We start from the raw sequence: 114298 nt of genomic DNA, 5'->3' as shown, positions 1-114298 counted from the left end.
TGAGCAGTCTGCATACTGTCCTATACTTCCCCCAAAGTCACACCAAATTTCTGCAGAATTTAGTTGATGTTACCTGTGTTAACCACAGAACATCTTTCTCCTGTGAAAGCCCAAATAAGGATAATCATTCATTCCTTGATCTAACATGTACCACCACCACCCATGCAGTTTATTTGGAAGATTAGAAGTAGAAATATTTTGAGGGTTAGAAGTAGAAATATTCTTCCCATATTTGGAACAATTTGTAGCTTGTTCCATACTATCAGCCCTTCAAGCCGGATGGCAGGGGAATGTAAGTAAGAGAGCTTTTGCTGTGCCTAAAAGGCATAGAGGTTGTTTGGGCTTGCTTCCTTCCTGAGACATTTTGGATACAAAAGGGAGAGGCCAGCTCAAAGTTTACCAAACAAAATTCTTAGATCTCGGTGCACATCGTACATACCTTGGTAACAGCAGCATAAGACAGAATACTTTGTGCATTGTACATTCGTAGGTCTGATCCACATGCTTTAGTAAGGGCATAGGAAACTAGAGCCATTGGTTGTCCTAACAGCCACAGTATACCTTTCTTTTTAATTTACACAATGAAGATAATGAGATGATAGACGCTATGATTATTTTCATAACTATACATCATATTTTATTCAGTAAGGCATGACTTTAACGTGGGGTCTGAAAGACTAATCAGTGAGCAAACCCTCTAATTAAAATGTACTCTTATTTGTAATGTACTTTTAATATTCCCTGAATCTTTAGCTGATGATTGAAATGTTTTTTTGATAATAATATATGCTATTTTATCTAGTTTTCATTTTCTCTAGAAACATCTGTGAAACAGAAGGGATGAGACTTTCTCTTAAAAATTGTGGGAACACATAAAATATACAGTACACTTCCTGTTATAGAAGGATATTTATTAGTCTAAATACTTGTGCAATATTTGGCAAATGATCAAAACTAGTTTCTCCTGATGTGTTTACAATGTTCTAAATTAAAAGCAAAGCCTATTTTCAAGTGACATTTGTCATAAACTGAAATGTTTCTCTCATGCTGCATGTGGTTGTACTTTCTGCTTAACAGGATAAGCTCCAAATGTTGAGTACAAAGTTTGCAGCAAAGTTCTTGTGAGAATTGAACTTGCCATCTAGCAATTCTTCGTGTAAGAAGAACCAAAGGAGACTTTCCCCCAGTGTAGGATTTTTTTTCTATGACTGTATGTTTACTTAACTTTCTGCCTGATGCTGTACTTAATCAGCTATACTGAGAGAAATTCTTTTGATTTCATTGCATATTCTGTTGCTCTTTACCCTATTTTAATGTTCTTTCCCATAACCTTTGAATGGTAAAATGGTCACAGACAAGAACAGAAGAGCTCCCATTTCTCTAGTGAATGCTTCAGAAATGTACTAAAGCATAAATTTAGCAGAAGTTTTGAACAGACGTGGTCTTCTACATCAAGCTGTGAAAAAATAGCTCGGCATGCTACAGAAATGCACTTTCAGTGTTACAAAAATTACTCAGTACCGTATGCAAAACATTATCTTTTCAACTCAGGTTCAAAACTTGTTATACAAACCTGTTTATTAATTATCATTATTGTTTCCTAAGGGCTTTTGACAAGTTTTGAGAGAAAACTGGGTCAGTTCATAATAGCAGCTTTTGAATGTATCTCACCATTACACATGTATTCAAAACCCATGCAACATGTAACATGTTGCAGAGGAAAAATGTGCTTGGGTCATGTTTCATGTTATAAATAGGCAGATAGGCAAAGGCATACACTGTAACATTTCCAAGAAAAACACTTCATATTCCAGTAACCTGCCCTCTTTTTATATCTCAGGTTTAGTAATCTTTTTACTGAGTTGCAGACCACCCTTGGACTTTTAGTCATCCTTGAATTTAAATAAAAATTATTGGCATCTGGAGTTTTATTTCTTTTTGCCTTTACCTAAGTGTTTTAATAACCATGACTGGTCCTGATTGAAATTCCAGTGAGAGAATCTGCTGCAATTCAGGAAAACCACCATTTTTCACAAGCAGGCAACGGCCCCGTGGATATTTTAGGACTGTAGCTTCAGCTGAATCAGGGATACTTGAAAGAGAGTGAGTAAAACAAGTGTGCATGCAGTCTTAAAAAAAAAATTAAATTGCCTTGTGTCCCAACCCTTGAGTACCTCTCTATCGACAGAGCACACTTTACTTCCTGTTCTAAAGGATTCGAGTGGCAACAAAAAATTTCGTTTCCTATGAAGTAACTACAACGTAATTAACTACAATTTTTGAAGCCAAGCATTTTCAGATATGGTGCAGAAAGTATTTTACAAAGCTGAAGCAGACAACGCAAGAAAATAATACTGAAAGTTGGTTATTACACCACGTTCTGTAAAGGAAGACTTGTATAATAAATAACAAGCATGGCCCAAGCTATCAAACCATGGTTACATGACAAAGAATACTGTTGTTTCTTTGTCTTTTTACATTCTTCCCATTGCCAGCACGTCTATTACATCACACAAAAAGATTCTACCATAGCAAAATGAGATGCTGGTTGAAGGCTGCATCCTGTTTTCTTCTTCTGATGTAAATATCAAGTAAAACAATGTTGCGAGAACATTTATACCGAATGAAAGCCACAGGAGGGTAGAGGAATTGAGATTATCCCACTACACAGGGGTCAGGAAGAAATTTAGATGGGAAGCACTGCTTATACAAGAACACACCATGATATTAGAACTGATATTGAGAGATACATTCTGGAGAGCAGGAGTAAACAAGGAGGTCAAGTTTCTTTAGGCTCAGCTCTAAATATTTGCATTTTTCGTATTTAATTAGGATTACTCATTTATGCTTAGATATCCATACATTTTTTAGGAGATACAGATAAACACAATAAAGATGCAGGTAACTGAAGAAAGAAACATTTCAAACTGAGCAAAGATGCTGAATTCAAGCAAACTGGCCCTGGCTAATTTGAGGTTCTAGTCAAGGGATGTGCATGGGACTGAACTAATGACCCTGTGATTTCTTTATTTTAAGAGACAGCTTCAGGAACTTACGGAAAAATTGAGCATCTGGAATCTGAACTGCAATGGATGGGAAAATGAAACAGCTTCATCTAGATTGCTACTAGTGCTGCGGGAAGCTTTCTGTGATCTGCCCATGGGAATCAATAGGAGGGATAAACAACCTTTGTCAACGATTGGGGGACATGCGGTAATCACTCTTGAGCAACAGCAGTGTATTTTAGGCCATTGTTACCCTGATACACTCCAATGCTCTGTCAGGAAAAAAGTCTGCTTCCAGCCACATTATAAAGACATGGTATAGAGAGCACAGACTCTGGCACGGTCTCTGGAGTCTCTCTGTAATCTCTTGAGGGCACACATGAACGGCAAGGGAGTATCTTCCTTAAAAAGCATTGTCACATGAGTTTTATCTGAGCAGGATTATCAGAAGAAAATAGACATTAACAAACGCTGCAGACTTGCATGAAAATAAGCTAGTGATTAGCAAGTGTCACATGGACAGATTATTACAAATAGTGATCGAATGGCTCCAGGAGGCTCTCAGGCTTTTCTTACTGCTCAAATTCATTATATCACTTCCTACTTATAAAGTAATTTTCTGAGAGCCAGATGACATTTTGTACAATCTGACATGCTACTTAACTGTTTATCACATGAAGCGTGATCATAATACATAAAAGTGAAGAGTTCTAACATTTTTTTTAATGTAGAGAAGTCAGTTTCCTTCTCAAAAATGATTCTGCATTTGTTAAGAAGATGAGAGACTTCTGACAAAACAGTGATTTATAAAGAATTCAGACTGCAGATGAGTTATTGTTCCCTCTGCCTGTCATTTACAAGCCACACTTCCATTTTTTCCATACCTGAAGAGGCTAGTGCATAGATATTACATAAATCACACCAGGGACCAGTATAGACATAGGAAGTTCCATAGTAGAATCTCAGATACAAGGCATTCTTTTTAATTTCCATAGATCTCCACTGTGTGACTAGGATTCACAGTGAAATTTGCTGTTGATCTAGGAAATTATGTAGATTAGTGCATAAACCAAAAGACTGTACCTCCCTTCCATACCTATTAACACTAGCACTGATGAGTTGTTCTATAGACAATTAGGAGAAAACTCTGTACTGATAGCCCTGGTCTTCATGGGAGATTTCAGCTTCCCAGATATTAACTGGCAACACAACACTACTGTGACGAGCAACTCTCAGAAATTCCTGGAGTTGGTTGAAGATAATTTTTTGTCACAAGTACTCAGTGAACCAAGTAGGAAAGGTCCCCTTCTAGACCTGTCATTTGTGGATAGAGAAGGACTCATGTGAGATATGATGATAGGTGGTTGTCTTGGCCACAGTGATCACGAAATAGTTGGGTTTAAAGTTCTTGGTGTAATGAGAAAAAAGTTCACCAAAGTTCCTACCCTGTATTTCAAGAGCACAGACTTCAAGATACTACAGGGAGTCAGCAGGGGTTCACAAAGGGAAAGCCTGTCTCACTAATCTGAGCTCCTTCTATGAGAAGGTCACCTGCCTAGCGGGTGAAGGGAAGGCGCTGGATGTGGCTCTTCCAGATTTTACTAAGGCTTTTGATACAGACCCTCACAGCATCCTTCTGGACAAGCTGTCCAGCTGTGAGGAGAGCAGATGAACACTGCACTGGGTGAAGAACAGGCCTTTTGGCATTAGGAAGCAATTCTTTACTGAGAGGGTGGTCAAACACTTGAACAGGTATCCTAGAGAGGTGGTCGATGCCCCATGCCAGCCAGTACCTTAAAACGAACCATTTAAACAATGTCCTTATAGTAGGCTTTAACTGTTGGTCAGCCATGGAGTAGTCAGGCAGTTGGACTAGATAATGGTTCTAGGTCCCTTTACTCTGGAACTCTCCTATTCCGTCCTAAATAAATATGAAACCTGCTGAACCAAATGCAACCAGAAAGTCGAACCCTTCTGGAAGCTGTTGTGCCTTTGGAAATCTGTGCTCTGTTTCCCACTGGCAGTGCTTGCTGTTCCAGGATGTCAGCGAGCATCACGGGCTTGTGACAGTTGTGCTCTGGGTTGCAACCCCTCAGGTCTTGAAGGCTGACCTCCAGATTCAGGGATCTCACAACCTCTCTGGGCAATTTGCTCCAGCGCTGCGTGATCCTCACAAGGATGTTCGTATTGATTCCTTATCTACAGCCTGATGCTCTCGAGTTTCAGAAGAAGCCACCGTCTGTCACCCTCCCTCCAGGCAGTGCTGGCAAGAGCCTGTCCCCATCCCCTTGACACCTTCTCCACAGGCACCGGGTTGTGGTGTGAGGTGCCTCGACCCCTTCTCTGCTCTGTGCTGAACCAGCCCCATCCCCACAGAGCCTCCTTGCCTCCCCTGAGCCCCTCTGGTTTGTCAAGCTGTCTGCGGGACCCCAAATGGGACGTAGTGCCCACAGGAGGCCTGGTGGGTGCTGAGCAGAGGGGATCACCCTTGTGCCCTCTGGCTAGAGGAGAAAGACAGGAGAAGACCTGCCAGAGTGAGACAAGTGCTGCTTGTGACTCCCCATGGGACAAATGAGGGAAGCCCTGAGGGCTGGCCAGCAGTGCTGGGTTGTGGGGAGAGCCCGCGGGACTTTGTCCTGCAGCCCCCCAGGTAGGCACAAGGTGTGACCCAATGAACTCCCTTGCCATATGTGCCTGGAGACGTCTGCCCTGGCCACAGCGACCTGACGGGGCCTTGGGAAGACATGGCTGAAGCCTCTGTGCCTGGCGGGAAACACCTTCTTGAGGGACCTGGGCACTTTTTCCACCCCTCCCCAGGCCAGCCAGTGACCGTGGCCTCTCTGCCTTTTCCAGCGCGACACCGGCTGCTGCAGCGCCCGTGAGAGGGAGCAGTTTGTCATGCCCAGCTCCCCCCAGCCCACCACAGCCAGTGCAGAGCATGGCCACACAGCTGGAGGAGCGCTGCCCTATCTGCCTGGGCACCTGCGAGGAAGCCAGTTACGCAATGCCATGCCTCCACCGCTTCTGCTATGAACGCATCCTGTGGTGGGCTGAGAGCAAGCCCGAGGGGGCATCCACTCCATCTTGCACTCGGTGCGAGCAGATGACGACTATAGGGAGCACGTCATCCCACCATCTGTGCCACCATCAGATGTTGTTGACCAGGCAGAAACAGCTCCCAGCGACCCAGAGGACGATGACCTCCAGGACCATGGGTCACCCAAATGGTGGGCTGCCGAAGAGGTGCCCAGGAATCCTGTCAACCTCCTCCAGCACCTAAACTGGTTGAACGGTTTGCAGGACCAGCCATGGCGCCTCCAGACCCTGCAGTCCTGGTTCCATCAGGCGATGGTGGAGACCTTCGGCTGCAGGGTGTTGGAGACAGCCATGGGCATCCACAGGCTGGATACAGTGCAGCCAGCCTGGATGCTGGGGGCCTCCTTCCAGAACCCCGCTGCCCCCAGCCCCGCTGCCTCCCGAGCAGGGTCTCCCGGCCCCAGACCAGCCCCTTCCAGCAGCCCTGACACATCCAGCGTGGACGAGCTCCCCATCACTTCATCTGCTGCCCTTGCTGGGAGCCCCGGCAGAGAGAATCACAGAATCACAGAATCACAGAATAGTAGGGGTTGGAAGGGACCTCTGTGGGTCATCTAGTCCAACCCTCCTGCCGAAGCAGGGTCACCTACAGCAAGCTGCACAGGACCTTGTCCAGGCGGGTCTTGAATATCTCCAGAGAAGGAGACTCCACCACCTCCCTGGGCAGCCTGTTCCAGTGCTCCGTCACCCTCAGAGGAAAGAAGTTCCTCCTCATGTTCAGACGGAAATTCCTGTGCCTCAGTTTGTGCCCATTGCCCCTTGTCCTGTCACTGGGCACCACTGAAAAGAGCTTGGCCCCATCCTCCTGACACCGACCCTTCAGATATTTGTAGGCATTTATAAGGTCCCCTCGCAGCCTTCTCTTCTTCAGGCTGAACAAGCCCAGTTCCCTCAACCTCTCCTTGTAGGGGAGATGTTCCAGTCCCCTCGTCATCCTCGTAGCCCTCCGCTGGACTCTCTCCAGTAGCTCTTCATCTTTCTTGAACTGGGGAGCCCAGAACTGGACACAGTACTCTAGATGAGGCCTCACTAGGGCAGTGTAGAGGGGAAGGAGAACCTCCCTCGTCCTGCTGGCCACACTCTTCTTGATGCACCCCAGGATCCCATTGGCTTTCTTGGCAGCCAGGGCACACTGCTGGCTCATGGTTAACCTGTCGTCCACCAGGACGCCCAGGTCCCTCTCCACAGAGCTGCTCTCCAGCAGGTCCACCCCAAGCCTGTACTGGTGCATGGGGTTGTTCCTCCCCAGGTGCAGAACCCTGCATTTGGCTTTGTTGAACCTCATCAGGTTCCTGTCTGCCCAGCTTTCCAGCCTATCCAGGTCACGCTGAATGGCAGCACAGCCTTCCGGTGTGTCTACCACACCTCCCAGTTTGGTGTCATCAGCAAACTTGCTGAGGGTACATTCTAACTCTTCATCCAGGTCGTTGATGAAGAAGTTAACCAAGACTGGGCCCAGTACTGACCCCTGGGGGACACCACTTGTTACCAGCCTCCAACTAGACTCAGCGCCGCTGATGACAACCCTCTGAGTTCTGCCATTCAGCCAGTTCTCTATCCACTTCACCGACCACTCATCCAGCCCACACTTCCTCAGCTTCCCTAGGAGGGTATCATGGGAGACTGTGTCGAAAGCCTTGCTGAAGTCAAGGTAGACAACATCCACGGCTCTCCCTTCGTCTACCCAGCCAGTCATGCCATCGTAGAAAGCTATTAGATTGGTCAGGCATGATTTCCCCTTGGTGAATCCATGCTGACTACTCCTGATAACCTTCTTTTCTTCCACTTGCTTGATGATGGCCTCCAGGATAAGCTGCTCCATCACCTTTCCCGGGATGGAGGTGAGGCTGACTGGCCTGTTGTTCCCTGGGTCCTCCTTCTTGCCCTTTTTGAAGATTGGAGTGACATTGGCCTTTCTCCAGTCCTCGGGCACCCCTCCTGTCCTCCAGGACCTCTCAGAGATGATGGACAGTGGCTCAGCAATGACATCTGCCAGCTCCCTCAGCACTTGTGGGTGCATTCCATCGGGGCCCATGGATTTGTGGACATCCAGATCACTTAAGCGATCCCTCACACAGTCCTCCTTGACCAAGGGAAAGCTGTCCTCTTTGCAGGCTTCTTCTCTTACCTCCAGGGCCTGGGATTCCTGAGGGCCAGTCTGAGCACTGAAGACTGAAGCAAAGAAGGCATTCAGTAGCTCTGCCTTCTCCGCATCCTCCTTCACCAGGACACCCGCCTCATTCAGCAGCGGCCCCACATTGTCCCTAGCCTTCCTTTTGCTGCTGATGTAGTTGAAGAAGCCCTTCTTGTTGTTTTTGACATCCCTCGCCAGCTTGAATTCCAGGTGGGCCTTTGCCTTCCTCGTCGCATCCCTGCATGCTCTGACCACGTTTCTGTACTCTTCCCAAGTGGCCTGTCCCTCTTTCCACATTCCATGGACCTTTCTCTTCTGCCTGATCTCCGCTAGAAGCTCCTTGTTCACCACGCAGGTCTCCTGCCTCCTTTGCTAGATTTCTTTCTCAGGGGGATGCATTGCTCCTGTGCATGGAAGAAGTGTTGTTTAAAGAGCAACCAGCACTCATGGACCCCCCTGCCTTCGAGAGCCCTGGCCCACAAGATTCCTCCCAGTAGCTCCTTGAAGAGGGAAAAGTCAGCCCTCCTGAGGTCCAGGGTTTTGATCCTGCTTATCGCCCTGCTTCCTCCACGCAGGATCCTGAACTCGACCATTTCATGGTCACTGCAGCCGAGTCTACCTCCAACCTTCACATCCTCCACCAGTCCCTCCTTGTTTGTTAACACAAGGTCCAGCAGCGTGCCTTTCCTTGTTGGTTCCTCCACCACTTGCACCAGAAAGTTATCATCGATGCTGTGTTGGAACCTCCTGGATTGCACCTGCCTATCTGTATGGTCTTCCCAGCTGATGTCAGGGTGGTTGAAGTCCCCCAGGAGAACCAGGGCCTGTGACTGTGAGGCTGCTTGCAGCTGCCTGTAGAAGGCCTCATCAACATCCTCCTCCTGGTCAGGTGGCCTGTAGTACACACCCACCGTAATGTCACCCTTATGAGCCTGTCCCTTAATTCTAACCCACAAGCTTTCAACTCGTTCCTCATCTGCCCCCAGGCCAAGCTCAATGCATTCCAGTTGCTCCCTCACATATAGAGCAACTCCCCCACCTCTCCTTGTTGGCCTGTCTTTCCTAAAGAGTCTGTAGCCATCTATGACAGCATGCCAGTCATGGGAGTTGTCCCACCACGTTTCTGCGATGGCGACCAAGTCGTAGCCGTCCTGCTGTATAATGGCTTCCAGCTCCTCCTGTTTATTGCCCATGCTACGTGCGTTGGTGTAAACACACTTGAGCTGGGCTGTCAATCTCACCCCTGGCCTTGGCACGCCAAGCCTAGGCTCATCCCTAGTGAGGTGGGCAATATCCCCTTCCCCCTTCAAACCTAGTTTAAAGCCCTCTCAATGAGCCCCACGAGCTCGTGGCCAAGAATTCTTTTCCCCCTTTGAGATAGCTGAGTTCCACCTGTCGCCAGCAGGCCTGGTGCTGTGTACACCTCCCCATGATCAAAGAAGCCAAAATTGGACCGATGGCACCAGTCCCTGAGCCACCTGTTAACCAGGTGAGTTTTCCTGCCCCTTTCAGTGCTGTTCCCTGCCACTGATGGGATGGAGGAAAACACCACCTGCACCCCTGATCCCTCAACCAGTCGCCCCAGTGCCCTGAAGTCCCTTTTGATGGCCTTGGGACTTCTTTCTGCTATCTCGTCCCCGCCAACCTGCATTACCAAGAGGGGGTAGTAATCAGAAGGCCGCACCAGACCAGGGAGTTTCTTCGCAACATCCCTAACCCGGGCCCCAGGGAGGCAGCAGACTTCCCTGTGGGATGGGTCCGGTTGGCAGATCGGGCCCTCTGTTCCCCTCAGAAGGGAATCACCTATGACAATGACCCTCCTTTTTTTTTTTTAGTTGAGGCAGTCGTAATTCTTGGGGCTCTGCTCCCGCTGCCATCCCTGCGGAGCAAGAGGAGCCCCAGCAGGAGCCAGGGGAGGCTGTGCCCAGGCCATCCACTTCCCGCCGGAGCAGGCATCGCTCCCCTGGGCGGACATGGTGACTCTGGAAGAGGAGGACCGGCACGTCCCAGGGCTCTCCAGCCAGCAAGAGGCCGGCACCACCTCGCTGACCCTGGAGGGTGCCTCGGGGGATGGCCACACCAGGACTGGGTCATCCACTGGCTTCTTCACCAGCCCTCAAGGGCTCCCAGCTCCCCCCAAATCTAATTATCCTAATAAAATAAGTGCATGAAAACTACAGAAAAAGTCTCTGTGTTACTGACAGTGCAGGTGGAGTGGCTATCCTCGTTTTTTTTTGCTTTTTTGGCGCGAGGAGTGGGACGTTAACGCTGAGGGGTTGATCTACACGTGCCAGCTACCATTTCAGTGATCCCCCTGAAGGCAAGTGCAGCATCCAGGCCTGCAGCTCTGCAGCTCCCGCACGGAGTCACGGCTTGGGGCTGCTCTCGGCATCACCCCGGGCTCGTGCCCTGCCAAGGCAGGAGCCCCAACAATTTCAACCAAAGTCCTGCACCTGGGGAGGGGACAACGCCAGGCTCCAGCACATGCGGCGGGCTGCCCGGCTGGAAAGAAGCCAGGGAGAGGTGACCATGCTGCTGCCCTCCAGCACAGGCTTCCTTCCCGCTCTTCCAGATCCAGCCTTGGTGCTGGCATTTCCTCACCGCTTCTTGGAAAGGACCCATCTTTGGCAGATGCTCAGCAGATGGATGCCAAGGGGCTGACGATGCTGGGCTTGTCTAGTTGGGAGAAAAGGAGGCTGAGGGGCGACGTCGTCTCTCCCTACAGCTTCCTGAGGAGGGGAAGTGCAGAGGGAGCTGCTGATCTCTTCTCCAGCAGATCCAGCAGCAAGATATGTGGGAATGGTTTAAAGCTGCATCAGGATAGGTTCAGGCTTGATATTATGAAACTTTTCTTTACCGGGAGGGTGGTCAGACACTGGAACACTTTTTCTAGAGAAGTAGTCAATACCTCACGCCTGTCAGTGCCTAAGAAAGTGGTGTTTGGACAACAGCCTTCATAAGGTTCTTTGACTTTTGGTCGGCCCTGGAAAGGTCAGGCAGTTGGACTACATGGTCATTGCAGGTCCCTTCCCGCTGGAACTATTCTATTCTGCTACCTTTCAATACCATCATGTCAGCATTGTTTTACTTTCCATAATTTTTGCATTTTTTTCTGCAATAAACATTATCTGATGAAAGAAGCTAAAAATATTATTTTTTAAAGTAATCTGATTATTCTTACAGAAAATGAGAAAATACAAACAATTCCTTCCACCCTCATAGTATATTGATTTGCCATATATGTTGTTTAACTGTTATTGCCTCTTGTCCAATATAGTTTTTCTTAGATAAATATTTTTGACATTTGGTTGTTCACATTTTAATCTAGCAGGCTTTTAAAAAGCATGTGTTGCCAAATTTTTTTTTGAGAATGGGAACTAAACACTTTGTGCAAATGTATTCACTATTGATGTGTATGGTGTGGACTTATAGCTTAACATGTGCTTTTAAGTCATGGATAAGCCCCTGAGAGTTTATTGTTTTATTTTCGTTCTCCTCTAAATTCCCTCTAGTAGTTCTAAATCCTTAATGGGAACAAGGCCCAGAGAAAGGAACAGTGTTCTGCTACAATGGCCCTCATTGCATTTTATCTTCTTTTCAGCTATTTTGTATGATACAATATAATGTTTTGGTATTTTCTGATTGTTATACAGACCATTAATGTTCTGGCTTTCCGGGCTGCATAGCAAAAATCCTACGGAAATCAATGCAATATGTTCTCAGCATATTTACATACAAAACGTAGGAAAATTTTTAGAGGTCCAAATTGTTAGAAAGAAACATGTTTAGTATCATGCCTCAGAAATGTAGTCATAATGGATGCCAACTCTGGTACATAAAGATCGCGAAGTAGACTGATCTTTTTACTTATGTAAGTTACCAATGTAGATGCCCATTCAGGTGTTTGCACATACAAGAATCTGAATAGCATGGAAAAGAGTAACCATTGCCTGACATTTTACGTTGTGTGTCCATTTGCAGTGGGAACAAAGGATGGCAGAGGAAAAATTGACCACGTTATCTAAATGCTGGTAGCATCAGATGGCCATTTGGCTTCCCCAGAACCTTTGGACTGATGCAGGCTTTCACATGCAGCACAACAGGAAGGATGCTTGCGTGCAGGAGATTAAAACCCACATAAAATCATGGCAGGGTTGCAGGCCTTGCCTTTGGTCCTCCTGAGCACTTCTGTTTGTAACCCCGAGCAGCTCCGTAGCATTGAAAGAAGAGGAGTTACCATAACTCTAGTCATGGCCACTGGAATTGCCACACAGGTAGTAGCTGGTCAAATCATAAAAAATATAGCTGCATTTCTGCTATTTTTTGGAGTCCTAAATCCAAATGTCTTCTGACGCTTTCTCTTTCGAGCAAACAAACACTACACCTCTACTCTAACCTTTGCTCATAACTCACCGAGTCCTTTTAGAGCTGTCATTGAATAAATAATAGTTGAACATCTGGCTGCCTTCTCTTTCGTACATGAGCAAGATCCCTGTCACTCCAGTGATCTGGTTAAAGTGACTCATATGTCACTGCCGTGTCACAAGGGAGTCAGCCTTAGAGATAGGAAAATCAGTAGGAGTCCGCGCCGTGAGTGAACTGTAAAGATTATGTCTTGGTAATTTTACTCATCTTGAGTCAGGCCCTACTGCACACATAAAAACTCCGTTTCATTAAGGAAAACAGAATCTAACACTGAGTTAAAAGCCTTAGGATTTGGCCTAGTACTTTTAACTTTTAATTTGGCACTGTAACGGAACAATATGCGCTACTTGTTCTTACGCAATAAACAACAAAAATTGTTCTGTTGTATTCTTGTAGTTACCAAGCTCATATTGTGCAATTAACTGTAGAAGTATTTTTAAAACAATACGGTGTTAATAAAGGCCATACTAACTGGATTCTCTGTGAGTTTTCTGCTGAATTCATTGTACACTGCCTACTTTCAACAGCATTATTTATGCACTAGCTATTAGGAAAGATTTTTAGAAGGCAGTATTTTAATAAAACTTCAGAAATGTGTTTATGGTGCAGTTCTACATTTCTGTTAAGTCCTACAGAAAATAAATGGTTTTAGTCTCATAAACTGCTCACGTGGTCGTAAGGGCCATAATGAAGACATTCAAAATAGTAAGAGATTAACCAGAATTGCCAGTTACCTGTCTCCTATTCATGAACAAGGGGATATTTGGCTGTGCAGAATACTAACAAAATTTAAATATATCCCATTCAATATGTAAGTTTTACTGAAGCTAGAAAGATGAGGGGATTCGGAAAATTGTATGGACTCAGTATACACATGGGCATATCCATATTCAATCTTTGTACCAACGAAAACGTAGGTGTTGGTAGAACATGAGGACATATTACTGTGCTTGTACATAATTAAATTAGGCAGACATAACAGAGGACCTGAAGCTCACACTCCACAGTGTTGATTTGCCACCAGTTGATGTCACTGGGAAAAACCACCTTGCTAATCCACGGTTACTTGCCACGGACTTTTCTTCAAACTTTCCACGAAGCCCTTTGTACTAACAATTATCACAGGTGAGGTCTGGGACTGGCCAAACTAATCTAGCATGGCAATTCCTGTGTTCCCATGAAAAATGACCGTTTATATTGACAAGTCTCTGGAGTTCCCCATTTCTGTATGTCGTCCTTCTTAGCATTCTTGTTTGAAGGCACACTCTACAGTCATTTTTCAGGTACCTTCTAGTCATCCATGTTCCTTCACGAGGAAGATTCCACTTTCAGCAAGTTTTATGTTGTTTTGTCAGTTAATCGCCGAGCTTACAAGAGTTTTTGTAACTTAGAGGATGTGGTACCAGTTTATATCCACTTAGGTAAAGCCCATATCTCTCCGTGGAGGCCGGTTCTGTTTCCCACAGTACAGGGATGGCCGGCTGGAAGGGCGCAGCTATACATAAACACCCGGCTCCCCAGCCCCTCCGTGTATAGCCACACGGAACTACACACCCACTGAGCGCTGGAGCAGGGGAGCAGAGTCCCGTGGGGTTCCTTCCCTCCCCCCCGTCGGCGTGACTCCCCATCTTCCTCACTGCCATGCCAACGGAAAGCATTGGCTGCAGCGCAGCGGCTCAGAGCTTCACCTGACCAGCCTGCACCCGTGGCCAGGAACGGCACCTGACACCGACCACCCACAATCCATATTTTGCAACCGTACAACGCCTGTGGAAGATGCTCCAAGTATCAGCTGCAGAAGTAGTAACTTCTGCACCAGAGGATTTGTCATCAACTGCAGCTATCGCCTCTGTGTTCGACTAGGATGATGAACGGAATAGAAAATCATGTGGTAATTAGATATGGTTTTGAACAAAAGACAAATTATTTATTTCTTTCTTCAAATGAAGCATAACACTAAGGTATAAAGGGAGTATAAATAACATCTGATTGTGCTCCTAAGCTCCATGCTATAACTTTCTTGCAATGACATCCTTCAACAAATTAACTACATCATTACTGTTAAGTATTAATTGCACAAAACAGATACACAAAATATATAATGAGCTAGAAAGAGGACAACATTCTTCCATTATGACAAACAACTGTAACAAGAAATGGAAAAAAACCCCAATAGATCTAGGCTTACACAGATGGCGACACTGAGAGCTTTAAGTCCTCTCCTGGAACACATTACATGTGATAAATAATACGCAAAATATTTAAAGAATTTTATTGTTGCTTACAGAAGATATTTAGCAAGCAAAGAGACAGCAGCAGTCACTGCCTCATGTCTCATATCCCCATCATTCAATGCAAATTTTTACATTTCATGCAATAATCCTGAGCTTATTTTCAGTAACATTGAAATGTCATCTATATTAATTACCAAATACATACAGAGCCCGGCTATGGGATCTATTGTATTATTAAGGCATGAAAAAAGAATAACAGTTTATTAGCTCTGAATGCCACAAATACAGCACAGCAGTTAGAAGGCTCAAGAAAGCTCAGAAAGTACCAGTGATTTCTGTGCCAAGGTCCTCCCAGAACACAACTGCAAATCATCAGCTCCTGAAAAGGTACAGAATCAAATCCTGGCCTTGCTGACATCAGGGAGTTTTGCCTTTGTCTTGACTGCTGGACTAAGCTTCAGAGCTATCAGGAGTGACTCAGACTCCTCTTCATATCCCCAAAAAATTGACAAACTTCCTCTCACTCAAGTCAAGTATGAATTTAAAAAACAATACCTACATATTGTTTTCTTAATTAGTATTTTAAGCCTATGGAAAGGTTCCATTCATCATACAGTATGGCAATTAATAAAAGGCCTTTTCAGAAAAAGCTGATTTATTAGTCTGATTTATTAGTACGTTAAAAGAAGGGGGAAGTATCACAAAAAGAACCTCTGCCAAGTCTATGCTCTATTTATAAATTATTTTTAGTTTTAAAATTAAAGACTTTGGTAAGCCAAACCAAAAATATGTGATGCAATTCTAGTCTCCATGGTTCAATGGCTCTTCTCAACGACAAAGAGCACCGAAGCTCTGTCCAGTCATCACGTGAAGAACTTACCAAGTAAGGGGCTAGTAATATCTGGCTTGTGCAGTTCTTCACATAGCCTCTGTTTTACATATAAGAAGTTCTTGCAAAATGCCCTGTAGTGAGCCAGGGATCCCCGTTCAGTTAACTAAGCCATTGAAACCAAGGCCAAATTGGTGGTGAGACTTACTTCATGTCCCACACCGGGAACTAAAACAGCAGATGATCTCCTCTAACTCTGCTACTGCTATTGCCTGCCCCTTTTGTAGATATTTGCCTAGCTGAGCTCAGAGTTCACAGATCCAGTGGCCTTATCCTTCACCTACAGGTGGCCCACGGAGGAAAGAACCATGGTACGCAAGAGGGACAGACTCTTTCATGCAGCCTTTGCGCATACTTCTTCCCATGCCTGCACTCCTTGCACACACAAGTCACCCCTTGACAAAGACAGCATTGTCCAATTCTGTCACTGCAAGGCTCTGAAAACCTTGCAGGTGCACAAATCCAACTTAACTTATTTAATCTAAAACACCAAGTTGTAATATTGAAAAAAATTGTTCGTCACAAATAACCATTCAGGAAACTCATTACTGTCTCATTTGAGATACAAGGAGAAAAAGGTTGTTGATATTAGTTACTGGGTTAGAATTTGCGTGGCTTTTGGTTAACTTCTACTAATAAATAAGTTAAGGAAGGCTAAGGCTATAAATTGGTACTGTTTAATTTATAAATATTCACTTTGTTTCTATTATTTTCTAAAAAACATGTTAAGGAAAAAGGTGGCCAGAAGGATTACAGATGTTGGACACTGTAATTTGGTTGTTAGGCTGTAAAAACCAAATATGTAAGTGATGTTGAGCACAGTGTAAGAAAAAGCCAGTTTTTAATTAACAACTTATTTACAAGTTCATAAAATCAACTGAACTGGAGTAGATGTTCTGTGTTTGTCACCAATATTTTATTGTAACTGGTAACTTGCACACTTTATAGTAGAACAAAAAGAAAATAAAGTTCACTATATACACGCCTTTGTACAGGCTACTTGACTATACACAAGGCATAGTGATCGTAACACAACCTAGTCTTCATAATAATTTGTGCACAAAGACACCAATCAGACATTATGTGAACATTACAGTGAAATGACATCACAAGTCCAGTGAAAATTCAGCATAATACAAAACATATTGATCTACTGCAAATGACATCCTTTAAAACAGTAAGCCTTTTTATTCAGTAGTAACTTAACCAGAGTCTGATGCGGAGATTTGTTGTGTAGTTATAAGTCTTTTAAGGGAAGCAACCTCTGCAGATAAGTTTGCTATGCCCTGCTTCAAATACAGGTTCTCTGACTCAGAGACATTGTAGATATTGTCTTTTATTTCAACAACTCCAGTTTTGCAACCACTCTGAATTTTTACATTGAGTTCCTTCTGATGCCAGAGCTCTGGTTTAAGTGACCAGTCTTGGATGTTAGTCACTTGAACCGAGAAAGGAGTGTGAGAAGAATGCACCAAGTTTTGTGCACCATGTTTTTCAAGCTCAAAATGTCTTTTTGAGGACATGTCAATGGGCGATGACAATTTCTGTGTTGCATCATAGTCATTATCCATCGCTTCCACTTTAACTTGCATGGCTTTGGCTTTGATTCGAAGCTTGTGGGGCAAAGCTGAAGAATTCACTTCTGGAACTTTAACTGTTGCATGAACATTTTTATGTTCAACTGGGGAATGGATTGGACCTTTAGGAACCTGCTGTTCGTCTTCTCCATCAGATGACTTTCCAACTACACCATCATCAGTTTCTGATGTTCTGGGGGAATTACTGGAGGACCTATTAACTTGCAAGAGAGGAGGAGAATGTGAGTACACGTTAAAGGTAGCTCCCATGTAGTTTGGATATATGGATGCTTTATATGAACCTCTGTCATCTCTTGGCTCTCTCTCTAATTCCATGGGCTCCTGTTTTATGATCTGGAACTTATTTTCAGGACTCCTGCAGTTGCTTTGTATACGGCTTGGTTGAGTATGCTCTACAGATGATATTTCAGACACATCAGACATGGAGCTTTGAGGAGAATGTTTAATGACAGAAATACAACTGCTACCAACTATAGATGGTTCATGTTCTTCTACAAATGAGTTAATATTTGATTTGGAACTCTGGTAGTCTTGGAAATACACAGTTGTTGAGCTACTAAGTTTCTGTATCTCTTGGGCATAGGCTGCAGAACTAATTAAACCAAACTTCAGCTTCAATGAAAGCAGCTCTGCCTTCAGAGTGGCATTCTCCTCTCCCAGTGCAATTAGTTTGTTCTCTAAGACAAGGTCATTCAGTCGTCGTTTTTCACGAGATCTTTTGGCAGCTTCGTTATTTTTCCGCCTTTTCTCCCAATACATAGCATCTTTCTTTTCATCTGGAATGAATTCTCGCTTTCTCCGGCAAGCTGAAGATTTGCTTTTTCCGCTACTTGCTTCAGTAAGTAGTATATCTTCACTTGTAGACAATTCTTCAGACACTTCTGCTAAAGTAGACTTCAGTACCATGATTTTGTCCACATTGCTACTTGTGTCAACAGGTCCGTGTTCCTTTTTAAGGGTCTGCATTTTTCTCAGCTGCATCAGAAACAATTTATAGTAGATCTACAATGAGCAACAAAGCAAGCTATTTCCCCAGTACTTCTCACTCCACAACTTGATAGACACAGTAATTTTAAATCCACACACATTCTTCCTTTTCTTTCATATTTTCAGACAGAAGTGTCTAGAACCAATTTTCTCAGCAGAGGCAATAAGACTCTTCTTAAAAACCTGGAATAAACAGAGAATTTTATTACTATTTAGGAACTGCTGGTTCAGGACATGCAAAAGTAGCTTTTGATAAAAAGCTTAGACAAGCTTTTGGCTCATTTAACCTGCTGTAATAGGAAGACAGCTCAACACTGAAACAACTGATATTTTTAAGTTTTATGATACCTACGTAGCAGATTTGCTTCCAGAACAAATACAGTATGATCCAAGGAAAAATCAATTAAAAAATGAGTTTTGATCCTACAGTAAAGTTGTCACAGAACTTTCCGTGATACCACTGACCAACCTAAACCTCCAACACTTAACACTGCAGGACACCAGGCATGTTGATGAGCAGCACTGGAAAATATCTTGTTCTTCCACACTAAAACATCTCTTCCAAAAACAGCTGTGGTGTGTGACTTGGAAATGCTATATATTTGTGTCCTCCATGGATTAAAAATAACATAAGCTGATATAGAGAAGCTGGAGTGCTTCCTATTGTCTTTAAATAATACCACTACCCATTAAGGCTACTAAAGATTTAATTATTGTTTTTGCATCCTATTAAAAACATATACAGACATGTATATATTTCTATATATAAATGTTTATACACACACATCTGGAACTTTAAAATGCTTTTTTGATCAATCGTATCAAATCTAAACTAGTAAATGCACACACATAATTTGGGCAAATACTTAACTATTAAAAAAATATTGACAAGAAAAAAAAATGTATCATGCAATTCTTTTTGTCTCTTACAAAGAAAACTTTAAAACCAGCATTGAAAAATACGTTAAAGAAATAACACCTAATTAGTAATTTTCATTTGAAAAATAGTCTTATTACATCAAAGCAAAATTTAATACCATTGAGGAATCTGCACCTTTAGAAAACAGTGTTTGTATCAAGATGGAAGTTTAGATCTAAAGGTCTTACCATCAGCAAAGGAAAACTAGCTTAACCTTTAGCTTCACATATTTTAATCATTAAATTTGAACTTAGCATTTACTTTGGTCTTTGTTTTTAGTCCCTCGTAATGCAAAAATACTTTATTCCCATAAGATTATTTGGTCTTCATCTGAGATATAGCTTCTAAATATCTCATTTTCCACAGTCAGTCATGTTCCTAGTAAAGTAAATCTAGTATGCCAACTGTTGTTACAGAACTGACTATCGAGTCAGCAATGATTCTTGCCTGTATAACAAAAAAAAAAAAAACAGAACAAAAAAAACAACAACAACAAAAAAAAAACCCGCCAGTCACTTCAGATTAATGTCACTGTTTATTGGGACTGTTTTTACAATGACTAATGAAACTAATTTTAACATTATCAATTGGGAAAGTTATAAAAGAATTAATGAAATGTATTCTGCCAGTTTTTCTTGTCTTTTCCAGAAGGCAAAGAGGAGTGAGTGATGTAATAACAATTAAGCAGGGTCATAAAGACTCAGGTTTCAAGCTGGGTTCTGTTCCATCAAACCACGCCAACTCTTCTGTCATGAAAAATTAACACATTTAATAGAACAGCTAAGTAGAATTTCCTAAAATCCATGGTTAATTACTGACATGTAACTATTTGTCTTCGATAATACAGACTTAATGGAAAATAGAGCTAGAAGCCAGCCACACCAAAGACAGCATCTAACATTCTAGTGCAAAAGCAGCACCACAAATTGCCATGTTTGTAAAGGAGAAATGTAGCTCTAATATGCAAGCAATTACATAGTTAGATCCTGATCCAAAATTCAAATTAGAATCAAAGAGTTTTCTGTCAAGTTAAATAGAAGCTGGATCAGGTTTAAAACCAAAAATAAGCACCACAACAAAGCAACATTAGTTTGTCCAAACATTCAGTACAATTTGATTTGCTGAAGAAGCTGTATAGCCATTCTGCCCGTTTCACTACTATAATCAATGGTTTAATTAATACGCACACCATTTTAAATCTAGTGCAACCCCCTGCTTAAAAAAAAAATTGTTGCTGGACACACAGAATTTAAAAATAAAACAAAAGACAAGACAAGGCTACCTGCATTTTTATGGCATTTGTAGAACATTCAGTCCCTGTAACATGACTTTACATTGAAAGAAGAAAAATACTGGGGTTTTATTTCACTATCCTGTAGCACTGGGAATGCACAGCTATTGATCCATAATTGTCTTGATATACTACAATCACTATATTCACTTGTATTATTAACAACTTCTGTCTTTCTGAGAAAATGCATACACCTTGTACGTCGTACAGTGGGAAGCAGCATAACATGTACTGAATACCTAAGAAATCATCACTTGTCTCTTAGTATGCATCTTGGCCAACCCTTACTGAAGTCAAAAGGGTTCAAAACAACTTTTGTGAAGTTTGAGAGCCTTACCAATAAAGAGGTCTCACTGAATTTAACTACTAGAGAGCTACACTCAAACCCAAATAAAAATATTTATTGTCTTAGAAAAGGGATACTAATATGCACACATCATTATTTTCTATGTATTTATCTGTCATATACCTAGAAACATCTTCACTTACTTGAAACAGGAGCAACAGCAAGGAAGTACTTACAGGCATAGGATTTGTCCATATTTTAGAAGACTGAAACTATACCTACACGGATTTAACAGAATTTCCTCTTCTATTCCAATCTTCCATTTCCACACAATATAGAACAACATGTTTAGTCTTGAACAAGACTGTTTCAGGATAAGAACTGTGACTTTGTGTCTATCTGTATGGTCTCTAGTGCAAAGTGATCTCACTTTGGTGTTTGTCCAACACTGCTATCTAGGAAAAATACTAACAGTGATAATAATAATGGTAATAGTAATAATAATTAACAAGAAGTTCTTACTTTGTTGTTTGGCTGTTTTTTTTTTTAATTGACTGTCGACTAATGGCATAGTTCATCAGTATAACCATCTATGTATGAGTAAAAACTCAACTGCACATCCAAACATCATCTCCTGCAGCCTAACACTGGCACTGAGCTGCACTTCACAACCCCACAACCTGCAGAGTTCACGTCCCTTTGTCCATGGGACTTCTGCAGTTTGGGCCATTCCAGCGTACAACATGCTCACTGTAGCACTGGTAACTCCTGTTTTGGCCAGTCTCCCTCCTGTACACATTGTTCCTGGCAGAAACAGATGGAACGTAAGTAGCATGCAAGTCTACAGCAAATATTGTGTATCAAAACGACCATGTTTTTGCATGCAGTACTCAACTTTGCCAGAGTCCATCAGCAAAGCTGTCAAGATAGACATGTAACTCACTGACATAGTCTTACTGGTTTGCTGTTTACACAGTTAGTTCTAATGCCATTACTTTAGTGAACTAACAAAACAACAATAAATCTTTAGCTCTTTCCACATCTTCCTTGAGAACTTTTATTATGGTAACTAGAACTGCTGCTTTACAAACGGGAGTCAAAGCCCTCACTTATTAATACTTCTCCATGTGGATCAGCCGAATGCTAAGTCTGTAAACAAATTAAATTCCATCTGATGATAATGGCAAAATGCCTTCAGTGAAACCAGCCATTTCACTTCACTTGCATTTTGTAATTCCACTGGAAAACATCAGTATTTACACATAAATTAATGAACTGTAATGATTCCTCTGACTATATTTCAAATTCCAGTATTTTCCCTTATGATTAATTTTTCAATTGCTTTATCACTCCCTCATAAAGAGTTACAAACCCAGCATTTAATACTGCCTTACATTAGTCACTGTTAAAGACCTTTTTTTTTTTTTGGTTGGTTGATGATAATGGCATTGAGTGCCAATACAACAATGTAATAACACTTGACCCTATTAACTTAATTACAGACCCAGTCTTGCTCCCACAGCAGTTCTGCCATTGGCTTCAACAGAAGCAGGATACAATCCCAGATCCAAGTATTAATGAAACTGTCATATATAACTCATGCTATTGAAGCAAGAAATTACATATGCAGAAATCATGAAAAGTTAATTTATCCATGGACTTTAAAAAACACTACAGTGATCTGACTCTGTCAAAATATTAGATTAAGGATCTGATCCTGGGGATTTGTGTATTCAGACTGTAATAATTTAAATGTTTCAAAAGGTTGAAGGACAGGGCCACAATCTTTCCTCTCTCTCTCCTCTGTGTAATTTAATTACATAAGTCATTTCTGCTTCATAGAATGCATGTGGACCTCCCCATGTACATGCTTCAACACAGAATAATCATGTATTATTATTTTTATTTAGCAAAATAATTCATGCTACCTCCAAGCACAATTTTTCAAACATATCCTAGAATGCGATAACTAATTGTTTAATTCTATTGTGCTAACATTCTTATACTGATTCTATGAAACTAAATGAAATCCAATTTCTAGAAGCTGGATGCTCAAACACAATTCACTTTTGTACCACTATGCATCCAAAAAATTTCTCTCGCAGTCCTTCAAAAATGGAAGAAAATACCAGTGAAGTATAACTTCTTTTAAAAAAAGAACCATGCCTCTATCACCACCACCACTATACAAACTGCACAAAGACAGTAAAATCTCATATTGATACGTGTCTGTGCATATTTTCAGTTGTTGTCATCCATGTTTTGCATAGGTATCATTAATTATATTACTGCTACCGTTCCGTCACAAGTTATCTATTTTGAAAATCTGTCTACGTACCAGAAGAGATGGTGTAGAATCGGCTCCTATTTACCAAAATGACCGGTTTGCATTCCAAACTTCGAAAACCTGAAGAATATAGTTTGCACTTTATGTTCAAAGCGTTTCAAGAACAGTTGCTATCTGTCTCAAGACTTCGGTGAGGTACAGAAAAAATATTGTCCTCATTGCACACACAGGACAGTGGGCTGGGTTTAAGCTTAGGTGGTGAATGCACAGCCTGCCCAAACACTGATGAAATACTTTGGAGCCAATCTACCTCTACTACTTTTCACAGACAAAAATTATGCCATGAAATTCTGCACCTCTCAGGACTGTCACAATTCGGAAATCCTCGCCAACAGAGGATGCGGCCCCATTCCAGCCTCCACTGAAATCCTTCAACACATTTTTTCTTGCCTTTTATCTAGCAGCGTTAATAGAATTACGTTCCTCTTGAAGAAAAGCTTTAATGCTGGCTCCACTGGCAGAGTGGTATTGTCCCCAGGATAGATTTGTGGGCAAGAGGGTCTAGGCAATGTAGAGCAAATGAAGTTAAAACTTTCTGGGAAAAAAAACTAGGTGACTGCATTTAATGCTATGACAGATGGGCTATCCATGGTCACAAGAGGAAAAGCATTTACCATACAAATTTTACCACCAATTACTGCCATTATATAGTTGCACTCACATGAATCTACTGCAACGGCACAGAGCAATGCAGAACCATTGATCCTGCACACAGTTCCCTTTTCTTACAACTTCATGGGCATCTTAAGTGCTTACGGCTTCAGGATCAACGTGTAATTAGGTCAGTGGAACACTGATGATGATAGCTTTGTACAAGATGACCCATTTTTGCTGAAAGGTTGATCATCTTGCTGAAAGAAAAAAATGGGGGATGTCTACAAAATACAGTCTACTGGGAACATAGAAAATCATTTATTACAACACTATTCAATCAAATATAAAAAAAAATAAGATTGTCAAGGAACTTGGAACACTATTGCTACCTCCAAGCTGCAGTCATATGTAATTTTTACAAAAGGCTTTCATTCTTAGGAAAATTAAAGTTACTGTTTATCTTAATAACTACAAAATAACTCATTAAAGTACAGCCTGCTTCCCAGAGGTAAACGACAAAAACTATGCAAATAAAATTATTATTTGTAGAGCATGAAACACACGTTAAAGGTAGCTGTTGGTCAGAAAGGTCAGTTAAGGTTAATAGGTGCAAATTTGACCTATATTTTCTTCCATTTCCTTAGGAAGACAGTATGATTCTATCAGGTCTGTTCAATTTTTCCAAAACAAGCTGTGCACTGCTGTGACTTAAAGGTGGGGGAGATGGACACACAAAATCTAAGAATGTTACTCAAAACATCAGGAAAATCTTTAAAACTGAGGAGCAAAATGAAGTGTGTATATATAACTTGCAAAATATTTAATTACATATATATAATATATATAGCACGTGTGTATAAATCATGCCATTTTAAATATCACATCATTTCCCCGTATTTTTAATAAAATCCCAATAGAAATGAAGTTACAGTACTATAACAGTATGCTTCTCCTCCTTTCAATAGTTACTTGACAGCAGGAAAAATTAAGACTGCAAAAAGCTACAACTTAATAGTAACAATGTTCTTGAAATACAATCTCAGCTTTCCTCCAGTTAAGAACCATGAAAAAAAAAAGTTAATTATTCTGACAACAAATGGCTTTCTATTATTGAACTGTGTTCTTAAAATGCCAAGCATGGACTAGACCTTCAGCTGACCTAAATTTATATAGCGCTATTTAAAGGCAGCAGAATTATGTCAATTAATCCCAGCTGATGCTCTAAACATGCATCTTGTTATATAACAACTGAAGTACAAACACGTAAAGCAAACACTGCCTGTAAAATGTTGGCATCTACCACTCACTGCAAAGAGAACAGAGAAACAGCAATCTTTAGAGCTCCTGTTCTGTGAGATGGTCCAGGCAGGAAGACCACCGCCCATACTGAACACCATTTTCTTTATTGGGTTCCATTCCACTCATAAAAGGGGATCTTGAAGCACTGGCACCTATACTGCTAACTGCTGTGCAGCCACCTCTGTGGCAAAAGACACTTAGTTATTCAAATACTTCAGAACAGACTGAAAATTACACCAATACAGAGCAACTCGAGAAGGGGGGAGAAAAAACCCTCTCTTAAATAAGGCGTTCTTTCTGATAGAAGACAGATTTGTGTAATACCTGTCAACAGATTCAGTCTCATAGTATGCTAATTTGGACATGGATCAATCGAACACATGAATTAGGAAAAAAACAGGATATCTGAGAAGGTCTTAATAATCACTCATTTCAGATCTACCTTTTAATACAAGATTTTAAGAACATTGCTTCTATCACATTTTAAGTCAAGTTCAAGTATGCCCTTGCTTACACAATCTCATTTTTGACAGTCATGCCTAACATCAGTACTAGACAGTTACAGATACATTGGTTTTTTTTAAGAACAATCAGGGTTTTTTTATTATTTTCAAACACTGTAAGATACTGTAACACAGAAATCAACTGTCATTTTCTTTTAGAACGGACTACAGGAATTGGCCTTCTATTTGCATTTTTTTTCTATTACATATCCTAAGCACATTTATATCTCATAACTGGCTGTAATGATCACGGCAAGGTCACCTAGAAGAGTCAATTAAGCTGATGACTCAGATACATTGCTTAACTGTGTGTAATAAGACTCAAACAGAGGATTTTATTGTTCATATTATTGCATCACAGTGATGTTATAACAGCAGCGAGATTGCTGTCTGGAAAAAACTATTGCATAAGGATAGCTTGCATAACTATTTGTTAAAATAAGTCAATTTAAAATGAGCTGAAGGTTTATTTTATTTACCCATTTTACTTCAAGATAAAGGACTGAAAAAAGCACCGTGTACTAAGATCTTTCACAGACTCTATTTAGACTTTATTTCGCTAGAAATAACGTCTGTACGCTCTACAAGTTTCAGCCAAAGTGTGGCAAATATTGTTCCTTCTTATGATGACATAAGCTATGAGGAGGTCATGCAAGTTCATATTGCTCATGGCAAGATTCTAAGCTTTTTGACACCTTTCAGATCAGCTCCTTAAAAAAAAACCTAAAAACAAAAAAACCCACCACAGCAGAAACCTGATGCTTTGAAGTCAAATCCAGGAAGCTGGATATTTTAAAAGCTAGTTAAGAGTCCTTTGGAGAATAAGATGAGTTAAAAATATAAAGGAAATAAAAAGTAGAGGCAGACCGTTCTAAAGAGCGTCAGCACTTCAACAGTCAAAGACATCTGTAACGCGAGAACTTTTATAACAATAAATGTTACCGCCAATGATATTGAGGATCTTTATTCAGTAATCCTCGAACTTGCTGGTTTAAATCAGGTCTTTGGGTCAAAACGAGAATCCTTACTCATTCAGATTTCCCATGAAAGTCAACATTTTGATTGAATAAGGACCGTAAAAGTGAGGCACACAGCAGTATTTTAAAACGAGGCTCTGGACTGAATTAATTACCGAAGAGGGCAAAGATGACTCAAAGTAGGTTACATACACAGGAGCAAACACAATGAAACCGAGCGCAATCATTCAAGTTACAAGGACACAAGAAAAAAAAGAAAAAAAAAAAAAAAAAGGTTGTTTTTGACACAACAGTAACTCCAAGACAGCTTCACAATCAAAGCCGTACTTGACCCCATCAACCAGGCGGCAGAAAAGTTTACGCGTGTTATCGAGAATACCACATTTTTAAAACACTTTGCTCTTAAAACGCTTTTCTACCACCTGCGGCAGACGTACTGAACGTAACGACAGCGGCCGGGGTCCTCGGCTGGGACTGTGGAGGTTTTGAAAACCCAAGTTCCCACCAGCAACTCCCAAAGCTACGCTCCCCTCCAGGACAAAGCGAGCTGACCCCCAGAGTACGCGACGGTCCAGCCGCGGGCTTCTGCCACCGCAACGCCGAAGTGACTTGGCAAAATAACAGAATTTATGGCAAACCGGCAATGGCCGGTTTTTTTTTGTTTGTTTGTTTGTTGTTGCTGCTCGTTACGTAAGGGGAGAGAGGAGTGTGCTCGGCTGTCTCCCGTCTACCTGCGAGCCGTACCCGTCCCGGGGGTCGAGGGGGGCCTTTGTCTGGCGCTCCCGGCGACGAGGAGGGGGGAGCGTGAGGACGCTCCGCGGGGCGCGGTGCGGGGCCGAGCTGCGGGGAGGCGGCGGACGCCGCCTCCCCGCAGCTCGGCCCCGCACCGCGCCCGCCGCAAAGGCTGCCCGGCCCGGCGGCCCCTCTACGTGACCGGCGGCGCATGGCGCCCGGCCCGCTCCCCCCTCAGCGCGGCCCCGCGCTATCAGCCCGCCGCCGCCCCAGCCCAGAACAAAGGGCTGAGGGGGAGCGCCAGCGCCCCCAGCCCTCCCTCCCTCGCTCGCCCCAACGGCCACCAACGGCTCCTCAACGGCCGCCGAGGGAGACGGCGACCCCCGCGAGCCCGAGGGGAAGGCGGAGGGCGGGATCGGGCTCCGGCGCACCGGCTCTGTCACACTGACCTACTTGCGGTGCCGGCGGCTGCCCCGGGGGCCCGGCGGCACCTGGCCCCCCGCGGCCGCCAGGGCACGGGCGGGACGGCTTCACCTCCCTCCCCCGGCGCGGCTGACACCTCCCCACCGCCTTCCTCCCTCAAACCGGGAATAAATTCCTCCCTTCCTTTCTTTTATTTACATATATTATCCCCCCCCCCCCCCAAAAAAAAAACCGGCAAGTGAAAGCCCGCAACCGGAGAGCTGGCTCAGCGCCTGGGCGAGACGCCTTACAAAAAAAAAAAAAAAAAAAAAAAAAAACCACACGGCCCGATCGAAACGTCTTCCGAAGGCGCGGCGAGTTAAAAAACCCGAGCGTAAAGCGGCCCCGGAGAAAAAGACCAGGAATAGCACACGAAGCCACCATCGCCGAAACGCCGCGGGGCTAAATATAGAGCGGCACGAATCTCGCTGTAAGGCGCCCGGGCTGCCTCGCCTCCCCGCTCCCCCCGCTGAAACGCGCTTCGGCAAAATCTGTTCACAGCCACGGGGCTTTTTTCTTTTTCTTTTTATTTTTTTCCTCCTTTCCAGGGCGAGATTGTCCCAGTTTCTTTGTAGCGAGATTATAAAATCGCATAATTAGCTCCCTCTTCCCAGCCCGCCTGCCAGCAAATTCTGCGGTTACATAATGCAACAATTTCCAGGAACTATTGTGCGATCGGTCCCGCAGCGCCCGAAAAACAGCGACAGAAGCGACGAAGCGGGCCGAGGCCAGCGCAAGCCCCGCACGGCGCGGGGACCGGCCGCCGCCGCTCATCCCGCTCGCCCGCGGGCAACGTCCCCCAGCGCCGCCCGGAGCGGGGCGTGGGGGGGTCTCGCCGGCAGGCTCCGGCGGCCCCCAGCTCCCGGTGGGCCCGCGGCCGAGGCGGGGTCGGCGCTCGGGACCCAGCCCCGCCGGCGCGTTACGCGACGCGGGAGAGCGGCTCCGGCGGAGCTTGCCACCGGGCTTGCTGCGGGGAGAAGCGGCGGGAACGAGCACCCCCTGCGAGGGAAAGCCTTCGCCGGGCACCTCCCCGCGCCGCCAGCCTCCCTCCCCCCCCCCCTCCCTCCCCCCCCCCGCGCCCGGCGGCGGCCGGAGCCCGGCTGGGCTGGCGGTATGTAACAGCCGCAGCCCGGGCGGACACCGTAACTTCACACCCGCTCGCCTTCCTACCTGCAGCGCACCGCGGGGCGCCGAGCATCCCCCGCCCCGCGCTGGCTGAGGCGAGGCGAGGCGGGCGGCGGCGCGCTGCCGCGCCGCGCAGGCGGCGGCAGCAGCGGAGCGAGCGGGCGGGCGGGCGAGAGCGTGCGGCGGCGGCGGCGGCGCGGAGGGATGTGTGTTAGTAGGTCAGGGCTGCGCGGCGCGGGGCTCATAGCCCGCATGCCAGCCGCGCCACGGCGTGACTGGCGGCGGCGCCGCCCCAATCGGCGCCGGGCGCTGCCGGGGGAAGGCCAATGGGAGCGGCCGGGGGCGGGGCGCGGGCGGGGCGCGGGGCGGTGTGTGGTACAGTAGGTCTGTGTGCTGGCGATTGCATAACCGCCGGCGGAGAGGGGGGCGGCGGGGGAGGGGGGGAGCGGGGCGGGGGGCGCCGGCACTTACGTAACCGCGGCGGCGCCCCGCGCAGCGCGCAGGGGGGCGCTCTCCCCGCGCAGCCTCCGCGGGGGCGCCGCGCCGCGGTCGCTCCCTCTCCCCTTCCCTCCCTCCCCGGTAACGGCGGCGGGGGAGAGGGAGCGCGGTGCGGCTCTCGCGTCCTCGCCGCCGCCTCGGCGCCTGGCGTCACCGGGCTGTAGCCGCGCGGCGTGCGAAAACCGGGCCCCGGCGCGAGCGCTGCGCCCCGGGAGCGGCTGCGCAAGGGCGCGCGAGCCGCGCTCGCGAGGCACGTTACCTGCCGCCCCGCCGCGCGCACGCGACGGTGGTCGCACAGGGGAGGGGGGGAAACGGCGTCAGAAGCCCGGCGGCGGCGGGCGGGCGGGCGCGCGGGCTCCGCGCTGGGCGCGCTCCCCGCCGGGCGCCTGGAACCGCCGCCCTCCCGCGGCCGCTGCCCCACGCCCTCGGCACCTGCGCGCCCGGCGGCTGCCCGCAGGGCGTCGCACCGGGGGCGGTCGGGAGGGTCTGCTGCCGGTTTGACCGTTGCTTACCGTCCGCGCTGGAACGTGGCACGCGGCCGGCGGGGGACCCAGTTCTGCCCTCGGAAGGTTCGGACGTGCGCGCCCGCGACTGAAGCCTGCGGTGCGGTGTCGCCCTCATTTTTCTTCCTGGCAGAAGGCTTGTCGGCTCTCTGTCTCTCTTCTGCTTCGCGAGTGAAATTTATGGAGACAATGGAAAATTTTCTTTATTAAATCCTAGTTCTGGGGCGTAAATGATTGCTGATTTCATTCTGCTGAATGCTGTTACCAAAATAGCACGGTCCTCACTAACATCTCCCCGTTATATTACTCTGTCATCCCGTATTTATGTGTCGACGGAGATAGCCCTCTAGAGCAAAGCAAACATAACAGAAAGCAAATTCAGACACCAGAAAGGCTCGCTGAATGCTTTTCGCTTTATCTAAGCTCTCCCGTCTTTTGTCACACTTGCCCGTACCCTCCCTCTGCAATAAATCTGAGTGCCTTGAACTCACTTGTAGGTAACTCCCCAGATTATTTCCTGTGCAAGTCTAATAACCTTCACTTGCATCGATTCTCCCCTCTTCCCTCCCTGTTTGTAGTATCCGGGATCTGGAGCCTTGTTAACGGTGACCGACCACCAGGCCCGCCGTGACTAGAAAGGGGACTCAAAAGCAGCCCGAGTTGGAGAGATTGACTGATGCCTCCATCTGGGGTCCACACAGTCAATTTTTTCGCCGTGCGTCCGCTTGCCAGCGGATGCACGTACGCAGAAAGGCAGTCAGCACGCTACTGGAGATGTCAGGCGTGAGCTCTAGCAACGGGCCTGAAGACCTGTTCGCTCAGAAAGAAATACTGGTGGTCTCCTTGAGGCACGCCGGAGAACCTATGCGAGGAAACTTGTGCAGCACACGTTATGTCCTTTACAACACCTGTTGTACTAATACAATGTCATGAGAGTCCCCAGGACTGTCAAAAACTAAAGCAAATCCCCAAACTTCAAACAATTTTTTTAAATGGAAAAAAAAGCCATTTTCACCGTGGAAAATATTTGTGATAAATCCTGGGCATGTACTTTTGACAACTTTAAATCTCGTCTCTAGAAAAAATAAATGCAGTAACTCAAATCTGCCTTCATAACTTAGATTCTTGAACTATAGAAAGAAGTCTCCAAGGCAGTAATATCCTTCCTACGTGGGTGGACAGTCCTGGAAATAATATTCCATATGGAGTTTGGTCGCCTATTTGCTTATATGTTTGTCACTAATTGCAATCAGCCATAAAATCAGACCTGATCTTTCTCCTAGATTCGTAACAAAGATAATTTCTGTATTTCAGTTACTTCTGCTCTGTGGAGGTCAGGAGAGTCAAAACTTTCTACAGCAAAACCTGTTCTTGCTCTCCAGACCTTACGGTGGGTGCTCAGTAAATCCAAGATGGGGTGAGATAGAGGGCTGAATGCTGATGTGGCTGAAGGAACGTATTCATCATTTTTCCTCCTCTCCTGACGTACAGAAAAAAATAGCACAGATGAAAGCCATAGCTAGCATTCTGCACAAAGGGAGTCTAAGGCTTTTGGGAAAACTCTAAAAAGAGAATCTTTCTATGATTATCCACATCTGCTGATTTTCCTGCTGGAGGGATGAAGTAGGTCATGAAGATCTTTAGCTAAATTCTCAGCTGACTCTAGCATGGTAGGATTTATACTTGCTTTTGGACGGCACAGTATTAACTTCCAGTCCTTTAGATTCATCGGTATTTTATTACTACATGACTTAAACTCTCTTAACGGTACCTCTGATTTTGGCTTAACGAGTATTGCTGAGCCTATACTGAGTCATAGTGGTACACGGAGGGTCTAGAAAAGGGGCATTTGAGAAGTAATTAACGAAAATATAACAGAAAGTAGTGTCTGTCATCTCTAACATTGATTGACTCCTTTGCATTTACTTGTGCCCACACCTTTTGGGCTTTCTGTAACATAAGCTTTGAGTATGACCCAGCCTGCAATTCAGAATCAGTTGAAGTCGACAGTAGAAGTCCCGGTGCCTGGAAAGGCTTTAATTTCTCACCTTTGTTACAGTCCACGTAGAGTACAACATAATAACTGAAATAACCTATAGTTTGGAGCAAAATAAAATACTTTTTAACATTATGATTTATTAAATATATTTTAATGATTTATATGTAGATGTGTGTGTGTATACACACACACACACTGGAATTAACTGAAGATATGGTTACTTCTGCTGTAATCCTTGGTTTCCTTGCCTTACATTCTTTGTGTCTGTAGGAGGTTTACTACATAGCAATGCAATCACAGAAAACAATATTCACCAACTTTTTCATATATTTAATGTGATCAGTGCTCAAAAATGTTTAATACTAACCAAGTCCTCCAGGGCTTCTTGCTCAAGATAAGTACTACTGAAAGTTCCATAGAATAGATGATATTGTGAGTTTATAAAGATCACAGTCAGAAATAAAACATATTAAAGAAAAAGGCAAGTCGTTTGACTACAGTTCAAAGTATTAATCAAAATATTTCCATGCGTCTGGGAACATTTGTGGAAGCTGTACTTGAAAAATATTTGTGCTGTAATGTACTCTTGCTGAAAGCAAACCCAAGAGAAATAGATGTTCACATTGTAACTTAGGCAGACATAAGTGAGGCAATATTTACTGGAGCTGTTAAATGTGAAGAAACACCAAAAATTGCACAATAAGTGCATGGACTAAATAAAGAAAATTTGCATGATGCTTTTGCACTGCCACAGCCAACTTAAGATTAATGGGTCATTCATAACCTTTACACGATGTGAAAGTGCAAAAGCAGATTCAATGACTGTGAATGGATTTTTGTATTCTCAAGCGGAGCTACAATGTACAACACGGAAGTAAGAAGGTTATGATGTGCAGATATTTTAGATGAGTCTAAAAGCAAACAAAAATGTCCTGTTTCTTAGGACACAGGCAGCAATTCCCCCCGCAGAGCCACTAGCACATAATCCTACTTAGATTTGGAGACAATCTAGAGAACAGCAGTATCTTCAGGACTGAAGGAAGTATCTGATATCACCTGAATATTTTAAACACAAAGAGGAGAAGTATTTTCAAAAATGCTCTTTTAATTAACAAACGCATATGCCGCTAGTGCATATAACACTGCCGTTACTGAAACTCTGAGGTAGTGCTGCCAATACTGTGGAAAGAAGAAACATGTATCGCCGTTCATTTTCAAGATTAGACTAAAAAAAATCGCTGGAAAGCCCTCAAGATTGTGAAAATGTGCCATTTTATAAAGTGTAGAGTATGTATATAGAAAGCGGGAAATGCTATGAATATCCCTGAAAAAAAAAAAAGTATGAGTCCTATCTTCCCTCTACGTATGACTGAGCAGCAGACATCACGAGTAGGAAATCTGGAGTGCATACATGAAAGTGCTGGAGAAGGAAAGCAGCAGGCACCATGCAGTGACTGCAAAGGCATGGCACACCTTACACCCACACACGTTTGAAGAGAAGGGGGAGATGACACACGGGTAGGGAGATCAGCAGTTCTGCACGGCCAACAGCCCAGGAGGGAGACAAGTGGCGTTGCAATGCCACTGGGAACAGCTGTCTTCAGCCTGTGGTGAAACGAGCTCACCAGGCAGCGCATGAAGCTCCAGCTTCACGGCACCTTGCTCAGAGGTTTCCAAGGACCAGGGAGGTTTGAAGTGTGTGGTTACTCAGAGCTGCCTCGCTGCTGACATTTGAATCATTCCAATTAAATAAGGCAGGCCAATAATTCTCAGCATTTCTTGTGCGAAGTGATGATTTCTTGAAAAGGAGTGAGACCATTTCTACTACAGAGGGCCCAAAAGTCCCTCCATGTCCAGAGGCTCTCCTACTCTACAGCGACTGAAGAAATTGCTGGCAAGTTCTAGTCTAAAGCCCCAGCAAATGAAGTTTTCTGACACAGAAGTAGAACAGCCCCACACAAGCAAAAAAAAACCCCAAACTCCACAGTTTCACGTTTTCCCTTTAAGACAGTTTTCTGTCCACATGGATATGAGCAATCTTATCTCCAAAACAAAATAAAATTGTCTTGCATAGAAGTTACCCAAATGACAAAGTTAACACAATTCTGTTAGTCACCTAAATGAGATTACTCAAAAATGATGATACAAGTCAAAAACTTCACCACCTGGTCTTCAGCAGAGCCAAGACAGGGGAACATCAAAACTCTAAGGCAGAGTTTTTTAGGTATGACCTAACTTTTGACAAAGTTAAAACCGCTAGTTTTCTGCTTCATTTGTCGTACTCCAAGGTGACAGATGTGTAAAGAAACCAGTGGGATGTTTTTTTCTAGTAATTTCTTATATACATTTGAGACTTGGTCTTGCCATTTAATCTTTATTCACATTAGTCATCCCACTTACTTTGTTGATTTACTTTGTGAGTAATCCTTACTTAAGTGACAGCGTTAAATCCATAAGTAATGTACCTCACTTGATTTTCAGCAAAATGTTTGAAAGCCTAGTATGCTTGACCACTGAAGGCAGATGGACGCTGAAGACAGACATTTTTCTATGATGTTGTGCTTTGAGGGATGATGCTGAGACCAAACATCGCGTGATGGGTTTTTACAGCCACCATAGCAACTAAGAATAGTAAAATGCGTATTAAAATACTGAGCAGTTGGCTCTCCTATGACAGTAATTATCAGTGAGTCATTTGTTGAAGCCACTGTGCTTTGCAAAATAGTTGAAAATGTGTTCTATTGAAGTGAAAATTGAGTAGTAAACTTAAAGACATCAAGAGCTATAAAAAGTTCGTCACACAGCAATGATTAGCAGAAAGACTAGAAGAAGCCTTTGTTCTGCACAGGAGATGTCTGTGCTACTGTTTTATGGTTATTGTATGTTAAAGCTGTGCAAGCACTGGGCAGGCTAATTATAGCCTTGTGAGAGAACGGAGAATGGAGTCTCAGACCCTTGCTCTCAAGGACTGTAGAGAGTCTGGAAAACACCCTTAGCAGGGATCACTGAAAAGCATGCTCCTGGTTGTTCAACAGCTGTTGTTGTATGGACTGCATCATTTAAGGTCAGGCAGATGGCTTATTTCAAACTTGCTCCCAAAATTCTCTGCTCAGCGCCTTGGTAACCTTGGAGGACTAGGAATAACATTGCCATCATTCATCTTCACCCTTAACATGGTCAGATGACTGAAGTTTTTCCTTCTCTGCATGCAGCAGGGAGGTGCCCTACTTGCAGATGGGTCCAACTGGGACCTAGAGATATGGGAAACTGGGACCTCTTTTACTCAAATCCAGAGCAGGGCTTAGCCTGATAGACATTTGGAAAAATCTCTACCAACCAGTGCTGATGTAAAACCCTGTTGCACTAGTGGCTTCCTAACTCTTGGTCTGCAGATTTCTAAATCTGGCATCCAGGAGGGTGGGTAGAAAGTGATCTAATATGCAGAAAACCAGTTAAAAAGTCACCAGAGCAGACAGAAAGAGCAAAAGTGAGCTTGCCTTTTATACTGTAGCCATCAGGACATTCACCATGGGAGAAGGGAATCTGTGTTTCACTACTCACTTTAAGGACAGTTTATGCATTGAGTGGGCTGGACCCAACCCTGAAGAACACTCTGTGTTACCTAAGGTAAATAGATAGTCATCGTGGATTTGTGCAGATGCGTTGCATTCCTTCTGTCCTGAACCACCCTGATTCCCTTACAGAGCACCACATGCAAAAAACAACTTATTAGCTAGCTCAAAAATAGTTCTGTAAAAATAAGTGCAATGGAAACTTACACAATAATGTATACATAGTTTTCTTCATTGTGTTTCATGCAAGAAACAGATGGCACATGCAAATAAGTTCTGAATGTAGTAAGAGAGTGGGGTTAGAGAATATGTAGTCCAATGAAGCCAGTAAGGCTCAGCAGTCTGTAAACAAAGCTATTTCAGAGCTATCTTATCTGTTAATTCCTGTGCCTTGCCTTTAGATAGGAGATGGAAGCCTAGAGTGTTAATCAATTTCGACTACCATACTCCTGTTCTTCATACATAAACACCAATCCCTCAACAATATTCAGTACAAATCTCTTATGACAGAACAGATAGACATGGATAAAATTGTTAAAATTAAACTGGAACTAGAGAAAAGGAAATCCTGATGTAGTCTTCCATATACCGATGTGTAGGAATATATATATAACTTACAGAGTTGCAAGTATCTTCTCTCCAGAAAAATTAATGAATTTATGACATCAGAGCTGCTGCTAGCACAAGTCATAGCAACACAGGAAAACATGAAGTTTGACTGTAATCCTGCTTTTACATTGAGCTGCCTGAAACACAGAGCAAAAGTTTGAAATAATGCAGCAAGTCAAGTAATGGTTTAAAAACCCTGCAGTGTTAGCAGCAAGCTAGCTTTATGTAGTATTGCTAGCCAGCCGGTATTCCAGTGAAATATTTTTATGTTAGACCACCTAGAGAAATTATGTGAATTAACTCTAAAAGCTGAGCTGTAGCAGGCCAAGAAGCAATGGGACAACAAACTAAAGGGATGGAGCTTTTTTCCCTGCCATCCCATTACTATTGCCTGCATGTGGCACACACCCTAGTAAGCCACCCAAGCTCCTTTCGGAACGTGGCAGAATCTGGCTGCCAGTGATGACACAGCCTATAGGAAAATTTTCCCAAGATTCGTTACATTAGCTTCTGAAGTGCCTTTCCTCATGTTCAAACAGAGGAGACACCAGATAGGCAGAAGGAGAGAGTTAAGGAGAGTTGGCATTTGCCTAGGGGCAAAACCTGATGCAGCTACAAGGGTTTGTGTTTGAGGTGTGAAACACTAGCTGTGAACTTCATACCGAGTAGTGACAGAACCATGGTCCAGAATTAGGTCAAGGTGACCAGGCTTCCGCTGCTGCTGATAAGGAGTACAGAAAGATCTAGAAACTAAATAGTCCCTCAAATGTCCCCAGAAAAAATCTGAGGAAAATAAGGTATCAATGAAGCAAGATTTGCTGAGGGTATTTAACAGTGAGTAAATACGGAAAGAGAAGAGATTTTTTTCTTTTTCTAGGCCAAATACCAAATATTCTCCATGCAATTGGTGACAATAAGTCTAGGATTTGTCTCCATAGTCCCTGTAAGTTTTAAGGCCAAGCCATGTTTTAAATTTGTTTTTACTTGCGTTTGGCTCAAAACATGTGTGAGAAAAAAAGTATAATTTCCGCAGTACAAGCAGTCTTCTCAAACATGAGCCTTTTCCTTTTGAAACTAAGTATACGTGTAGAAGCCACAACACAAATCATCTTGAGCTATATGAGCTTCAGAAGACAGTTTTGATACAGAAGTCAACTAAGTAGTAGTTGATGCAGCTGTCTACCTAGTGTACCTAAACTAAACTCTACTTGGGCTAATTAGACATAAATGAATGTCACCAAGTCTCAGAAGAATAAGCGTGGACAATTCCTTCCAGATCAACAAATTATTCTCTAACAAAAAGCTGTTTAATTTTCTGTCAACAATTCTCATGGAGATGAACTGGTGCTAGTTCCAGTGACTAGTAATGGGAATGCAGTAAAATGGTCAAGAACATTTTTCATCCAAATCCCCACTTTGCCATTTTTGTTTATTGTTTCTCAGATATTCTTAGAATAAAATCTGTTCCCTCACAGAATAGAAACAAATCAATAAAACCGACTAAAAAGAAAGGTAAAAGTAGTATTTAGGAAGACATTTTCTCAGCCACACTTTCCCAGTGGGCATTCCTACCCTAGGCCATGGATGATCTGCCCACACAATTTGTGAACTGGTTTCCTGCGGAAAACTTGGGATCAAGGAGACAGCAGATAATGGGGAGCTGAGTAGTTTGAGAACTGACAGAAGTCCACTACTACCCACCAGCTTTTCCGGAGATCCTTCAGGTTATTTTCCATTACATGACAAAAGCACATCCTTTAAAGGATGAAGGAGTCATTAAGACTCCCCAGAGCTGCAAATAAAGATAGACTACCACTTCCAGAATGCCTCACCCAATATATGTCCTGTTCCATTTTATGTTCCGGACTTGTTCTTAAGAAAAAAAAAAAAAAAAGACTGGTAAGGGCAGGTTGGTTGAATTGGAGTGTTTCTTGGGGCAATTGCAGACCTGTGCAGTGTAGCAGGTGCATAATGAGTCCTCTGCTGCTGGGAAGAACTTCAGTCTACCGTCCATACACAATGCAGCCACTCTGCAGCACACATCAGTAAGCTGGGCTTGGTACAAGCCCACCATATGACAAAAAAGGGGCTCTGCTGCTCTGTCCTCCCCACCACAGAAAGAAGTTAAACCGAGCCTAGAGGAAAAACGAGTTGAAACACTTCTCTACATACACAGACACTTGGATCTATAGGAGTCTTCAGGTAATTCAGTCGGTTTAGTGCTCCCCTCCTCAATGGATGTCGGATCCAGCACTGGAAATCCCCCAAAATAGGGTCAGTTGCAGGACTAACTAGGGCAAAAGGAAAGGGATGTTTTGCAGCCCTTCTTGCAGCCTTACTGCTCCTCACCCCTTATTTGCTACTCCCTTTGCAGAAGTCCCAGGCAAACCTCTCTCTTGCCCTTCTTAGGGTGGGCAGCCCTGGTCTTGCCTGCTTTGAAGGCTGATAACCAGTCTAGCTTTCTGAGGGGCAGCCTGCAAGCCCAGGGCCCCTCAGCATTGAGGCACTTTGTTCAAGAGGCTGCCCTAGCATGGGGACATCTGAAGGCCTGGCGTTTTGTCTCCCCAGCAGACTGCTGGGCAGACTGCTAAGGAGCTGGGTTGGCAAGCTGGCATGAAACCGGGCAGCCTTTTGACTGAAACCTGCCTGGCAGGCGAGTTTGGAAATGTGCCTGTGTTTTGTCAGAAGGTTCGTTAAAACAGACACATTCCCACAGAACATTCTGATTTTGATTAATCAGCACTTCAGGGTGGGTATCATGTTCCCCTGGAATGTTTCTGACCATCTTCGCTGACGATAAGCTGCACGTTTGAAGCACAACCCATCGCAACGATCCTTCAGTGCTTCCCACTCAAAACGCTCACGCCGACAAGAGATTGAGCGCTACCCGGCAGGAATGCTAAGCTCCACCGCGCTCGTCATGAGTAAGGGCAGGGTATGACATGGGCAAAGACTCCAGGCCCGGGCTGTTTGTCATTAGAGGAATGCTCTGCAGGCAGACAGAGAGTAAAAGACCTTCCCATGCATCACAAATATTCATGAGTTGCATTGCTCAAGTTAGTTCGTCTCACACAAACCTGCTCTCAGGCTGCAATTTAATATTAGGAATTATGGGCACCAGAACTGCTGAATTAGGAAAATAAGGACACGGAAAACATTATGCAAATGAGAAAAGAAACTCCTATCGTTCTCTGCTTTACTTTCTATGCTCTTGCTTCTCATTACCTCCCTCCCCTCCCCCCCAATGTGTCTGGTATATGTTTTAAAATCCAACGTTACAAGTTTTCATCCTTGTATGTTTGAGAATACCAACAAGGTTCTGCTTGCTCTGACAAACTGAACTTATTCTCAGGCCCTGTATTTCAAAGCAGGATTTGACGCACAGGAAACCCAGAAAAGAATAAGCCTGTCACACTTGTTTTACTTTTTGGTTGAACTGATTCATTTATTTTCTTTTAAGACATTGAAAGGCATGTAATGATTCTTCTGCACTTTCTTGCATTTGTGACTCATGAGGTAGGCTGGGTCTAAGAGAGGGGCCAAGCCACAAAGTTCACATACAGATTTTTTTGTTTTTCCAAGATCTGAGGAAGTTCAGATTTGAGGTTTTGGGTTTGGACCATCTCAGGAATGTACAATGATTCAGTTCCTAGCTAAGTAATTTGACACATTTCTCTCTCCATTCCCTTCCACCCTTACCACTTTGGATTTTATTTCACTAATTGTGTTAGCCGTGATAGGAACAATGAATGAGAAAGTCATCACTGTTACATTGTCTTTCTGCTGGGGGGCGGGTGGAGGGGAGAAGGAACAGAAATCTTGCTCAGGATGAGAATAGTATTTCCCACACTTGCAGTCCTCTATGGCTACCTAGTTACTGATACTGCTACTTATCAACTGTACCTGAGTGCCTCACAGGTAACATTAGTGGCAACAAAATCCCTAATGGACGGCAGGACCAAGGGTTTTCGGACTCTTCTTTTTCAGGTCAGATATCTCTTTTGTTGGGGAGTTAGGAAGCTATTAGAGTTTGGCAATGAAAAGATATATCTGAAAGGAAACATTTATGACAATAACTCTGTCTCAATGTAGAGAGTTGTTCTTGTTTCTGAAGACTGTCAGTCTCGGAGCTTTCTCATCTTCTCTACTGAGGTAACTTAACAGAGGACATTTTGTTCCTAGTTCTCAAGTGCTTAACTTGGACTTTGAAATCAGTATTGTCGAGAGGCACACAGCTGTGTCAATGCATGGACGGATTTTGATACTACTATGAGACACAGCGGAAGCTGTAGATAGCCCTACAACCAAAACTGCTTCAATGCTTTCTGTCCAACAAGACAAGGATCATTTCCATCTCGAATCACCCTTCATTGTGAAATTCTACAGAGATCCATACCATCTGATAATATCCATGTGAGTATCGTGGACTTTGTGTCCACCTATAGATATTTGACTAGTTTAAACACGAGCACATGTAGAGCATTAACGTGCTTACAGAAAATCAGGCTTTGGATAAAGACCATCTGATATGAGCTGTGATCAGGCAGGAGGGCTACTCTGAAAAGGTTCATTGGAAAGGCACACAGATCTCTTAATCAAAATAGTGAGAGACCCTGGCATCTGCATACTGTACAAGTACCCCAAAATGCCCTCTACCAAATTCAGTGTGCTAAAAAAAGTCATCCCTCTCTGCTCGTGAGGAACCTGTCTATCAGGAGATTCATACTGTGGTCATTTCTAGGATGAATGACTGTGATCTCAAAAATAGTGTTTGGGCTCTAACACTTATTCTGGCTGCTTGCCCTCTCTCTGACTCAGGCCAGCATAATCAAATTAATCTAGCATTCAAGTTCTTCCTATGGCTTCCACTCAGCTTTTAATGCCAATTTAAACATCTGGTTAATATGTGTATCAGTCTTCAACTTCATCAAAGACTGATTTTTGATGTAGGGCTACTTTTACTCTAGTTCTAGCTTTTGCTGTTTTCTGCAGCAAGAGAATAGAATCCTAACTTGCCATAAAATGCACCAGTGCTGCTAGCTCTTCACCTTTTTTATTTCATTTTCTGCATGTTGCTGTGTAATACCCTCTGCAATCCTTTCTCTCAAAAATCACACATCTGCATGTACACTTTTGAAATTAGTAATGAATTTCTTCAGGCATATTTGCTTTTTCATGAGTTGGTAGAAAAAAACATTTTATGTCAATATAAAGCTTGACCCTAATACATAAGAAGGGAAATAGCGATAACTGGAAGTTTCAGAAGGAAGAAGCGGAGCTGTGTGGAATCAACATCTTGAAACACACTTGGATGTTAGAATCAAGAGCCAGTTGATTCTGGTAAATAAAACAAGCTTAGTTTAGGAAAGGGCTAAACACTATGTTATATTTGCCATTTGGCATTAATAAAGAAGTACCTACCAGCTTTTACTGGCTAGAGTTAGCATCAGTGAGGTTGTTTAGGAGATGAGGAACTGTGGAGAGTATGAAGACTGGTGTTTCTAGTAAATGCACAATGTAGATCTGCAGACTATGATTCAAACAGAAACATAACCTCTTCGAATTCAAAGATCACACTACAGACTACTATGGTCAGTATGTTCGTGGCCCACATCAGCAAAAGAATCTAATGAGAAAAGCAGGCAGGAATTCCTCCATGCAGATGATGTGTCCAAGAGGTAATCTTACGGAAAAAAAAAAGGTAGAGGAAGTAGCAAATTGATAGTAGTTAAACAAGGAAACAGGCACAGGAGGAGCATGAGTAAACAGAGGTTATGGAGGTCAGTAAAGATGCCAGAAGGAACCTGAATGCACAGATTAACGGGTCTGGACTAAATGAGGCTGACTAATGCCACTACTTTGGGCAAGTTACAGAAGTCAGAGAACTTGACCATGAGAACCAGTCCAGTCTTTGGAGTGCAGGAAGAGCCTGGAGTAAAAATATCAAAGACATGGTATAGGAGAACCATATGCCACCAACCAGTGGGCAAGCAAGCACTGAAGGGTGTTTACTGTACAGGCTGACCTCAGATGATGGGAGACAATAATCTGAGTTTCAGTTAAATTTTCTCAGTATGGAATATTCTTTCCTTGTTAGCTTTTCACAGCTGTGCTTCAGGACTCAAATTCACTGGGTTTATTCCAATCATAAATCTTGCCCATATCCTTCTGTAATTTGAAAAGAATTAGCCATAGGCACTCTGAAAAAACCCCACCCTAGTAATAGGCCAAATCACTAGAAGCAGAAATACCATTTGTTGTATTACTCTGTTTCAACTTACAGATTTACAGCATCAGAAAAAGGTTTTTCCTTCCCATTCTGTTCCATCTCCTTCCTTCTTTCTCTATCTGCAACAAGTGGAAATAAAACTATTTTAATCAATAAAAACCAAAGGTTTGTCATGTGACAGTTTTCTGCAACAAACTAAACAAACCATCAATGTCAACACTCGTGTGCTGACTGACTCTACCACCAAGCCAATGGACTGTTCATATGGACTCTTTCTTATGAGCCTTATGCTACACGGGTGCAGCAGCAAGAGAGAAAAGAGGGTCTTATGTTCCTCTTTGCAGAATTTGGTGGCTCAGGAGTACACATTAGAGAAAGCTTCATTACTACAGCAGGTACAAATCTTTTGACAAAGGTATGCCCTGGTACCCCCAGTAACTCGTCACCTGTTATCCAGGAACACGCTCTGCTACTCTTAGGTGCACAACCACCCTCTGAGTGCAGCGGAGTAGCTCTCATACTTGTCAGTAGTCTTTACTTAATTCCTGGCCTCTACAGAGCATCGGCCACACCTCGCCAGTGGAAGGAATGAAATCAGGCTCCTCTGTATCACAGCATATGTCAAGGTTTAACTCCAAGGACACCTCAAGGCTAAAGAGCAAAACCAAGCTTCTTGAGATTTGCACACCTCTCTGTAGGTTGTGGTCAAATAAATGGCATGAAAGCTAGCTTCATGTAGATCAGATGGGGTTTTAGCTGCTCTCTGTGTGGCTCCCTGTCATCATCATGTCTGCATAACACTGCGAGTTTTCATACTTTGACTGCTAACAGGAATTTATGGAGTTTTATGCAGTGAACATTGCATCAGCACAGCGTGTTTTCAACTCCTCTGAACTATGCTAGATGCAAGCTACAGTGCCTTGTGTTACTGTGCTAAATGGTCACACTTTGCACATAGGACTGGACCTCACCCAGCCGAAAATGTTGTGTGTTCAGTGCTGGCTGTGGGCTGAGCCAGGAGGTGTTTCACATCCAACCAGAGCGAGCTCCAGTTTTCCATTGTGAAGCACCAGGGCTTTTATTACGGTCTCATTAGAGCAGATGCTCTGTGGGTTGGGCAGCCGTAAACTAGTTCTTGATTGCTGTTACCTTGCTGCTGGTTAAGTTGTTGGTGTTCTTACTCACTGCAGGCTGAACTTTGGAGCCGAGCCAATGTGGTGTTTGTTCTTTCTTCTTAAGAAGCAAGTTTCCGTCCTTCTGTTTCTGATATCCCTCACCACAAACTCAACACCTACTCATCTTTTTGACGTGTCTGAAGATTATCTGTCTATGGTTATTGTCATGGCTCACCAGCAGGGCTTTCGGGGAAAACGACTGTCAGAGACGTGAAACTTGTCCAGTTATCATACAAATATCTCTATGCTGCTCCAGATTGGAGGGCGTTGCTAGTATCCAGCTGCTAGCAGGTTCACAGAAAACTTCACAATGGCTGGAAGCTGCTCGCTGCTCCTTGACTTCAGGAATGAAGCAGATTGGCCACCAACTTACAGCTAGAAAAACCTCCATAGCACCTGAGTCCGGCAACATGGGTTCCGTGGCAGCTTCTTTTTCTGACATATTTCTACATCCTGTCCTTTTGTACAGTACACGCATAGCTCCGAATAACGTGGGTTTAAGCTTCTGAATTTAAAAAATTTATTTGGTCTCTAGAGTAATGTCAGGTGGGTGTTTCCATTTCTGGGCTCTATTTAAGTATGTGATCATCACCCATGCACGGATGCCAGCAGTTTCTATTTCCTTCTGCAAGGTGCTCAAACAAATTTGGGCATTACCAGCGGTCTGTGTTGTTGCTGAAGCTACAGTGACATGTGCTATACATGATTGGACATTTCTGGGCAAAAAATCTCCAAGAAACAGGTTCCTATTTGTCAAGGACTGGCATATGTTTTGTAAAATCACACAGGATTCACTTTCAAAGTGACTTGCTGCTGTTACGGAGCAGGTAGCAGAGCTACTACTGCACAGACAAAAGTCAGTGCTGTCCTGGGCACAAATTCATGAGGATGCCCACACCGTTTGGCATGTGCAAGGAGAGCCAGCCACAACATTTTTGTTTTCTGAAGCCTGAGCTGTGCACAGATCTGGAGTGGTGTGCGGGGCTGGGGTCGGGTGACTTCCTTCCTGGTGCCATGCTGCGGCTGGGAGGTGGCACGTCAGGCGCCCAGTGAGGTGGGGTGCCACCAAGCAGCTGCCTCAACATGGCTTTGGTTTTCAACGAGGCATGTCCCAGGCAGTATTAAGCACCGCGAGCAGCTGCTTAGCTAGGAAAAGCCAGCGCATGGTCCTTACCACTGGGCTGGAGCTACTGAACCCTGAAGGGTCACTTAAGCCACTGTCTCTGTTTTGCTGCTTCATCAGCTTTCTCAGCTTCCTCACTCACCCAGTCATTGTTCTTCCTTACCCCCAGCTAAGTATTTGAAGAAGAAGGATCATTGCAGTGTTTTTTCATTATAAACTTTATTTTACATTGTAATCATTCTGGGTTTGATAGAAATTTAAATAAAGATGCTAACTAGATTGGCGAACAACTGAAGAGCAGTAATGTGGTAAGAGAAAAAGAGGGAAGAAGGTGGAGTCAAGAAACAGCTGGGATCGTGGAAAGAGATCTCTACATCTGGCTGCACAGGCGACACACCCTGCCCAAACCATGCTTTGCATAGACCAAATGTATACATTTTCATATATAAACAAACTCTACTGGTTCTATTCACCCTTTGGCCTGCAGCAAACTTGCAAAGTAGTTGATATCGATACAGAGGGGTTTTGAATGTACACGGCCTGCTTAAGTTGAGCGTATTTTCTGCAAACCTAACCACCATGTTTGGTGAGCAATATTCTAGAGCTGTTTTCAGTGGGAGGACACTGATGTAATGGCATGCATGATTCAGGAACCCCCTGCAATGATAAACTGCCATTTTTATACACCACTGTGTAGTGGGGGGAAAGCACCATGAGATGACAAAGGTGAGGCTTGAAATTAAAAAAAAAGGACTGTAGAAAATTTCATTTTGTGATAGCACAATATCGTAGTGTGCTAGACACAGTGTGTTCTCCCATCTCCCCAACAAGGACCGTGTTATTAATTCCAGCCTTCACACCATGAGCTGCTTAATATTTCTAGATGTCTGTTTTTCTTAAACACAGCGATGTTGCTGATCGCGATTTCCTGTGAACCATGTGTTATTAGTATTAGTACTACAGCTAGATTAGATGTGCAGAGCTGTTAAAGCTGTTTAAGATAGTGACAGCAAAGCAAGTAACTCCTACTCTCCTACTTAGACCAAACAAAATCTTCAAGTAGTCTTGCAAATTATCTAGTTTTGAAGACATACATGAAGTGCAGCCCTCAGAAATGTCTTCAAAATAGAGGTAAATTTAAAGAAATAAATTGGATTTTCATTTACCATTTTCTGTGTTCATAAAAATGAAATTGCCGTAATATGAACAGCAGGGGGAAAATAAGCAGTGAAAAAAAATCACCACTAAAGCACTAATCGTGAAGCTGACAAATGTATTCTCATAGTATTATGTGAGTTCCAAAGATAGCTCTGAAAAAGGAGGTCAGCCTGGAATTGGGGCATTAAAAAAATGTTGGTTAAAGACAGGAAAGGTCACGACTGTTTGCACAGTGCTCTACTTTCTCCATTTTAAAAAAATGCAGTTAAGGAGAGCTGATGATTCAGTGCTGGAGGAAAAAAAGCAGTGTGTGTGATTGGTGAGCACACTCGCCCCATCTATGAAATCATCTACATGCGTGGCTAGATGAACATCTGCTGCATAAAGTCAGCACTGGTTTCAGTATGCCGCAAAACAATTTGGCTTTTGCTTATTTTCTGAGGAACGTTACAGGAAGAATCTATGCTATACCCGAGTAGCTAATAATGTAGCATTTAATAACGACACCAGTGAGCAAGCAATGCTAATAAAATTCAGTATCTTTGTCTCAAATGTGTTGTTAATCCAACATGATTCAGAAATGGATGAACGGGGGTGGGAAAGTAATCAAGCATACTTGTTTATGCTATTTCCTCTATTCTTTATCAAGAAAACTAAATGCCAGCATGTGATCAGCTCTGACTCCACCACACAGTGCATTTGCGGTGACTGTTTTAATGGACTGCTCGAACTGATGGCAGAATGAGAAAGATCGTCTATTAAATTCAGCATATACATACAACATAAATCTGGCCTCTATGTATCAGTGATTAAGTATGACAGAGAGTAGTAGCTTATCCAGGAAATTCCATATGCTACATGGGCCAGATCCTCAGCTGGTATAAACCAGTTTAGCACCAGTGAAGTACTAGCCGTACAGTAGGGACGATCGTAGATGCCAAGTTTGATGCTGTACCATGTGTGATATTCTATGCCAATTATTTAACAAGCTTATTAGGTATTTGCATCTAATTTGCATATAACCAACTTCCTTTTTGAAAGCCTGTGTTACTGCTGTAGGGGTGGAAGGTAGCCCTGCTGAACAGAACCCTCAACTTCACTACCAGCCAGTCACCGGTGGAGTTTTTCATAGCCACTCATATTTCTTCAGACCCTTTCCTGTGACTTACACACCTATACTGCGTCTTCTAGTAAGTAAAAATGATGGCAAGAAATCTGTGTCCAGTGTCTGTAACTGAGACTACTGGCCTCTTCCACCCTGCTCCCTGTCCCCAGCCCCAAAATCCTGTTCCTTATAGCAGCAAGAAAACATCAGTTACATGTGAGCAGGTTTAACTCTACAGATCCAGGTGAGATTTATGCTGGTAAACTAAAGCCAAAAGATTATAATCAACAATGCTTCCAGGCATTTAGTCTTCTAATACAGTGCTAGTAATGTTCATAAGAGAGGTATCAGGGGTTCTTGGGAAGGTTCTTCTGTGCGAGTGATGGCTGAGATTTGGAAGCCACCACTCCACAGGCACACCTTACTTCCGTAGCTCTACCCCACCCAGTTCCTCAAAAGTCAGTTCTCACCACCCCAGATATCAACAGCAGTAAACTGTCTGTGCAAATTCACCTCTCCAATGCAGTATTTACATCACAGGTCTATATGTTAGGATGCTGGCATTTACATACTTTTTTCTTTGACATGGCTTTGGGATGACAACCTAGGAAGGTGTTGCACAGTCCTGCTGTATTCTGCCAGCAGAGGAAGTGGCGGAGAAAGTCATGCTGTTATCTGCTGGAGAGCAGCCCTCCAAGTGCAACACCCTTTGGGAGTGCAAATGTTGGGTCTTGTGATTTCCTGCGTTCTTTCTTTGCTTCAGGAGTGGATTATAATCCAGCACTCAGAGATGCCTTTGGGTTTGGGTTGACTCCGGCAAACTAAATTCAGGAGAATTCTTTTCAGTCCATAGATCCTATCACTTGAGATAAAAGATCATGCATTTTAAAATGGAGACTTACAAAGTGCGCATTGTCTAACCAGTGCAAGGATAAAGATCTATCCTGCATGATGAGATTGGCTCCTTACTCTGAGAGGCAGCATGGCAAAGTAGGGGAAAACGAAGCCTGCAATTCTTAAGAAATAAGTCTGTAATGTGACTGTAAATCAGATGAACATTTGCTGGTTTCCTGATTTGGAGCAGGATCCATTGATTAGCAAGATCATGAAGTGCCCAGGAACACAAGAGATTGTCTTCAAAATGTGCAGTTACTTGGCTTGTGTCTCCTTACACTTTCTCCTTCTGTTACAGAAAGTATGGGAGGAGCCCTCTGTCAGCAGAAAGTGAGTAGCAGAAGGGCTAAGACACATTGGTAAATTGTGAAGGTCGTATAGGGCCCACAGCCCCTACCAGGTTTGATGAGGAACCTGGCTTTGATATCCTCCTCAGTGAGCAAGGGCATCACAATCTGACCTAGATGGGAAGCTTGTCTGGGAGGCTGCCAGAGTGGTGATAACATCCCAGTACCAGTGGTTAAGTGGTTACAGCCAGCATGAACTGAGTGTCATACAACACATCCTCTGGAATAGCAAACTACAATACAGTTTCTCCCTTTGGAACTCTCTAGAAGCATTCCACAAAGCCTAGGTCTCAGGCAGTGTCCCTCCTTGTCATCTCATTTAATCCTTTTTCCTTATCTGTGTTAATTTTCACCGTGTCCCTTCTTCTGGCTCTTCATTCGTTTGAAAGGCCAATATCAACACATTTTGGCACTTGCTGTGCAAATACATGCCCAAGGTGTGCTCAGCATGGTATTAGCAATTCCAGCTCCAGCGCCACCATTAACTCTCTCAGTGCAGGCATCAAATTGCAATACATAATCTTAATGCAAAGCTGTCAACCAGTTACTTCATTATTCCTACTGTATAGTATTCCCAGGCCAAGACTCTGCTAACAATAGAATTAAGATAGAAAGCATAGATTAAAAATGTAGAAAAAATACACATTAAAAGAATATTGCAATAATCCCCCAAATAGAAATTACAAACCTTAAGATTCAAAGTTCAATCTATGCTAATAGAAATTCACGGTGAGGTTGTTGAAACAGCCTGAACTGCGACAAGTAGTGACAGCCCGCAATAAACAAGCAGGTTAGCCTTATAACACCAACAGCTGCAGCAGCATGAAATATTGAAATCTGACTCCAAAAAAGCTTACTCTTATTGATGATATAAATTAGATCACCTGCTTTTATAACATGTATTTTGTCTTGCATTCACAGGGTTCACGATGATAAAATAACATGCGTCCTTAGCATGTAATTACATGTTCAACTGCCTACAGTGTAAATAGTGTGCCCTTTAAAAACAGTTACTGGCATATAACTAATTAATGAAATTATTCAGGGTTATTGCCCACATACCAGCAGTATTCGTTACAGAACAGTTTACATTCAGGTTTAACCAGTTTGCAGCCCTGCTGCCTTGCCACCTTATTTTCCATGATAATGCTTTTATCTGGTTTAAGAAAACCACATTTTAAGGAAGAAAAGCTATGGTACAAAAGAAGGCTGGAAACAAATAACACTCAGGGCAAAATCCAGTCTTAGCATCAGGAAGGCGCGTGCAGCTACAGGGGAAGAGCCTGTAACCCATCAGGCTGCAGGCAGAAAGGGTGAGAGCAGCTGCCTGGGGAGGAGGGGGGCTACAGGGGCACACATGCTTGGCAGCATGCTTTGAGAAGTTGCATATGATCTCCCTTCTGCCTCCTGTTGGGAAAGGAAACATCAGCTGAAAGGAACCAGGATCGACTCCTATAACCCAGCACTCGGGTGAGTCCTTGGCTGGAAAAAGACCCCATTCCTGTCTGTGCTGCTCTGCGCTTCCTCTCTTTCCGAGTTCAGACCGGCAATTTTTTATCCCTTAACACCCAAGTCCCAGCAATGTGAGCTGAGGTTATGCCGTTGGCCCTAGAACTGAATTTCTTTTGTTCGCATCGGTTTAAGCAAATTCCTCATAATCACTTAATGTAATTTAAACATGTAGTTGTGGGCCACATGGGTGTAAACAGGTAGGTACAGCACCAGAAATGTTCACGGAGCTGCCTTTTCTTATACCGAAGGCTGAATTTGGTCCAGTATTTTTGCACAGAAAGGCAATGTGTAATGTTACTGCAACACATTTTCTCTGGCACTGTCTCGCTGCTATTGGCAGAGACACAACTCTTTGATATTGAGTAGGTGAGTGATTTTTCTTGCCAGCTTTCTATCTGTAACTTTGACTCCCAGTAATATTTACTAGCTGCCGTCAGTATGGCAGCTTTTAAGTTGAAGTTCAGTCGTAGACCAGCCATTAAAACAAAGCTAGAGGCGGTGCCTGTCCTGACAAGTCATGATATTCTGTGGTGATGCACTTCTGCGTCATCTCACAATGACAGTATGTGCCATGAGGAAGAAAAGGAAGGGGGAGTAGGCTTACGTCTGTATTTAGCAGAAAGCACAAACACACATTTCTATCTTCATTCCTGTGAACAAAATCCATCCACAGCTCTCTGGAAAAGAACAGACTGCAACGCTGTAAAACAGTCAATAAAATTAGTTGGGGAAGGCTGGTTTTTTGTGATGGGAAGGGAAAAAGTTGAACAGTGATGAAATACCAAATTTTACCTCCTACTTCTTAAATATTTTAAGACATTAAAGGAGGATAGTTTCATACCAACAGCTACCCATAAGCCACAGGAACCAACTTGTACTTTAACTGCAGCTTGTCAACTGCAAGGTATTTTCTATCAAAACATCAACAAATGTGATTCAGCCTGCAGGGCTGACTGTACGAATCCTGCGTAATTTATTGCCTCCATTCTCTTCTATGCTGACGTATTAGTCTACTGATTTACAATAGGGTACTGCAAATACAATGCCTCTGTGAGTGCCTAATAATAGAAATAATATTCTAATAGTATCAGAAATAATTTTCTGATCAAAATACAGGAGGTGAATTAGAAAGGTGCAGTATTTCCCCCCCTGTGGAGAAGAGTACACTTCACCAACAGGAAGGGGCTGGTGCGGGAGAAATGGAGGACATTTGGCTTCACATGTACACATGCTTTGCTCAATGTGGAGTTTCACACCACAGCCAGCTGAATGCAGCTGGGGTGTTTATTCAAAGGAGCTCCCTCTTCTCGTCCTCCATCCCCCATTTGTTCACTTGCTCCTGCTCATACCCCATCTCGCTTTCAGGAGTTGCAGGGCTGGCCAGGGAGCCACTCGGACAGATGGTGGATTAGTCCCTGCGTTGGTTCAGTGAGCTGATCCAACGTACCCTTTGGCAGAAAGATCACTGGATCTGATGTACTTCTTATGCTTGCATGTCTGCCAGAGCTGCAGGAATCTCTGGCTCCACCTCAGGGACCTGACAGATGAAGTGCCTTGCAATACTGTTCCACCCCAGGCAGCCACCCAGCTCGGCTGGCTCCTTACAAAGTGCTTTGAAGATACATGGAGCAACAGACACACTACTAAGCATTGTCAGTACAAAACGTAACTTTCACCTTCTCAGAAGTAGCACAAAGGGACCTAGGCTCACCCACCAGCTAGATGCCGCAGGACAGTGCCGAACTCGGGATGAGAGGCAGTGGCGGGGCAGGCTGAGGAGCCATGGGACAGCTGCAGTCACCCCGAACCTCACCCAAAGCCAAAGAGCTGACTTGCATCTGTGGGGCTGACAATCAAGCAGCTATTCCCAGCCCCTGCTAAATTAAGTTAAACAAAGACAGCTAATTTTGTAATTTAAAGTGACGGTGTTGACGTTACACCCAGTGCGGCTTTTCTTTGAATGCTGCCCGTCAGCCTGCCCTACTTTCTGAGGGTTGTGGGGATGCTGTAATGAAAGGGCTGCAAATATTTCATAACACTAGAACATCTTCATAAAGGCACGATTTCTGAAAATTCCCAGTCATCACTCGAGGCTTGTTATTGCGAGCAGCACTCGGGGCTTACAGCCCGAGGAATGTCACTGCTGCTTCTTCTCCTTCGCACGACTTGTTTGTCCTGTATCCTCCACGTCCAGAATGTTCTTCGCAGGTCAGATTGTAATCTCGGGTGAATTGTAAACAGCGCCGTGTACCTGGAAATGTCTGTGGAGATACATGATTATGCATGCTGTGTGCCCGAGATTAGAGCTTGGCCAGGCACCAGCAGTTAGGAAACCAGACCCTACCCAGGAGTTAAGAAACTTGCTTACATTTGTTGTGTACTATTTTAAACATAAGAACAAAGAGGAAAACACTCTGCACTGATCCTCGCTGATGTGGAAAGTCAGACTAAGACACCTATTTATGTTTCACAATGTTGAGGAATATCTATTACTTCAGGATGACAGTCGTGCTGAGCCTGTTGTGCAACATGGATTTACAAGAACTTCTGCAAACTTACCCTCTTAGGTACTAAATGAATTTAAGCCTCCTCATGTTTACTACACAAAGTTCATTTTAGCACTAAAATAGTTCGTGGCACTGTTTGTCCCACACTTGCTTCACACCCTTCAGCAAGCGGCACACCACGTGGGGCTGGAGGCTGATCCCTGCTGACACAAAGGGGAAGGTCATGAAGTCAAGAACGGGGTCTCTTTCCGCAGGATTTTTCCAGAGAGTTGGGTTTTGTTTTTTTTTTCCTTCTTTTCCAAAGGGAACAGAACAAAGCCAATAAAGCCCCAGACTTTCCAGGATCACAGTTCAAACAGGGCCAACGCTTTGAAGCATCCCCTCTCTCTTGTCACAGGCTCGGGGGGGCTCCGGTGGTTCTGGGTTGCTCGGAGGCAGCCGATGGGGTCCAGGGAGGTGGCCTGGGAGTGCGTGGTTCTCAGTGCAGTCTCCACAGCCTGGCAGGGCCACTGCCTCCAAATCGCAGAGGGCAGCTGTGCACCCACAGCCCCAGCGCGGGTGCCTCGCCGAGGCCTCTCGGAAAGGCAGACAGACAGGGTGAATCCCAGCCCAGGGGAGGGAGCTTCTCAGGGTGCAAACAGCAGCCAGCGCCCCTGCTTGGGCCAGCAGTGAGGGCAAGCTGGATGCCCAGCTCTCAAAGCTTTCTGGGCAAAGCAACATCAAGCCCTTGTAAAACGAGGTGCCGAAGTCAGGCTCTTACAGCAACAATTAGTTGCTTACATAAGTGACCTGATTTTTTAAATGCACTGAACATCCGACAGTTCCCATGGACTCCAATTAGGGCTGCTGGCTGCTCAGCAGTTTTGGAAATCAGACCATTTCTTTGGATGCCTAAATATGGGCTTGGGGACGCTGGCTCTAGCCACTTCAACTTACAGATTTTGGTCTTGCTGTTTCTGCAGCAGAGACAAGCCCAAATTAAGATGAGCAAAAATTAGAAGTCATTTTAGAACAGGAACCTGACTGGACTTTGAAAATCTGTCTGGTCTGCTGACATTATTAGGAAAGTGAATAGAAATCCATGTATTATTTATTGATAATTGTCCATAAGATAAAACAAGAGTGCACACGTACTTCGTCATTTGATAGTTGCCATTCCGCTTGCGCTTGGAGAGAAGCTGCAGAACACCTGAAACTGATTTCAAAAAACTGTCCCTTTAGTCTATATTCTAGCTGCCCATCACAAAACACAATGTACTTTGCCATGGGGAAAGACTTAGACTTCCTTTCACAACAAAGAAAAGAGAACAGTGATAAATAAAAGGACTAACAGGCAGTGGTCAGTGTTGAAACTTGTTCTCAGGTTGTTCTGCAAGACTTCCTTCCCTCTGCCCCCTCCTCCTTGCCCTCTATGGGGAGAAGTGCTTGGGATGACAGGGAGCAACAGGTTTCAGAAACATTCTGACAGTTGCAAAAAATTCTACATTGCCCTTCAAACTGCAGCTGATCAAAGGAAGCCCTTGTTTGCCATCAATAATATTGAATAGTCATTCAAAAGTCAGGTTAGCTAGGAGTGAAAGTGTGCAGCGCAATCTGAGTTTGCTCAGGTTCCTCATAGCGCTAGTATTCATGAGACACCTCTGAAGTTTATTAAAGATATTTGCACCTCTGTTCTTTAGCAAGCCTTTTCTAAACAGCCCTTGACTTCCTAGCCACTTTGCCAGCTCCCTCACCACTGTCTGTTTAATGTGCCTCCATGCTACCCTGGAAATACGAATACAGGGTTGTGAGCCAATGCAAGTTGTCTGAACAGCAACGGAAAAGTGCGCTTGCTAGAGTACTTGGCTTAAGCTTCTGTATTTGGGCCCCTAAAACAGGCATGCTTGGCAGGTATGGTGTTAAATGAATTACTAATACTGGCTTTCAGCAAATTTCCTGTAAGGCTTTTAAACTGATTTATTCTCCTGGCAAGATTTTTCTAAGTTCTGAAAACATATTTAGATATTATCACTAACTTATGTAACACTTACAGAAAGCATGGCAAGTAGCATGGGAAGGGAGCTAATTTTCATTTGTATAGCTGATAGAATCACCTAACTATATGTTTGCCCATGGCCTGTTTGCATGCTGATTCCTGTCCCCGTAATTTTAATGTAATTATGTAGAATCTTCACCATGACTCACATAGGAGACTTCAAAGACAATTTAGTTCATTCACTTGTGTGCTATGTATTTCCCAAATTTAAACAGGAAAGTTATCATCACAGCATCCCCCAAGGGGAGCCCAAGTGATAACAGTTGCCTTCCCTTTTCCTGTAAGTACTGCTCAGAGTATTAAGTAACTTTCTTGTGGACATTCCAGAGAGGGTAATGTATAACCTACGCCTTCACAGAATGTAAAGAAATCCCTGCTCCACTCCTATAATGGATCTCTGCTGAATAAAGACAATTCATTCTTTAACATATTTACTTTGAGGTGACAGGGGCATTCCATAGCCTGTAATAGCAGTTTCATATAAATATCTGTTTGCTCAGGAGAGCTTTCCCTGTGGTACTGGAGGTAATGCTGCTTGTAACACTGTTTCTCTCTCTCTCTTCGGTTTTCGTTTCACCTAAATGTCTAAACATCGATTCCTCATCTTCTGATGGGTGTGTCTTCTAAATAAATAGAAAAAAGAATAGCACTATAGGGTTGGCTGGCATAAAGCTGTGTGCTTTGAGAAAAATCTTGTTCAGAAGAATTAGCCCTATAGGTTGTCCAGGAGCTCTGCTGCGAGGGGTTCAAAGGAAACTCTGTTTGTATGCACTGGAAAAATGAAAGACTTCTGTTGTAGTGCTGAGTGAACCTCACTGTTCAGAACAGGAGAATTTCTGTATTTTTTTCCTTTTGCCCCTGTCCCATCAGTGCACTGAAGAGTCACATTTAGAATTTGATTTATTGTTCCTTGTTACTGTTTGGAAGGGGGATTTTTATTTTTAATCAGAAAAAAGAGAGAATAACCACTTTCACAAGACGCCAAGAAATCGGATTGCAGATCCAGAAGATCCCAGCAGTGCTACACATACGCTTATAACACATCAGTGACATGATGTTCTCAGACAGGTGGCAAACTTTAGAGACTGAACCACTAACATCTGAATTTAAAAGGCACCTTCACTCCCTGAACTACACTCACCTGTTTCTCATCTGTCCCTCCCTCCACCCTGAATCCCACTGCAGTTCTGTTCCTTCAAAGGAGACCACAGCTGGTGCAAATTTCCAGCAAGCGGGTAATAGAAAGGCATTGCGGGTAAGTATGGGCTATGCTTGTGTACAAGAAAGATCTTATCTCAGCTTTGACTGGAGGCCTTAATGGCAAAATTATTGCTTCTCCAACTCCTGCACAGATCAATGTACTTAACTTTAATAAACATATTAATTAAATATAATTCCAGTTACTGACTGTTCAGAAATAACAAGGTCAACCAAACTCATCCCAATAAAATTTTTTTCTTAAACTCTTAGCATATATTTTCTCTGTAGATTATACATGTATTACCCACAGAAAGCCCACCTTAATACTGCTGTTCTAAAAGAAGACAAAGTTAAGCATTCAGGATTTAGGAAATCCCAGCATTAAGGCTCCCTGCGCAACCTTAATTCAACCTCTGTCATACATATGTAGTCATCATGTGTGATGACACAGTCACTTAGAAGTTTCTTCTCACAGGACCTCTGCCTCATTCAATTACTTAGGAAGGACAGTGCCCTGTAGGTGTTTAATATTTTATTCTTTCCTTGTTCAATACACGGTTGCCTAATGCGTTATTCATCGAACACTATTCAAGCCTGCTCTGAAAAAAAGAATCTAAAATTTCCTCAAGGGCTTTTCTGTGGTGCTTACCATAATAGTGCTGGAGTGATACACAAATGCTAATGAATCACTTCATACATTGAGAAGAGAGGCAGAGATATTCAAAGTTGGTAAGCAATTTCAAATGTCTGCAACCTGTTTCTTATGATTATTTCACATTGTGTTTTCAAAGCTCAGCTTCCACTAACTACAGTTGCAGCTGTGAGCATTCAGCATTTCTGCAACATGGTCCTACAGCCTCAAGTCAGAAAACCAGGAAATATGTGGAAATAAAACAGTGGCCATGCTTGAGAAGTCAACTAGAAGTCACCTAATTAGGGCTCCCTCCTGAAAAGAGCGAGGTTTGCAAAACTGGTCTGAACCATTCCAAAATTGATTCTCTCATCACAAAGATTCCAGTCTGCACTTGAGAAAAGTTTTGTCAGAACTGGAATGTGTACATGAGCATCTTGATTTTGACAGATTGGCCTTTTGTTACAAAAACACTGTATAGAAAAATTCCTGAACAGCTTCCTTTGCAGCAAAGGCACACCAGGAAACCAAATTAAGGTTGCCCCAGCAACGTTCATTTTTTTGGTGTTTCTTAGATTTTTGAGTGCTTTAGAATGCATCCTTAGTAATAATCTTTTACCAGTGTGTGTGTGCAGTGTAGTTCCATATCAGTGAATGCAGACGTGTTTGTATTTACATTTGCGCATAGGCAAAGATGTGCTTGGACAGGGTACTACACAGACTATCCTTCTGACTTTCATTCATGTATGGTGACTAAGCAAGACGGAAATAATATGTAAACAAGCAGATAATCTGCTGGTTCTGACATTATATTTTTTAAGCAATGACATGAAGCTGCCTCAAGCTTTAGCTTATCCTGGAGGGTCTGGTTGTTGGTGATTTTCACAGCTATAAGCAAGTATATAAAGACAATAGATAGATTTCCAAAATATTTCTGTGTTCATTGCTGTTGCTGTATTATTTGTATCTCTAGTCAGATTTCTAACTTTTTCAGGAAGGACACTATGTAGGGTGTTAGGAGATGGGGAGGACTTTGTAATAGGAATACACTATACTTTTACCACAGATGTTATTCAGAAAGAGTATTAATAAACCCACCAATTGTATTACATCAGTGCATCCTCTTAAATCCCATGGAGATTTTCCTAAACAGAGCTAAGCCATTTGCCTCAAACATCTTATCTACTTCTGTCACTACACAAATCCCCTAAATATTTCAGTCACTGCAAGGCCAACTGAAATGGTAAATTACCTCGTATGCTTAAGGGAAAACTATTAAATAGTGCTAAGTTCGGATCCTGCTGAAAATGAGGCTGCTGGGATTGAAGACAACTGCAGGAAAATAAGAATTGTAAGCAGTATCATCCCCATCCAACAATTACACTGTTGCCTATTGGCAACATTCCTTTATACGTCTCCTTGCTTTTCTTCTGTCTGATGAGACATTCTGTTATTTTCCTAAGCACATGTTGAAAGAGAACTGACAAAGGATGGCCTCACCTATTATTCTTTGTAATGGAAGTGTTTGCAGACAGGTCACCAGAGGCTACTGCAGCTTTTGGAAAAGCTGACGATAATACAAAGAAAGCATTTCTGAAACCTAAGGCTGCCACTACTGTACTTTTACTTCTCCATTTTACAGTGTCAAATGATTTCTTAGTGCCCCTTAGCTAATTCTGGAAGCAGGGACCTTTATTAGATGGATGGTTTAACCTAGGAATAAAGCTAGTGGCACCAGGGGACAAATCCAAGTGGCTCAGATAAGGTTCAGATTCACTTACAAACTTATTCATAAAATTCTACTATGAAGGACAAATCCAAAGAACAATTAGCTTCTGCCACTACATGAATTATCTTTATAACAAAACCACTAGAGCGTTAGCTGTGATCCTAGGAACTGACAATTCATAATGATGACATCAGCCTACAAAGGGAAAGTAGAAAGAAATACACAGAAAGGATTATTATCCTCCCTTATTCTCTAGGATTATTATTTGTGGTTTGCGGTACCATCGCGCTTGTGACACAGACATTCATTTGTAAGCTTTGCCACTGGCTTTTTTTTAAGACGGACTTGTAGGGAAAGGACATAAGGATTCTATTTTCAGAAAAAAATACTGAGTTTTGCGGCTTTTTTACAACCTTTATAGGCAATTCTGAAGTTTAAGAGCAAGTCGGGAAGCGAATGATATCTTTATTAATGGAGAAAAGACTCCAGAACACACACCTGTATTTCTCATGTACTTTTAAAGCACCTATGGTTGCATATTATTAAATACAGAAGGGACAAATCAGCCACCAAAGGCAGATTGATCTTTCCAAATTTGGCCTTATATACACTAATAAACAGCTTGCTGGCAGCTCCAGTGGAAAGCGGGCTCTTCTCTCAAGTCGTATTGGACATCTCCAGGGAAAGACTGGGGGTACACCTGGCTGTAATGCCAGCCGATAGACATCATTAGTGCAACCCCATCCCAAGGCTTTGGAGAAGATCCCAATGCTCCGGACTCTTCAGAAATCGGAACTGCCTCAATACCACAGTAGCTCTGGCATGGACATCTCTTGCCCCTGACCACCTTCAGGACCAACTCCAAGTCACGGCAGCTCCTCTATCACAGTGAACATCTCCTGCTTCCCTGCTCATTTCCCTACCCTGCCCTTTGCCCCACCAACACCAGCCCCCGCACTGCCCTGCTCCTCAGTAAACAGGGAATTTGAGGTCTTCCCCTCGCATCAGGGCGGCATCTCCTCCTGACATAAACAGCCCCATGCCTGGCTTGCTGCAGTACCCCTCTGCAGGACAAAAGCGTGCATCAGGGTCGTTCTGCTTGCTGGTCTTATAACACAATTGCTCACTGTTTGCCAGGGACTGGCCTCGAGAGCTTGGATTGTTGCCATCCTGCTGTCAAACACCCCCCACTGCCACCCCTGTCTTTGTTTTCATTGATGTCTGGTAGTTTAAAGCATTAAGCCTGCCCGGATATGATCGGATGTCAAGTGGGATGATGGTGTGGCAGTGCTGTCACAGAGGGAAATTAACAGCTTATTTCTATTTTGGCAGAACCCAGTTGCTCGTCTGGGACAGGAATCTCATTGAGTTGTGACTTGTACTGTTTGCACCTTAAGAGCAAGCAGCATGGACAAGATGCCTGGATGAACACGCGTGTCTGCTTAGCATCCAGATTTTAAGATACAGCTATGGCTGCACTAGCAGAAACACATACTTTCCTGTGAACTGACTGTGGTGCGTAGATTCAGAAAGTACCCTGCTGGGCTTTTTAAAAAGGCTGTCATATTTACATGCCTTCAAGAAGGAAGTTCAAAAAATTAAAAATAGTTCTCTCTCATACAATGACGACATGATAAAACCATTCTTTTTTCCTGTTCTGAATTGAAACTTGTGCTCAGGAGGAAGGAGAAGGCAGCCTTCATCTCTCTTTTTTTGGAACTTTGTTGAAGGCTGACACCAAAATGTAGTTATATGGGTTGGACACATTTTTCTCCTGAAAGAGGTCAGAGGGGTGAAATCCCAGTATCCTCTGCCTTCCCTGCAGAAAGAGGCCACAGCATGTTTCTGCTGAGCAGCACTCTGAATGTTTATACTTTTCTTGGGAAATTTCTTTCTTTTTCTTCTTTAAACAATTTGTGACATTTTCTGGAAAGCAAGGGCAGCAGCAGTATGTTCAGACCAACTTACAAAGCCAGAGGTTCACACACACCTCTCGTTAAAGTTTTCCGAGCAGTAGTTTTGAACCAAAGTCAAAGAGTGAGGTCTAAGCCCAATTTTGGTTATGTGTAGTTTATAATTCTTTGGAAAGCAGCAGCAGCCTCTCCTCAAGTGGAACCTGAGCAAATGATGAGGGTGAGGAAAGGATGTAATTTCCATATAATCTGTGTGCACCTGCACACACGCACGCACGCACTGTGTTTTGCAGACGTCTGTCTCCAACGGTAGCATCCCAGGTACAGCACCCAAGGACTTGCTCCTGATCTGTGCCGGTGGAGAAAAGGAGAGAGGCAGGTTTGGTATTGCAATGAGCGCACACTTTCCCAGCGGACAAGGGTTGCTTGGTCACCTCCATTCTCCTTCTAGCATGACCGGACTCTGCAGCCTTCATGCCGTGGGGCTCCTCCTCAATGCCACAGCTAAGCCACAAGCCTGGAAAGCAATGCTGGAACTATTAGCAAAGGCAAGAAGCGCTGTTGCCAGGTACTGCTCGAAGCCACTTCAATCCACTATAGAAAACACCATTGTTTGTTTGAAAGAAAAAGCACACTGTACCTGTACTTAAAGAGCTAATTGAAGTCAGCAATAAAAGAAGGATTAGCTGATCTGTGAAATATTTACTGAATCCCCCAGCTACAGTATACAGTTTCCTTGAATTTAATATCTTAATTGAATCCACAGTTTCTTTGGGCACAAAATGAGAATGCGGGACTGCGTATCACTTGGTGAGCTGGCTGCCGTCAGCTCTGAGTCAGTGCCTTCCATCTTGTCGTCTAGCCCTCATAGTGTAGAACAGTTCTTAGATACGGGAAAAAAGAAGAAAGACATGATTAATACTTGAAGCTGTTCACTAGTTTCCATCCTCTTGGCAGAGGCTGTAGGAGCAATGATAAAATCGCTGCCAGCCTTCCTATATTGTGGTTTGCGCAATTAAAATTCCCAAATGTTTGGTGCAATCTACAAAAATCCTGGAAGGCTGCATTTGGATGATTAATTTCTGATGTTGCCAATTTCTGATCTTGCCTTTGGCTAATATGTTTTAAAATTAAAGCATTCAGTTTTGATTTTATTTTCAACAGGATCATTAGGAGTTAATACAAGTGTTTTTTCAGTATGGGCTGTGCAAACACTAGAACCAAAACTCCACCTGAATAGTTTTCGTTCTAGTGCCACCTTCTAATCAAAGATTTCAAACCGCTTTGCAAAGCAGTAATGAAATAGCCAAGACTCACAGCCCTCCTTTGAGCTCAATAGGATTCACTCTTACTTTTCCCTATGCTTCCTTTCCTCATGAAGAAGATGAGACCCCACATTTTTAGGCAATTTACCCAGATTTTGCAGCCCAGGACAGTGGAATGGTGTCTGTGAAGGAACATTGCCTAAAATGGCAATAGAGCCCTATGCACCGGATACTATAACTCACGCTCACTAGTCCACAAATTGATTTTAAGTTATTCCTGATAATTATCACTTGCACACAGGTTCTAAACTACAGACCTACAGAACGAGGTGTGACTCCATCTCAGTTCATCCATGCTGGCTTCCTCTCTGCTTCAGCTTGAAGTCCATACTGTTATTTTTAGACAACAACATGCTTCAAGTATTCTATAAACACTCAGATGTCATTAAAAATGGGTCTTCAACTGCTTGATTAGTGACTGATGAATCTTAAAAAAAAAAAAGAAACAGAGCAAAACTGTTCGGCAACACTAAAAATAATGAAAGCAAGTCTCTCAGCCAATTCACAGAGAGAGATTTCTTTGGAAAAATAAAGAAGAATTGACAGTTTATAAAGAAACAATTGCAGTTAAGAATTCTAAACAACAACAAAGGAGCACAAGAACCAAGTCAGCTAATATTGAGGACATCAGAATAAACTTACATATTGCACAAAGACTTTATTTCTACTATTTTTTCCTTCGAGAGAAATACCTCTCTGCGTGACTCCTGATGGGGAAAATCCCTCCCTAGTTAGATGTAGCAGGAGACAGAAATTCTGCATCAGGAAATTAGCCAGGTAATTAAGTATTTTTCAACAGGAAAAAAATCTACAGGCACAGATGGATACCCAACTGAGATTTTTTAGCTTTTAGAAGTAATAACTTCTCTTAAGCTGTTTAGAATCTTCAATGATGTTTTTAAGTCGAGAGCAGTTAAAACTGAATGAATCTGATGGAAATTTTGTCACGTTTAATGAAGACAAACCAGTAAGTCTGTTGCCATTTGCCATGCCATTTCAATATCAAAAATACCTTCAAATATTTTGGCAAACAGATTGGAAAACTGCATAAAGCTCCTGATTAACAGAGATCAGGTTGGTTTCAGTACTGGCAGGTGGATAACATCTGGCATCATGTGGACTGAGTCAGTAAAGGAATTAAAGTGACATCATTAAATACCATAAAAGTTTTTGCCACAGTCAAAATGGGGATAGTTATTTCAAGCATGACAGATAAGTGGAGGAGGAGCAGATCTGAACAGCTAGAGCGGTGAGATCAGGCCAACCATTTTGCATGAAGGAAGAATTTGTACACGTTGGAAGGAATGTGTAGGCAACAGTGACCTCTCCCTTCCACCTATGCTTTTCAACCCATTAGGAAAGGACAAGTGTAGCAGATCCAGATAGTGATAAATGAGGAAACAGCAGTAATTAGCTAAGCCAGAGGAGTGGCTAACTGCACCAATGCAGGCATAACTGGTAGGTTAAATTAAAGTTTTGAAAAATCTACTGACATATATCTACTGATAGCTGACAGAAAGGTTAACACTGAAGAATAAGCAAGCTGCCTTTTTTAGAGTACTAGCACAGGACATGAGTATGTCCATAACCCTAACACCTGACGTGGTTAAACTGCTCCAAATTGTTTTAGGCTGATGTTATCCAAGATACAAAACCACACTGGTGACTAACTTACTATCTGTCAAGTACATCTTGGCTGGATGCAGCCAGTATTGTCTCCATGACTGTATCTTTTGCTTGCTCATTTTCCCAAATATTTTTAAGACACAAAAATAATTTTTAGAAGTGAAGGACTGGTAAAAAAAAAACAAAAACAAAACATTTGCTAAGATACCAAAGACTCTTTGATTATTTTTTTTAACAAGCAAAGCAATCCGCCTGTGGGATTTTCAAGATATCCCCAGAATATGTCAGAGGGAGCCAGGTCAGCAATAATGCTGAGATACTGATTTCTGCTTATCTCAGACATATCTCTGTAGGTGACATGAGTGATACAGTTCACTGCTAAGATTACACAACACATACCTTTATAGACACCCTACCTTCAGTTCTTCTGAATTCCTCCTACCAGGCCAGATACAGATAATGCACCTCCGCTATTCTCGTATAGAAAGTCCTAAAATATTTCATGTAGGACAGACAGTATTAACTGGCATTTTCAGAGGACCCCAATGAAGTTGAGTGTCCAGCTCCCATGGACTTTTCTGCCTAAGTCCAATAAGCTCTAAAAATTCCAGTAATTTGTACAGAAAGATGAAAATTACTTTGTTTTCCTAGCTCCATTTAAAATTACATTGCATTTCAAACTCTTCAGTTGAAATTCCCCTTAAAGTTTAAGAACTTAACAGTCATTCTTTCAGCATTTAATTTTCAACAAGATCTAGTGTTAAAACACAAACATTACATTAGCTACAGTTCAGTCCTTTCCTAAAGCAAAGGAACAGCACCAATATAATGAGGATATCCAGGAATTTTTATCAAAAATAAAGAAAGAAGAGTCTTAGAGTAAAATCTTTTACGTTGTTTATTTGGTTGTGGTTTGGAGTTTAAAAAAAAAAATTCAGAGGATTAAGATGTAGGCGACAAAACCAGGATTGTAATCCCAACTCTTCCATTTCACTTTCACCACAGCATCCAACAACCTCTTCAACAACTCCCAGTTCCCAAATGATACTAAGCCTTCTTTCTCTCTGTAAGTTGGAAAAAGCAAGCCTCCAAAGCACAAGAGAATTCACTGAAGGGGAGGAAAGTCATTGGACTTTGAGATATTACAAAAGCATTTATAAAAATTTAATTTGAAAAAGTTGTTATTTGAAATCTCTGAGAAAGGGTAGAATTTGCAGACCACACGCAGAGGCAAAGAAGTGATAATTAATTCCATGGAAGGTCCAGGGGCACAGCAGTGAACTTAATAAGCCTGATACAGAAGACAAAAGTTAATTATATGAGTAAGTAGCAAAAAGGTTTCTGATAAGGAAATTCCCATTGTGTTTTGGTCCCCTAAATTGAAGAACGGTGGCTTTCTCTTCAAGATTTTTTCCTAGTGGTAAAAGAAAATAATTGAAAGTTATTAATTCAGAAGTGCCACAACTATTTCTTTTTTTCAAGATAATTTACAGAGATGTATCACCGACTACTGGAGTAAGTGTGGCCTGAAAGGTAACTTCGTGCAGATACAGCAGTCTCAACCAGAACATACAAACATTAATTGGATGTTTAAAATGATGTAATACTGGATGAAAGGTGAAAGAAATTACCACTTCCTGCATTAGTACTATAACAAGACTCATGAGTATATGCCATAAAAAAGAAATGCCTTTAGCACCAAAATCTGAGTAAAATTCTGGTCAGTTATTATGCATGTTTAAAACCTGGATACATAGATGGCAACTTCAAAGCTTTGTTGTATAGAAGAAAAAAGACTAGAGCCATACAGATTTCCTCCAATGTTTTGATGAGACAGTAGCAAGTGGAGTTTTGTCATGGGCATATGCAATTAGTTTGCAATAACAGAAGAACTATGTGCAGTATGCCCAGAAGCAACTTATCCTGCCACTGGAAGAGCAGCGCACATGAACACACGGAATATCACGATGACACCACTCAAACCTCTGAGCAAGCATTAAGACAGAGACTGATCTGACTCAAAAAGAGCAGAACAAAAATAATAAACAGCATTATGTTTGAGTATCCTAAACTAGGTTTAAAATGGGCTGCCAAGAAGATACCAGTCACCCAAGAAAAACTCTAGGATTTGATACACGTTACAAAAAATCATTGCTTTTTAATGGCACAAGCAGTAACATTTTGTTCTTTTGCTCATCTTAAAATTTTATTAAAGAAAGCTGAAGATATAAGAAAGATGTAGGGAAAAAAAAAGGTCAAATACTGAAGAGACATCCGTTTTAAAATTCCATTGGTCTTGTAAGACAGTTACCGCTTTTTCCTCTGTGATACAGAGCTTTGTCTTCCAGAAAAGATTATTTTTATTTATTTCACTTTTGCCTGCCAGTTTAGAGGGCACTCAAATTCCAGCACATTCATCAGGCATAATGTTTATTTCAGGTATCTCTACATTTTGTACTTTCTCCACTGAAATATTTCTAAGTGCTCATAACCCTGGTCTTATTCAATGTTTCCACCCTCTTCAGCTCAAAAAAATGTTTTAATATGTGGAAGAAGAGAACATGAAAAGTAGAAGCAGATCAGAAGGAATTTTCCTGACAAAGTCATTCTGTCATCCATACAGTCTAGTGTATTACCAGAGGAAGTTCAGAAATGGAGGAAATTGTTAGTAAATGTCCTTGTGATTTGCGGATCGAGATTTTCGTTTAACTTTTGATTAAACTAGGATTCACAAGTTTCCTTTTGCACGGATCACACTTGAGAATGAAGTACAAGACTTTTCCATAGCTTTTTCTCATTTGTAGGCTCCATTAGGAAGGGTGGATTGGAAAGACAGGAGCATGCTATGCACAGCTGCATGCAGGCAGCAAACACTTCAGCCACACAGGTTTGCTGCCTGCATCCCAGAAATGTCATGACCCGTCATAAACTGCATAGATCACCAGCTACTCTTTAAAACTTCTAAATAAACACTGTGATGCTTTGTCACTGTAGCCCTTGGAGCAGAAGATGAGGGTCTGGAATTATTGACCAAGCACCCTTATTATCCTAATCCAACCTGCTCCTTAAACTTCCCCTTTTCCATGCTAACACTCCTCAGTTTGTAATGATAAATATCTGTACAATGCTGCTCAGTGCTACCTTGCACATCACTAAGCCCTAGCCCCAGTCCACTCCATGCACCTGCAGGCTTCAGGTGCTTTTAGGATTTCAGGTTCAGTTTCATCAGGTGATTCCCAATGGGTAGGACAACTCCTTCGGCTTGTGGCTGACTCCATAGACTGAGGCTACTTGGCCCATTTTATTTTCTCTGGCTTGCTACCAGTTTGTCTAACAAGCCCCAACAAATGTAAGCACATTTGATACTGGTCTTGTCCTATCAATAAAGCTAGCACACAAAGTTGTTCTTCTTCAGCTGATAAGTACTGCTTACAGATTAGCAAATTATTTGACAAAGCCACTCCTCTCCTCTCCTCTCCTCTCCTCTCCTCTCCTCTCCTCTCCTCTCCTCTCCTCTCCTCTCCTCTCCTCTCCTCTCTTGTCTCTTCCCTCCCCTCCCCTCCCCTCCCCTCCTTTTCCCATTCTTTCTGCAGTGGATTCCATCCTGATGGATGGAATAGCAGGTGCATGCATCAAGGTACCTTTTTTTTTCCAGGCCAGAAACACCCCAAGAAAGATCTGATTCATAGAGAGGTTTCCAGCAGATGATTTGAGCTCTGCAATTTCTCTCCATGATCATAAGTGCCAGAAGGAGCTTGGCTCACATGCTGGAGATCAACACACCTTTCCTCCCACTTCCAGCGCACGAAGGACGCTGACAGCCACAGCACCCTGCAAAGACTTTTGCCTCTCATTCCCCGTTCCTGAACTTGAATGGCAGCTAAGCAGGGAGGAGATGCATGTCTAGATGGGCAATGAAATCCTCAGAGCCTGCAGTCTGCATTTGGGTTCTTTACTAAAAAGAGAGCCTCACACAGAAAAGATGGAGATGTATCCAGAAAAACAACTAAGGACCCTAACAGAAAACCTAATTTCATACAATGCCAAATTTTTTGTTCAACTTCTTTTGTTTCTTTACAGCCTCTCACACATAAACACACAGCATCTAGGATGTGAACAAGCTTGGACCTAAATTCGAGGTACTTGTAGAGTGCCTTCACTATCAAGGTTGTAAACAAATTCAGTGCGGAAACAGACAGTAAGTGACCTTGAAGAGAAATTCTTCTTAGCCTCTGTGCCATTCACCGCCTTTCATATTTGCTTGTAATACCCCAGAATCTATCACTAGTTGTCATAGCTACCAAGGGGGCAGATTTTCAAAGTGCATGCCAACAACCATCTAACAGAAAGTAGGTCTTAAATCTGTAGTTCTTTTCACCAGGAGTTAATGATGCAGCCAATTTGGCCACCACAAGGCACACAAACATTATAAATATAATGATTTAAAGAAAATAAGTTATGACAAGGCAATTTCAAAAATGTGCTTACGATCACCAATCCAACCCAAAGCAAACAAAAACAATCATTTCACAAAACTGAAGTGTGTGCCACAAGAATGTACCGTTGGCTGGTGTTTGCAAAAGAATTCTATTGTTCAAAGTAGCTGACGTTGCCAAAAGATACAATAATTTTATTACATTGGCTTAATCCACAGTAAACTACTCTGTGTACTATAAAATGGAGGAAAAACTGCAGGATTTTGAAAAGAAGCAAAATCTGCAAACTGAAACATCTCAGCTGCATGCCTTGGCCGTGAATCAGTCCAAAGGAAATGTTAAATATAGAAAGAAAGTACATGAATTTTACCAAAGACCGAACACCTAGCTGTTTGCTTCTACAATTAATTAGCTGCAGACAGCTATAACAGCAGAAGTTTGGAGGTCTGTGCTGAAGTTAATTGCAAAAGGCATGTAAATTTAGATAGCTAGTCAGTGGAAAAAATGGAAGACATGATTAATCAACAGGATCAGATAGAAAATTTCCTTATATATAATTGTAAGGAGCAACTGTGCTTTAATTGTAGCATTGAGAGAATATGTCTTTCAAATGTTAAATTATTCATCGCGTTAGATACTTGAATGATCTTTTCTTAAATCTTCATGTAGGAGGTAAAAATTCTACAGACAATACTTAAGGGAAGATACTGGAGGAAAATTTATATGAAAAATTTAAAAGTCTCTCGTCTGCCTAGGCTGATAAATAGTAAATATGAAAAGGGGAAAAAAATTAAAATAAGAAGGAAAAAAAAAAACCTTAAGGGAGAGCCATGATTTGAGAAGCCTGTTTCTTAGAACAACAAATAGTGAGTCATCGTAATAGAGAAAGAATTAGTCATTCTTTGCAGCACTACAGCACATCTTCTGCATGAGTTATGCCGAAGATATGCAGAATATGGACTAGACTCTAAATCAGGACATAAATGGCTGATTTTTAACAAAGGTTCAGAGAACAATCAACTAAAGGCTGAAATCCCGTGCATTATAGCGTTCTGTATACTGCAGCAGCAAGCCATCAACAGAATACAAACTGGATTCAGGCAGGCAGCTCAGGGATGCGGTTAATCACAGACCGTAATCCGGACACCTCACACAGGCAAAATTACCCTGGATTATGCCAAGAGATCTTGCCAGGATGAGGATGACAAGAGCAGGATCAGGCATTCCTTGCAGAAACCAGTCAACTAACAGCTGACATCATCTATCAGGATTACACCAGTTATCTGGCTTCCTCACGCTATTTTTATAGGTAAATGGGGTAAAATGGGGCCAAATCATCGACTCTTTTTATGTGGGAGATAGTCCAGATTAAAATAGATAAACCAGAATATTTTATTCTACACTAAAATACTGTCACACATGAAGTTATGCAAATATCTTTCTCTGGGAATAAATACTCCAGATTTACTCTTGGATAACTTAATGTGGAACACTTACCAATGAAAAAAGACATTTTTTTAAATCCAGTTTTAAAGATGATTAAATCAAACTTGAACAAGACATTCCTATTATTCTCTTGTATAAATGCTTAGAAGATATCTTATTTTAAATTTACATTTCACTTGAATCCTCGTGAACTTTCAATGTAAATAGAAATGGTGTGTATTTACTTCTTAGTTTAACCTGCTTCCGGAGGATACTGAATTAAAAAGAAACACTTTCAGTGGAGGATAAGTATGTCTACGTATGGAGTAGTTACAAGGCAGTATATCATCACATTAATATGTTTCTTAATTTCCACATGCGGACAAGACTTTGGTATCCAGAGACTGACATTGCCACGTTAGTTCTGTAAATAAGGACATTTGTACCCATTTATAATAACAGTATCATACAAGTATGCGAACAAACACAGGATCAAACAAAAACCAAAACATATTCAAAAGAAGGAATGAGAGAAGCAATTCACTGTTCTGTTAGTGAACAAAAACAGGTTTGTCTGGCTGTGGAACATACGTTACATCTTGCACTGCAGGCAAGAGCTCAGTAAAATACAACTGCAGAATCAGACAACAGTTGTGGATCCATAATGGACACAAGACACTCAGAGCCCCCAGTCTTCTCAGTGGAAGAAAGATGGTTCTTGTAGGAATGTGTTGAAAGCCTCTTGCCTTACTGCACTTTACTGCCTCTGAAAGACCCAGATTATTTCTTCTCTTCACTCCCTGTTAATGTGCTAGTGTTTTCTGTCTGTTTCCACTAGAACTAACACAATCAACAAACTAAAATGCAGCTGACTCAGTCTAACCAGGAGTGCTTTTTCTAAATTACGTTTATATTTATGGCATGCTCAGGTTTATGCTGTGCTTGTATCTGTTCCAAAATATTTCAGTTGTGAAAGAAGAACCAAGTTAGCCAAAAGAACAGTTTATCTGCATAAAGAAGTGATACTTAGAAATCCTGCCAAGTGAGAAAAAGGTCAGCTATTTAAGCAAGCAGTGAAGTTAACAAGTAGCCCCCCCCTCCCCCCCCGAAGCCTGTTCAGATATATCATGTGTGAACTGTAAGTCTGAAGAGGGACAAACTAGCTTTATCCTTGTCTTGTTTAACCTGACCATTTCACTGCTGACTGTTTCTGTTTTGTTTTGGTTTTTAATGAGGGCTCTTTCTATGGCCGGCACATTTTGTTCCTATTTCCCAAGGTGTTTCATATTCTAACTTAGCTTTTTCTACAAGCAAAATGGTTTGAGTCTAAGGAGGGTGAAGTGCCCTTTCTTTAAAAAAATCTGTTCACTTGAATGAATTTTTAATCACACAATTTTTAAGAAGTCACAGCCAGATCCACTGGAGAACTGCCATTCCTGTATCAGGATTTAGGCAGAACATCCGAAACTCTGCTGTTTGTGTTCAGGGCCTCAGCTCTGAACCTCCCAAGCTCCAGTGCCAGTGAAGTCTGGAGCTGCCCAGCGCCTTGTCTGATTCCCACATTCCCAGGTACCTGCAGCAGCAACCCTGTGGATGGCCAGAACTGCCCATCTTTTTGGTGCCAAACTTGCCTGCTGAACGAAGTGATGAGAATTCAAGAACAAGCTGTGTTTCTGCCCAAGTCCTCTGGGACATGCACATTACCATGGGCACTCAGAGCTCGCTGTGGCACAGCGTTGGCATCAAGTCACATTACAGTATCCTCTTACAGTATTTTTCTTGTTCCTAATGCTTCTTGTATTTCTCGTTTTGCAGGATAAAAGCTTACACAGGAAGGGCGGGGATTGTTTCCAGCCAGCTTCACAGCTAGCCTGGTGCTGACAGCATTTTCCTAGGAGAGAGATAGGAGATAAAGGTTTTTGACAGCCTCAGGCTGAGGAGGGCAAGTAACTTCTCTCTCCTGTTTCCTAGGCGAACACTCCAACTACTCGATACTTTGCTTCAGGGAAGCCCAGCTACCATCTTCCTCCTCCCTCAGCCTAATTTTGAGTCCTTTCTAAACAGTTACTTGCATCTTGACTCCAGGGACAGCCCCAAACAGCGAATCTGAGGGGAACAGAAGAACCAGGTGCTTGAATAGCATGCTTTGGCTCCCTGCACGGGCAGGATTTCCAGCATCTTGCTTTTTGTGAACTTTCCTGGTAGTTCTACCAAGCAACTTGCTCAGCAGTAAGGCTGTGATTTTTGCCATGCGGCCCTTCCAAATGCCTGCTTCTCAGCATGCACGGTGTGGAGAGGTTATGTGCATTATGTAAGGTCGTGGGTTGTTTTTCCCAGGCCACCCAAGCTCCGTCGCCAAGTGGATAGGGATGTCACCATCCCATGTCTCTTCCCTCTCCATTTGCCTGGCTGCCACTCTGCATTTTTCCAAACCATGCCACATAATTGCAGTTGTGCACCCTTCTCCTTTAGAACAGACATTGTCTCAACCTCTAGGTTGCTCATTTAAAATGAGAGGTGCTACAGGAGCTATGCTCAAGGCATTTGTGGTCTTTCTTCAGATCTCATGATTCTGAAAGTTCAAAACATGTTCCTGAGTTCAAAGCCAAAAATTACATATAGAAAGAATCCTTTACAAATTAAACTTCTTCTCAGCCTGAATTTGATACAACATGCAACTGAAAACACCACCCCCAAAATAGTGATTAGGCCAAATTGCAGTGATTTGATGGACTTCAGTGGACTTAATACTGGTAAAATACTGGTTCAGGTTTTCCCCTAGACAGCATGAAAATAATAACCAGAGTACCTTCTTAGAAACTAGTTAATTTTTGTGTGTGTGTGCATGAAATCGGAAACCATAATAAGATTTTGAAATAGAGAACTAGATTAAATTAAATCCATCATAGAAATATTAGTGCCTGCTATGGCCAGGCTTGTGTTCCAGATTCAGTATCAAATTCAGTACCACATACTCACTCCAGAAAGAGGATGGCTGATAACTGAAATCAAAGTAATAATAAAAAAGCTATTCACTTGCTGGCTGATTGGAACTCCAAATTCTCATCAAATCAGGAGCAAATACAAAAAGTGTATCTGATCAATTCTATTTTAAGGTTTTTTTGATTTGTATTCAACATGCAGATATGGAAAGATGTTGTTTCCTTTTTCAAAAACATGACTCGATTTTGTTGATTGTTGAAAATTAGCTTCATGAATATTTCAGTAAGGAAAAAGCATTTCATCAAGTATTCACCGACTTCACAGAGCTAATATACAATTGACTTAAAATAACTTCTGTTTACAAGGCTGTATTACATGGAAAACAGCAACTTGGTTGGTCCAAGGCTGGATACTATTCATCCCAGATATCAAAGCAAAAGATCTCCAAGTGTTCTGGAGGCAGTCATAGTGAAAATTACTGGAAAGGGCATTCCTCACCAGGCTAAACATTTTTAAGAGTAGTGGGTCTGGATCAGGCCCAGAACTTCTGAACTCAGAGCCTCTATTTTGCCTCCTGAATCCATTTCGGCATTTCAGTGAACGGACTAGACAGATCCGGGTAAAACGCTGAGAATTTTTACGGATTTAACAATACTGAAAATCAAAACCATGTTAATATTTCTGATGATGCATAGCCTGTAACAAGATTTACTTTGGAAATCACAACTTTGTGACTGAGAACCAGAACGAATTTGGCTACCAGCTATGATAAATAAGTACAAACATTCCTGTTTGACAAACTGGCTGGAAGCCCATTTACTAAAAACTGTCACTATCTTTATATTGATTTACCAAACACAAGGTTACAAAAATTCTGTTGGATGGGTTTAAGTTCATACATCAAATCTAGAAGGCATATAGCTTTCAAATGCAAAGTACTCTTGTCATGTACTTACTGCTGTTTTGAAGACACATTTAATAAAAGTCATGAGTAACATATGTTTGCTAGGCTTTTTACAAAAACAAGCCACAATCAAATCTACTGTGTAATTCATGCTATAACGGGATTGCTTTGAGCCTTGTTATAAAAGGTAAGACTCAAAAAAAGTAACTTCATCTTATGTATAGTTTCTTCATAACAAATCTTGTATTCTGCATTTATCTATGATCTGCATTTTCTGAGTGGTGATAAACAACATAGTTTCTATGATCATCAACAGCAGTGTTTTTAAATGCTGTGCTTACAAGTTTAACACTTTGGCTTGTTACCTCTCAGAATTCATAGAGGGGAGCACGTCCAAGAAACATTTTGCTGCTATACAACATACCACGGAAGGTCAGGGCAGACTCCAGAGATCTGAAGAGCTAGTGTAGAGGTACTATTTAGGCTTGTGTTTTTGGAAGTATGCTGCTGAAATTAAATGTAAATATACATAATTCCATTTTTATTATGTAAATCATACTACCCTGAATTGTGGCCATCCCAGGAAACTAGCTGATCTTAAAATTTTTACCATCTTTTAAAAAAGGTCTGTCTAGAAAGATATTCCACTGCTGTATATAAGTACAAGTATGCCAGTTCTCACCAGAATCTCCTCTACCTTGAGCAGATAGCAAGAAAAAATCTCCTGTTGCACGTACAACCCAAATTCTCTGGATAAACGAATTCAGCCTAAAACCAAGGAGTATTTTAATTCTAAGACACTAGTTCTAGGACAATCTTAAGCTACAGATAGATGTCAGTTCTTAATTAGAAGGTTATATTGATATCTATATTGTATGCTGCATTTCTGTGATACTTTGAAAGACATTCACCAAAATGAAGGCAAACTTATAAATTACTAATGTTATAGTGTATTTGCAGTGTTAGCTTTGCCCACTGAAGTCTGACTCTGCAGCTTTTTTAATGAAGAGTATATCCTAGATGTTTACACACACTTCTAAGCAAACATGTTACCCCCGTTGATTTTATCTGCTGAAGTTTTAAATGCTTGCCATATTGTAGCCCTGCGAAGGCCTCCTGATTGATTATCAGTGATGTGGCTGCCAATTAATATATTTAAATTCTTATAGTTCTGAGATTATATTGTGTCAAAATTTTTCAATCTTCAGCTTTGAATAAAGCATATGAATTTTCCTTTTTCTAATTGAATTTCAGAATTGTTTTTGAGAAATATATGTATTCCCAGTGCATATTTGGCAGAATGACAAACATAAAGAGTGCAGTGTCCAAATATACTTCACTACTGGCATTAAATTGTGTAACATGAGCTCAGCTAGACTCTATAGCAGAGACAAGCAATTATCTCTCTCCTTCCCCCACTACTCCCCCAAAATGAGGAAAGTTCATGCAATCAGCAGTGACCATGCACAGAGTCTCAGGTATACACATGTGCTACCTGAGCAGATCAGACTGCTGCTGTGTGTCAGCATAGATTTGCAATTAATACTAACGCGAAGTTTCTTCATACCAAAAGAATGCAATTAAACACTGAGAAGGTGCTGATTTGAGATACCATTGACTAGTTTGTGTCACAGAACTCCTTAATGAAAATCCATTTCTTTCACAGCAAGCCCTAAATGTTATCAATCAAAACCCAGTTGCCTATGGATGTGGACACCCTTTGAAATAATATGCTATCAGGATAAATAAGGACACTTGCATTTCTCAGTGTCAATGGAAAAGCGCTCAAAGCTTTTGGCTGCCTGTTTATGAATTTTAATGAGCCCTGGATTTGTCTCAGAAGGAGGCAGCCTTAGTTTTCAGAGTGATTCAGACAAGTCAGTACAATATTAGAAAACAGTACAAAAGCATGAGCGATAACATAATAAAGCACTTTGACGAAGCTATGTTCGGGAGGGGAAGCCAGCTTACATAAAATCACCCCCACGGCTTCTCCTCCTAAACTACAAAATTACCAACTTTGAATCTCAGTTTCCAATGTCATTTTCACTTTTTGTTGCAAAATAATTTGTGATATGAAATGAACAGTAAAAATAGAGGTTGATTGTTATATTTTAGTCTCAGATGGAGGATGATTTGACACTTCTCAGCCATCAGACAGTTACAGGGCAGACTCAAGTTAATTTCAGCTTTAGAAAATGTTTGCTTGAATTGCTTTAGCAAGACCTTCAAGGTTGCCAGTTGAACCTCTGCTCTTCAAGCCCCCCAGACACATGTGCACATCTACGTACCCCAGCAGCCCTGCAATGCCTTTGTCCCAACTGCGGCCATGAATGCGGGGAATAGTTGCCCTGGCTGAGACCAAGATCCTATTCCAGCCTCTTTCCTCATTGTGTTTTTTACATTTCCTGTATTTCCTGTCTAAGGGCAGGCCTATGCATTGTTTCCTTATCTGCAAAATGGAGAACATCACTGCCCACTGTCACAACACCAGCATGAGGCTCATTTCTGCAGCACCCTTGGTTTCTTCCACAAGTCAGCCTTCAGGGCTCCGTGAAAACCTCGGCTCTGCTGTTGTGGGCTCAGGAAGAAACAACAGGTGAAAAAAAGTCAATATTTGCCAAACAGAAAAGGGCAGCTCCAGCATAAGGTTTCCATGGCCTATTGAGTCATGTGGAGTGAGAAAGGTCATGAGCACTGGATTCATTAAAGTCCGGTTGATTTAGGTGAATGCCGTGGTGGCTACGGAAGGCCTATGCTTAGAGCAAGAAGCCAGCGCCCCAGGTGGTCGTCCTCTGAGCCCTGGATGAACTACCGAAGATCTGGGAGCTGCAAGGAGCAAGGGTTTCTTTCCAGCTGCTGTAAGAAAAAGCCAGCCCAGGACCCCCACAAGCTGAGAGAACCAACTGATATCTCCCACTGCCCCAGCTCCATCACCTCATTTCTCAGCATGAGCGGCTCCCCTCCGTGCTGCCGTGCCTCTGCCTCTCCTGCTGGGAAAACGTGGGGTAGGAGGGTCCCTCATCCAGCCTCCCTTCTGCAGTTCTTCCTGCTGGAAAGATGGCACTTCTGTAAGATCTAGCAGGTGAGAAGAAACTAAATGACATGACAATTCCTATCTTGACGATAGGGAGCAGCATATGGGGTTGTTAAAATTCTCTCAGGGAAGGCCTTCACTTACTCTCTCATCTGAATTACTTAGGACTTGCTGTACTTATCTTCAGAATCTCCACTTCGCTTTCTGAAGGCAGACCCTTAAATGTAACACAAGATGGAAATCCCAGGCTTGTTGGGAGCCTATTTGAGTTTTCACATCTTCAGACAAAACTCTCTCAGTTCCTCCTTTCACCTTACTGCCGGGAACTTATAAAATCACTCACCATTCTGCAGAAATTAACTAGAATCATGTAAACTCGATGCTACTGTTCTTCTCATCTTCTTTTCATGTCGTTATGCTCATTTCCTTCCACCTCCTTGTTTTATTCTCATCTTTACCTACTGGATTGTTTTCTTCTCCAACCTTATTCCATGTTCTCACATTCTTTATTCATGCCTCTTTCTTATGCAAAAAAAAATCTGTTCTTCTAATTTCTTTTACATTTCGTGTTCATTGTGCTCCCTCTTCCTTCAAACTGCTTACTTATACTGAGGTCCAGCTTTCAAATTCTTTTTGACCCCCATGCACTTATGCTTACTGCCACTCCCCAGCTGATCGTTTTCATCTTTGTTGCATTTCCCTCATGTCTCACATACTTCTGCTTGTTGTGAAAGATAGAGGAGGCAGTATTCTTAGCATGGCAAAGACATAAACAGAACAACTATTAATTTGAAAAAATCAGTTCGTTATAGCCAGGAATGGCAGACTCAAAGCTAAGTTTTGTCATAGTATCCTTCAAAAAATGTTGGAACTGGGTGGGAAAAACTTGGTTCACTCCTAAACTTATCACTGGTTACTACTGTATGAGAGCACATGATATGTTACATTCATCACACACAGTCAATCAGATCAGTTGATGGTGTAAAGCACATTAGGAAGTGGTAAATTCATGTGATATATAAAATTCTTTATTCTGGCATTTAAACACTGCCACACCCAGAGAAAAAAGTTTTTCTGCCTTGCAATGTGTTAACCATTAGCCCAACACCAAAGTAGTTGTTAGCTGACTCTGTTTACTGTCTGGTCAGGTGATAGCCACACCTATCCATCAGAAGAGTCATCAACATTTTCCTGGAAGGGGCATAAAATCGTTCGGAAGTCTGAAACTTTTTCCTGATTAAGTGCTGGGACATTATTACAGGCACATAGCGTACATTTGGATCATTACAAAAAAAATCATGATCTCCCAAATCCCTTCTACTGCCTATAAATGGAAAGTAGATATATAAGAACTGACCCCAGAACCACAGACTAAGTTGTACAGGTGTGAAGCATCACAATCAGCTATCAGCCGGACAATATCAAGTAAAAGACACTTTTGCATCTAATCTAGTAGGTAGGTAGATTTTATTCTTTTTTCATTGCTGCCCACTTGCTTCTGTAACAACTGGCATCTCATGACCTACATTTGGATTCTGTCAGAGAAATTATTTTATATCCTTTTAACTTCGCTTTTCTAACAGCACTTACAGGGTAACTGGAAAATGTGAAGGTCTTTGTAGGCTTTGCAACAGTGAGTCTTTAAACACACAGTAGCATGTCAGTTTTTCAGACAGGCCACAACACTAGCACATTGCTTCAGGACATCTAAAGAGTAAGCCTGAATTTCTTGAATTTGTGTGTTCAGACTGTAGATAATAGCCACATCTCTTCAACATTCTTAATTCTCTTTGCTTTTTGTATTATCCTGGTGCCTGGGACTCACAGTCATGGATGTGGGTCCCCTACATGCTGGCTTGGGAAGCAAACTGTAAGATAACCACAATCAGTGCCTCTGTAAAGCCAGCATAAGAAAAAGTGTCCTGACCACAGCCTCCCAGTGACACTTTTTGTTGCCCAGGAATGTATTCTACAAAGCCTCATCTGGCATGTGTATATATTACGTCAGAAGATTCCTCCCCCTAAATGGGCCAGACTGTGGAAATCACCCAGCTAAGCCACATGGAAAGGCTGCAAGCTGGTCCACAAGACAATGAAGAAAATTTCTGTTTATATGAGAGCCTTTTGCTCAGGATTACCAATCTCCTGACAAAAGAGCTGCTTAAGAATGCGATAAAGATTACGAAACCAGATAAGAACGTACAAAGATTTTAAATAGGGTGGTAAAGATAGTAGTATTTATTAAAACCCACATCCTCATGCATCTCAGGGCACCCATCCAAGGAGAACAATCAAAACATTTGACAAGTGTGTGAATTTGGAGCTCAGGTACTCCCTCACAAGTCTGGTGCTATCTTAACATAAAAGTGACATTTCTTGCCTGATAGATGAACAAAATATTTTATATCCAAAATGACAAATCAGTTTATTTAAATGCTCATGAGATGCAACGCTAAGAAGGAAATAGAAGGTGTAGATTTATGTAGTGATATGAGCTTCCATGCCCAAGTCACAGATAGCATGTGCGGCACCTGGGATTAAAGGTTAGGCATTCCTGAGTCCCAGTCCCACGACAAGATTTGGAGACTTGTTTCCACTCACCATAGAGTAAGCAGTGACAATACACCCTTGCCAGAAAGAAGTGCTTGAATATCAAAACAACTGTCAAGCTTTAACCTCATCAGGTGGGAGTGAAATTCAAAACAGGAAAGCATAAAGCAGTATGAGCCCTAAAGCCACATTCTGTGTCTTGAGATGGAAGTATGAACCGCAGAAATCCCTGTGTCAGCAGATCTCAGATCACGGCAGGCATGCAGGGAATAAAGAGATTATCAAAACTGGGATGAGCTAAGCCCATGACGTACAACCCTGCAAATGATCTGCTATTCAACAGATGCCAGCACAGAGCTTTCAACACCCAGGACAGATGTTTGAAATGCTTAATGGGAGCAAGGAGCCCTGCCTCTGCACGTTGAACCTGCTCCTGGAGCGTCCGCAAGCGCTTGGCCAGGCAAGTACAGCAGCAGTTTAATTTTCTTCTCCCAGAATTATGACTTCCTGCACAGGCTGTTAGAGACCCTGCTGCTGATCTAGGTGAAATGCTCAGGTTTTATGTTTTGAAATAAGCAGGTCTCTGGCAACTGCAAGAGATTTGTTTGTTTCTCATACATACAAACACAGCAATTCTAAACATTGCAGCTAAAAGGGAACATGAATATTTGTTACAGAGGATGTGAATTCACTACTAGGTACCCATAAATCCAGTCTTCTAGTACATTAGAAGAAAATAACGTGTTTAGTCAAGTGATCTATATCTTAATAAAAATACAATGATTCATATTTCTAGCCACTGCAGAGAAATAATCTTAAAAACATCCTCTTAGGTATTGGAGAATGGTAGTCTTGTCATCATCCCATTTTACTGATGAGAAATTCAAGACCACAGCTTCTTGCAAGAGGAATTCATCATTGTTTACATCTGACCTCTGGCACTGAGAGGAATCCTGTACGAGCCCCTTTCCAGCTGTGACTTGAATTAGCGTTACTCGTGCTTTGGGTGTGCATGATTGTTTCAGGACCTGAAACTGGGAGCAGAACTATTTGAGCTGAGGCTAAAATGATCAACTAGCATAAATAAGCATACCTTCCTCTGTTTGGCTAGGACAACAAAAACACAAGCAATTATATGAACCTCTTTTTATATTTTATGGGAATTTGTATATATTAAGTACTTCAGACCTTCCCTTTCTTAGTAAATATCATTAGAAGAACTTGTTTAAATGGATAACATCAAAACAGTAAACTTTACTGGCCTATATAGTCTGTCTTTACTGCCAACTTCTTTGTTTTGCTTTGTCATATGCATTGCTGAGATTTTTTTTTAAGGATTAATTTTTCCTCAGATACATATAATTATTTTCGATAAAGTCCTGGGCTGAGATTTTGGTTTTTGTCTCGTAAGTTCTGACTCCGTAGATTTGGAAAGGCTTGCAGTGTGAAATTGGAAATGCAAAGACCATACAAGCATTGCCCTTCTCTCTAGATTAGAAACTGAACTGTCTGTTTAGCAGCCCTGTGAACACTTTAGTTTGCAGTACAGATTCTTGTAGGAGAACAGCATAACCAGGAAAAATATTTCCCTTTTCAGAAGATTTGTACTCAGTCCTTATGAAAGCTGAACTCTTCATCAAAGGAACCTATGGTCACCTTTTCTGCATCATGATGAGTCCTAAATGAAAAGGGCGCAGCATGAAAGAAAAATGTACAGACTGATATTCTCCATACTTGTATACTGAACTTCACCTACAGAAAGGCTGTAGCAGTGGTTAGGAAGAGAGGACACCATTAGGTCTTTTGAGCGTTCGTCTCAAAAAAAACCATGGCTGCATGAAAAGTGCTGGATTTTTCCTACTGAACTTTCTATAGCCTGTCTAGTTTAAAATGTCACTGAAGCTATAAACTGCCTTTGATATTCACAGGAAAGTCCCCAAAACCCTCCTCTAGAATAGACGAGGCTGGGGCTCTTGGAATTTATTTAGAGACAATATTATCTGCACAACGAAAATATTTTTTCAAGTTTTCAAAGGTTTTTTGTAGCTTCCCACATTTCTCCAGACTTGTGATTCCAAACTACAGTCGCAGAATCACACTTTCCCCACCCCTTTAATGTTGATTTATTAGGCTGCTTCATGTTCTTTATTTCCCATTACAGAAAAAATAAGTACAATTGTTCCTGCCTGAAACATTAATTTTCTCAGTAAGCCACTCCTCTCCCTGTCCAACACTATAATATTTTAATCTGATAAACATGGTGAAGAATCTTAGATTTTGTGGGATCCCAATGCATTAGGGAATTAGCAAGTGTTCTTCTTGTATTTTACAGCAGTGCTCATACATAACTGCCAGAAGAGTTTTTTTCTTCTTTGTAATCAAAGGCAATTGAACATTATTTACTGTGTGGTCAGTATGAGCCTGAATAATAAGAATTACAATCACAAAACAGCTTTTAAGTGAGTGGGAAATAACAGCCAGGGATTTTTTCCCCTTAAAAAACCAGCAGCCAAACCCAGGAACACAACAAACACAATGCCATTTTAGTGCATTTCTGGAAATACTTAATTACAACATGCAGCACAAGTCCATATTAAAGCTCCATAACAAATTTATACCTTTTAAAAATTCACTGGGATTCAAATCCAAACAAAGGCTGCTAAGTGACAGAGGAAAAATAGAATTACTGCTGTATGCTACGTTACTGGCTATAACAAATGATTATGCCAATCCCTGTCATCAGTTTCACAGAGATCCCAATACAAATGATTACTCTTGTGCTCGAAAAGAGAAGAACAAAAATAAAAATATCCCCAAACATGTTCCCTCTCTACAGGTGTTACGCACTTCCTAAACGGAGTGACGGTCAGACAATTAAGACAAGTACATCCCATACTGCAAAATATCAGTGCTTAGAAATAATTTCTCAGTTATTTTAAAATATGGGACTGTTGTATGGGATATGAATGGCAAATAACATACTGAAGTGTGCATTAAAACTGTCAACAAACAAAATTTTTATGAGCTCAATGAGATTTTCCACCACATAGCTTCATCAGCACAAGATGTCTTCTACAGACACCTTTCATTTTGCTAATGACTGTTCTATTTTGTTTCAGTGCAGAAACATACTCAAATTTAGCCAGCTTTGTGTGGAGACAATCTAACATTTGTATTACAAAGTAAGCTGACCTGCAAGAAATTTGGTTCCAATCAATTAGATCTACAGCTTGGCTTTAGAGGTTTTTTTCTACATGACAGTATTATTACATAGAGACGTTTCTCTCCTGCTCATCCACACTCTTAAAAATTGTGTCTAGACTCTTTTTTTACATCTCAGCCATTCACAGATCTTTCTCTTGGCACTTGACAAATGCCGCAACACACCTTCTACGTTCATTCACAGCCTTTCCTTCTGACCTGCGCATTTTTCTCGCTGACTGCTCTTCACATCTGCTGCAGCTTTCCTTCCCCCCATGCATCAGCATAACCTGTTCTTGCCTCTCCGGGTCACCCATGGTCCATCCTCTCCCCATCCCTTCCTGGGGCTGACTCCTGTCTCTACACAGACGGCTACAGCAGCCATCAATTTTCCAGCCAGCACCATCCAGCTTCTCCAAGCACTGCTCTGAGGCATGAAAGGAATGCCCAGGGAAGGGGCAGCAGCCACCTCCTTTGTGAAGATGCCTGGTGAAATATTCAGGTTGGTTGTGTCCCTGCCATGCTGGTCAGTATTGTCTCGTCACTGCTTTCTTCTCCAGAGACTGCTGACTTTCAAGAAAGACTTTGTGTTTGATGTTATAATATCCTGCAAAATGACCTCTGTGATGCATTGGTGCAGTGGCTTTTGGTTGGTGGATGTCCCCAGCTTCTTGGGACCTGTGATGCAGGCATTGCTGTATTAATAAAGAACCCAGAGCAGAGGTAGCAGCAATGCATGTGGAGTTCAGATATGACTTTTTTAAAACCCGAACTTTTTATTTCATTTGGTCTTATTGACTTTTTAGCATCAAATAAATTTGTTTTTTATACCTGATGACATTACAGGGCCATGAGAGAGAACATATGAAAGTCAGTATTGGCATGTTACATGCTGTACAAAGTACTCCAAGAGTGCTATTTGTATAGTTCTGCAGTGACTGGATAAGCAAAATCATGGCATATAGTCTATGTTTGTAAAATGTCACATAAGCAAAAATTTTGTTCAAGGAGTTATGTGGTGGAAGAATGAAATAGTTTTAATACAAAACAAAAAACATGACTTTGATTAGTACTTAGAAGTGAAATCTATCCCTAGGCAACCTCTTTGACACACAGGCATCAGGAGAGCAGAACGGCATCTTGTTAGAGGGAGACTAGGCAATGAAGGTGCTAAGTAAAAAAAAAAATCTTTACAGACTGTTAGCATCCGTCGCTTACTAGAAATCCAGTAAGTGTCTCAATCAGCATATCTCCACAGACAAACAGCATTTCATAGACTGATATTAATTATCTCTTCTTTTATATTAAATTCTACCTCACTGACCTTGCTGCTCTTCAAAGGAAATGTGAATAAGAAAAGGTTTTGTGTTCCTGCTAGCATTCATATTTCATACACAGACTGGAGTCTGAACACATTTTTAAAAATTGAAGTATAACTAAGATGTGGCAAAGCAGATCATACATATTAAAGTTCAGTGTGGATTGCATATACTAAAGTCCCTGTATCTGTCTAGGCACATAGCTAGAACGCAGCCTCTCATCAGAGATACTTCAACTAAGCACATGCGTCCTAGGTGTTTTAATATTGCGTGGTGTAGGTGTTCACCCTTTAGGTTTTGGTGTGTGAATTTCATTTTCAAAATAAATGTTTGTGGATTAGTTTCGGTCTGCAGACTACAATTTAGCGCATGGAAGAAAATGAGACAGACTCAAATCTAATTCACGCTATAAAATGCAGCTGGATGTATTGAAGTACAGCTGGGATGCACAGGCATAGAGTTCATTGATGGTTACAAATATTCTGAACTTTCTGCGCATTTCCAAAAGCGGTGAATATAACACACATTAACTTTTCGTTTATGAAATCACATTCCATTTTTTCAGCATTCCATGCTGAAGAACGAAAGTTAGAAAAATCTCTTTTAAAATGCAGTATGTTTTGCCTTGCCCAGCAAAATGTTTCTTCCCTTTTCTAAACAATTCATCCTGAAAAGAAATGATCAGCTTGATTGGATTTACTTTTTTATACACACCGTATATCAAGGCATTTGTGAGCTGAATGTTATGTCCCATAATCCTGTCCAGAAATGTTTTTATCATGAAATAATAATCGCCCCCTTGAAATTCAAATCTATAACAGATAATTGACACATTAACTCTAGAATGGTAAGAGGATATGTGGAACTATTTTCAGCTGCTATCTATTGTACATGGCTGTGCTTCTGAAGCACTTAGCGCACATAGATTGCTGATACATTTTCTGAAGAGGATAGACTTTGTAGAATGATTATTTCTGTAAAGAGATATATCATAGGTTTTTGCCTTCACTTTTCATAATGCACGCAGTAATGTCTGGGAAAGTTAAACACATTGTTAAGAAAGCAGATGATACAAAATAAATTGAAACTATATTTTAATCCCTTTTTATACCAGCACTGACATTGCTTTATATATCAAGAACACAGGATGCACAAATATTTTCTCATTTGGCTCCTGAGTTGAAGATGACATGACTGGAAAAAATTGCTTATACAACCAAAATTTCATCTGAGTAGTTGTGTGTGTGATTCATGCCATTCAATTCAAAGTATAATTTTAGTCTACTTTCACTTGCCCTTGAAAAGCTTTTCAAGAGAATCTTGAGAAAGTCTAAAAGTGAGGGAAAAGATAAGAGGTAAAAAAATATGATCATCTTTGTCCTCACTGTATTTAAAGAGGCACAAAAATAGCTTATTGATGTTACAGACTGTATCCAGTAAGAGACGGGCTACAATGGAATTTAGCAAGAAATTAGGTGTCTAAATTGTGATCCTGAGAGCCTTTGCTGTCCAACTTCATTATGTCTTCCTTAATGACTTTGAGGGTACATCTGCTGTTACAGCGAGTGACAGTGCCCTGGTGCAGAATGTGACCTGGCTACAGCAGCAGGGGCCACGCTTAGCATGGCACCAAGCTTGGTGGCTCTTCTCCCAGCAGTGGGCTTGTAGCGCTACCAGGCTGTGCAGCCCTGGTCTGGGCTTGAGCTGGGCCCCAAAAGTCCTCCCCGAATAGGAGACCAAGGCTCAATTTTCTCCCAGATTTAAATAGCGGATGTAGCCCCAAAAAGAACACACTAAAGCACACAGAGTCATCCAGCCCCAGAGCACAGTCACTAAAGGAAGAGACTTTTTATGGTCTGATGAGAGATAGCTCCATCTTTCAGTGCAGCTGTGCCACGTCTCCTCTAAGGCACATACCTGATACCACCAGTCAGAAGACAAAGGAGGTGCCTGTCATGTCACTGGCTAATCAAATTCCCTTGTACATGTATGCATACATGTAATCAGTTGAGCCAATGACCATTTCAACACATTTCCTTGTCATCTTGATTTATTAAGGAAGTGAAAGTTGAGTATTTCCAGCTTCTCTGATGTTGAAAACTAAGGACTAATCCTAAGCAGTGTAAACTTATCAGCTGGTCATCTTTATGCTTAAAGAATCACTCAGTAAGCTATTGTTGTGGGCTGTACCCATACTCTGGGTTAGAGCCTACCTCCCTTTCACATAGCATCAGCCCACCCTCCAAGGAAAGGAGTCGCTGATGCTTGTACTCATGCTCTGGATGGTGTATCTACATTAAAACAGGTCTTCCGCTAGCAAAAGGTGGTTTTAAGGCTATTGCTCTGTGAAGCGCATATCAGAGATCTCATATACATTCAGTGTGTTGCTACAGATCAGTCTTGTGAACTTTGTTGTGCAACTGAAATCTGTGTGATGTGGTTTGACCTTTACAAAACTCACACCCTTGATGTTGTAAAAATGCTTACGAAGTATGTAGCATGTGCACAGAGAGCATATGGAACTCAAAACACCCTTGTTATCTTCCCTAAGGCAAATGTTTTTGTTGAGATGCTCCACCAGAACTCTCCCACAGGCTTTTCTGCATATGTCTTTCTAGCCTTGGCTCCTCTGCTGATGGCCCTTAAGCAGAAAGGTAGATATGCTGTTAATGTGAGTGGCAGATTTGTATGGTAAACTTTCTTGTGTGTAACAGATTAGGATTGCCTGCTCTGTTCTAAGCCTGCTCTGTTGATGGCTTTAGCAGGGGATTGTCATCTTCTAGCTACAATTATCTGTTAACGTGTTGCCTTAGCAATGGGATCCCATTCATGAACAGGCTGGAAACAGACTTTTCAAAATGTGCATGTTTTCAGATCCTGGATATTTAAAATATTTGTAGTATGGAAAAAAAATACATCATATACCTAAACTTGCTCTCTCAGTCTCAATTCTGAACAAACCAAGATTTCCTAGAGTATGTGAATGACCAGCCTGTGACTTCAAGCTTCAAATTTCTCTTCAGAGAGATACACAGGATTAGAAAAATGCTCCCCAAACCTTAAAAAGAAGTATACGAAGTAGAAAGTACCTGTTCCAAGCCATTCTATAGATTGAAAGACATCTATTTAGAAAGAAAATGTCTTCTCATCCATGTGGAAATTAAGCTGCTGTGAATATCCTTCTATGAAAAGGATGATAAATTCAGAATTTTAGGAGGTGATTTGAAATCCCACTTCTTAGTAGACTCAGAATATTTTTCACTTTTTTTTTTTTTAACATTTCTCCACATTTCTTCTTCTTTCCATGCCTCACCATGATTTTTAAGTCATCAGGCAAGGCCATTTGGCCTTTAAGCTCTTTAAGCAACAGAAGGAATGAAGTCCAGCTGAAGTTTCTACCTATTACAGACTACTCTTCCATATTGCTCTCCTGAGACTCTTCTAATAGGCCAGAGACAGGGCATATCATAACTGCTCATCTGGAGCTAAGTGCGTGCTTATGGTACCAGCCAGTCTACACATGCACGTTGATTGACTGGATCACTTCTGCCAAACACACTGTATCTTTGCAGAGAAAACTCATCTATTACAGTGACTCAACTCTCTCTCTCTTCCCACCCTCCTTCTCTCCTGTTTAGACACTGATTTCAACAGACATTATAAGAAAATATCTTGAGATTTCTATTCCTCCAAAGCTGGCAAAAATTGGCCAACAGATTCAAAGTTCTTAAGCAAAAAGGAAGACAGACAGACAAGTAGAGATTGCATAATCATCGTTTCCTCAGAAAACCATGTTAAAAACAGATTCCTGAGTTCTTAGATGTAATAATTACAGTCATTACCACATAATATACATTTCCATTAACATTAACTCACTGAATACAGATAACCTTTGGAATTTAAAGTGCATAACGCCCTTTTCTGGTCATTCAAAAAAGAATTAAATCTGAGGCAATTAAGCTTCATTAAAGTAAATGATTCATGGAGACCCAGTTTTCAAATCTGAATGCCTAAGCTAGCAACATTTCCACACTTAGGTGTTGAACCAATATGCTAGATGATATTTGTCACATAACCAAGTATTCCACTGGAAATTTCAAAAGCCAGATATGGTCTTGGTCTCGTTACTTCACACAAAAAAGTTTGAATCGCAAACTTGTAATGCATCTGTATCGGTTTTCATTGTGACACAGATTCTCAACTTGAGGGTCTTATATTTGTCCAAGTAGGAATAACTACTCTGCCTACTTATGATGAAGCACATAATAGATCAGACAGGGCACACGATAATTTTTATATGATCATAAGCAGTGAAGATATATTGAATAATCAATCCCTGTTCAAAAACTGGTGAACATCATATGAAGCTAGTAGGTGGCAATTTCAAAGCAAACCGGAGAAGATACTTATTCATAAAATGTGTATGAGTTCAGTGTTTTTTCTTGCCACAGGATATTGAAGATGCTATCAGACAAACTGACAAAGGGACACAAAAACACCAGTGATCTGCAAACCACAGATCACTGGAAGCCAAAGGTCCATTCTGGAAAAGTATCTATATTCTTGGGCATCTGCTGTTGGTCACCATTTCTTCTGTTTCTTTGTTTTGTGGAGAAACAGGATTTTATTCGGGCAAGTATCTGTACAGTATCATATGTCTGTGAACCTATATATCTGAACTCCTACACACAGCAGCAATGTGCCCCCTCTGCTCTCACACCATCCAGTCAAGGGCCAGGAGATCGCATCCAGGTAGTTGCTCCCATTACAGCATGGAAAACATTCAGACCATTGCTGTTGTCCAAATGTCAAATTTTAGCAAGCAAGAAGAGTCCGAGGAAAATGGACTTTTAGGTCAAAACAAATCTTACATTCTTTCAAGCTGAGCTCTCTGTCTATGAAAGAGAGGCTCCAGTCTTCCTGCCGTATTGGGACCTGATACCTACAGTGCTGAGAACAAACCACAGTATATTTCAACTTCACTTTTAATTAGCTGTTTTATAAGTGTCCTGGTTTCGTCTAGGATAGAGTTAATTTTCCGCCCAGTAGCTGCTGTGTTTTGGACTTCATATGAGAAGAATGTTGATAACACTGATGGTTTTAGTTGTTGCTAAGAAATCAAGTACTTTTTACAGTCTCTTGTGTTCAGCTAACGAGCAGGTGTGCAGGAGCTGGGAGGGAGCAGAGCCAGGCAGCCAGCCCAAGCTGGCCAGTGGAAAATTCTATACCATAGACGTAATGCTCAGTTTATAAATGGGGGTTGGTCAGGGGGCAAGAATCTTCTTTTTTCCTCTTTTTCTTGGAGTTCAAACTTCTCTGTGAGTTCAGTCTTTTTTTGAGAGTTTTGCGAAATTCACGAAATCCGCAACTTCCGAGTTCTGGGATCACTGCTCGGGTACTGGCTATGAAATTGGTTGTCAGGCAGTGAGAAAAAAACGGTATTGTGTATTGTTTGTTTTGCATATTAATTATTATTGTTAGTATTTTCCTTTGTTGTTTTATTAAACTGTCTTTATAAAAAACCCATGAGTTTTACCTTTTTTCTGTTCTTCTCCCCATCCCACTGAGGGGGAAGGGGAGGGATGAGTGAGTGGCTGTCTGGTCCTAGTTGCCAGCTGCCGGGTCAAACCACAACAATAAGAAGGGAATCTTTTCTCTTGTTATTTATTTTCATACTAATTGTTTTTCTATAATTTTTGTTGTTCTTCAGCTGTCTTGCATCATAACATGTTATGTATATTTCGTGTTCAAAATTAGTACATTTATAATTGCCAAACACACAGTGGTCAGAAGGCATCAAAAGCATTTTTTCATCAGAACATATTTCATTCCTTAAATACAGCTTCACACAGCCCTTTCATGCTAATACTTTATAAATTAATCATCAGGAATGGATGCCAAGTAGGTTATACTTTTTTTTGATGAAAAGGAAATGCAAAAGGCCAACCGCCTATTTGCTCTAAAACAGAGGCCTCCTATTTATATCTTGCTGCCTATTTAATAGAAAAAGTTATATATATATCTTTATATATATATGTCTTCATTAAAGTTCCCATGGTGTTCCTAAGTACCTAATATGAGACATTTTCCCAAATTAAATGCACTGATTTTGTCCTTGTTTTGAAGTAAGCTAGTTAAGAGTGCATTCATAAATATGAAGAACATCCTATGCACATTGTTTGCACAAAGTAAATTATGTTCAGGCAAAGCAAGGCAGCATAATACAAAGCACTTCACAGGAAGAACCAGGGAACATTTTTAAGATGAACTGCACTGAAGAGTGCCATTTTAGATTGATGATGAGTGTGCAAATGACCTCGGGCATAACAAATACCACAGATTTTGAAAATTAAGTGAATGCAATATTTCAGTATTTTATCCGGAAACAAAGCCTTTATAATTTCAATTTATTTAGTTTTAAATGAAATTTGACATCAAAGAGAAGATTTCAGTTCAGTAAGAATTAATTCTACTTTATTGTCCAGACGCAAAATTGACATATTCATTATCTGCAGAGCTCTGCTTGTAGGTAAAGTCAAAAGGCGACATTTGCATAAAATTACACAGAACTTACTTGATTAAAACCTGAATGTTACCAAGATAAACTTCTAAGGCCACACTTACATAAAATTACTTAGCATTTGCTTGTTTAAAACCCTAAATCTTATCAAGGTTCACTGATTTACTTAAAAGTTGGCCTACGTGATAAGTATGCCTAGGGAAGGTACTTGTCAAAAAATGTAAGCAACTTCATGATTTCCTCAAGTTTCTCTAATTTTGGCAATTCATACATGCATGAAATTCAAAGCATATGAAATAATTTTATATTTTATCTCATACAACTACTCTCAGATCTACACCAGACCATACACAACTAATTTCTTGCATCTCTATGTTCGGATAGGCAGCTTTTATACACTGTGAAATCAATATGAAGAGAATATCAGAACAGTGAGGAGATCACGCAGAGAACGGCAAATTAAAACACAAAGCCTTTAAGCTCACTAAATTCCCCTTTTCAAGAAAGAAACAATACCTGTTTGCTGCCAAAGTTTTAAAGACCAAATTGTGGAACCAGGCTGGTCCCCTAATCAGACTGAGATGGTGAGAAACTCTTGTGCCAACACAGAGAAAACACTTTCTTCAGTTTATTCAACTATTTCAGTCCAATACATGAAACTACTTATAGCCTGAACGGGACGTCAAAAAAAAGCAACACCAAAACCTAGAACCTTTTCTGTTCCTCCGGAACTAGACTGAAGAACCTGAGATCTACCAGCTGTAGAAAGATTTGGTGATCAGAAACAGTCCTGTCATTTCTATTTCTGTAGACAATGCTTTCTTGTTTGACTAAATGCATTCATTTAGTATCTAAAATGTATTACATATCCACCACATTTATGATTGTGCTACTGGTTGATAGAAATAATTTTTAAATGCCATTTGTATTCATTTTAATTGCATTCCAGCTCTATTCAAAAGCAATTTGACATCAACCATAAAGAAAAGAATAATCACCAAGTAAGTTAGAATTGCACCATTGACTATTTTTAACATAATAAGATTAAAACTACTAAAATAAACATGCACAGGTATAGTATAGGCTTTTTGGTAGCCTTACATACAAACCTCAATGCTAAGTTCATTAATTTGCTAATCAAAATGTTTTGGTTCTTGCCAAACAACAACCATCTAATGTTCTTTAAGAAACTAAATTTACTATTACAAAAAAATTAAACCATTTATATGAAGTTTGCTTGCTTGTTGATGTAAATCACTCTACCTGGAAAAAAAAAAAAGCCTTGGTCTACCTTAAAGTCTTGTGAGATGATTCTTTTCTTTCTGCAAAGGAAGATATTAATTTTCAGAGAAGCCAGGACCCCACAGATCCGTTGTGCTGTAGGTGCAACAAAATGATGTTGAATCTCCTGTGCCAGACAGGTCTAAAATAGGGCTGTTATTTGGTAGGTTTTCCGATAACTGACTCTTTACAGATGAATCGTAACATGATGCTGGAAACTTGGCAATTACATCAATGACTCTGCACCATGCATTGTACATGACCTGCATACTAAGAGAGAAGAGTACAAGTAGAAATGAATGCTTTTGCAGTTGCTGAAACTCACCTCATCTCATTATATCCATTGTGTGCGCAGTCTGACTTGCTTAGAAGACAGATGTAAAACCAACAACATCCTACAATCCACACGTTACTTGCTGTTGCTGCTCGAGTTCCCATGAAATGCTAAAATAATGACTAAATATCCTGAGATTTGCAGCTGAAAAAAACTCTAGAAAAAAATATTCTCAGGCAGATTCATATTTATAGCAGTGCTCACAAGGTATTTCAAAGATTTAAGACAAAGTTTTGATTGTGTGAGAAAATGCAAGTGAAGTATCTAAGCAAAATTGGCCTGCTTTTCAGAGACACTCAGCAGTTTGAGCCCCCATTTAGTTCACCTCTAAGATTATACAAAATAGTCTGTTTGTATAATCTACAGCCTTGAAAGAAAGGTCTCCTGTGATCTCTCGTAAAAGAGTCTTGGGAGATAAATGTGAGTAACACAAAAGACATTCTCTTTCTTTCCTGCAAGTAAGTGCCATAAGCCCAACGCGTTTTCCAAATACATTGTTATAAGCACTTTGTTCTAAGGGGATGAAACTATCTACAACACTTTTAACGTTCTTTTTTCCTTAAAGTGTATTTCTATTTGGTGGCTTTCAACAAAGTTGTTCCAAATTGCTTTCTGAAGGAAATAGGGAATACTTGATGGAAATAGGAACAGCAAATACTACACATGAAAAGACAACAATGTCTGGGAACAGAGAAAAGAAGTCCAATCTGCTCCAGAGTGGAATTCTGTTTTCTTTCTGGTTAAAGAGAGAAATGTTCTACTTCAACATGTTTTGCCTAGCAAGGACCCAGCGTTTCTAGGTGTGCAGTTATCTGCCTGAAACACAACTATCTAAGTACATATATATGTAAACATGCATGCACATGTAAACACAGACATACACACATATATGTACAGTGTATTAGTATATATATATTTTCTTCCTATTGAATGTAGCTTATGGTTTACTGCTTCAAAAGCTATTATTTTCACTCTTACTTCCACATTGTCATTTAAGGAACAGAAGTCACAGTCTTCGCAGTGCAGAGTCCATTGCAGACTCTGAAACTCAAGAGTTTGTTTCCTCTTGCCATCACTAAAAGACCTGTCATTAATTAAATGGCTAGGAAATTATGACAAGGTCTACTGACTACACGGATGCTAGGCACGAGTTCATCTACCCACCTCCAAATGCTCTCCCCTTGGACCCTTTCCTGTCAAGGGGAACTGCAGATTGGAAGTGGAAGTGCGCAATGTCTCACCAAGGGAAGACCATGTGTAAATGCAAGAGATGGGGTCTGAGAGGGAGAGGCATTACTTTTTGTCCCTTCCTCCCTTGGTGCTGGATGACTCTGCAGGGCCTGGGGAGCGGCAGAGGAGCTACAGGGAAGACAGTGCTCAGGCTGCCAAGACTGTGGCACGGGTGCCACAGGTTATGGGGCTGATGTGCCTGTAAAACCTCTTCCCACACAATTCCTGGGGCTATGGGTTTACCTCCATCTTGTGATGTGACATAGAGATTAAAGACAGAAGGTGTTATAGAGTCATCTGGGCAGAAATCAGGTCAGCCCACAACTTGCCACTGCCACAGTTAAGGTTCCCTTCTCATAGGATGGGCCAACACTCAAAGCTCTTTCCAAAGATCTAATCTTCTTTTTACCAGCTGATGAAGGAGAAGTGTTAAGTGACTTGCCTAACAGATCTTAAATGTGCTTTAACACAAAGAGCCCATGAATATTTAACTATTGATTGGTAACTTTCCTGCGGCAGATGGAGAAAAATTCAGTTCAAAATAGACTTAAGGGTACAGCTTCCCACTCGGCTGTGTGAGATGGATGTCAGTTTCTGGGTCACAACTGGCCGGGAAGGAACTTGATCCTGGGTGGAGCAGGTCTCAGTATTGCTGTCCTTTATAGCGGAAAGTGAAAGAGCACAAGGGAATTGTTTTTTGTTGCAACGCAGAGGGCAAAGGCCTGTGGAGAGCAAACCCTTACTTCCCACTGTCCTGCCAAGGGCATTCTCATCAGTGCAAGCACTACCACCCAGTGCTTCCTCTCTGCCAGCTCTGCTCCCAGACCTTGGAATATAACTAGCATAACCGACTTCATATTAATCCATATTGGAACACAGTAGAGTACTACAGTCTTGTTTACTTTTTATAAACCCTTAATAAGGGCAGACAGAGAAACTGGATGACACCTTGAGCCCAGGATATACTGTACCCAGCCAAAACAACAGCCAGTTTGCACAATCTACAGCTATGAAATACAGATGGAATTAACACAGCTAGTATGCACTTATTCATACAGTCACTTCAGAAGAAAATACTTCCAATGGAATGAATCCTGAGTACTAGGTAAGACGAATAAGATTTCCCTAGTGACTCTTTTCAATCTTTGTTTACAACATCAAAAAAAATCTGAGACTCAATTATTTATCTGCCCATGATTTATTCATTCACCTAGTAGTATCTCAGTAAACTAGCATGTGGCTTGGCTGCTCAGTTTTCCCCTAAGGATTCTGGCCAAACACTCCTGCACAAAGGAAAGCCGGGGAGTATTTTCATTTGAAAACACAAAGAAAGCAGATATATCTTTTCAAATCTCTTTCATTACGGCTTTAACTGGTGATGCACATATTCCAGACAGTCTGGTTCAAGGTTGGTTAAAGTCTTCAAATGTTTGGAGACTTCTGAAGTACCCTCATGCTTTATTGTGCCCCTGAAAGTGGCTCCCAGAAAACGGCCTTATCTCTGGAATACACTGAGAAGGTGTATTTGATTACACACACACACACACACACACACACACACACACACACACACACACACACGCACACGCACACGCACACGCACACGCACACGCACACACACGCACACACACGCACACACACGCACGCACACGCACACGCACACACGCACACACACACACACACACACACACACACACACACACACGAACACACGAACACACGAACACACACGAACACACGAACACACGAACACACACGAACACACACGAACACACACACACACACACACACACACACACACACACACACACACACACGCCATTGTAAACTGAACTAGCTTATTTGAGGATACTGTTATTCTCAGAAAGTGTAACTTGCAACTCCAGCAGGCTTGTTCGGTCTTGCTCTGAGTTCCCCTTTCTTGCTTTTTGCCTGAGAGTCACAGCTCCTACCCTAACTATGCAAAACCTGCTGCTTTCACTTCACATCATTTCCCCAAAATTCATTCCTCTCTATCGCATGTTTCTCTTCAGTGAAGAAAAAACTCGAGTCACAACAAATAAAGTGTCAGGTTTTGTATCTCATCATTGTCAAAAAAGGCACAGTCTGTGGGGAAGGAAGGATTTGGACAAAATCTGGTCAGGTCCTGGTAAAGAAAAGTATTCAGAATGTGGTAAAATCCTTCCATAAACCCGGGCCAATCTTCACCATTAAAGTATCTCACATCCCTAGTCTTAACCACACCATCCTGTAAACCATTTATAGCTAGAGTTCAGCATGAATGCACCAAAGCCCAGCCACCACAGTGACTACTGATTAAAGTAAACAAAGAGGGGAAAAACAAACAACCTCCAAGTCTTCAAACAAAAAGAGACAGAACCCAGTGGCTGGAGGAAACCCGCTCTCCATGTAATAAACGGAGCAGGGAGTGTCTGAGAGGCAGTGACAGACCTTACCAAAGAAGAGAGATGCTAAGAGGCAGGAAAATCGAAATAAAATGAGGTAGCATAGCAAAAAAACAATTTGATGGAACAATGAGATATGGGACTGAGTTGTACTCAACCACTGACTTAGGTAATCTACATTTTAAACACAGTTGCTATATTCTGAGGAGAGCTATGGTTCACTAAGACTATACTATCTATGTATCTAGAAGCTCTGAAGTGCTAGAAAACTATAATTTAAATCAAAATGAAGCACTGAGTGCCATTCTTGTGGAAAGAAGAGTCTGCCTTGGCTTTTTGTCCAGGGCTGAAATTTATTTATTGTATATTTATCATAACAAAAGGACTATGCTTAAAGAATTCAAAGAATTTCTGGGTTTGTAATAAAGCAAAACCTTTCTAATGATTCTGTAATTAATGTACTGTAATTCAGCAATCCAAAAGATCTAGAAATTTCAATAAACTGAAACACTTTACTGCATTTGCTTTGGTTCAGGCATGTCCTGCATTTATGTTCTCAGTAATCCTCTTCAGACAGGCAATTTAACTAAAACTAGCACAACTGAGCATATTTGTAATAATGCATGTGGTAATGTGTCTCACTAAAACAGCTGTATATAACATAAATTTTCTCATGTCAGAAAAAAAGGACAATAAATTAATTACGGCACTTCACGACTAAACCTTTATATATTACTCATTCACCCACCTCACAATATGACATCATTGTGGTCAAATGTAAGCCGTGACAAAATTAAATACTAGAGAGACAGACACCCCTCTTCTATGAGCTGACTTGTTTCTGTAAGAACCTCTATCAGTCCTAGAAGTATCAATGATGTCAAAGACATTTAGATGGCTCAGTATGCAGAACACTTTTAAAACTGGAATATCTGCCTTCTGGAAAAAAAAAAATCTTATTCCTACAACCCCACCTATGTTCTTGTGTTTGCACGACACTTAGCCCTTCAAAGCAAGCTGATAAAAGCCTCATTCGAGCCATTGCCCAGTCTTGCTGCATTTGCTCTGGAGTGGAACTAAACAAAGCACCCTAAAGCACAAGAGCTCTAAACAACAAACCATGAACAACATCTTAAGGGCTCGTGTCCCATTCAGGCTCTGCAATCAGACCAGCAATACCAGCAGGACTAAGAAAGAAGGAAACAACTCCCTACTGGATCTCATGTAGGCACAGGACAAAAGGGAGGTTGATTTCCTCTGTTGCCAGCGTGGCCATTTTAAACAGGAAGAACAATTGCAATAAAAATATTTGTTTTAGTGTTTTCAGTAAGAGAAGAAAGCCCTTTTACAATCTGGAAAATGCAGAGGTGGATACCAGTATGCCAGGTACTGATGGCTGAAATAGCCCCATGATGATACATCTCTAAAGATAAGCCTCAGACTGGCTACTTCACTTCAGAAAGACTAGAGAAAGCTTGATCAAACTCCACTATTATTTCTCATGGATGCCCTTTAGGCCATGCTGACCTGTTGTAAACTGTACTCTTATCATATTCACTATTACTTCTTCAAACAATTCCTAATTGACAAGATAGACTGTGACATTCCATGGTATCAAGTTATGAAAGTGTCTTTCAGTAGAAATTGCAAAAAATTTGGATTGAAACTGCCACTGCCTAGCCTTTTCCTTCCCCCTCCCCATAAGCTCATTATGCTTAACACTTCAGTGGACTCCACCAGGGATTTATTATAAATTTTAGTATCTTAGCCACATGAAGAGGGATTGGGTTGAGAGAGTTTTTTCAGACATTGTTTTCCAATTGAGCATTAAGTGCCCATTGTAACACTAAGTCCCTCATGGTGTAACAGATGCCTTTGTAATTTAATTCATGTGAGTTCCATGAATATTTATGTATATTAGTTAAAAAAAATAGTTAAAAAAAATGCAGCTCCAGTAACACTGTTCTGTGTCCCCTAGTCAACAAATAAGAAGTGCCCCCCTTGCTACACACTTGTCTCCCAGTTATTAATGTACAATAACAAATTCCAGACTCTCAGCTGGGAGAATTATATTGTAATTGCTTAGTAGGCTATTAGGGCATACCTGTCTGTCAGAATCAAAATACACAAAATAACACTGCTGTTATGGGAAGAGAATGATTGATTTCTTGTGCCATCTCGTGGAAAAATTATTAATTGCAAGACAATTTCAAACACACGGTTCTGTTTAAGCAGAAATGTTAGGAACGTGGTTCAAGCCAGCTTTGCTTCCTACATGAAAAATATGTTGCCTATAAAGTAGTGACCTGGTTTGTTAACATCTCATAATCAAATATTTTTGATCAGTCGACCCAAACTCACTGGCTTATCTTTCTGTATGCCTTGCGGATTGTGCAGTCTCCATCATAAAACTCTGATTTATTTTCCTTGCTACAAACTATTTTTAGATCTTCCTTCATGTTCAGATTTATACAAAAAGACAATATGCTTCTTTTAAAATTCATTGCGCAACAGAAGCATTTATTCTCACCTGGACTGCTGGTTGGAATAGATTTTTTTCCCAGTACTTTTTTGAAAACCACAAACTGATTTTTCTAACAATAAATATTAACTGATTGCTTAATTAAACTTATTAAAATGCAAATTAAAATCCCAAACCAATGACAATAATTAAAAAAAGAACACATTATCAAAATGATGAAAGATCAGATCCAACTTTTTCCATTATCCAATATAATGTCAATTAACTATAATTGGAAATGAAAAAAGTCTGAAAACAGCTTCTGCTACAGAAAATTAAACAGGACTTCATTACCTTACACAGTGCTCAGAAGAAGGCAAGAGGTTTAGGTCATCTTTGTGTTTCTAAGTCCACTTGCAGTCCACCAGAATTTGAAACACAAACTAAATCTCCTTTCTGTCTTCTCCTCTCCAGCCATATGATACTTCACCTGCAGGAAACCTAAACGCTTACCTAAATCCCGTATCTTTAATCTATACACATGTGCTAAACTACATTCACAGCAGAACATAGATGGTAAGCTCTAGGAAACCCCAGTGAGAGTGTGGTGGAATAACAGTAATGCTTGAGGATTTAACCATGCAGCTCTTTTTAGCATTAATGTGAGTCAATAAAATTAATCTCTATATTGCACTTTGAAACTACATGTGTGAGGGTTTGAATTTAGTTCCTTTTATTTATGGTTATCCTTTGACAACGCTTCAGCATATGAATACCACCAAACAATATGACAGCGGAGCTCAGCACCATTTACTCTTCATAAAACGAATTAGAGTTGCCTGGGTGCAGTCTAATCCAGCAAACATTTCAGGGACTGCTCCATCCCGCGCTCTGCTCTCCGTCTCTCGCCTCAGAACTAGCACACACGCCCTTTTGCCATATATGTCCTTCTTTCTAGAGCAGATGCTGCTCTCTTACACTGCTGCATGACAATTGGTCAAGAATCCCCCATGGACCATGCCAAGAGCAACAAATTTAGTGATTGTTTAAATAAAAACCACTCAATATGGCAAGCTACTGTGCTACTACATTGCTGCACTGACCTCCTTCAAACCGTACTATTTAAATTCCTCTGGCCTATTAAATGCCCTTCCTTCTTCACTGTTGCTGCAATACCTGTGTGCTATACAGCATGCTGGACCTGCCAGGGGGACGTCGGTGCTTGCAGAGAAGAGCGGTTCTTTTGGCGGTGTCAAGATCTCATTGCATGTGGGTCAACCACAACTTGAAGACACACAGAAGCATCTACTGTTTGTGGAAAACCTACGGCTCCACACAGCTCTTCACTGCAGCTCTGAGCCCTGAATCAGTGGCATAAAGTCCTTGCCTGTCCTCCTTCTTGGCCACTTTTCTTAACCCACTGCTGTGAGTGGACTTGGACAACAAACAAGCTGCAGCCCCAGCCTGCCTCCATGCATGCGGTGCAGCAGGAGACTGTACACCAGCGCAAGTTCCTGGCTGGCTGCCCTCATCACCTTTGCTGCATGCGCTCATTTCCAGAGGCTTTGCAACCTCAACAGCAAGAATGCAAACACCAAGATGCTGAAAACTACGATCCCTTCATACAGGCCTAGTCTGTGTCATGCTGATGTGAGAGCTGCCATAGGCCAGTTTGACACAAATGTTTTGCTTCTTAATGTGGGAGACAGCTTATATACTGTTCTTCACAACATAACCTAAGGGAAAGATTTTCTCCAGTACCATCTTTCACATCGTTACCAAAACCAGACCTGCTGTAGCTGGTTATTGTTGACCTTTTTTTAATAGGAGCAGAACTGAAGTCACATTTCGGTTACATACAGTTTAACAAGACTATAAAATTCAAGTACTGACAAAGTACTACAATCCTGCTCTCTTCCTTTCAGAAAATGCAATGTACGTTCTTTCACAACAAGAATTCATGTAAGTGCACTTTCCCATTTGGTTTTTTTGCTGCTAGTGTGTATCTGCTGCAAATAACATTGTTTTCTGGTCAAAATCTTCCATTCATTGTTGAACTACGATAGTATAAATTGATGTCAAAATTTTATCCCTGACTTCTCCTCAAGTGACTTTCCTGCCTTGCCTCAGACCCAGTCATTAGATCTGTACACGCTGAGAATCCGTATGACAACCCTTCTGCTTCAGCATCACTTCCAGACCCCAGATCCATTCCCTTGACCTTGTGGACTTGGACAGCTTATAGACTGGGTAAGACAAATGAACAATCTAGAGTTTCTTCTGTTGCTAGCTTTATCGTGCAAAAACACTAACCACTGAAAATTATAAGATTTGAACAAATGAAATTGAGTCAAAGGAACTTCTATCTTGTTTTGGAGACTTCAAAGTCGTGTTGACTCTTGTTTTCCAAGTTGTCTTTGAAGGATAAAGTACAGATACAGTTTCTTGCCTCCAGGTGTGGGGTTTCAGAATTCTGCCAAAGATTTTGTGTGAGACCTGGAAATGCTGTAGCTCCTGTAACCCATTAAAAACTAAATCTAAGTCATAAAGAAGTCAATAAAGATTTCTGAGATTAGCCCAAGTCATAGGACAATTTGGTAGCTATGTTAATGGAGCCATATTCAAGGAACTGAAGTACAAAATCAGCAGCAATAAAGATTCTGCAAGACAAATTAGATTGTTAATAACATGTAAACAGACCCACAGTTTTCAGATTACATCATTAGTAATAGCTGCGCAACTCCAATGCCGTCAGAGAGAATGCACACACAGACCTAAATGGAAATTGCCAAACCATCTTGTTAATAAGGAAGAAAGGGAGGAGAACTGTGTCACACCCTCCCAGCTGTGTTGGCTCTGCAAGGTTAACAGGATTGGAAGGTAGTACAAACTTAAATTTGTCATTGGAAAACCTGCCATTTTTCCCTATTCACATTTCATAATATAGCTAATGCTTAACTTTTCTTCTCTACCCTCTTACTTGCCGTCAGGCATTTTCATTCCAATACATTCCTGCACTGCTTCTTTGACATGCTTTGTTTCTCCTATTTAATCTCCTTGTACCTAAAGCAGCAGGGGTGTGCAAAGTGTCATTACTCACCTCAGAGAGGACATGGGGGTGACTTTAGTTTCTGTAGTCCTTCTAAAAGGAACCACAACTCACTTTGGTCCTTTGTATCTAAGCTGCGTGCGTAAAGCAGAGGGTATGACCATCTATGCCCCCATGGATCTGACATTGGCCACAATGCCCTTATCTGTTGCAGTAGAAATGGTGTCAGCTTCAACGTTAAAGCTCCTTGTTAGTGTAAGTCTGTGCAATGACAAGGACAGTAATGTATATTTACAAAGTGTTTTGGTGATTCTTTCTCAGACAGTTATAAATGATTTCTTAGATGAGAGCTTTTTACACTTGATGAATAGCAGATGATTGTCAATACTTTACTGTTAAATTTTTAAATTAATTTGAAGTATAATTCTCCAACTATAAAGTGCTCTGAGACTACTAAGAAATGAATCACATTAAATGAACTTCATTATAAATCATCATCTTTGCATGACACTCAAAAGTATGCCCTGGAAGAAATTAATGCATCAAAGCAGGATTCTCAATGTTTCATTTAAACAGAAAATGCATTTCAGAAATAATTAGAATGAGAAAACACTAGGTGACTATTGAAATCATTTGTGTGGAACTCCTGTACCAGACTTACATAAAAACCAAGCTTATACTTAGTAAAAGCTTACAAAGTGGTAAGCCCTGTGAAATTTTACACTTACGCATTAGTTCGCTTTATGTTATTCAAAAATTTAAAAGAGAGTTACAAATCTGAGCAGTGACCTACAGTCTTACATCACAGATGAACTTTCACTAATTACATTTAAGAACAAGAAAAGCCAGTACTGCAGGAAGGAAAGAAAACAGAAAATTTGCGTTACACTTTCTAGATAAAATCATGACCTCTTTCTATTGAAAAGAGTAACACCAAACACATAAAACATAAATACTAAACTTACTTCCAAATCATCATTAAACTACACTTCATGAGAAAAAAAGTACAAAATTAAAAGCAACACTGTCAGATAAAATATGAAGTACATACTGTAAACTGCATTTTGTAATAACAGTTTGGTCTCCTGGCAAAATCCAGTCCTCTGGAGTGAGAAAGGAAAAGAAACAAACTGGCTCTGAACTAATATGGAAGCTACCAATCTTCTGTAAACACATGGATATTTGCAAGTCTTTAGTCCAATGACAGTAACCAAAGGCAACAGGTTGAATACCCAGTCTATTCAGCTGAGGCAAACATGCTGAATATTTCTACTGAAACTGAAAACTACAAATTAGGAAAACATAACTTTTTAGACTGGCATTCAAATAAAGCTTTAAATTATTTAAAAACAAAGCACAGAGAGTTTAAACTCCAGTAGGAGGCTTCTTGTGTTAGTCTTTGTGCTAGATGCTCAACCATTTCAAGCTGCTGTCTGTTTACCACAGTGGCCTACATTCAACTACAGAGACCATTGCTATGATTAGTTTAGGAACTTGTCTCTTCTCCACTCATCCATTTTTTTTCTAGCACCTGCTACTTTTTTACAGCACAGAATAAAAATGGAAAATGTAAGTCTGAAAGGTTAGGTTTGTCAAAATTTTTGAAAAATTTGTCACAATCACAAACAAGTGCTGAGAATGAAATGCTACAGTGAAAGTTTACATTTCACTGTAGCATACAACTTACATTTCAGACATCACTCACCCCTTCAGAATTATTATAAAGACACAGATATGCAGATTTAAAGCTGTACTTGCAAATACAGTAGTAGAGCATTTTTTACATGGCATTTCAGTGTTTTATTAATAAAAAGGTTTGTTAAGTTTAGCCATGTAGAAGGGAATGATACTTTCTGCACATCTACTGAACAAACAGAAAAGCAAATGCCAAATAAAAATTACCTAGAGCCATACTAACTACATTTAAACTTAATATGCAAGCTAATTCTTACACTTCAATAAGGTTTTAGCAAAGAGTTTAAAATTTTCATCCAGCTGTGATTTGAAATTTCAGGGAAGTCTTAGAATTGTTGACAAAGACTTTCTATAACAAGACCAATGAGCTTTCTCGGTTTGAGTGGACTCACTAACGTATCCTTATCATAAAAAAGGTTTAGGGAAGAGCAGAGTTTATTCTTCTACATGCTTATTTTGCTACGCATGAGCAGACGTTTAATGGTCAGCAACTGAGAGCCTGAAATACTAAGGTACAGAGTCCAAACAGCACAGTCTTAAATGGTTTGTTTTTCTTAGCTGGTTTACGTTTACTTGATGAGGCAAAGATCTACAAAAAAGAGTATTTTACGACCCTAGACCAAAAACCAAAAATGGCAACATATCTGCCCCTGACCTTACACACTGGGGGGAGGAAAAGAAAAAACATAGAGGGACTGCCTTTATTTTGCTCCAAAATAAATATTTACTTGCTTTTTCAAAGTAGTATTTACTTGCTTTTTCAAAGGAGAGAGGGAGGTGGGAAGGAAAACAGACTGAATGGAGCCTAAAAGAAAAGAAAGTTTGTTAAGTTCCTACATTTGTCCTTCCCTGGAGAATTATCTCATTTAAATGCAAGACCCAGTCACGTAAAATGGGAGAAATAAAAGCTTTGTGAATGTAGGCATGAAAACTACTTATACTTGCAGTAAACAGTGATGAGTCAATATCTCCTTATTTGGAAGATTGGTTTGGTGTAATATATAAACATAGGTAGTTATTAAAGCCTGAATCTCTGCAAGTTGACAAGCACCACACCTCTACTGTTTCTGTCCCTGATAATCCTGAAGGAGATCGTTTCTGTGCAACAGTTAAGTGTTACTATCGTCACTACGTGGTATTTAATTATTATACTGGGAAAATGGAGCATCACACGCTTATCTCTGATGTAAATGTAGTTCAGTAAGATGGAGTTATGAGTGACCTTTTCTAAAACTGAAATGGATGTGAATGTACAAGAAGGAGCAGCATATTCCACTTGTTCCACAGTATTTCAGCAACAAGGCAGATCTAAACCAAGATCTACAAGTGAATCTGACAATGCTGTAAGTGCAACAGAATTTATAAATAACAAAAAACTACAGAAAAAAGCTGTATAGGCATACAGTTATTGTTTTTTCTGTATATTCATTTGGATTATGTTTTCATTGTCTTATACTTGCCATCTGTACTGAAACTGCTTAACAGAATGGTCCTTTGTCACTAGAGAAAAAAATGTTTCATCAATATGCAGAAACACAAATTCTTTACTTAAACAGAAGTAAATGGTAAAAACAAAGCCTTATAAGTAAATCTACTGCAGATACAAGAAAAACTGCAGAAGAAACATAAAGCATAATGGATTATATGTGGATTACAAAATACGTGCATAGCTGCAAATGAAATTTATGGGAGTAGGAGTAAAGGCAAACATATACCAAAATGCCATCTGCAGTAACAGGAGCATTGTCACTAGCATGAGAGTCAAGGTGCAAAGGTGGAAGCTTGGAAGACTGGTCTCTTGGTAAATCAAAAATTACTGCTCAGATAAATGTATTAGCCAAGCACAGAGCTTTATTTTAGAGGGGATGAACTAGGCAGTAAACGATCAACACAATTACCTAGTTTTCCATAAGGTTGTCAACACAAGATGTTTTGTTGCATAACAAAGGATTCCAGATAAACTCATAGCTACAGTGCCATCACGGGTAGCACATCTTAATACTCTGCTATTGGCAATGCTATGCTCATACAACACTTTAACTGAATCAACAAAAACCTCTGAGAAAGTGAGAAATTAAGCATATGGGCAAATCTGTCTGACTATCACAACTCTCTGGGATATTCCAAAAAGCATCTGCGTCATTCAGTGCCCTTCATTTTATTAAACCCTAGAGGTTTCAAGCGGCCTTTTTTAAGACTATGAAATTAATTGACAATATATAAATATTTATTTTTATTTTTTTTTAACAACAGTGCCTAGTTTCACAATTACTGGTAATAGACTCATGCTTCTGAGAAAAACGCATGAGATTTGGCTGATTAGAAAATCCATAAAGAGTCTACTGGTAGATCAAGGCATGCTGATGCACAATTGTATTAGTGGTTTTGTCCTGTTACTGAACACAGCACAGCACAAGTTTGTAAGTTCTCAATTACATGAAAGCACATATGCAAACTGAATTTCAAAAGTACAACAATGAAACATCTCATTATGTGTCTGTTCTGTCTCTTCTCGCACTTGCAAAAAGAGCTGGCAATTTTCTTAGAAGTCTTTCTGTGATTTATGATTTCTATAATAACATTTTCATTGCTTCTACAGTTACTTAACACTGTCCTATTGCAAGTGCACTTGCACAAATCTACCTATTGCAGGCATATAACAATATTCAAAACACCTCTGCATTTCCACAAAAACAGTTTCAGTGAAACTTTTCCTTTGTTCCCTCAGCTGCATCTCCACGTTTCAGAAGTAATTATTTAAAGACACCCACACACCTACTACTTCATTTAATAGGCAAAATCCCTACCCTCACCACCGAGAAATCACAGGTCAAAGCTACACTTCTGTTCGAAATGCATCTTGTTCACACTCTCTAGTGATTCAAACAGGTAAATAAAATGTTAAAGAGGCTGTTGCTGCCTGTTAACTGCACATCTCTGTTTCCCTCAGTTTGCTTATGTGACCAATGGTCCATGCTGCCACCTATGGCAGGATAAGCAGGCAAGTCCAAGAGAGTATGGCCATTACCTTTAATGAGACATAGTTTCTGCACTGGCAGCAATACTCTGTAATACCTATTCAGTAATACTCCAAAGTAATGGAGAAAATTAATGTTTTAACCATGACTCTTAGGATATTGTACTCTCTCATTACAGCTCTCTTATTTAAGGTCCATGTTCAGCATTAGTCGCAATAGCCCCCCAAATTATTTTTGTGCCTTATGTTAAACATACACTTACAAGTCTTAACAGATCTGGGCTTATACAGAAAAGAATAGCAAAGAGTAAATGCCAAACATAAAAAGGATTCTCATTCTTCCATATCCTTTTTCTTGTGAAGTAAGACCTACACATGGGTTTGGTAGTGCAGTAAGGTTAACTCATTAAACAGAAACCCCACTCTCTTGAAAGAGTATCCTATTACAACTTTTAGTGTTATTTTATTTCTGATATGCCAACTCTTTTCCTGCTTAGCGTAAACTAAAACTCTCACTTCTGTTACCTAACAAGAATTTCGTACAACCTGGACATCTGTAGGCCTGAAATGTAAGATGGCTTAACAACTGTGGGCCCTCAGAAAAGATGAAGTACTGCTGTTTAAACCCCCCTTTTTTTCTGTACTAAGTGAAAGTCAAGACAAAGAAGAGACCAAGGTCAGAAACCAAGAGCAAGCCAATATTACACTGACTATTTTATTTGATTTGCACCACTAGCTGGAACTTGAATTGCAATAAAGTGAATCAGCCTGGTTTCTCTGTAGTATGTTCTATTCCAAAGGAAAGTTAGCTCTTAAAAGTGGAAGTTTTCAAATTACATCAGAATTGACCAGAAATGCCAAACCTTGTGACAGTCAAGATTCACTCCAACGAACTAGTGCTATGGCATCTCTCCCTGAGTTCAGCAGAACCAGCACAGGTAAGGCTGAGCTTATCAGATTGATCCACCGCTGCTTCTCACATGCTCTTTCAAATCAGGCTGGGATCTCCTCGAGGGGGTGGGACCATGGCATAAGCAAAACAATGTAATAGAAAAAAAATATTCTTGAGATTGGTTCTTAAATAAGTTGGGTGAATTTTTACCTTCAAATCAACATCAGGGCAGAAAGCTACACTGCAAAGAGAGGTTACAAGATGTAAAAGCAAAAGACCAAGTCCATCATTTACAATTTCCTCCATTTATGAAAATTTATAATGCCAGGTGAGATGTCACCGGGCTTCCGAAAACACAAGAAATTATCTGCCAATAACTCACTGGATTTTCATCCCTGAAACAGTGGGACTCACTACTCACTCTCTTCTCCTTGAACCTTTTCCTGGTGCATCACTTTATTTTTAAACAATTATTTAAAAGCTTATTTTTAAAATCACTTTTTAAAAGTGCTGAAAGCACACCCTTTTCCAAAACAGCATTGTACTTGACTGTGTTATGTGAGAAGGAGGTTCAGTTTGTTTAATACAGCTTCTAAAACACTGGGAAATATTGGACAGTTTTGCAAGTATGTGTTCATTCGATATCCTGCTTAGCCTCTCTGAGAGTACAAAGGTTATACACATGCATGTGTGTAGAGCAAGAATCTAAACAAATAAGAATTCAAAGTGTGTGCAATTCACTTGAAAGTCAAGTTTAAAATTATTCCGGCCGCAGTGGAATTTCTGTGAAAAACTCTTGAAGCATCAGGTCCAGCATTTCCTCGGAACAATGCAAACTAAGGACTTTCTTAGATTCATAGAATCACAGAATCATAGATTGGAAAAGATCTGTAAGATCATCAAGTCCAACCATCAACCCAACACCACCATGCTTACTAAACCATATCCTGAAGTGCCACATCTATACGTTTTTTTAACACGGGGATTAAGGGATGAGGGATGGGGACTCAACCACCTCCCTGGGCAGCCTGTTCCAATTTCTGACCATTCTTTCAGTGAAGAAATTTTCCCTAATATCTAATCCAAACCTCCCCTGATGCAACTTGAGGCCATTGCCTCTCGTCTTATCACTAGTTACCTGCGAGACCAACACCTGCCTCGCTACAACCTCCTTTCAAGTAGTTGTAGAGAGTGATAAGGTCACTCAGCCTCCTCTTCTCCAGACTAAACAGCCCCAGCTCCCTCAGCTGCTCCTCCCAAGACTTGTTCTCTAGACCCCTCACCAGCCTCTTTGCCCTTCTCTGGACATGCCTCAGCACCCCAATGTCTTTCTTGTAGTGAGGGGCCCAAAACTGAACACAGTACTCCAGGTGCAGCCTCAGCAGTGCGGAGTACAGGGGCACGATCACCTCCCTGCTCCTACTGGCCACGCTATTCCTGATACAAGCCAGGATGCCGTTGGCCTTCTTGGCCACTTGGGCACACTGCTGGCTCATCTTCAGCTGGCTGTCGACCAGCACCCCCAGGTCCTTTTCCGCCAGGCAGCTTTCCAGCCACTCCTCCTCAAGCCTGTAGTGTTGCATGGGGTTGTTGTGACCGAAGTGCAGAACCTGGCACTTGGCCTTGTTGAACCTCATACAGTTGGCCTCAGCCCATCAATCCAGCCTGCCCAGATCCCTCTGCAGAGCCTTCCCACCCTCAAGCAGATCGACGCTCCCACCCAACTTGGTGTCATCTGCAAACTTACTGAGGGAGCACTCAATCCCCTCATCCAGATCATTGATAAAGACGTTAAACAAGACTGGGAAAGATGTTAAACAAGAATTAGGAAAGTATCACACCTTAATTATTTTGACATGATGTTGCAATGTTTAGCCGAAATATAAAATCCTGACTTGCAATGCAGTAATCACAGAAAAATCACTCAGGGAGAAATACTATGTGGAAGTATGTACACAAGAACACACACTGATAACAGTGTCTTGAAAAGCTGCAAGTGAAAGTAAAGCAACTAGACCAACATGGAAGTTACATTATTACCAAATTGGTATATTAAGGACTAGTATAATAAACCTGGTGTACTAAACCAACACAACGAACATGTAAATTGTTTTTTATAAAAAGTCAATTAATCTAAAACCTGCAGTGGACTTGCACAAAATGCCTTCTGGGACTCCAGAAAGGTTTTTATCCCCTCTCTACAGTGTGTCTTCCCATCCTCAGTGGCCAGCCAGACGCAGAAGTGCTGGAGCAGCAGGAGGAGGTCTGCAGGGCTGCGCTTCCGCCCCGGAGAGAGGAAGCACTGACAACCCCGCCTGAAACCCTGTTTTCACTTACTTGCTGACAGAGCAGATCCCCGACAGGATGAAGACGAGCACTTTCCTACTGTTGGTGCTTTTGCTGGAGAGGGCCAGGTGAAATCTCATCAGCCTTTGAGATGGGGGCTGTGCCCCCCCCTACTCCCAATGACATCTTGCTGTGGTCCTGGGCAGCTGTTAGCACCCACCATTGCATTCTCTAGAGCCACATGGAGTTGCCGCAGAGGCCTTGATGTGCTCAGTGCCCTGGGACAGACCACAAGTCCCAATCTCTTAGAAGAAGGGAAGAAAGACCCCAGAGCTGGCGGCCAGCAGGGAAGGGACCAAGCTGGCCAGGGAGGACTCAGCTTTGCCCCCAAGTTCCCTGGCCCTCAGACTGCCACTGCAATGTTGCCTGTTTTCAACCAGTGCTGCCATGGGGCAAAGCAAAACCTTGCTCTGATCTCACTGTCTCGCTTGCTCAGGCACACTTTGTCAGATTTGCACCTCGGACTGGACGTGGATTCCTTCCAAAGTGGCAAGATCCCAACTCTCCATCCCCCTCCCCCTAAAAGCCCTTCATATGTTAGCATGCTTAAAAACGCATGAACAAAGTAGGTGCATTAACTCCCACTTATTAAAAGCAGATTATTGCAAATATGTATACTGATTTCCAAGCAGAGCCACAAAGAAAAAAAAGAAAAGAGGTTTTCATGCATGTTATTTTGGCAAATATTTTTCCCAAGGGCATAGGCTAGCGAACAAAATGATTACAAGAAATTACAGTATGTACTATGAATACTTTTTGGTATGCATAGAACAATTTAAGGTGTTATAATGTCACACTGCCATGTTAAAAAAAAAAGAAAAAATCACAGGCTTTTTAAGTTATTCAGAAAAGAATACAATGTTTGTTCTGTGCTATAGAAGCTATTAAAGAAAAAAAAAGGTTTTTAAACTGTGCTTTAATAACACCATGATTACAAGCTGGGGGCAGTTTATCTAAAAGAACAAGATGAATGCTTCTTATGGCCTTAATCCAAAACCCTCTGAAGCCAAAGAGTTTTTCCCATTGACTTCAATGGGCTTTGATTCAGGTCTCAATACCATTTGTCATTATAAGATGCACATTTCGGACCACTGTCCCCCACAGAAGTGCCACATCTGCACACAGTCTGTCTACAATCAGATAGCCTGCACCAAGCCCAAAAACCCTGAAGCCAGTTAGTACGACAATCTTCTGGGGAGCAGAAGATGCCTTTTTGCAATGCCGTTGTGCCATATCTAGCATGAAGCGTAATCTATCATCAGGGTGCTAAGCTTGTGTGCAGTACAAATTCCCTTGTACCTCATGAGTTTCCCCTCACAACACCCGTACAAAGCATCGCCAATTTTGTTGTTTACAGGAGAAACAACAACAGAAACATAAATATCTTACACAGGGTCCCACACAGAGACAGAGGTGGGCACTCAGCCCAGAATTAACCCCGCTCCTCGGACAAACATGGTTAGGAAAAAAGTACTCAGACTAACTAGTCCCATAGTTTTGAGTCTGCTTACGGCAGTTCAGAAGACTACCACCTTGAGCCCCAGCTTTCAGCATGAGGCTCCTGCCCAATGAGTATCCCAATGTCCTGACCTCCTCCAGTGCTAGGTCAGTGGTTTTGCCCCTCCAACACGGAGTCAGCCAACAGGAGCGGCTGGAGGCTGAGGCAGGTAAGGAGGACCCCAACCGCTCTCTCCTGTGGCTTTTGCCGGGTGTCCCAGAGCTAGGAGGATGCCTGAGCTTAAAGCACCCTGCCTGTTCCGTAAGTGAACTCTGCATCGGCTTGGGTGGGTTCGCTTCTTTTAACACGGGGTAGTTCTTTCCACAAAAGCAATCTTAACAGACACCAACAGCAGAGGACTGTTAGGAGTTGAACTGCTTACATCATATACCTGGATAAGAGAATGGGTAAAGAAATTACAAAAATATTCACTAATTATAAGCAAAGACATTGGAAAATGTTCATGAAAAGCCAGTAGTTACGTTTTGTAGGACGCAAAGGTGCAGGCCACAGGGAAGCCAGCAGTGAACCTGCACTGAAAACCAAAGACCTTGCTTGCATCCACCCTTTTGTTTGGGAATGTTTGGATTTGCAAGTTAGCAAGCAACAAAATCCTCACACTTTTACCACTGCATGCTTTTCAACATGTCAAGACTGAGTTCGTTCGTAAACATATCTATTTATAAATATATAAACTGTGTCTTTTAGTCTGCCCTTAGAGAACAGTATTGCAAGTAAAGGAAAGGCATTAGTGAATGCTGTGGTTGTCCTCTGAGAAATACCTAATGGAGGGTAAGGGCAAGGAATATACTAAAGGAACAAGGAACAGAGGAAGCAAAGACAGCACGAAATACCTTCACTTCATACAGAAAAAAATTCTTTATTCCTAGTTCTTTCAGTGTTAACAGCGTATAATTTGAAACGCTTCCTCAGTAATTTCTACTGAAATGATCACCCAACTGAGCTGGGAACAGAAAGATACACTGAGGAGACACGCGTTCAGTGTGGAAACAAGATAGTGGGAAGAACTGGAACACAACATCACCTCCGAGGAATGAAAAGCACATGACTATCAGCTCTTTTACATGATATTTCTCTCAACACTTCAGATTACATCTCAGATATAAGTTTAATTTAAATCTGATATGAAACTAATTAAATGGTAAACCACATCAAGTTATGAAAAAAACATATTTGTAGGATTATCAACAGAGGAAGACAAAGATCTTTACCATAGATGTAAAAACTCGGACTACATTTGGGAATAATCAGCCTCTGATGAAATCATATTACATCTAAATTAAATTAATGCTATGCACCTGAAATGTTTCTGGTTTTAAATGACTTAGAGACAGTCCCTATGTGGTCAATTACTTCTTTAGTCTGCTGCCTATTTTCCTACCCAGAATCCCATCCGTTAATTACAATGTCTTTTGTGGTTCTGAAAGGAATTCCCTTCATTTGTTAATGGTGCTGTATATGAAATAGTTACCTCTAAAGCAGACTAAGAATTAGAGTTGGGTTTCTTCATAAGATTGTTAAAACTGATTGTTATGAATCAAAATTACAACAGCTCCCAACATCTCCAGTGACTGCTTTGGTTGTTTGAGAAGAAATTTGCACGAAGTCTATGTGGAGGGTGGCTCCCACAAAAAATACTTTCTTCAGAAACAAATATAAAATATGTGGCAATAAAAGCACTTTCCATAAATATCCATGAAGATTATTGGTGTGTGGAAACAAACATTCAACTACACGAATGCAGTAATTTTAATCTAATTTTTTCCCCCTAATTCTACTACTTTTGGAGTTAACAGAAGAACCTAGTGAACAGATGGGTTATTTCCAGTTTTAGACACAGGTCTTAAGAAGGACAGTTAAACCATCAGGTACACTGTAATTGAGATAAAGTAAAGTTCCTCTTTCAGATCAATAGAAATGAGAAGTAGCTACATCGGATTCTATGTTCCCTCAGTATCGTATTATTTCAAATTCCGACTCTCCTGGAGATTTACAGCCCTGTGAACCCCATACTATTTCCAGCTCCTGCCATAACCTCAGTTATATTACTTCCCCCTGCTTGTGCAATCTTGCAGTATTCAGCTAAGATTTAGAGATGTGTTTTTTCATTTAAAGCAACTGGATGGGGCCTGGGCTGGGGAGAGCGCTGAGGCCCTCAGCACGGGTGTCGGAGAGAGAGTGGGAGCATAACAGTGACGGTGACAAACCCCTCTGCAAGTCCCACCCGGGGTCAGCACCCCATGGGTGCTGCTAGGGGATTCCTTGTGCCAGGCTCGCCCCATGAGTCTTCTCCTGGCACAGCCCCGAGCACTGTGACCGGCTGCAAGCAGTGCTGGGGAAGGACTAAACTTCACACTAGGAGCAACTGGGTTTGGCTGCAGAGCTGCAAAAGACCTCACATAGCCCTGGAGCACCTGCACATAGCAGACAGGGCAAAGGCAAAAACACCCTCTAATGAACTACAATTATCTGAACATGCATTGCCCCTTGCTGTTTCGTGTCTGTATGCATGGGTGTGTACGTACACGTGCATGTGTGTACGTATATGTGCATGTGCACGCACACACACACACATTTCATTTGACCCTGAACACCGAACTATTGCCTCACATTCCAGGATATTTTTTGTTCCAAAACCAGCCATGCGTACACACATACGCACACAGGGGTTGCCTTCTACTTGAGGTCACAAAGCAAGCCAGAGGGCCCAGCCTTCTGCAGTGGAAACTATGTGTTTGGAGCCCACACTATGAATGTGTCAAGGAGGAGCAGTGGCTATAGAGTCCAGGCACCACAACTCTTCACATCAAACATAGGGCAAGACAGGAATATTAGGTGCAAAATGTTTTTACAGCATTTTTCTGAAAGGAAAACCCTGCCAAACCAACTGTCCTACATTTTATCACAGTAGATACAGTAAGTTTTGGTTTAAAGAAAGATCTGCCTGACCAGGATATCGTGGACTTGGTTTATCTTGTCAGCTGAGCACATTTAGTATTGCTTGATAGTCCCTAGATTGCTCAGACCTCATATTGTTGACTGAAGGAGCCAACAACTTGTCATATCTGCAAGCTGGGAGAAACCAAAAAGATTACACAAGGTCGCTTTTGAAAAAAGGTGAACAAAACTCATTTTATAGTAAGACAGAACTAAACCTTGTTCACTGTGCCATGTCATTGTCCATGCTGTATGCCACTAGCCTTCTAATCTTCTAATACTCCTTTCTCAGTGTCTGAGAAATTCTCCAAAACTTGATTCTTGCCACCCTACTAATATTTTGTACATTTATTTATAGAACAGTGACATACACTGTTCCTTACAACACAATTTTAGTCCCTTTCCTCAAACAGAGGATGGCTTTGCTAGTGGATTTTCTCTTTGTATTCTGAGTAACTGAAATGCTTTTTGTGAGAAGTTTGTGGTAGAGTTTGCCTGTCTAGAAACAGAGAGTTACCAGCCACACAGCACTATACTATGAATTAAACACTGTAAAGTGTGGCTTTATTTGAAGATATGACTGTGCTTGCAAGTTGGGTGTTTCATCCTCGTATCTGTTTTGGCAAACACCTGAAGGTCTGACATCTTTTGAGAGTGCTCCAACTCAAGCATCCCCGAGCTCTCTCCCAAAGAGCATCAGACCTCTTTGCTTTATTCCCACACGGCCGAAGTGAGATGATTTCTCTGAAGACAGAAGTAAGTGACACCTAATGAACTCACTTAGAATAAGTGAGAAACAAATGCAAATTTATATCTCTAATAAAAATTTGAGGTACTCATACTGTGAAGTAATTTCCCTTTGACTTACTATGATGTTAATAGCCACAGCAGACACAGGAAGCAAAGGATTCATATCTCCACAGGGAGCATGTCCTTCTGGATCAGCCTTTAGGGAAATAATTAGATGAAACCGAGAGTAGTGACATTTAGTTGAAGGTGAAGGAATGAAGCTTGCCTATCAAAGCTTGTAAAAACAAGGCCTATTTGTAATTATCAGTTTGCACTGCGGGTGAATCCTCTGTTCCTACACAGCTGTTTATACTGGACTGTTAACAGTTTTGTCTTTCCTGTAGTCCCAATGGGTAAAACAGATGAAAACACTCAGCACCAACCCAGATCTCAGACAGTATCAGAACAGGATTCAGATCAGTGTTCTTGCCAGGCTGCACTATCATGCTGGTGGCGATGTGCACATCTAAAGACACTTCATTTCCCTGCTCAGACTATGAACCATCCCCGATCATCCCTGCCCTGTGACTGCAAATCCATTCCCCATCTACCCCATATGCTTTTGCAAACAGGGACCCACATTTGTTTTCAGGCACAGGCAGATGCCCAGTTGACCAAGGCACTGCTGGATCCTGTAGACTTTTGGTTCTTTATGCTCTGGGACATATGCACCCTAAAAAAGTCCTGTCATGGATCAAGACTTTGCCTCTCAGCACTTGTGACTCTTCTATACCCAAAGCCCTCCTGCCTCGTGTTTCAGCTTCTCCTTCCTCATCCCTTCCTTACCAGTACTCATGAATACGGGCAGTGCAGACTTTCAGGCTTGCTGATGCTGGGCTGATCTCCAGCCCTGCCAGGGACCTCTTTAGCACAGGGGTGCTTTGCCCTGCCCTGAGGTGAATCCCAGGAGCATATTCATGCTCTGCAGGCACAGGCTCCACATGAGAAGGGGTTGGTGCCACCAGGGATCCTTCCACCTCTTTCTCCAATAGCTCTTTCTTCAGAACATGCCGAGTCAAGATCAGACACCTGCACCATATCAGAGAGCTGGGCTTGAATGAGGACAGCTAAACCAGCTGGGATGGGCATGAGAAGGGTATGCACCACATCCAGTGTTACACATCACTGGAGACGCAGAACCGGCAGTCTCTCTCCTGCCTCATCAGTGGACTGCTGTGGACACTTATCAATGCTCTGTCTTTCCCAAGGTCAGTACCTGTCTTCTTAGAAAGATACTATTCACTGAAGCAGAGTAGGGGACTAGTAAGTGGCAAGTTAAAACCTTTGAAACATCCCAGAGTCTTCTCAAAAACACCTTGCCCTCTCCTGGCCGTCCAGACATATGTCTGTTGCCTAGAAAAGTTGTTTTGCCACCAGGATAAACTCCAGATTTGCTAGCCCTAGCAAGAAGAAGGAACGTTGCCTGCCCTAGTGAGCAGCATTATGCTGGCTCTG

General features: G+C 41.7%; 1 protein-coding gene across 7 annotated transcripts; it reads right to left on the bottom strand.

Annotated features, from left to right (window-relative positions):
- Window positions 1-14565: 14565 nt before the first annotated feature.
- On the bottom strand, window positions 14566-100805 carry NFIL3 (nuclear factor, interleukin 3 regulated). 7 transcript variants are annotated; one of them, XM_075411727.1, is made up of 3 exons: window positions 23873-24600; window positions 23203-23271; window positions 14566-18551 (listed from the first exon to the last, which is right to left on the bottom strand). In XM_075411727.1, the coding sequence occupies exon 3, from the start codon at window positions 18360-18362 to the stop codon at window positions 16986-16988; it is 1377 nt and encodes a 458-aa protein (XP_075267842.1). In that variant the 5' UTR covers window positions 18363-18551; window positions 23203-23271; window positions 23873-24600; the 3' UTR covers window positions 14566-16985. The 7 variants fall into 7 exon arrangements, 4 of the variants coding, with proteins under 4 accessions (XP_075267842.1, XP_075267843.1, XP_075267841.1 ...); XR_012761970.1 differs by lacking the exons at window positions 14566-18551; window positions 23203-23271; window positions 23873-24600 and adding exons at window positions 63011-64007; window positions 75239-75353; window positions 100740-100789; XR_012761971.1 differs by lacking the exons at window positions 14566-18551; window positions 23203-23271; window positions 23873-24600 and adding exons at window positions 72656-75130; window positions 75239-75353; window positions 100740-100789.
- Between the last annotated feature and the right edge of the window lie 13493 nt (window positions 100806-114298).

This window comes from Opisthocomus hoazin, chromosome Z (assembly GCF_030867145.1).
Source record: "Opisthocomus hoazin isolate bOpiHoa1 chromosome Z, bOpiHoa1.hap1, whole genome shotgun sequence".
In the NCBI taxonomy this organism is placed as follows: Eukaryota; Metazoa; Chordata; class Aves; order Opisthocomiformes; family Opisthocomidae; genus Opisthocomus; species Opisthocomus hoazin.
Note: the sequence above shows the minus strand (reverse complement) of the source record. Positions and strands in the feature narration are given on the sequence as shown.

Coding starts and splice junctions, on each gene's coding strand:
- NFIL3 (XM_075411728.1), bottom strand. CDS start 18,362: ATGCAGCTGAGAAAAATGCAGACCCTTAAAAAGGAACACGGACCTGTT.